Source organism: Apteryx mantelli, chromosome 4 (assembly GCF_036417845.1).
Source record: "Apteryx mantelli isolate bAptMan1 chromosome 4, bAptMan1.hap1, whole genome shotgun sequence".
Taxonomy (NCBI): Eukaryota; Metazoa; Chordata; class Aves; order Apterygiformes; family Apterygidae; genus Apteryx; species Apteryx mantelli.
Genome location: NC_089981.1, coordinates 54,873,537 through 54,989,398, shown reverse-complemented (window position 1 = coordinate 54,989,398; position 115,862 = coordinate 54,873,537). Strand labels below are relative to the sequence as shown.

Here is a 115,862-nt window from a genome sequence, read left to right as displayed (position 1 = left end):
AGCAGGGGAGGGATTGGACTAGATGATCTCCAGATTCTGTGATTTGTTGTTTAGAAAACAAAGATTTTGGAGAAGCAAGACACAGTGGTCTCAGAGTTATACTATTCTGTGCCTGGTAAATTTTCTCTTAATTGGAGGCAAATCCTACTGTTAATGTGTGAATATTTTAAGTATCACAGAATGACTCTCATTTTAATCTTCACTAGTATACCAGAATACTTTGCACTGACACAATTATTGAAATATGAATAAATTTCATGAAGAAAGGCTTCAACATAAGTAATGGGTATTAGAATCATATTGAGGTGAGGGGAAGAGCTACTTTAACTGTTAGTAAGCCTTAAAATATGCACTGGTGTTTGGATAAATTCTGAACAGCTGTTTCACATGCTCTTCCAGCACAGAAAAGGTTTTCCCAGAATTCCTAACTAACTTTAAGATAGTTTAGTAACAGAATTCTGGTCCTCCAAACCTTTTCCAGATTTTCAATCTAGCTTAAAAGCATTTTTAAAAACCAGCTGGAATCTGAGGCAAACTTCCTGAGTGTAGCCAGGCAAAAATGCCTGGGCAGAATATTCTCAGAAGGCATGCACGTGTGCTCAGGCTGAAGTGTCAGCAACAGAATGAGATGGGATGTTGGTGTCCCAACACATGCAGAGCTGGGAGCTAGTAATGGCTGTGACTCTGGGACCCTACACCTACTGCAAAATTTATATTGTGCCAGAGTCAAAGGACGAGTGCTGAGAAGATTGAGTCATTCCCCTTCTTGCCTCTCTCAAAAAATCAAAGTAATGTTACTGCAAACAAGCTTCCCTTCTGTTTTTAGGCAAACATTGGTCTCAAATTATTGCTAGAACAGACTTCAACTATCTAAAATGGCCAGTTTATATTTCTTAGTCATGTTTCTCTCTTACAAAGTTTGGAAATGTTCTAAAAACTTCAGCACTTTCTGTGATTTTAGGAAATTTTAAAGTACCTGAACTGTATTTTTTTGTCAGGTATCTGGCTGATGTGTGCTAGTTTACCTCCATCCAATTTTGAAATGTTAACTCTGGTTCATCAGCATAATATAATATAATATGCTGATCACAACTCAAGTCTTTCCTGCACTGTCCATGATTTTACACTGTGCAGCTTTTCTCTCCATTAATCTACTGGTCTTCCCAAAAGATGCTTGATTATTTGCTCAAGTCTCTCATCCCTTTGGACCTTTTGCCTCTGTTTTCCTTTCTGCCCTCTTCGTTTGTTTAGCTTGATATTTCTGTGTTATATCACACACAATTGTGTTATATCTCAAATGCAAAACTATCTGCACTTGGTAACTGATTTTTACAAGGCCCTGATATCTTGATTTGCATTTTTTCCACACTCTTTCTAAACACCTGCACTTGACAATCTACTTTTAATCATTTAAGAATCCCACAGAAGCCTCCTCCTTCATGGGACAGACAACCACTAGGTAGCACAGCTGAGTCTTTCGCAGGCCTCCTGGACAGCACACCATATGTGCTTGCTCTTGAATTCACAAGTGACATGCAGTAAATCAGTAATGGTATGTATTACCATCATTTATCCACAAATGAACCTTTAGCAAATGCAGGCTTCCTTACCAGGCTGTAGGTTAAAGAACTGCTCTGTGCAAGATATCAAAGTGAAATCAGTGTGTAAACAGTTAAACTGCAGCCTGCTATGTATATGGATCTCTTCTTGGATTATGTGCCTTTTGAAAATGGGCTTTGTGAGATTAATGATTATACTGTAGAAAAGATCTTTAAGCATGGCCAGTTCAAAATAGTGTGTATGGTAACTGAACATAAGAGCATTTAAGTGAAACTGCTCCCATGTGTTGCCAAGGTCATTTAGGAAAGGTTGACATCATGAGTGATTCATGTCTGCAAAAGCAAAGCAACTGACATGCCATCAGACAACATCACTTGAGATGAAAGTCTTGGCTGTCAGACCATTTAGTGAGCTTAGTTCCAGGATGTAGTGATGTTTTGGCATCTATTATGCAGCCTAAGGAGAATTTCAGTTTGCATATTTATGTGGATGATCAGATGGCACCTCATCATCAGCAATCCATCTTGCAATTAATTTTTTTTGTCTGTTTCCACTGCATGGTGTAGTTGGGATATAACTACTGTACCTCTGATTTGGAAGATAGCTCTTCATGCAGTGTCTTACCAGCTGCTGACATGTTTGGTTAGTCACTTACCAGACTTTAAATAAGTCCTGAAATGTGGCTGGTAACAACGTACCAGTATTACTACTCAGTGAGTTCTGGTTCCTTTTTTGGACAGTGGCATCTCAATAACCTACAATAACAGGTTAGAGAAGATCGTGAAAGATTGTCACTTCACTTGAATCTTGACTTGTTACAGAAGTGGAGAAAGCTACTCAAGAGGAGGTGGGTATCAACAGGTGCTGCTCAGTTTCAGTGAACATAGCTAGAATACAGAGGTATTTAAAGGCCCAAATGATTTCTAGAGGTCTTTCCTTCTTTTCATGCTACCTACACAATACCCGAAACAGAAAAGTCTTACATTTTTCTGGTTTTGATCCTGATTGTTAGGTGACAGTTACCAGTGACTTATTTGTGATGTCAAATGGTCAAGTCCAAACTGAAGCAAAGATTCTTTCCAAATGTTTTCTTTGGTGTCATTGTCCAAGTTTACTATACATTGGAATATAGTAATTTGTAGTGGTCATAGATATTAAACATTCAAGAAAATTTGCTTAAAAATTTAACTGTGCTCACACATGATGTGATGAATCCAAACAATTGCTGAGTGAACAGTCTTGGTTTCTTCCAAAAGCTTTAGCTTGCTGAAGACTTTTATATCTTGTAGCTGTGTCAATGAGCAAGCAGCAGTTTATCAGTCAGCTTGATAACACTGTGGACAGTCTCTTAAAATGGCTTATTGACAGTCATCTTCAGGTGAAGTAGCTCCTGGTGAGGTATTTATTGAATGGCTGAGGCTGAGCATCTCTGTTGAGGTGAGCTGCGTGAGGTTGCTTCAATTTTTCCAAGCCTTTAATGGACTAGAATGAGAAATGGGACAGAGCTTGGTGAACCAGCACATCACCCCAGGAATGGCTAAAATATCAGCTCCCATGTTGATGCTGAAGCAGAATATGGTGTTTCAAGCAAAATTTCCACAGCCAGATGATTCTTCTCCTCTCCTATCACCAAATACATCCCAGAAAGCTGTTCTTTTTCTTATTCTCCACCACTTGTTTGCTTATACAGAGTGGTTTCCTGAGCAGCAAATGTACATGCTGGGGATCTTTCTTATGCTATTTGCCACCTGTAGCATAAGAAAGATACAAACTTTGTGGGTGTTTATACAAGTGTCTCCTCCATATGCATGCTGCTTTAGACTCTTATTGACAGAGTCATGACCAGCTCTTTAGGAGGCCCGTTATAAGCTTGACTCTTTGACAACAAACATCAGACAGCAACATGATCGATATCACTTGTAGTCTTACAGGTTCCTGGAGTGTGACTTGAAGCCTCCTGATGCTTTTAGTTTGTCTAGCTGCTATAACAGCAGTGACAGTGTTACATTTCATCAGGAATCTCAACAATGAAATTGCACTCTTGTGCCAAGATGTACAGATTATGACAGAGTTTTCTACCAATCACCCCTTTAGGAACTAGGAGAAAAAACTTTCCAAAAATCTCTCCGAAACATTGTTTCAGGAAAGAGGAAAATGTTTATCAAGTTTCCAGACAATAATATCACATAATTATTTAGTTATCAGCTTAGAGGACAACGTATCTTCAGCTTGAGGTTCCAGTAGAGAAAACTGATCCCCTGGAAATGCTAAGGTCTGATCAGATGGGGCCCTGATCTCATGTACTTTCTTTACGCTAGTTTTTATTTATTTATTTATTTATTTTCTTTTTTCAGAACTTCCATTGTAATCCCACTTTGTTACCATTTAAAGTTTTCATTATTTAAGTACATTACTAAGCACTACTTGAACAGTTTTAGATGCTGCAAGACTAATCTAGCCCAAAGAGCTGAAACGTATCCTGAATGGCCAGGTGGGAACCCCTCATCTGCTGCTTTGTATGCTGCCAAAGCTCCTAAATATCTGGCTTAATCTTCATAAATTGGATTACTACATAACCACCTGGTAAGAGTCACTGTAAATACGTAAGCCTCCTGTGTGTCATGTTCCTATGGCCTTATTGTACTCTATTTTTAGCTTGTTCTCAAACTTTGGTTGTCGCAATTCCACTTTTCCTCTTTGTTTTGTCCAGTAAACCCATTCCAGCTGATATCTTATGCCTATTCCAGCTCATATCAGGCCTCAGAGTTTGTCATTGCTCAATCAATAAGCCACATGATAATATTTTTGTAATTTGCATGGAGAAGCCCTGCTGTGCTTTCCTCCCCCATTACTCCCTCTGCTGTAAGAAGCTTACATAAAATTTAGCGTCACTTAGTCACACATGAATAAGATTCTTTCAATGCAGTGAAAAAAGAATGCCATTGAAAGGCTAGTTATGAAAACAGCCTTAATTTTCCTTAAATCCAGCAGGAGCTGTATATATTCAATTTATCTCTGGATCAGGTCTCTAGCCAGCAGAGCTTATTTAGGTGCTGTTATTGTGCAACACATTTCAAGTGAATGCTTTTTTCAAGTAAAATTGTGTAATTGGATAATGTGTTGAGATGTAGAATTTGTAGGTTTCAATGAATGGATTGGAGGAATGTTAAACAGAGAAGCATACCGAAAATTTCCAAAATTATGTTTTAACCCGTAAGTGGTTATCATTAACATTTGGCTAGTGCCAATAAAGTTATTTGTGTCATGTAATTTAGGAAATTGAGTAGGCAGAGAGCTGGTGGATGCCTCCCTAGATTTAAAAAAAAAAAAAAAATCTGTTAAAAGCTCACACACATTTGTCATAGCAACCTTGAAGGTGGCCATAATGTTAAGGAAAATAAATAGTGCTTGCATGATGTTCACTGTAATAACATGTCTTATGAGCTAGTTCAGTGCTCCTTTTTATTTCCTTATTTTCATTGCTCATTCACTGTGTTGAAGTTCTGTTTTGTGGTTTAATCATTATTACATCACTTTCCTTTCTTAATTTAAAGCTGCTGCCCTTTTCCTGTCATTCCATGCCACCTCCTTACTATGTGCACGTATCTCTCCAAACTTGCTCTATTTCTTAATAGTGAGTTCTCTACTCATTAGTTCCCAATGAAGACTAATGGTTGGATAATTTTTGTATAAATCTAACTGGCAAGTTAGAAAGGTAGAGAATATTTTATCATTAGGAAAAAAAAACATGCAGGATTAATAGGAAAAAGGCAATACAGTTAAAGTATGACAACATGAAATGCATAGAAAGGTTAATCAAGGTGGAGCATAGTCACTTCTGTGTGAAACAAAACAGCAAAAATTTTGAAGTTTATAGCTAATGCTCGCTGAATTTCATAAGTCCTGATCAGACAACACAACACTTTGGCCAAATCCTGAGTTTAAAGTAGAAAAAAATGTTCTTTATTCCACTCTTACGGATGAAGAAAAAAAGGTGCTGGACAGCATGTTTACAGACTGATGCACCAGAGATTTCCAGAGCACAATAAATTGTTATTCTATGGATCTTCCCAGTCACTCTGAATGCATGAGGGGCCAAAATCCCCTGGGAGAGGCCTCCTGCCAAATCAGGACTGAAAAAGAACAAGTTACAGGACTAGCACCCTATTTTACTCCTTTTATCCTTTAATAACTGAGATGATGAGACCTGCCATGTTACTCTTAAGCAACATTTGTGGACTGTATGAACAGAAAAAACAAAGATTGTCCGTTATCCCTTTTCCCTAGGGAAAAAATGGAAGTTCAGTCTGTGGGTAGCTATTTTTATCTCGTAATGCCAGATATGTTATCTTCATCTGAGAGATGCAACTCAAATGACTCATTTAGTGAAAAAGAAAAATGTTACTATTCAAAAACCTTTCTGGGCTCCATTCACTACATTTCCATGTAGTTTGGTAAAATGGGTATTTTCAAAAAGGTTTCATATTGTCCATCCTCTGATGTTCTGTCATATGCTCTCCATTACTCTGTTTATAAGCATATGAAGAAACTATCTTTGTCGTGTCCAAAATACATCTCATAATCTCTATCCATAGTACTGTATTCACAGAAAGACTATATTCAGGTGATGTAGAGTTCTCCATATTTTAATGAATGGGATGTATCACAGCAGATAGGATAATAGGATACAAAGATAGATACAAGGTAACACATTAAGTATATTTGCTTCGTATTCTCTTAAGAAAACCCAGACCAAATGAAAAAACTTACAAAGCAAGCCGCCTTAGGCTTATTTTAGAAGCTTTTCCCAGCTACTGATACTTCACTTTCAATGAATACTGAAGAAAAGGGTGAAGTATACCTAAGGCAGCAACGCTGTTGTCATTTAGTTGTCTGCACAGAAATGTTTCATCCTTATGATTGCCATGGTTGTGTGCCCCTTCTCTCTGCTCTCCCTAAACTTCTCACAGCTGCTGTTCACACTGCCCTGGTCCTGCTCCCGCGGCACGATGTTCATCCAACAGAATAACGGGGAGGAAACCATCAGCCAGGCTCATTTCCAAAGGCCTAGCTGCGTGACTAAGGACTTGCTTGCAAGAGTACAGATTCAAAGCCTGGGCCAAATTCTGCTACAGCATGACAGTTTAATTAAAAATACTTGATTTCTTACTTCAAATGAAAAGGAAACCAAAATAAGTTACACGCTGAGTTCCAGTCCAAAAACAAACTGGAAATGGAGCAAAAAACCTTTGTTCATGCTTTTTCAACAGTACAATGTGACAATTCATTTATGCAGCTGGGTTTATTTGAGTATATTTTCTTCAGAATACCATTGTATGAGAAGGTTAGGGTAAATAATAGATTAGTCAGGAATTGGTGGGCTAATGCAGTTTTGTCTTTGTTTTATGAGGTTAATTAGGTTTACTTGATTGTCTGCCATATTTACCTCAGACCACAGGATTAACTGAATGCCCTTCAAGTTAACTCTCTCATCAAATAATTATTATTGCTTTTTCCATGCAGATTTACTACATACAACATTTACTTTAATTTCCTCTGAATATTGAATAAAAAGTGTATTCATTATAGAATGTATTTACTCTCAGAGTCATGAAGTCATGAACTCATTTTAAGGACGGAGGAAAAGAAGCAAATATAAAATGACTATGGGCAAGACATGCTGTCTGCCTCTACAGTCAGTTTAATGTCTACCACAGAGAAATGTATTTTCCAAGGCCAGTTGTGGCACAAGTATTTTTAACTTGCCACTGCTTACACTGGTTTAAATCTGGAGTAACTCACTAAAGTTAGAGAGTAGAAACCTGGAAGGATTCCACTAAGTGAGAAAAGAATTTGGCTACTAGCATATAAAGCTAATGCTGTTAATCTTCCTCTTGGTTCTAGAGCTGCTCATTGCTTTATAAACGTTTACCGCAGTTGTAGTATCTAGGAAGACATTTTAATCTTCTTAATTGAAAATACATATTTTCTCCTCCTGAAAAGTGTCTGATGGTATCAAATATATTAACCTCCCTCCCTTTCCTCAGCTGTAATATCTCTGTACTTCCTAATCTTTCCAAGTGTTTCTTTTCACAATACTTCCAGCAAGTAAGAATGTGATGGACACTGAACTGAGTCTCACAGAGATTGTGGGCTAATTTCAGAGCAAGGATTTTTTCCTAAACCAAAATCTATCTGCAGGCACTTACATGCGCGTTCAGTTCCCGTATTTACTCAACACTGAAGGCACATAAAGTCATTCAATAACAAATATTTCATTTGTGAAGTTAGATTATCATCTGTCGGACAGACATGCTGTTGCATTAAGTTGCAACCATACCAAAAAGCTAGCTGCTACGCAGTTCACAAAACACATTCCTCCTTTTTTCTTAATCCATGATTTTTGATCTACTGCATCAATTTGGAGTATAAATTCTCCAATAAGACAGACATATAAGCTGGTCCCAACAGTTCAGCATGTCTGAGTCCTCCTTTGGCTGCGGGACCCAGGCTTGGACCCTAGCAGCGATGGTGTGAACAGCTGGTGGATGGAGCAATCACCAAAATGTTAGGAGTCCGCACCCCCAATGTCTTGGTGATTGCTCCATCCACTAGCTGTCATGAGGATTTCATTTTCTATAAAATAAATATTTGATGAACCAAAAAGGAAAATTTTTGAGGCATGCACCTAGGCAGCAGAGGACAGGTTTCTAAGAACTTCTCTGTGTTAGGTATATATCAATTTATTCATAATTAACAATCTTCAAGAAGAGGGCTGCTTTGAGAAAACCTTAGCCTGTTGCCTACACAGTAGAGATTTGAATTTGGATTTCTGACAATACAAATGAATGTACAAAACATGGAATAGTGAGTTGACTCCAACTCTCTTTTCTTAGCTTTTGAAAAAGAGGACATGAAAGTCCTTTTCCTTATCCCCAAGAATAGTGAGACATAGATCCTTGCCTGCTGTTTGACATATCTCACTGTATAAATGTGGTGTCTCCCTATCAGATTACTTAGTCTTATGAATTACACACACACACACACACACACACACACACGCATTTAACTCCTTGCATGTAATATAGAGTGATGGCTGGGCACTTGCATCAGGCTTTGCATTGCGGATGGTGGCTAGAAAGATAAAACCTAGACATGCCAAACCTAGCTGAAGACTCAAGCACCACCATTAACTTGGTGCAAGAAGCCTGGCAGTGCTGGAGATTGAACTCTGCTCTGCCGTTATATCCTGTTTTTTCCCTATTGTCCCCCCTATTTTTACTCTTGAAAGACAGCAGTGTCTCATTGGAATCACCAACTAAAAAGCAGGAGATTTTTCCTTCTATAAATATTTTCTCACCATCTTTATTTTATCTTTATCTTTAGAAAGACAGCAAAGATCACCAATTTGTTAACTGTGTGTGAGAAAGGAGTGGTGAAAAGATCCAGTGATACAGAGTGCTCTGCATCACTTCCAGTAAAGTAAAGAGGAACTTTCCATTGACATCATGGGATTTGCAGTGGGACATCGTCAACTTGTATACTTTGTACATGCTGTGATTTGTAACTGTTTCCAGAGAGCCACCTCTTGCAAGATGCTGAACTCTTTGTCTTAGTAAAGCCAATAGGAAAAAGAATACTTCAAGGTTCAGGCATGTCTCAACACTATTTTTGTATTTGTATTTATGGTTGGAATTTTTCTACATGGTCTAGTGTCTGAAGGGATGTCTGTATTCTAAAAAATAAAACAAAGATGAGCAAAAACTCCTATGAGAGAACTCTTAAATATATTTCCTTTATTCCAACAAGTTTATAGGTGTCTCCTAATGATGGAGACAAATAAAGGGGAAAGATAGTGTGTGAAGATCAGCATCAAGGTCTCAAGTTCTCGTATAAAAGGAAAAAAACAAATTTATTGCTAAAATGGGGTTTTTGAAAGACTATCAGGGAACATCATTCTTAAATAAGGATGTAAATGGATCAATACATATGGCTGCAGGTATGGGGGTTTCAATGAAAACCAGTTAAGTTGTGAAGCAAGCTTGTTTACTAGTTTGTTACTGTTTACTAGTTTATATGATATGATGGTACAGAAGCCAGAAAATTTACTGAAGCAAAAACCTTCTAAGAACATACCTCAACAAAAGAAAGAGATAGAAAGAAATTAAAGGGCAAAAAAGTATCTTTTTAAGTTAATATTACTAAAACTATAAATTTCTATATTTTTTCTCCCTAAAAGTCAAAGAATTCAGTTTGATTCGAGGGAAAGATGTGTAATAATCATTTTGTATAAAACTGTGCACATATGTTGGACATGTAGATAGCATACAGAGCACCATCTACTGACATACAAGAGTATAAAACATTCTTGCTTCCTAAATCATCTTTATTGCAGCTCTTACTGTTTGTGATTTCAGCTTTGTTATGTTCCACAATCTGTCCTTCATTTAGCTGTGCTTCAACTCTAATTCACACTATAGCATATAAAAGGACTATGAGACAAATAAAATATGTTGGGAAATAATCGGGCTAAGGAGCTGCTCTTCCTATGTCTCCAACCAGCATATGCTTTATCCTGCATGTGATGATTTCTATGAGCAATCACATCACGCATATAGTATAAAAATGCCTACATCAAAGAAAAATCTTCTTGCGTTGGCAGGGAGTAAAACATTCATCTACGGAGGCCATAATATCTCATTCCTTTTCTCATTCTGCATGATTTACACCAAATCTCAGCTTGGCTGAATTGATCTCTTATGACAGTAGTCTTAACTTTGATTGCTCATGGGAAAAAAACAGTAGTAAGTAATATATTACAGGGATCACTGTATCTGCCTCTCCCGTCAAGCTCAGTTTTAAGGTTTTAGTGTACCATTTGAGAGCTGTAGATTAAGTACTGCTGTCTTTACTTCCCTCAGAAAAGAGGATGTGGTGTAGCCCCCAGTTCCTATTCCTCTGGCTTCATCCAGAAGAAGCTGAAGTTGAAATTTTGAGATTGTTCTTAGCAGTTTTGCTGCGGTCATTATCCAGACATGCGCGTGTATCCTTGAAGTGGCTCAGATAACAAGAGTTTGCTGATGCAAGATAGTGAGCGGTACGGGAGCTGCACAGAGCTCTGTGGGCTATGGGGCTAAATACTTCTAATGTAGGGTTTTTTTTTTCAGTTTTAGAGAAATTAAATGCTGCTCCACAGAAAGTAGACATGAATGATAAAAAACACTTTGGAAGTAAAAAGACAATTTGAATCTTCCTTATTTTGCTGTTCATTAGTATAGTAAATTAAAAAATCAAATAAAAAATCCAATAGAGAAAGACATCTAGATAATTTTCTTTATCTGTGTAGTTTAGCCACTAGTTACCTTTTCTATGAATTAGAAGAGGCAAATAGTAAAAGGGAGTAAGGCATTTACAGAGTAGCTGAAGGATTTGTGGGAGTAGTCACGCATGGATTATGTCAGTGTCTTAGTTTCATCTTCATAACACCCTCTTCTCAGTTACAGAGTCCCCAACTCTTTAAGGAGCAACCATACGGTTAGGCAGAGGGGAACTGATGCTGCACAGAGTATTCGGTTTTCTTCTGTGTTCTCAGACAGAGATCTCCTTGGGGACAAGCTAGGCTTAGGTTGTTGCATAACTTTGTTATATTTCCTAAGCAATTTTTGCAAGATCCTTTTCAAGGGCTTGCACAATTGTACATCTCTTAGTTTATAATCCTATCTTTTTGCTACTGTCTTAGCAGCTCCTGTGATGATACACTATTGGCAAACAACTGTCATTTAACAAAGGCAGTTCTTAACAGCCTATCTGATATTTTAAAGGGCTATATTAATATTAAGAGGACATAGGCAAATCCTGCCAGATTCTTTCTGAAAGAATTGAAAAATTTCTGAGTTTCCTGCATATTCCCAAAAGACATGTAAAAAAAATCCTTTGTGGATAGCCCTTCTGATGTCATCCCAGCAAGAGCATGTTGAGGTCATCTGAACTTTATGCCATGCAGACATTTGGGGGAAGGGAGAGGGGACTATTCTTAATGAGCTTCAAAGTTACTAACAGTTATTATTATATGTTATTATTGAGCTCTGAAATATATTAGAAGCCTTCTAAGAGCATCAGCCATGCTGTTATCATTTGGAATCAGACCTCAAAGAAAGGAAAGAGCAAGTAATAAATATTCTAGAAGGTCAGAGGAACAATTTGGCACTATCAGAATGGAATGGGTCTAAGCATTTTTCCTGATGGGGAAAAATAGCCATTAGAAAAATGATTGTTGCTATTTATGAACACCAGGTTGCTAAGTGACATCATGTGATATTCACTGCTTCATCAGCCACCCACAGTTCTCAAGGAACAGCAACAGAGGGGGTGAAAGGGGGTGAAAGAAAATCAAAAGGCTAAATTATTCTTTAAAAAAGGCCTGTAGTTTAAAACCAAACAAAATAAGCTTTCTAAAAATAGTCTATTTCTTTTTCTAGCAGACGCCGTTAGAAATAGGTTAAGAGCTTTTCACAAAAGCAATACATAGGTGAATCATCTGAAAGAGAAAGCCTAAGAACTAAAATCTACCCGCAACCCCAAATATAAAGGTTAGTCATTTGCTTTTATATGTACGTATGTATATATATGTATGTGTGTGTGTGTGTGTGTGTTTGTATTAAATTTTCGATATATAAAAGAGAGGAAGACTCTGCACTAAAGCCCATATCATACATTTTTGAGCTGCTTCTAATGTTGTCAGACTTCAATCATTTGAGCACAAATATTTCGTGCTCCTTTCATTTACTTGATTTTTTATTGCTTCAGCTAAGTCAGCTCAGCTGCTTCATGTAGCTTAAATTATTTAAGCAACCATTTCATGAACTTTTAGTACTTCCTGTGTTTTCCAGTAGTCACTTGAAATTTCTCAGGGAAACTGGGACAAGGGCAAGATTGAGGTGGAGAGGAGAAAGAATCTGGATCAAAAACCCAAGGAAAGCATGCACGAGGAAGTGATGAGCTTGGATGAAGAAACAGAGAAGCTGGAAAAGAGACAATAGAGTGAACAATTCATTTTTCTTCTTCACCAGAACACTTCTAATCACATAGGTTGGAGGCCAGAATCAAAATTGTCACCACATTTTATTTTGGATAGTCCTCTCCCTCAGGACTTGAGATTTGCTTCACTGGGGCATTTCCACCCCTTCCAGCACGTGCCCTTCTGAGGCTGCGATTAAGGTCTGGGGAATTAAGAAAGCATGCTATGTCTTTCTAGTATGGTTTTAGCAGTGGATCTTTACTAATTGTCTTAATCCATTTTTTATCAACTCTCCCATTATGATTTCTCTTTGATATCTTCTTGAATGCTTTACTCTGGACCACAAGCATTCACCTTAACTTTATGGATGCTTTGCTTTAACCTTTAACACTAAGATTTAATCTGACAAAAACAAATAAATATATCCTAAATGTCCCTTCTCCCACCCTCTCAGCATCTCCTGTTGCCTCTTTCTTCTCCAGATTCTTTTAGTCACATTATCCACAAACAGAAAAAAATCAAATTGATTTCTCTCAACGACATTACCTATGGCAGTTTTTTAAATTTTTAATAAGCATAAGCACAAAAGGTTATTAATTTGATTTCTCTTGTTCAGAAAAAAATATTTAGGATATTGAATTAATTTTCTCTGTTCTCACAGTGATTAGAAAGGAGAGGCAATTTGGCAATTGTGAATGCTGGGATAAACATGTTAGGCAGGTAGTTAGGGGGAATGCTCTTTGGGTTTTTTTGGTTTTTTTTTCTCCTAACACAATCCTCAATAAGTCACCATTATTGATACATCTTTATTAACTTTCAGAGTTAGTATGCACAGAGGTAAGTAGCCTATTTAAAGTCTCAAAATCACAAGATTGCGCTAATTTACATTCAGGTTATACTTTGATTTGGAGCGTAATTCCCTCCCCAGAAGTAAACTCTGATACAAAAGGCAAAATGTAGGGCTCTAAGCTAGCTTATTTCAGCCTTTGCATGACCAGCCTCCCTGAAAACTGCGTGTGTAGGACTATTGGGACCTTTAAATCAGAAATGTGTCTGCAGTAGACTTTAGAGGGGAAAAAGCTAGAATTTTACTTCATGCACATTTCTTTGTTTACATTTTCATTTGTGCTGTTAAAAAAACAACAACACACACACACACAACAAGAAGACAAATATACCCTCAGTTCATTTTCCCATGCTAACAGAGTAGCTTTTTTGTCCATGGCAAACACACCTCCCAGACAGGGAGTTGCTTTCGGACTTTAGTGGTTCACTCCCTTCCTGTTTGAGACCAATTACATCTCATTTGCAACACCATTAGTCAAGGAAGTGGCTATCCTGAGGTCACTTCTTAGCCCACGCTTCCTAAGTGTCACTGGGATGCCTTTCTTCCATGTCACTGGGCCATGAGGTTGGGCCCTCTTTGTGGTGTAGTCTCTTCCAAATGTACAAGCAATGCAAACCTTTCAGGATTGGCCATAACTGGTGCAAGTGAAAATCCTCCAAAATAATTTGAAGCTGTGGTTTGAAAAATGATGCTGGCTATTTATTAAAACAGCAAGCATGATCATACCAAGCCAACTTGCCGGTTTAACAGATGGAAGCTTGTTAAAAATCTTTATTCCAATATGTTAAGAACCCAGTTTTGCTACAATTTGTGAAGTATAACTTGTGAGTCAAGCCCCAGTGGAACGGATGTCTCATACTTTGCAACTCTCAGCTTTACATTCAGGACCTGACATTTGCCACTTTATAATGTTTTGATTTGAATTTTTTTTTAGAAGCAAACGATTCCTACCATTAATAGCTATCCCACGTGTTTCTTGTCTTTTATTTTAACTAGGATAGATATTTTGCTACTTAATGTTTTATCAGTTGAAGAGAGTATGATAACTATAGCTATTTCTTAAATTCATTAAGTCCTGGTCTACCATCTTAAATATCCTTTGATAGGGTTAAGACAACACTTTGCTTTTCACACCTGATGCACAGAGAGTTTTGAGTGATTTCCCAAGGCCACACCATGTATGTGAATAGCAGAGAATAGCATTTTGTCTTACTATATGCAAAAGGATCTTCCTTTCTGATTTCTGTTCTGCTCATCAGAAAGAAGCTAATAGGAAAAAAAACACAGAAAATTCACTCAAATGTGGCAAATCCACAGAATAAAGAAACAGGTAGCGAGACAAAGTGACAGTCATAAGCTAAAACAGGGAACTTTTACAAATCTATAGGCCCAGTTTCTCTGTGGAGGCAACCTAAAGACTGTGTTGCCCTAGAGCAGGTACTTTCCTGGAAAACTCCGTAACCTCCTAGTGCTACTGAGATTGGTTGTGGGGACTTGGTAGCAGGTTTCTGACCTCAGAGAATCCCTCTCAGGTGACCCACACACCCAGTCACATACCTTCTTCATTTAAATCTTCAGCATATTTTAATTAAATTTGTTCTTGCATAAGAGCTATCATAAGACTTTTCTATGCTCTGCCTTCTTCCAAAGAAAACAGGGTATCAAACAAGTACCAATGAATACATCATATATGAGTATAAAAGCTTCAAATAAAATTTTGCATGCATTCACGAAAAGATGAATTTTCAATCAGAAAACCTAAAAGCAAAAACACTTTGGGCTTGGTTTTTACTTGTTACTCTAGTTTTCTGCTAAGATGAATAGTTACTTTTCAGTGAAACCAGTGAAACAGAACGGAGAAAGACTGAAATACATGCAGCTCCTCGCAGTGAAGCCCCACCACTTAACTTCTAAGAAATAATGTCAGTGTAAATCATAATGTGATGAATGCTTCACTGAAATGATTCATGCCATATGGTCTGAAGAGCAAAATGGGCATAGTTTATTTTTAAAAGAATGAGAAATATGAACTTGGAATATTCATTGCTGTGTCCTGCCAGGCTGAGCATTTGCTATAGCAGGGGCCAAACTTACTGCAGGTCTGTCTTTTTTTTGCTCGCTTAGTAGCATATGTTGCAGTAGTTGGAGGCTTCAGTCTCATTCATAATGGAATAATGTCCACAAAACTATGACCGGTACTCAGCCTTCTCCTCTGCAAACACCTAGAGACTAAATTGTCTTCTCACTTTCTCTTACCAAAAAAAAAAAAAAAAAAAAAGCACGAGAAATTTTAGAAGTAAAAAGTAAATACTCCTCACAATGTAATGACTATCTTGGTAGTGGGGAGACAATTGCATTCAGTCGAGTGACACAGAGGGGAAGGGTGCTGTCAACTTACCGAGCCACTCAGCTTTCCCTTTTGTAAGGTTGCTTATGATCAACACCTTTCTTGCTATGTCGTAATATATAAATACATTCAGTATAAGAGTCCACTTAAAGAAAAAGAAATCTAGGAACACATGTTAGGTTCTTTCTGTAGTCCTAATTCTTCTCTTGTAATGCACCACTAGAAAAAACAGAAGCTAAGGGACAAACATGGACACCAGGACTGCAAGTAATTTTACTTTTTTAATCAGTGATACCAAAAGGTAAAAGTGCATCTTGCTGTAATATTAAGTCCCAGTTCTACTCCTTTTAAAGTAAATGACAAAAATCTCAGTAACTTCAGCTATGTGCAATGAAGTCAATAACATCACAGAGTTAGACTGTGCTTTATTGATTTTATTCTAACATGAGGATAATGAAGAACCACTGCTTCCTCAGACGAGTACTGGAGAAGAAGGAATAGTCAAGATGTTGCAATCAGTGTGCAATGTGTTTTCCAGGTTGTGCTGCTCTCACGAGAGGGGTATGTGGAGTTGATGACTGCCCACTTCTGGCCTTTCCCCCACTGTCTTTACAGAGACATGTGCCCCAAGGAAATCGTTTGAGAGCAGTCCTTTTACTCCCTCCATTTTCAAGAAACTGAAAATTTTATTCTGCATAATTTCAAGAAAGAAGTCATTCTGGCTTGAGAACTTGCGTGCCATTATTTCATGTGGCTTGGTTTGGTCTGGGTGAAGTTAGAAAGGTGATGTCTAACTCAGAGGTTTGTAACGGGAGGCCAGTTCCAAGCTAACTGGGGTAACTCTAGTTACAAAATGGGCAGAATTCTTGTAGCTAGTATAAACTCATACAGTTTCAGTGAAGTTAGTAGACTATCGTTCACATCTACTTCACTTGCAACATTGGCATAATTTATTTATAGACCGATTTTTACTAGCAGTCCAGTTCCACAATGATCTAATGAAGTCGAAACAGCCCAAGGTACATACCTTCAAATTATCCTTAGAGAGAATAAAGAGTTCATAGAAGGCTTAACATCAATTCTAAAATCAGTTTTTAAACTGACAAGTTACACTTGTTCAAATGTCAGCAAGTCTAAAGAACAGTATCTCATTTTTTTCTAACAGCCCAAAGAATGGCTAGTACTTGTTTACAGAGAGAAGTTGGAAGTTGAACAGGTTTACCCTATATCAATTTAAATGCAAAAATGCAAAAATTCTGTGTAAAGAAGTTATTTCATTTTAGCATTTAAACTTGTTATCTATTTTAAACTCAATTAATACAAGCTACTCACATTGACTTAAACATGCATAAAATGCTGTCTTCTCTCAATCATTTTTAAACTGTGCATGTACAGTACAGCATTGCATGTAGGCAAGCTTGTGTTAGAAGAAAACATTTATAAGCACTTTACATAGTCTATTCAATTTCTTCTCTGCTCCTATGGTCCCCTCTAGTGGTCAATAATTGTCTGCTAAATGTTTCTTTGTACTATGAATTATTTGTACCTGTTCTGTATTTAAATAGAGACTGCCTCTTTCTTATTTGAATTCAAGAGATCTGATTTTTATCCTGGTATGTGTATTAAAAGAACAAAACAACTGAATCTTTGGAAACGTGCAGTTATTATACCTGTAGACAGTTTTACTTTCTTTACTAGGAACAGATTGTACATCTAATGTACAACCGCAAGTGTGCTTCGTTGACAGGGCCAACCTGGAGGTGAGCTCTCTTACTGCGGTTTAAGCAGGACCCTTTCCCCCCTCCCCACGAGGCACTACGAGAACACCTGATGCCTCCTTGCAAGCCTGGAAGTGGGAGCACTTCTCCAGCAATTTCCAATCGCATAACAATGATCTGCCACATTCATACAAGTAGTTTGGTAAGTGGTTGAGATTAACCTTAGATTAACTTTAGTAGAGAATTGAGTCATGTATTTTGTTTTTTGGTAAAGATTACATGAACCTGTAATTGTAGAGATTTAATATGAACTGGCAGAAGACCTAAATCCAAAATTCCTTTCTCCTTGCTTTCAACTAATACTTTCCAATTTAAGAGAGGTGTAGATAGCTACAGCTGCATGCTCTTATAGGATGCCATTTTGTAACAGTTTAAACTGATCTATGCATCTATGTCTGTGCATTTCTATTCCTTCCTTGCGCCAGCACTGGGACTTACCTGACTCCTCAGTGAGATGGCTAACTGGCAGACTAGCAGAAAAGAAATTCTGACAAAAACCTAGAGTTGTTTTGAAGCTCAGTCACAGCGAGTGAGATGCAGATACGTGTTGGAAAGAGACTGCTGAGCTACTGGCACTGATGCACATCATATGGTTGACATAAGCCTATCAGACGTTAAGATGGTCTTCTGCCAATGGTGGCCATAAACAGTCTTTCTAACTTCTAGATATCAGCCTGTATTTGTGGGAGGGTCTCATGGCTGTCCTGATTCCCATTCTTTATAAAGTTCAGTCCTTAAACACACTCAATAAAGCCATGCCTTTTGCTGATTAGAAATAATTCAAAATAGTTGAAAAATCATGGAGATTTCATTCACTGGAAATATCTGTGCTGTAAATACTTCCATCTGATTGCAATTTCTTTGTAGATCTTCATCACAGATTCATCTGCTGGATATTCTGCAGGCCTATGTAAGACATCAGTGGTAAAATAAACACATTTTTCCTTCTGACTAATGGGAGGGATAGGAGCCTATTGCTGTAATGTTTTAGGGGAATTTGGGGGATGTTTCACCAGATGTGGCTGTGAGTGAACCTGTAGCAGGGACAGTTTGTGCGCAAAGGGAAAATATCTGGCTTTTAGTTTAAATTTAGGTCTCTCTAAACTTATGTCAGTATAACACAGGCCACCGATTCCAGCTGCCTTCCATAACTAAATAGCATAATCGTAAACAGCCTGGGTTTTAAGAATACTGAAAGTTGCTCTAGTGCAAGGCCTGTACTGTAGGCCAGCCTGCCACCAAGAGAGAATTTCAGTGGTGAAGGAAAGCACCATCCCGCTGAGTGTGTCTAGTGCATCTATAAAGAACGGCTATCAATGTGTCGTTCCTGATCCCCAGCAGACCCACGTACTCAATAGAGAAACGACGCTGCTAGTGACGGGAAGGCAGAAGTCTCTGTCAGGGTGGCGGGAGGCACGTTATCAGTTGTTTGCTGCGAGCAGCGGCCTGGCGGCATTGCTTAGCGATGCCCTAACGATCTGTAGCCTCTCAAGCAGAATTTCACAGGTCAGGAAACCCACAGACACGTCCCCGGAACGCTGCACAGGTCCAAGCCGGAAAAACACCTTTTCTGAATCCAGTTGCGGAGATGGCAGAGGTTTGGCTGGAGGGGAGGGCGGCTGCGAGCAACAGCGCTGCTCCCCCAGACACGTGTTGCCTCCAGCGGCACCAGCCCCGAGCAGAGCGTGGCAAACCCCGAGCAGGCCGCGGCTGGTCGTGCTGCAACCTTTTGCCAGACGACTTGTTATTGAAGGACAATAGGTGATGGATAAGGCAGCTTATCCCTCTCTGAAGCTGCCGCAACTGGCAATGGTTTGGGGACGCATCCAGAAAATGGCAACACAAACTGCCCTAGTGTGATAGGTGATAATTTGTTACATCAACTCGGGAAGTGATTTTACGATGAAACTAGGCGCTAAGTACGGGCCATCACCACAATGATTGTACTGAGCCAGCAGAGCGATATTGTATTGTGAAATGTATGCGCGCGACCTGAAGGGCACCACGTACAACGCAGAGGAAGACCCCAGCTTTCATCCCGACCCCCCCCCAGCAACAGCCGGCGCAACCACAGAAGTTACAGGCATATAAGGGGACTGTGAGCGGGGGATTGCGCGCGCCGTTGGTGGAGCAGGAGACTCCCCGGCCGCCCAGCGCTGTTTTGCTTACTTGTGACTTGCTCAATTATTCTATTAAATTGGAATTTATGCAACCTGGCCCGAGTGGTTGTCAATTTGTCGCGTTTACCTATAACACTAGGGTCAGGAAAAACATCTGCAGGGAGAGCGTGAAAGGATTTGGGAACCCTTTAGGGAGGGAGGGAGGGGAGTGCGGGCTGGTGTGCACAGCGGGTTACAGCTCAGCCGCGCAGGCCGCCCTGCCGCCTCTCCGGGGCGCCGTGAGGGCCGGGGCCTGCGGCGGGGCCGGGAGTGGGGCCGAGGCCGAGCGGCGCGGCCGCAGGAACGCAGCGGTGGGGAGCGGGTTGCGGGGGGCCGGTTTGAGGCGGACACAGCGTGGCGCTGCGGGCCGCACTGCGCGGCGGCGGCATGAAGGAGCTGGCGCCGGGCCCGAAGATGGAGTGCGACATCTTGGACGCGCTGGAGGCCGTGGGGTGAGCGGGACCGCCACGCCGGCGGCGGCGGCGGCGGGGCTGTGCCGCAGGGGGGGCGAGGGGAGGCCGCCGCCGGCCGCAGCGGCCCGGCCCGCCGCGCTGCGCTGCGCCGCGCCCGCGGCGGCGCTCCCGGCCCTGCGCGGCGCTGGGATAGCGGGCCGGGGGCGGCGGGGGCCGGGCCGGGCCTCTCCCCGCGGGAGGGCGGGCGCGGGTCCTGCCTCCGGCTTCTCGGCTTCGGTGCCGTTTTGTAGGCGCCAGAGCAGCCGCTTGTGCATTTCACCGTTGCAGAGGGTTCACAGGCGCTTGTGTTCAGTGATGCTGGAGCGGCCTCTGGGAGCCGCCGGGGGGCTGGGAGCGCCCGGCGGCGGCGGCGGGGGGTCGCCTGTGGCCTCTGCGGAGGTGGCGCCCAACCCGTCCCCCCCGCGGGCGAGCAGGCCCCGCGCGGCCCCGCCGTGCCCGGCCCCGGCCTCGGCGCGCGGTTGCCACCGCTGGGGCAGCGGCTGGGCTCGCTTGGGGTTTTGTACGGATGAAAGCTGTTTTCAGTGCTCAAGGTTGAGAGAGAATAAGAGAAGCAATAGAGTAGGATTAGTGTAAAGGCTAGTTTAATTTTCAGTTCTGCTTTTTAACCAAGACTGTAGGGCAGTAGTTTAAAAATGTTGTGAAGAAAATTGTTTGACTGTACACTTGAATTAATACTTGATTTCTGGTCAGTTTAGCATGTGTTGAAAACCCGAAACTGTGTATTTATTGTTTTCACATACGTGTGATCTGTGAAAATGCCTGTCTCCTGTTCTCTGACAGCCCCTTTTGTTTGTTTATAAATCACCTCTCATCTTCTGGTATGCTTAAAAATTCTGAATTACACATTCATTGACAAAAGTAATTTACAAAGGTTTTTTTTTTTTTTTTTTTGTCTTAATGTAGTTCCTAAGCAGCTTATATTAAAATGATTAGAAAATGTGCATGTTTTCTGTTAGACTCATTTCTTATTGCTAATGTTTATCTCTGCATACAGGTACACAGGTCCCTTGCTGGAGGAGGAAGCCCTGAAGAAAGCAGCAGAAAATGGATTGTCTTCACCAGAATTTTTGGAGCTTTGTGTTTGGTTAGGTTCCCAAATAAAGCCACTTTGTAATATGGAAGAGAGCATCACTTCAACAGATGGTATATGAATGTTAATGTGTTGAAACTATTTAGTGGTTGTTCAGTGGATTCAGACTCGTATTGTTCAGCTCATATTAAAAAACAGTGTTGAAGTTTAGAAGTAAAATAGCTGAAAGAAAGCCAACCTGAGACTGATGCTATCATGTACATGGTTCTTGCATTATGGTTATGTTTTGTGAAGATTCTTTCCAAAAAAACACTTGCTTTTTGTTTTTCTAGAACTACATAAATATATAGAAAGTACTTGCATACATCCTATAAGTGGTTGTAATATGTAACTGTATTTGATGGTTTACATTTCAGTAAAATATCTCTGCCTAGTATTTTGTGCTAGTTAGTCCAGTGCAATTCAGTACTGCATGTAGTGACTTGCTCATTAGTGCTCTAAGTGCTACCTGTGAAGTGCAGGAACTTGGATGAGATTTTATGATTTGAATATACCCGCTTATGTTTTCACAATGAAGTAGTAAAACAAAAAGCAACCATTGAAATTAAAAATGGACACATGCGTGGGGTTCAGTTATTCTAACCTCTGTAACTTGTTCATCTGAAAATTAATTACATCAATCCACTGTTTTGTGACATAGAACTGTTCTCTTGACAATGGTGTTTTGAAGAAGAAATAAGCACTGGTTCCCCTTCTGCTGTGTGTGAACTTCTGATTTGTTCCAAACATTTGCATTCATTTCTTCAGAGGTTGCTGTAGCATCCTCTTCTTGTTTAAAGCATGAGTACATTGTTGCCTCAGCTATTAAAAGTAATGTCTGTATGTAGAACTTGATCTTTAAGTTGAAAGAAAATGTTATTAGGGTGGTGGGTGGTAAATGTTTGCCCTGGCTATTGATGCTTGCAACTTAAATGATAAATTAAGAAAATTAGGTCACAGTTTGATCTTTGTAAAAAAGCCATTAGTTTGCATTTACTTATTTCCACAGGTGATAAAGATATAGAGAGCTTCCAGCTTGAGATTAGTGGCTTTTTGAAAGAAATGTCTTGTCCATATTCATCGCTTATATCTGGAGACATTAAAGACAGGTTAAGAGAGAAAGAAGATTGTCTTAAACTGCTCTGTAAGTTATGACCATTTTTCCTGTTTATATTATTAGAATTTACATGCATGCTCTATCCTTATTTTAGAATTTACATTAAGTAATTCTTTATGCTCGTTTAAGTAAGCACCACTAGTGTGACATCACTACAACCTAGCTGAGCATGCATCAGATCAGTTGGGGAGAAATGGAAGAGGCAAAACTAAAATTTTTTTGTGATGGATGCTTCAATCTACTGAGCCTCCTGATTTCCCTCTTGATCCAGTTCCAGTTCTGTTGAAACTGAGACCTTGCTTCCCTTGTTTTTGAGAGGTTTCCTGGCAGCTTAAAAGAAAATGCTACGTGATTTGAAGATGTTGAAAGCAGGACTGAGAGGAGTGAAGTATAGGTTTAAGCTGGACCTGAACAAAGGAGCACCAGTTGAGACTGAGTATGGAGAGAGAGTATGTTCAGAGATGGTGGTGGGAAACAATTGAGATTTGACAAGAAATGCGTGGACTAGCAGCAGGAACCTCTTATAGTGTGGAACTAGATCTGTCAAGGAACTAAGGGGCTGGGGAAGCACTAGATAAGGCAGTAGGTTAAGCAGATGGGTGCGAGGTGTAGACTAAAGATAGGAAGATAGGTGGGAGTCAGTTCAGACAAAGAATGGGGAACTGAAACTGACCTGTCTAGGAGAGGACTGAGAAAGTGTTCCCCTGTTATCATGGTCTTACTGTTTTTATTATGAGAGTATGGGCACAAAAACGTTCAAATTTCCCTAAATCTGCCATTATGGCGCTTTTGTCTCTAGTATTTCTAAGTACAGAACTTCAAGCTTTAAAGATTTTGCGCAGCAAGCAAATTAAAGGCTCTCACTTGGAAAAGCACAATGAAATGTATCAGGAAGTACAAGCTATTTGTGATGCACTGGGCCTACCAAAGTCATCGTCATCTGATATTCCTGCCTTGTTAGCCAATGTGGAACTGAAGGTACAGGCTTTTGTGTTTTCTTTCTGTACTGAAACTGATATCTCTGTAAGCATCTATCTTAGAGTTAGGGACCCAACAGACTTAGTTTCATCCCATGTTAAAGGAACTGAAGTCTAGTTCTGCTATCACAGGACAAGAAGACCAAACCTGACATCCAGAGTATGTCAAAGTTGCTTGGTTACAGACTGTGAGGGATTCGCTGTCCTTTTTATTTTTATTGTTTAATCCTTCAGGAACAAATGATGTTTAACGCTATTTAGATACAGATTTTGCAGACTGGCGTTCCTGTAACTGTTTACTGCAGGAAAAAATACAAAATAAGAGAAGTCTATTCAAAATTATCTCCCTTATAATCTTCATCCATCAGTTACTTGTTTGTTAAGGCTCATGACTGCTGACTGCATTCATTAGCTTGTTGTCATTAAGATGGGAATCTCCAATTCCTGCTGGCACATTCAGGACTAGTAACCAAAAGGTGTTGTCCATTCCTTTGTGCTGCATAGCACTCAGGAGACTGTGTTCCCAGAAGTCCATTCTAATATCTTGTTTTTTATTTTTTCTTTTTTATTTCTGTTCTATAAGGTAGCTTCCAGTGCTTTTCCTTGCAAAATGTGGGCAAAACTGTGCTTTGCTCTGGGTTGCAGCTAGTTCCTAGTTTGGAAAATTGGTTTCAGCTCTGAAAATGAAGCTGCCCTTTATGGAAGTGCTCGTCTCTCTGCATAGTCTGTATAGTATTCCTGTGTTGAATTCAGTGCATTTAAATCCCCAAATGCTGAAGTGTTCCAGCGTATTTCCCCTCTTCAAGGGTCTGATGGGCCTGTCAGATGAGTGAAGTAAGCAAATCCAAGCATGGGCAGATGCACAAAAATATTTGATAAGTGATATGACCTAAGTAATCAGGGCTAGCTAGTAATTTGGCTTATTTGTTGTTTCTTTTTTTGTTCTCTTTCTGCTTCTCAAAATGAAGACGATGCAAGGGCTCCATGGTCAACCCGCAGACCTCAGTTACTAAAAAAAAAAAAAAAGTCACTGTGAAAGTGTTCAAGCAACTAGATACTATACGCTTCTAACTTTGTCCAAATATATAGATTACACGAGTAATCTATGCTAGATGTTACAATGGAAAGTGAGAACCCAAAAAACCTGAAAAACATTAAAAGATCTCCCCTTTCCTAGGAATAGACAATTGGAGGTCACCTGGAAGTGAGAACTACGTCACAACTGTTGGTTTTACTATAGAATTGGAGTATATGTAAACTAAGGGGTAGAATTTGAAAATGCCTTTCATTAAACTAATTGTTAGTTTTGTCAGGAATGCTATGGGAAGATAAAGGTTGGATTGTCCCTGTTTTACGATTGTGTAGTTTTGTAGTGTATATGTTGACCTAGTCCTTATCGTTTCAATATATCATTTTCTTATTGATCAACATACCTCTTAGACTTATTTTTACTGCCTTTTGAATCAATGTGAAACAAACAATTTCAAAATTTAATTATCGCCAATAATAAATTTTAAGATGTAACAGTTACCAGGATACTGGAAGCAGAGTACATACGAAAAATGTGCAGTGTAATAATGGAAAAAAAAATCAGAACAGAGGACATGCCTCTAACTCTAACTTTACTAAAAACTGTGACACTTGGTATTTCATAATGCAAGAAGCTATTTTCAGGGTAGGTTTGGGTTGGTTGTTTGATTGGTTTTTGACTGAAACAGTGCCTATAGCTTCCTGATGACAGCTTAAAACTTGGTATTGGTTTGAGTCTGAGTTATGTCATAAAAGGGATATCATTTAAAATAGTTATTTGAGAGATGGTAGATAAGCAAGGTTCATTTTGTGGTTCAGCTTACTATTGCGGTTGGGTCTGCGAATAGCATCTGAAAAAAAAGAAATGTACAAAATGGGCTCTCATCATTGCAGTTTTATGCAGAAGGCAATTAAGAGCTCTAAGGGATTGCTTTGCTGGAGTGAAAAGGGCTCTGCTTTTTTTTTCTTTTTAATTGACTGGTGTGACACCTCCACATACACACTGAATCTAAGTTTTCTGTGAATTACTAGATTCCTTATTTCTGCTGCCTTTTGTAAAGTTCAAGATTTTCTTTCAAACAAGATCGCATGCCAGCATTGGTATGTAGGATATTACTGTTATGGTTTACCCACTTTCATAAAGTACTGAAGTGAGCAGACCCAGAATCTCTAAAGCATGTTCTCTTTTGTGAGTGTGTCTGAGCTGTTTTGCAACGTTTTCCAGGTCTGTCAGTTCCACAGTGATTATACCACTTGTACTCACTTCAGGTTGTGGAAAAGTGGCAAAACTAGTTCATTCATCTCTGTGCCACTGAGAGTTAAAAGTGCAGTTTGTTCTCTGCCCGTTCATTCCTTACAAACTGAGGATTTTTTTTCCTGCCTCTCAAGAGATTTTGTAGAATTTCTGCTGTATGTTCCATTGTCCTTTATCCATTACTTTCATATGGAACAGGTTCAAAGTTTATTTTGACATATTACAGAGTTATTCATGTACATTTGTAGATGTAGCTGTGTTAGAGCAGTGATGCCACCAATTGAAAAAAATGTTCAAGAAACCAATAAAATAGAGTGCCGTAAGAATTCACTTAAAATGATTTTCATTTTCCAAATATCTTGTTCTTCTGATTGAATTAGGTTCTGTGTAAGATTGTGCTGTTGACTTTTAGTATTATACTATATCATTTGTAATAAAAATGTACATACTAATCTATCATTTTTATTGAGTTTGCAGAAGTATCTGTGTTTCAACATGTCTACTCTTTGTCTCTGTCTAGCATCTTCAGCATTGTCAGTAGCTGTGGGAATAGTTCTGAGAATAGTTTGGCTATGCAGCAGCAGTCTACCAAAGGGACAGATCACACATTGTTTCTTGGTATGGCACATTAGAATGTTGATTGTGTTTTTAATAATTTGTCAGATTATTTTAAAGACTAGTATAAAATCAAGATCGCTTTTTTAATTCAACTAAAACTTTGAGTTTTATAGTAGGTCAAACTTTGAATATGCATCATTGTAACTACCTTTTAAATTTTTATCTCCTGTGATAAACTGGGGTAGTGGTTATCAATGATATAAGAAAATGTGAGGGATGAACTGATAGAGTCACAGCCTCCTACCACTAAATATAATTAATTTTATGTTGTAGCACTGAAAAAGTAATAGTCATTTTTGAGTTGTTTTTAAGATACTGTTCTCCCGTAAAGTGTATTTATGAAGCTTACCTTTGGGAAGAAAACAGAAATTTAGTTCCAAAAAACCCTGTAACTTCTAAATGAACACTGATCAAAGATTCAGAAAAATCTATACCAGTGTTGTGCTTTGTAGCTCTTACTCACATCTAGCTTTTTTTCAGTTAAGATAGTGTGAATTTCACACTTAGTTACAGAGAAAGTGATTTTCTAATACTATTTAATATTATTTGAAACACTTGGAAAGAGTTTTTGCCCAAGTCTTGCTTTGCATTCTGTTTTCTACAATGCAAACAGTAGTCCCATAGTAGTAGACAATGAAAGGAAACTGTAAACCTAAAAAATTAAATCAAAATTAATAGAGTTGAACTGAATTATGAGAAGACAATCGTTAAAAAAACATTTGGGGATATTTTCTAGGATTTGTTCAAATTTAAATTGGCATGTTGTCTTTAACCGTTACAGTGTTTGATAGTTTTATAGCCTTAATGGTGCTTGTACATCAGGTAATTAAGAATGTAGCTGTGGGGATCAAGACAGAAGAGCTGTCCTGTTCAGTCTGTGTGCCTAAGCATCTAGGCACATAACACAAATAAAGGGCAAGCAAAAATGTCTTTAAAGTTGGATAAATATTGAAATTAAAATCTGCTTCAGGTAAATGGAAGAGAGTCAGAGGATGGATTAAGATATTTTGTCTTCAAGGTTTCAGGTGATCTTTCTGCGAATGTGGGTCACACCTTATGGCTAAGGACAATGTTCCTTCCTTAAAGTGTTGACAGTTTAATTAATATAATGACTCCTCTTGCAGGGTCAGTTTTTTTCAAAATCTGAGGAGTCCTGAAGATGCATGCATGTATGATATTTCTCCGAGCAAGTGGCAAAACATAAAAATTACTATTCTATTTTGAAAGAGGGTAAAGATATATAATATATGGAATGTGGAACTGAATCACAAGATAAAGATTAAAAGAATTTTTTAAGGGGCATGGACTTAAAAAAACAGATGAGAAATGACATGTTCAATAAGTAAAGATATGATTTAGTTGATAAAAATAGATTAACTGTATATTTTCATACCGCTTGTTTTGGAGCCAAATCCAAATATTTTTGTCTAAAACAAATCCAATAACTAATTTGTTTTCTGAACTATTTTTAGAAAGGGTATGAACTTCCAAAGCAGTCATGTAAATATTTAATGTTATCAGTGTAATTGATAACACAAATATATGCTTTTCCACCTAGCTTTTAATTAGTTGGCTTGTCTTTTACAACTGGCTGTACAAGAACTTTAGAGTGACTTTGCTGTTATAATTTTTTTTAATTTGCATATGTTTTCACTGATCATTTACCTGGGCATTACTTCTAATGTTTTTCCCACCTACACATACAACTTCTTCCTGTTTTTTTTTTTTTGTTTTGTTGTTGTTGTTGTTTTTGGAAAACCTCCATTTTACCTCCTTAATCTAGCACAGCTGTCATGGCTAGAAATATGGGTTATAGCGTGGATTCTTGTATCAGTGGTATTCTTGTTTTCTGGCAGACGGGATGTATACCAAAGCTCTTCACTCGTAGCCCTGTCAGTCAAGAAGGCTGGACAATGTATTCTGCAGTTGTATTCTGCTGTAAATTCTCAGCTTATTGCACCATTATACTTGCAGGATATGCCCCGAGAGTCCAACTGTTGCAGATGAGGGAGTAAAGCATTAATGGAGATGCAATAATCTGGATATGACTTTGCAGTCATATCCAGACTTCACAAGCATGAACCTGGGCCAGTTCATCAGTGAAAAGATTCTTCCTTAAGTGTTCCTTGATTAATAAACTTATTTCTGGGATAAAATCTTTAATGTAGGAAAAAAAGGTTGCAGAAATTTGGGGCAGTTGGCCAGTCAGTAGAGGATTCTTTCATTTAGTTCTTCCTGTTTCCTGTGGTTGTGGGCCGATGTTTTTTTTTGTTTGTTTTGTCAAGTGTCGTATAAAGCATGGTGTTTTCTAGGCATCAAAGTTACCATCCCATTATCTAGCTTCCTCTAAATATAACAGTTACATATGCTATCTTTGCCTTTTCATTGGAGAAATTTCATTTCTTTCTCTGATGATGTTAGATTTATTTTTTTCCAATTGAGTAAGTCTCTACTTTTCTTCCTTTATCATTCTCTCTAAAATTCTTTTCATTTTTCATCTTACAGTAGTCAGGAGTACACAGTGCTGACCTTGGTGTTTTAATTGTGATCAGACTGTGCCTGCAAAATGTATTGCTTTTATATGTGGAGCCCACTGTTGTATTTATCTCTTAGCTGCTCTTGCCCCAGCAAACCTCCATTAATTCTGATCTCTAGATCATATTCAGCACCACGGGTTTCCAGATTTCCTCTTTCACTAAATAGCTATAAAGCATATTGCGAGGTGTGGTTGTTTTGGTTTTTTTTTTCAGAAGCCAGGTTCATTTTGTTGATTTTCTTCCTTCCAACTCATTAGATCCTTTGAGGTTGTATTTCTAATCTTAGTTTGGTATGCAAGTGGACGCTTTCTGCCCAATATAATTTTTAATTCATCTGCTGTTTATTCCTTCTTCTGTACTAATTACTTACTGAATTCCTCATCTCTAGTGCCGATCTTCTTACATTGTTGATGAACTTCAGTTTATGACTCTTCAGGAATTTTTTTTTTTTTTAATTCAAACATAGTGTGTGCTTAAGTACATTCGAATTCTGAAGTAGACTATGAGAAGCATCATGAACATGCTTTAATAAAATCAAAGGAATTTCGCTAGATTTAGAAGTTGCACAAATCAAATTGTGTTATGCTCTCTACTAATCTGAGTATATAAGGATTATATGTGGGCAACTTCCATTCTAGAGAACTGTGAAAGGCTTATTGTAAACAAAACAAAGGTTGCAAAGAAGTAAGAATAATCAGAGAAAGGGGAGTGTAGAGGTCAGTAGGGTACATGGAAGGGTCTGAACTTCTACTCTTATTGTAGCCCCCTTTTTCATGTGGATGAAGTGGAATAGCACAGGGAATATTACAGTATGGGATGGTCACTTTTGACAAGTTACTAGGCTGTCTTTCAGCTGGAGTCAAACCCACAGTATTTTGACATAATTTGCTCACTGCATGATATGGTTGGCTTCAAATGGTTTTGCTGGGGTAATTGTATTTTTAACTTGCTGCGTGCCTCCCAGAGGAGATGTAAAGAAAAAATATACACCTTGTTTTTCACACAAAATTAGAGATCAGGTTCTCTTCTTGGCACATGCAAAAAAGGAAAAAGAAATAATTAACAACATGAAATATGAGAGTCAATTTATAAAATATTCCTGTTCAAGTACCTTTTTTAATTGACTAACTAGATGCTGTAGAATTTGATTTCTGTGTCCAGAGTTTTCACAGAGATCACTGCAGACAATATTTATAAAATATGTAGTGCTGTGACAACTCTGATAGGTTGAGCTGAAGGAGTGAGCTTTGGACCATATCTTTATGATAAATCGTAATGTAAATGCCTGTATACTTACATGAAGTCTTACCCCTTGTGAATGTAACTAATGGCTCTCTAGCTACAGGTTTTACTGTAGCTCATGCATCGCCTTAATCCTTCCTTGTGACATGTAAATGAAAATTAACTGTAGTTTTAGTCTTGTTCGACTTGATTCCCTTTGATTCTTCATAAAAGCAAATGAAGATATAGTTCTTCTCCCAATCAGACTGTGTTCAAAACTTGCAGGAACAATAATACACATGCAGCACCTAAAAAATCAATTTGCCCAAAAGTCACGTAGGAATGCTGTGGACATTCATGGTAATGTTTGTAAAAGAGCTGAACTGAAGGAGAGTGATGAAGGAAGTTCCTTCAAGCATAGGAGGTAGAAGCTTGTTGTAATGAAAGAGAAGGATGCAATGGAGTTTGGAAGGCAGAAAGAGCAAGCCTACTTCATCACCAGACAGTGAGGGGGAGAAACTAATGGAAGAAGTATAAGCAAGGCTGGTTTGGAGTGAGTAGAAAAGTCTTGAACATGATGTTAAATGAAACCTATCTGTCATTTGGCAATGAAACTCCTAGCTTTCAGTCCAGTTATGATTGCAGCAAATTGTGCTAAAATAAGTGTAAATATCATTTGTTTTCTGAGAAGTAGTATGTGTTTTGTTTCAGATAAAGGACATTCTCTCAAAAGTTCAAAATAACCATGTGGGGAAGTCACTGCTAACAAAACCTCTGAATTCTGATCAAGTGGTAAGAAAATGTCTCTCTATTTTTATTGATTTGTATTTGCCCCTAATTTTATGTAGTTTTAATAGTCACCTGGGGACAGCCATCTTAGTTGCTGAACAGGATTAATTTTCACTTGACTTGTATGTCTTTATAGAATTGAATATTTGTGCTTTTTATTGTAACGCTGCAGGAAAGATTGGAAAAAATCAATGATGCTCTTCGAAGTGAGTATGAATGTCGCCGTCGTATGTTAATGAAGAGGCTAGATGTGACAGTACAGTCTTTTGGCTGGTCTGATAGAGCAAAGGTAAGCTTGCTGTATTTTTTGTTTCCAGTAGGTGGGAGTCTGCCACAATTCTCTTGGTCTTCTTACTGAGTATACATAGCATGTAGAAACATTTCCATTACAGCTATCTTCTTTCCAGTCAGTTTCTTATGCTCAGTTGTAACATCCAAATCCTAGGTATTGAGGAAAAGGAAGGATTTGACTAGATGGCACAGTCATTAAATCTTTTGTGAACATGTAAACAAACCTATAAACAAGTATAAATTTTAGCCTTCTCTGTTTGGGTTTTTCATTTGATAATTTAAGTTTATCCCTCTCCCCTTTTTTGCTTACCTACCTACCTCCAATCAAGTAAAGTAGAAAGAAGCTTGAGCATTTTTCTTGCAGATGAAAGAGGAAGACAAACACTAGACCATAACATAGAGAGAGTGGATGCAAAGAATGACTGCCCACAAAGTCAGTGAGATTGTTACAGTGACTACCACTTACCTTAGGTTCAAAGCTACTGAGTAAACAAATGGTCAGTTGAACAGGCCACTTGAATAGCAGCTTTTATGAGAAAAACACACAATTATTTGTAATGCTTCAGGTGGCTAAAACTTCTAAATCGCTGTTGTGGATTTTGTTTGCTGGTGTCATTTTAAATGTAATAATTTATTTTGTATTGTTTTGTGGCTCTCTGTATTTAAAAAAAGTAATGAGTTAACTAGTCTGATATATCTGAGCTAGAAATGTATATTGTTTCTATCTTACAAAGTGGTGAAATACGGTACTAAAAGTTTATAATTTGATGAATATATATGTGGGAAGCTGAAGGCAGATGTTTTTGCTCCATGAACTGCAAGATCAACTTTCCTTCCAACAGAAGGCTTGCGAAGAAAGCTTAAGATGGACAAGTCTTAAAGCTTTGAAAGCTTACTGAAAGTATGGGTTGTTGAAAGTCTTTCTGGTGTCACAAGTGGTGTTGACAAGTGCAGACAATCTGTTTCATGTGGCTCACTAAATGTCACTGGAAGACGTGAGTCTAGATTCTGCTATGCTGCTTTTAAAGTATATTTGGATAGAAACACAAAAAACGGTTGAATATTTAATTTCTACTGCCACTGTGAAAGCTTTTATATTGTAAGAGAGGAAAAGACAGGGAATTTAACTTGCAGATGCCAGGAGATTTCCCTGCATGTATTATTTTCTTACAGCTGTATCAATACAAATATGAATTTTCAAATTTAAAGTGTACTTCTAAGATGTATTTGATGTTAATTGATTATTCTAGCTTAAATAAACTAAAATCTTGAGTCACTTGATATTATTCCATTCAAAAGACATTAAAAATCATGTATACACTTGCACAATAAAACAATAGTTTAAAGAGGTTTTTATGATGCTAAAGATAGTAAGTAAAGATGGTAAGATGATTCATTTTTCTGTCTTAAAAAGATCACTGCAAAACAGTATGCAGTTACTAAAATATTCTTTATGTATGAATTCAAAATTACATAATTTTTACTCTTTTTTCCTATTTTTAATGTAAAAATATTTGTTTGCAAATTCTCCAAGAAGGGTTTGGGGATTGAAATCATTTTGCAATAGAAATAATTTTACTTTTATAAGCCAAGAGGCATATTGTCCTTTTATAAATTTATTTACTTGCTTTCCCTTTTTATTTGTTTTTCATTAAATAGGTATTGGTATCTGACTCTGGTTTGGATAGTGTTTTTTTTTAACTGGTTCAGCCCCGCAAAGGGGTAGGTTTTGCAGGTTTAAATGGATATGCAAATGGTGTAGTAATTGCCTAGCAAAACAGTGATGGCAAGAAACAGCACCTCCTCTCTGATCCGTCCAAGATCAAGTGCTTATTTACGCTGAAGATCATTCTGCATGTTCCCAGAAAGTGGAGTTTTTTTCTTCTTTTGTTAAACAAACAATGCATCAAAGTGAGTTCAGAAAAATGTTCAGAAAAATATTATATTCTCCCCTTCTCAGTCTCAGTTTTTCATAGCTTGCGTAAGTATTTTGCTTTGTTGATATATTTTTTTCCCCCCTCCCACCAATTGACCTTTCTTTGAAGCTGTTCTATTTTCTTCATACTTTGCAGTGATTTATTAACTATCGCTATTTAAAGCTCTTGAGAGAGCAGCTCGGACTCGGATTGTTAGTCCTTAGACATGTTGGAAAACATCAAAGGATATGTTTGATTCCAGTGAATACGTGAGTTTCTGTTGTAATAGTGTTAGGCTGCAGCATCAATTAAACATCATCAGCAGCATTTTTTGTGCAGTAGCTCAGTTGGTATGAAAAGAATTGGTAACAACTTCCACCATATTTTATAAGATAACTTGGATTTTCAAACTTTACACGCTGTGTTCAAATTGCAACTTAACGAGACCAATTCATGACTTAGAGTAAGTGTGTTTGTAGGTTGTATGCCTAGCAAGTAAGTTATGTTTGATTTTATCATTTAGGTAAAAACAGATGACATAGCACGAATCTATCAGCCCAAGCGCTATGCGTTATCTCCAAAGTCAACTATTACATTAGCTCACCTTCTTGCTGCTCGAGAAGATTTATCAAAGATCATAAGAACAAGCAGTGGATCAACACGGGAAAATACAGTCTGTGCTATCAACAAGGTATGTTTTTTCTTTCTGTAATGTGATTAAAGGAATGTGGAAGTTTGCAGACCTGTCAATATTAAGCAAAGACAGAAATGTAATTCCAGAATTACTTTTTTCGTTCCTTTTTGCAAGTTGGTTATGCCCGATGTTTTAAGAAAGGTAAGTTTGCAGCATTCTGGTAAATATTGCAACAACTTCTTTTTTTATCTTGTTAAGCAGTCAGCCATGCAACAGGATAAAACAGTAGTTTTAGATGAGAAAGAAGAGTGGAGGAAGAAGGCAGAGTTCAGAGGGTTTTTTTTGTTTGTTTTTTTCCCCTCTTTCTGCAGAGCTGTTCTGTTCAAACAACAGTTTCAGAAAGCAGGGCTAAGCTAGCCAGTCCCCAGGATTAATAAATGTTTAATCTCTGGGCAGCTTGGTGTGTCCCTCTGCTTTTTCATAGCAGAATCTGATGAGCTCTAATCCTTTCTCCAGATGGGTCAAATATACCATTCACGGATAAGATGAAGAATGACACTTTTGCTTTGTGATCTTGATTATCATAGCAAAGGGATTCCATTCAGCATAAAATTAAGTAGAAATAGTTCTTTCTTTTGCTTAATCAACACAAAAACAGAAGGACCTAAGAACTCTTCTCTTTCCTTAGAGCTACTAGATATCAGTGAGAGTATACCCTGTAAAAATAGAGGAAATGAGAAAGAAGTTGTGCTTCAGGGTCACCTCACAAGTTGGTTTATACTCCATGGTAGGATTAATGGATAAATGCAATACTTAACACATTTAGAATCCCTGTTAATTTTTGGTATTTATGTTACAAATTTAGACCCCAAATTGACAGAAACCTTCATGACTATTTTTGTGTGTGTGTGACCTCTTGAGTTCAGTGGAACTGCACACACCTGAAGTTGAAGGGTATGTGTAGGTCTTGCTGGTATCAGTGCCTCAACTACCAGTTGCCAGGATTATGTTGTTCATAATCAACATTGTAGCTGTTATGCTGAGCATACTAATGATTAAGTAAAGCATAAATATTTTTGTTGTAAACCAGCATCTCTGGTTTATCAGTATGTTATAAATCACAAAAGTTTCTGCGGAAGTGACATTCTTGCTGCAAAATAAAATTATTTGGATTGGCCACAGTAATAAATCGATGTTGTACTCCTTTCTTATGCATGATAAAAGCTGAAGTTTGTGAGTAATGATGAGTTTCATCATTCAGATAGTGACTAAGTCTGCTTTTATTAATACTTTATTTACAGACTTTCTAAGTTTTTGTGCCTCTATTTAGATGTCCTTTTAATACATTTTGTTCTCAAAGTTACTGAAATTCCTTAATTACTATAGGATCTCAGAGAATGTTTTTTCTTGAGAGGACTTTAATTGGAGTGCCTGGGAATGAGCTAACACTTGTCACACAGAAAATTTAAGAAACCTGAAAACAACCACAGAAACCCTACTTTGATACCTCTTTGTTCTTCAGTTTGATGTTTTGTTTAACTTTGTCCAGTACAGTCTCCCATTTTGTACAATGAGTAATATCTACCGAACTCAAAGATACTTCTTTACTTGAACGTATTACTGCAGTGTATTATGTATTTTCTCTGTTCCAACTCAGTATCCAGCTCTGCTCAGTATCAATAATTTCTACTCTAAGGCAAACTGGCATTCATTCTAGATTGCACATCAGTTTGCTGGTTTATATTTTCTGCCACCTGATTAGGTTTGAACTTGTTTCTGAAATTTAAGTAGAATCATGAGTGGTTATATATTACAATACTAGTTATTACAATACTAATTATACTTTGTATGCATGTATTTCTTCAAAAAGATTTCAGGAAGGTGTTATGAGGTAGCTAGCTGTAGTTATTTCAATTTTACAGATAAAAAATGAGATCACTTTTAGAGTTCTTTTGTCATGTGGCAAGTTACTAGGAATCCTACTGTCAAAGCCCAAACTGATAGGACTACATTTCCTGTAAAGAGTAGGTAGTGTGTCTTTGTCCATAAGAGAAGAACCCCGTGTCCCTTCAAGTTATGCGGTTTTTTGGTTGGTTGTTTTTTTGGGGTTTTTTTGGTTGGTTGTTTTTTTAACTAAACACTACATATTTTTCTGTGTAGGTTCTGATGGGGAGAGTACCTGACCGTGGAGGCAGACCTACAGAGATTGAACCACCTCCTCCTGAAATGCCTCCTTGGCAAAAAAGACAAGAAGGTGGTGGAAGAGGTGGCTGGGGAGGTGGGGGTGGTGGCGGAAGGGGTGGCTGGGGGAGTGGAGGCAGTAGGGGAGGAAGAGGTGGTGGTGGCAGTGGTGGTGGTTTCAGAGATGGTGGAAGAGGTGGAGGTGGCTTCCAAGGTGGTGGTGGGGGTTATGGCGGCAGGGGGGGTTATGGCGGCAGGGGGGGTTATGGCGATCCTTATGGTGGAAGAGGAGGGGGAGGATACCGAAGATACTAAAAATACTGTAAATACTGACACAGTAACTGGCAAAACATAGTGGTGGTGTTTACTGGTATCAAGAATTTAGATATGTTAATTTTGGTTTAGGTTAGAATTAAGTATGACCATATAAATCATTGCATTAGACCAACTGGTGGTGTCATTGAATTCTTCTAGTTAACTGAACAAAACTTTTATACTAAAATGTGATGACTGAAGTCCTTGTTTTTCACACTGCTCATGTGGAGTTTTTTTACATGTCATTTTATTTAAAATAAGCATCAGAAAACTGAATAAAACCCTTTTTTAAAAAAAAATACTGTTTAATGTTCAGATCACTCTAATTATTGCATGTTGCACCACTCTGCCCCAGTTTCCCCCAAAAACTGTTTTGGGGGGGAGGGGGTCTAAGAACCTGATAGAAACATTTTTAAAGGACTCTAGAATGCTGCTTTTGGGCTTTTCTCTTCATTTAATTTTCCATGTGGGACATGTAAAAGAATTATGATATTGAATGTTAAAATACTTAAAGCTTTGATCAGAGTAATTCAATTAGATTTCATATTCTTCCAGAACTTCACATACAAGTAACATACTGAATTCATACTCTGCAGAATCTAACAAAACCAGTTTGTTTTGTGCGTTCATAAATCTACCAGGGACTATTTGAAGGTCAGAGTGTGTACCATAAAATCAAATTCGTGGTGAGTTTTGATAGTGTTTATTTTCATTTTACCTATTTTCCATTTTATTGGTGTTTCAAAAGCATTATTTTAAGATCATTGTGGGCAGAAAACTTATGCAACTATTCATGTAGTAGATCACTTACCTATTCGTTTCTGTGTCAAGGCTGATGCAGAAGTTAAATAATAAGATGCCTGTACTGAGCTTCTTTAGGATCTTTTTTTGCTGCTCTGTATTTGGGAATTGCCAGCTGATAAAGCAGTTTATACAACAGTTGCCTTTGCTCCTTGATTTCTCTGGAAAAAGTGCAAATGCAACTTTGAGAGTCTTCCCTTTTATTTTGCCAGCCAGTTTGATAACCTAAAACTCTCCTGATTCGGTATGGTTGCCTCCACCTTCATAGACAACATTACTCTAGAAGAAGAGGATCTACGTGAGGACTTAGATTTCATTTACTTACTGCTGTGAATACTCATAGGCAAGATTTAGATTCAGAGCTGCCAGCTATAAAAGACCCTTTCTCTTGTCCAGCCTCTTCAGAGCTGCTCCCAGGTGTCAGGCTGCTGCTGAGTGCAGAGGCGGCTGTGAGCAGGGAGATGATGACCATGTATGTACTCCTGATGGCGTTGCTCAGGGTCAGGCTACTGCAAAGGGATTCAGGAAGGCATCTGATATACTTAGCGGTGTCTGTTGATTACAGTGCACAGCAGCCTGGAAGCACTTCCACTCAGTATTTAGCTGAAGGCTTAATTGTAGGTTGAACTTCAGGATTTGTTTGGGGGTTTTTTTTGTTTCACAGTTATAAATTCTTTCTTCACTAATTTTCAGTTAGGGTCTGTATTTGGTATGCTTTAATGATCTTATTTCACCTTTAGCGACATGTGAATCATCATGTGAATTTATGCATAAATTTGAAGCTCTGTTCAAAATCAAATGGTGATTATCTCCTTAAAAAGCCTATGACAGGTTTTATTAATTAATTGTAATAATCTTTTGGTTTGAACTTTCAATCTAGGTAAAATTCAAAGGTTTCTCTCCTGTTCTTATTTCCTTTCTGATCATAGTGTGCTTGAGAATGCTGCTTAGGATACGGCCTTAACCATACTTTAGGATCACAGCAGGTACCTAACAGAAAAGGGCAGGAGAGTTTTCCTTGCTTGAAGGTGTTGGCTTGGATGCGAACTCCTAAAATAATGAAGCCCTCCACTGATTTCATTTCACTCAGCTGCTAGCAATACAGTTTCTTTATTAATTTTCTTCTACACATGTTTCAGGCCTAAGTTGTTGTCAGCCTCTGCTGTCGTTCTGGAGAGGCACTCGTGTCACGTAGAGCATAGTACTTGGGTTTTTTGCTTTTGAGCTTGATTTTGCCTAATGCTGTAGAACAGCTCACAAAGTCATGACCAACTCAGCGAGACCACTGGCCCTGGAGCGGAAACAAGTTGGTGGGCAAGGGAATGGCAAGAATAGTTTTCAGTCAAAGCTGTAACATTAAATTAGTTATTAATTTAAAATAATCCAGTTAGTTATTAATTTAAAATACTCCAGTATTTCAATAATACTTCTGTAGCTCATGTAAAAGATGGAAATTTAAATAGGTATTTAAATAGGAGTTTTGTGGAAGATTTTTTGCTTTTTTTAATTTTTAGGGTTTTTTTAGTTTTAATTTTTCAGATTTTCTTAAATAATTCCAAAATGTGACACCAGTAGCAGAAAAGCAAAGTAAGCACCACCACATTTCAGAGAGGTATCCTCTTCTTAGTCTTCTGTTGTCACAATGTATGTTATTAATTTATCAAAAGATGCAATAATACCATGAAAATAATTGCTTTAAACCTGTTCTCAAATTTTGTATTTTTCAGTCTTGAAGAAAGTATTTAAAAAAATTCTGTTGTAAGTAAAAATTTTTCATATATATGTTTGTGAGCATTTTTGTGTTTATTCACATTTAGTGAGCATCTAGCTGAATATTGTGTTGTTTGATCAAGATTTGAAAAAAAGATTTTTCAGGATTTAAGAGAGAGACTTTTGTTAATAGATGTAAACACTTGAGGAATAAAGTACTGTATTTGAAGTTATTTTCATCAAGTGTGTAGTGTGATTCAGATCCCCTATCTCATATTGCTTCTGTGTTTTCAAGGAAGAATTTCTGCTGGTGACTTGAGACAGTGATAAAACTTACTTTCATGATAATGAAAATAGTGACAGATATATTTTGACTAAAACAGAGAAGGCAAAGACACTAGATAACAATATAGGAAAATGTCACCAGAGAGGACTTGTCACAAACGTACCCTGACTTCACTGTCTGGGATTACAAAGGAATCGGTCTCATTTGAAGAACATTCAATTAAATTTTATCTTAGTAGAAAAACTTAGATGTCTATATGATGATTACTTTTTTCTTTATGTAAACTAAGGAAATATCCTCCAATTACTTCTGAAGTTTTCCTTTTTTAATTTCTATAATTCTGAAGCAAAACACAACTTACATGTTCTGTATGTGCAAGATTGCAGGGCAGATCTGCCCATAAACATCGGATCTGTGTTTTCAGTAGGTATTCTACAGTCCTTTTTTTCTTCCCTTCCCCTCCCTCCCCCTAATACTGTAGAATAATTGAATGCTCATTTTCTCCATATGAAAACATTTGAGTTTTTGAGTATTTTGAGTAAGAAAACTCAAATTTTAGGGTGATAAGAGTACAGACTGTGCATAGCCAGCAGGTAGTAGATATTACAGATGCCCTGTCTATGCTTAGCTATCCTGCTGATATCCTTTCAGAGTTAGTGTTCTTAACAAAAAGGAGAAATTGTGCTAAGGAAGAACTGTGCTTTGTAATACCTGGAACAGTGAGTGGTAAAAACATGTCTAAATGGTCTCAACCCACTACAGTATTGAAAGAATAATCTGCCAACAGCTAGCTTTCTAAGTTTTCTCAGACAATGTCCTAAGGCTCATAGGAGGTAAAGGTAGACTAGAGATTCTGATGTTAGATTAGCCCTGCAGAAATATCTCAGATGACAGAATCAAGGAAAATGAATGTAGGTTGGTTTAGATTTTTTTTCTGAGATACAAACTCAGAGGTGTGAAGTGCAATTTTAATATTTTTTCTAATATAAATATTAAACCAAAAACACTATATATAAAATCTTTACAATCTGTACACTTTTTCAGCCTTAACAGCCTTAAAACAAAAATTCTGCAAGTTGCCATTAATACAGATCAATTACAACAAAATAACAGATTGCTACTAGAACAAAGACCATTCGAAAGTTAACTTTTTTGATAGTTCCAAAAACATATGTAACCTACTTTAAAGGTAGCTGCTTTTTAATCTATTAACAGTACTCCTGTCTTGTAATTCTGATATTACTCAGTCAACTTATATCTTTAAAGGATCAGAATTCAAATTTAAAAAAAAATAGTAATTTGGTGTGGGGGAAAGGGGACACTGGGTTTTTCTTCCTGTATGTACAGCTGAGTCTGGAGAAGGGAAGAAAGTGGATGTTTTTCTTTATACTAGCTATGACAAGATAAATTTTAAAGGGTGCTATATATCAAGAATGTATGCTAAGGTGACTTTAAAATAGCACTCGGTACTCTACCTTTTTTCTGAACGTAAACTGTAAGATTATTACAGAAGTGGGTGACTTCTTCAGTAACTGTGTCGGTTCCAGTGCCACCCCTGTGCAGTCAGTTTCTACTATTAACTTGAGTCTTTCATGCAGCAAAAAGGGAAGTCCCAAAAGTAGTAAGAAGGGACTCTCACCACAAAATTGGCAGGGCTTTGGGCAAATGAAGAACCTGAAGAGAGCTCTGACATTATCCATTTTCAACTTTACAGACTACTTTTGAAGTAGGAAGTTTTCAGCATACATGAGGCACTCACAGGCTTGTTCTGTGAGAGGCCCCTGCAAACAGATCCATTTCAAATCATTCAGATTGTAGAAACAGCATGAGGACACAGGGAAATACTAGGTTACCATTTAAGACTGTACAAATCTGTAGTCATAACTTAATTTTGAGTATTAAGTTAAAATGGCCAGTCTTATTTCTGCTTCTTGTCAATTCTGTCAGTATTTTAGGGTTTCTGACACTAACACAGTAGCCTGTATGCCAGCTGCAGACATTAGGGAATTTTCTTTTTAAGTAAGAGTTTGTTCATGATTGATTGATTTTCATAATAGCAGTTCTGCATGTATAGTTTGTCTATTAGAGTCCAGACTTTACACCAAAAGCTAGCAGAGTTAACTGGACAATAGGATTTATTGATCTCAAGTGCTGTTTGGGGGTATTTTCCAAATACATGAAAATATATTCAGCATCTGTCTTGTTCATTTTAATTCTTGTAAAAATAGACTTTTATTTGCTAAATACCTAATAGAAATACTCCTTGATGTAGTTCCCTTCAGAGAGGACAAAAATAAATGCTTACCAAGTATGGGCAAAGCAAGTTTGCAAACATGACCCAAGAGCCATTTTGATTACTTCACTGATCACAAAGTGCAATTTCATGTTAACTGTTAAAAATTCAGGTTTAGTGTATGAGGAACAAAAGCTGCTGTTCTGTCACATGCATCTCAATTCTTTACATATCATACATATTTACAGTAAGATAACAGAAAAGCTACTACTACTATCTCTCCATTTTGTTTTACTTAATCATGGAGATGCAAGCATGATCCAAGTTCAGATCAAGAATTTGAAATTACTAAATTTGGTAAGTAGTTTCAAATGGACATTCTTTTTTTTATAAATGAAGCATTCATAAATTTTGTAATTAATCACTGTAAATTGGGGATGGAATATACATTTATACCGTTTTAAACCCAAGTACATATAGTATTGTAATAGATCAACTAAAAATTCACTTTATAGTAGACTTTGTTCTTGTAAAAAGTTTTAAAGAACATTAAATATACTTTATGAATAAATTTCTCAAAGTCATAAGTTTCTGATGTTTAAATATTTGTGATGACAAATTCCTATTTGATAAATGCAAGCAAATTTTATACAGCCCTAAGTTAAGGATCTTCTTGGAATACAAATGGAATTTTAAAGTTGGCTGTCTCTCTTAACAGCATGTACATTTTGTAGCTTTAAGAAACCTAAGTTACCTCACTAGCACCATTTACTGTACAAAATTTACACATGTAAGAGGACACTTATCTTGACTCTTTACCTAAAGTGCATGCAAGATCTGAGAGAGAGAGAGAGAGAGAGAGAGAGAGAGAGAGAGGAAACAGAGAAAACCTGGTCAGAATTTGAAGATGTTAGAAGTTCTGGTAACTGTTGCACTAGGATTAATGTACACTTTCCATCATAATATGGCCTTTAAGGTTCTAATCAGAAGATGTTGTAACACTGATGTCACTTTTACATGAGACAAAATAAGTGGCCTTGTCCTACATCTAAAGTACATGGTCAACAAGCTATCCCTTAAGTCCAGTGAGTAGAGGTAAAAGTGTGCCAAGCTACAGCAAGGAACACAAAAATGGAAGCAGTATTCAGTGTAAACTCTCTATAGTCTTATATATTTTACTTTCACAAAGGTAAACATTTGAGCAGCAGCACTTCTAAGCTCTGAAAGAGTTTTAAAAAATTGTCAGTTTATCCTAAAAAAAAAAAGCCTAAGAATCAAATAATCAAATATTAGCTTAACTGCTTATTTTAGTATTCCTCTTAAACTGTGGCAGTAGAGCACTTCATGATTTTAATAGGTTTCAGCTAAAAGAAGGAATTGTGTTTCTCTTAATGGAATATTTCTACAGTTTTATTTAAATGCTTAGCTTTATCAAACATTTGTTTGTACAAACCTGGAATTGGGCCAAATTTGAGTTGACAAGGCCCTTATGAGTAGCTGCTTTGTCAGAATACTTGCAGAGTAAGATGTGCTGCTTGCAGTCAAGTCACTGGGGAATCCATGTCATCTTCATAATGAACTTAAGGAACAGTGTCACTCCTTTTTTAAAAGCAATTCCAGAAGATACTACTTTCATTGCTCAGAAGACACTTAATTACCTTAAAAAGTCAAAGGAGTGTATTTATACATTTGGGAGCATATTTTTAATAGTGAAATGTGCTGATTAATTTCTGTTTAAAATCCTTCAGACTATTTCCTGTTCACTTGATAAAGCAGCTTTATCCCAACCCCTCCTTCAGTTTTACATTCTTCCACAGGAAACTTCCTGTCTTGTCTGCTAGGAGCAGTCTCGGTGTTGTATGTTGTCCACTACATGATTTCTTCTCTGGATTGTGAGAGATTCAATTGTTTTATGTGCCTGTTCGAGCTGGATCTTTAAAGCTTCATTGTCTGCCTTTAGAATACTTATTTCCTAAGGGAAAAAAAATAGAGAATGGTATTGGATTTTTAAATTAGTTTCAAGACTTCTGTGTTTCGTTTTTTTTGTGAGACAATATGTAACTAACTTCACTAAGTAGTTACTGAGCACAGAAACAATGAAAAGGCATGCTAAACACAACTGTATATATGTATACCAGTTAGTTTTTTGTTTTCATCTATCAATCAATCAGGAATGTATTTGACTATTTAATATATTAACCATTTTCTCTCTACAGAAGTATTTTTTTTTTCCAGTGTGATGTGCAGATAATGCAAATATACAGGTAGCTAGAAATGGACAATTTTTTTTTTTTCCCCCACAAATGACGGCCTCTCAAGGCAGACAGATTTCTTCTTGGTCCCAATAGTCAGTATAGTAGCTGAGCTCTCTTCTCTGTTTTCACTGCAGGCATTGCCATTAACCAAAATTTGCTTTATTTTAACTTTTCTGATGTCTGTAGCACTGAGCTGCTCATTATGTCTAGGGTTTTAACCATTCCTTTGAACACACCCCTCATACCTGGGACAGGAGGCATGTGAAGTACTGAAGCACTAGATAGTGACTTGAATCTGGTTTTAATTCCCAGGATTATCACAGGCCTGTAGTATCATTTTGTTTATTTTTTTGTGTGTATGTGTGTGCTCAATACTCTGTTAAATGCAGACATTTGCATTTGTTTTCCTATACCTTTAATCTATATTTAGCACTTGAGTTATCTCAGAGAGGTGGATTTTTTTTTTTTAATTACATTGTAATGTAAGTTGGTGTAGCTCTTAACAGTGGAAAAGAACCAGTTACTTAGCTTAGTGTCTTCATTGTGACTGACCTGTAGCCTTTGTGTATACCCTTAAAATTTTCTAGCAGCTGGTATCTGACTGTCATGTCCACAACCTGCATGCGTCCACCCTCTACTACTCCTCCCACAACAGCCAATAATATAGGGCAACAAGACTTTACTGCCCTATTAATGCAGAAATTATTGTATAGTAACCGGGAACATGAATTTATAACATCATCTGCTGCGCAGAAATTGAGGACAGAATCTGATGAGGGAGAAAGGCCAAGGCAAATCGCGGGACTTGCGTAGAGGACATTTTGGAGAACCAGTTCTTACAGGTACCTCCTCACTTCAAGTCCTTGTTTATATGGATTGTACTATTGACTGAAAGAGGAGTGATCTGTACTGGAGGATTCTTGCTAATTGTGTTAATTAACCTCTGTCTAACTTAAACCATCTTCCATATATGTCACTACTACTGCCAAGTCAGAAGTTTTATGTGTGTGTTGCTGTTTTGCACTGTCTTGACACTGGGGCGTTGATGGAGAAGTTGGCCTTTGTAATGGGATAGGATCACAATCATGGTTTTATTCAGGGACCTCCTCTGGTCTATTAGGTGATGCTGCCTGAGTTGATTTGCTGAAAAAGCTGTTCATATATGGCAGGTTACTACTAGTAGATTGAACAAACGGATGTTGTAGTTGACAATTAAGTTTCTTCCTTTCATGGCACCTTTTTCTGCTAGCACACTGCATTGAAGATACAGCATCTGGTAGAATTAAAGAGCTCACTTCATTAACAGCAAGGGAACTTTGAAAGTTATACTGATCATTCAAAGATCAGGATGCTTATACAAGAACAGGTCCTGGTTTTAGACTGTTCTCATGCTAGGGACATCTCAGACTGAATAAAGTTTTGAAAATAAATCCACGTTTGTTTATCTGATAATCATATCTGGATTTATCCAACAGTTGCAGGAATTACGCTCTTGATAATGTGATACTAGCCTCTTTGCCTGGAAAGGTGCTTTCAGCCACAGCTGGACTGATGCAGGTGAGATCCAGCAGAAAGCATCATGTCTGTGCACAAAGCAAAACTGCTTTGTGATTTAGTTTTCAAAAAAAAAAGGGGGGGGGGATTCATTATCAGTTGACTAATGAGAGCAGTGCCCCCACTCACCCAACCCAGTATGTTCTGTCATATAGGGGAGCAAAGGACAACAAAAACATCAATTCCCAAAAGTTGAAAGAAATTCAGGACTATGACAATGACAGCAAGAAATTGTTCTTCTATGTTGATCTACATGTTTTCAAGGCCAAGACCCTGGAGGATAATGACAAAAATGTGGAGACTGTATGCTGAAAACAATCTGATTTTAGTGTAGCATCATTTTTACTCGTCTTCCTCCTGTCTGTCCCTATCCAATGCTGTCATATATGTCCAATAAGCTCATTGGGAATGTGACCATCATTTTGTCTGCTTACAGAACAGCACAGTCAAGTGCTTTGGTACTGTGAGATGCGGTCTACTAAGTGCTATGGCAGTAAATATATATACATAAATTCCTCTGTGCTCTGTTGATGGAGATTTGAAAGCTGCAGACTGTGAGTTTCAAGTGCAAATACAATAAAGAGACTGTTCTGAACATAAGCCACTGAAGTATTTACTGAGATATTTAAAATCAAAGATGGGATGAAGCCTAGCTCTTGTTCTTAGTATAAAGGAATAGCAGTGTGGCTCCTAGGAAGAAAATGATGTCATCTTCATTGTTTCTTCTAAGATAGGTCCTGGCAAAATCATATGGAAGATGCTAGTGAGAAGTATTCACTCCAATTATGTAGGATAAACTTCTTTTCACAGCAAATCTATTCAAAGTGATGCCAGCCCATAAGAAATTAAATAAACAGGAATTCAAATATAAGGTGGATGTCAAGGAGCTGTGGAAGACAGCTTTGTGGCTTTCCATATTCAGTGACAGTTACTGCTTATTGGGCTTACTGGACTGGAATTGGGACATGACTTTGAAAATCTAGATTTCAAGTGGATGAAAAAACAGTGAGATGTTGTTAGAGGGATGATTAATTCTCACCATGTTCTGTTCTGGTTTCCTTTAAAATATATAAATCCTTAAAAATTTGTATGTATCTTGAATCTTAGGTTATGTAAAGTCTTCTGTCTTGGGAGAAATAAAGGAAGTATGGCACCCTAATATCCTTTCAAAGCTCTTCCTTTTAATGGCTTTGTTAGATTCAAGCAGTTTGTCTGGCTTGAAATTAAGCTGCCTGAGACTGGTTCAGTACTTGTGAATTGCTAAAGATGATGTCTTGGCCACTGCTTTTGACCTTAATGTTAATTTCATTTCATTTGCATTCTTTTCTCTCTCAGTATGATGATGATAACTTATTCCGGAATAGAATATTATATTTGAGAATCAATGGCTGAAAACTTGTCTGCCTGCAAGAATTCTAAGGAATAAGATTTTTACCAGTGTTTCAGGTCTTTTTCATTACAGTAGATGTAGGCCACTTCGACTGTCTGGAATACAAGTGAGATTGCAGACTGCCTGTAATGGAGTGAGCCCAGAAAAATTCTTACCTATCTGTAGATACTGAGTATCATCTCTTCTCAGCTACAGTATAACGAACGTGTTCCAAGGTCTGTCCTAAAACTTCTGTATTGACTAGTATGTCCAGCAGGGAAGTGTTAAAGAACTTCAGTACCTGATCTTGGACTATTAAAGTTTCACTCTCCAGAGTCTTGTTCTGTCAAACTTGTCTCAGAATACCATAGAATAATCTTTAGGCAGTAATGGCAGTGGGGAGAGTATCTCCTCAAGAGAACAATCAGGCTGCATTTTCTTCTATTAATGCATTTCCTAGAATTCTAGGGAGTTACTTCACTCATACTGGAAGTGATTTCTAGACATCATCTCTGAGACATTGATTGCTGCCCTGAGAGTAACCAGAGTATTTTAAAGTTGAAGATTTAGGCAAGCTGGACCCCTGCACACTAAGAAATGCCAGAAAAGGATTAAATGTGATAATCTGCTTCCCTAAGGGAAACTAAGATGACAGTCATACCTAAGAATAGGGAGAAGTATTAGTGGTGGGATAGCTGCCAGAAGGTTCAGGATGGATGCCAACTGAGTAGCTGCGCCAGTACCAAAAAAGACTAAGTGTCCACAGTGAATGCTGTTGACACTAAGATGACTGTTGTTGGTTTCTGTGCCAGAGATACACCAAGAGGAGGTAATCAGGTTTACTTGTGAATTAAATCTGATTTAGCTTTGGATTTGCTATTGATAGGACTCCAGCTTTACCTCAGCCTGATTAATGCCGCGAAGAGCACAGGAAGAATTGTTCACCAGGACATTATAGAGGGGGAGCCATTGGCTTGGGAACCTTGTTTTGCATGATGGCAATCTTGTTATGTGTAATTTTTAAAATGAGAATCCTCCTGTTTTCTGAGTAAAAAAAAAAAAGATTACTGGATTATTTGATGAGATTTCTTCCCACCAGAGAACATAAGCAGATAAAGGAATGAACTGCCTGTAAAAAGGGAAAGTTAGAACCCCAGGCCTTTGATACCACTGTACTGGCAGTAAACTGCAAGGAGGCAGGAGCTATCTTTTAGCCAATAGGCAGGTAATGTACTAAGAATACTAATCATTTCTATATAATTGCATATATAGTTAACTATAAAACTTGTCTAATCAGTCATTAAGAAGAAGAAACATATCAGTTCCCTCTTATAATCCAAAGCAGAGTCCAAACCAAGACTTTTCATAGAAATATGTCCCTTTATGTTGTTTGATTACATGGGGAACATGAAGACATGCAAGGCATAAAGGAGGACACTATATTCTAGAAAGTTTCAGACTTGTGCACAGAGCTGGTTCACCAGCATTGGAACCCACAAAGAAAAGGACATGGAGAACTCTATTATATGCAGTGTCTAGAACAGTCAGTCTTCAATCTAGGTTGGGATATTTAGGTAAATATTGTTTATTTTTAACTTCAAAAATTATTAATCCTGAGAACAGATTTCTAATTCCTTGTTTAGTAATGGCTGATGTGCATTTTATTTTATGCTTTTTGTTTCTACAAGGTTCTATTCTTTATTTTAGTGTTCTGTCTCAAGGTCTTCTTATCATCTCCCTTATCATGACATTCAGGGATAAAGAAGTGTTCTCATATATTTGTTTCTTTGCGGTGTTATTTTCTTATTTATCCTAGCATCTTCTCATCTCTTGCCAGCTTCATTTTTTATTAGTCTATGGATATACCATTTTCTTTATGACTGATTGAATATGAGTCAACATTTGTGGGGGGCATATTTTCATTGGTTTCAGTTTCTTAAACTGATAACATTTCTCTCTCTTTCCATGACCAAAAACTGTTAATATATTCAAGCACAGAAAAAATAAATTAGTCAAGTAAGTTAAAATTTCATTAGCAAGGTCAGTATATCTGGATTTGAGATCTCTGTTATGGTGTATATCTAATAACAATTTGTAATGCACCTGGCTGTCCTAAGCAGTAAAACGAGACTAGATTTCCAAATTCAAACACCCTTTGTTCTCTTCACTGTTGGGAACTTTATTTTTTGCCTAACATTGTCTTAAATTTGTATTAGAAGTTTGGGGAACCTCTGTCAGATTCCCTCAACAAAAGTACTTATGCCTAAATAAAAACGTGAACCTGGTTTCAACATGCTGCCTTATTGTAATAACATCCTGTCAAAAGTTATGTCAAAACGGAAATTGCATTATACATATGGAAAAGTATTTCTTAAAATAACTGGTTTTATGGAGTAACACTCTGTCCTAGGTGATTAGATTATGGTTATAATCTTGCCTGTCACTTTTAAGACTGATCAGTGTAACCATAAAAAGGCTACAAAATTTATTCCCTAAGCCCTATACCAGTCCTAAAATTTATGCTTGAAGCAAGCCATCTCAGGACTTAAACTTTAAGCAGCAAAGAATATGATACCCCCTCATGCATTCTTCGAGCAATCAGTTACCCTGGAATACAGTGATAGTGTAAGGTGACACCTTCCACCCCCCCAACCAGTTTACAATACGTTGGTAAAGCAAAATTTATTTCATCATGTATGTACCTGCTCAAGTTCTTGGTATGAGGGTTTACAGCTGTGATGCTCCTTCATTTTCCGGCTAGAGTCTTTGTTTTCCCATTTAACATACGCCCTTCTGCGACTTAGAACTGGGCTTGGACAAGGAGATTGTGGAGCAGGCTGGAGGTAAATATTTTCTGGCATTCTATGCTCTTTCTTCTCTGCTTGCCTATGAGATACATCACTAGCCAGCAGTATGGGATCAGTCTGAGTACCCTTATGAACCACAGCTGGTTTCAGTCTCACTGAGATTTTCTGAGCTGAGGAACCCATGAGCATAATGGTTCGGTCCTTGCTGTCTTCACTGTGTTCCACTACTTCTCCGTTAGGAAATGTGAAGGGTCCTTCTTCTTGTCCTAGAGAATATACATGGTAAATTGGGTCAAAATCTTATGCCAGGAAGGGAGAAAGAAATAGGAGGTACAGTAATTAAACATGATTTTAAAAAATAAATAGAACAACATTTAACCTTAATCGATTTTACATTCATTGCTCTCCAAAATTGGTATCACAAGAGGTTATTCTAGTGGTGTCTCCTGCAACACCTCTTTGTCTCTTCACAATAACATAAATATGGATTAATAAGAGGAAAACAGGAGTTAATCACCACTATCATTATGTGCCGTCAAGGCCAGCCAGAGAAAGGCCTCTAGATAGCTAAGAAGTTTTCTACAGACCAGTGCTCTAGTGATTTGGATGGAAGATTAAATGTGTGTGTTATTTCAGCCTTATCACAACTTGCAGCCCTAAGATACAACTTCTCTCATATGTTTTATAAAGGTGAAATAATGATATTCTTAATTTTCCACGCTTTTGTAGAGGTTATCTTAAAACACTTATTTTGGCAGTTAGAAACAAAGGAAGTGTGTGGGGGGAAATGCGATGTTAAGAAGTAGCAGGCAAAAGATGTGTTTAGAGGATTCTGAAAAGAGGTGTTTTAGAAAAGCTAATATCTATTGGTGGGAAGAAAGAATAAATGAAACTCTGTTCAAAACATGAGGGAAAAGAACAAGTCAGCGTGGTAGCTGCTGCAGGCTATGCAAAATTAAGTGAGATGAGATGGATGAACAGGTGAGGCTTGTATCTTCAACGCAGACCTGAATTCTTATTTTTTGCCATGGAACAGTGTTGATGGCTGTAACATTCCAGTTCACTGGGTGATGATGGGGCAGCACACTACAATTCAAGCTCTCTATAAACATGCCATCCCACTAAGTGATTATTACACAGTGCTGCAGCCCTTGCAGGTACAATTGTAGAGATGCACATGCTCAGCTATCAAGAGAAACTGGCTGCATTGTCCTCCATGTAAGTGCTAATGAGAAGCATGAGGTAGAACCCAGCAGCATGAATCCTGCACTAAACACAAAACACTGATATCAGATTGGCAAGTAGAACTGCAAACATTAGATATAGGTAAAGAGAAGGAGAGAAATGTAAAGAAAACAAGTATGGATGCTTACATGATAATACCCAATATAAAAAGTTTATATAGCTTGTTGAAAATAAGTAGAAAAGAAGAGAGGGTGCATATTTTTCATTTCTGATTAAACAAAAGGTACAGGGACCAAGAGGAGTTGTAGATTCAGCTAAAAAAAGTGGAAAAAATAAATACAATTAGCTCTTCATTTTCGTAGTGCACAGGTATGTACGTTGACCTTATAAACTCCACAATGAAATCTGAGTCAGAGTTGTAACAGTACAGCACTTGCTTAATGTGACAATGGCCTCCTCCAAGAGGTTAAAAAAAAACCCCCAACAACAACAAAAAAACAACAGAATATACTGAGACCTGCTTGTCACAAGGCGGGAGAATAAGGGAGCCTGTCTGCTGTTCAGTTCATGGCATATAGTTCTCATGAGAATCTGTCAGAAGCTTTACTGAGCCCTTGTGGAATTTGTGCACCTCACATCATGTAGTGTGAGAGAAATCCCCCAGATAGAAAGTCTTATTTACTTCTATTCAAACTAGAACTGGGATGGGGGTACTCAGTACTGACTCATTTATGCTTGGTTCTGGTTAGTCTGTTGATAAAACAATGTAGTTTAACAAAACCCAAAACAATGTTGTACAATTCAGTCATCTTTAAAACAAAATGGAGCAAAGGCAAGACTATCATTATTAGAACTCTTGCTTTGGTCTTTTTAATGTGATCTTTCCTCACCATGGAACTGCTCTTTGACCCCTACTGGGCAGAGGCTTGAAGCAAGAGCTGATGTGGGGCTGCTATCTGCAATTGAAGTTTTGGATCTTCTCTTGCACTCTATCACAACCAGGTCTTTGCATTGCTTGTGACAATTCATTCCACAGTCTGTAAACAAAACAAAATTTACATGATTTAGTGGCTTTGTTGTAACATCTAAGATCAGCTCTCACATTGTGTTGCCTCCTCAGGAAGCAGTAAGCTGCTTCTGTGTCCTCTACATGCATTACCTGAAACAACCTGCAGTTGGTAAACAGACCAACTACCAACTACCCTTTGTTATATGCTCTTCAAACCACTTTTCATTATGAAAATACCAAATTGCAACATTCAATCAGAACAGAGTTCTGACTAGGAGTTGAAGAGAAAGCAGATACCTGCACAAGGAAGAAAACCCTGCAAAATGCCTGTTATGAAACTGTTGCACAGTTTTCACAGAGAATTAGAGTTTGCCTCCCATCAGGATACAAGGGTGTGTTCCCAAACCCTCTGGATTTGATGAAGATTTGCAAAGGGTTGCAGCTATCAGTTCTGAGTTCCTTTGTTTTTGCATTAGTTCTGGAACCCGTCTGTCACCTTATTCTTCCATCACAGCTTTCTCCTCCCTGAGAGGTCTGATTAAATAGGTACATAGACAAAGCAATGCATCTCAGAGACTGATCTTTTTTTTTTCTTTTGCCATTCACCATCAATTATAGATTAAAATTAATAAAGGATAAAGTATCTTACCTTTACATCTATATCCTTGTTTAATGACTCCCCACAGCTGAAATTCAAACAAACAGAAAGAGTATGTATTAAGATATTTCCATGTACCTCCAAATACAAAAATGTGGTAAAAGCTCCATCCGCTTCTGTGATCTGAGCACCTGCAGAGAACTTTGGTTTTCTCTAATGGAAAGGCAGAAATATGAAATATTTACCGCTTTAGCATGAGGTAAATAGAATATTTGTATGTGCACTTCTTATGACAAATAAAATAGCTTGACCAAGTCTCTAACAGATGACAGCCTCCAAAGAAGTTGTAGAGTTGGAGTGTATGGGAAATTGCAAGTCACAGATCAGCACTTGTGTTTGATTCCAGTTCAACTGGGGATTGGTAGGGCAGTAAGTTTTACTAAATCTTTCTGTGCTAGGAAGGAGGCACATCACACCTGTACCAAGGCAAGCATTCTGACAGCCTCAGGGAAGCCTCTGAACTGGGAAGTCTTGCCAAAGAATCACACTGCCAAAAAGCAGATGGGAGTAGGAGCCATGTTAAAACAGAGGAAAGTACTGTCAAGAGTGTAAAGGGTGCATCAAGTAGCTACACAGGCAACAGTCTGACATTCCATACAGTGTCATTGGTGCTCTATGTAAGTTCATTTCTGTATGATAAAGGGTGATTATTTAGGCAAGAGAAAGAGGCATTATGCTAAAAGATGTTGACATAATTTACTAAAAAGTGAGCTTACAAATCCAGCACAGTTGTCGCAGAAAGTAGGCCTTAGGTAAGTGGTCTCTTGGAAGTTGTGAGCAAAGCCAAGTCCTAATTTGGAGTAGATTGAGCTAGCCCTCATAAAGTATGCTGTTATTTCATCCCTGCTAATCAGACCTTCCCTGCAAATAAACAAGAAAAGTTGTTTATGAGGTATCCATTCTTTAAAGTATAAGGAGAATTAAACATACTTTTCTTTCACAATTTATAATGGCCATACTTTCACTGGCCAAAAACTACAGTGATGGCAGTAATCTTGTCAACTGCTCCCACAGTCTACAGAAGTTTATCTACAAATTAAAATCCATCTCAGAAGGATAAATGAAGTATCTGCATATGAGATGCAACCTCAAAACTACTTCGTAGTGCTGAATCAAATTGTAGTTTTGCCTGAACTTGGATACTAACCCTCTGAGGGCAAGGAAACCTCTAATAATCACTGTTATATTTTTCCATAATTTAATGTGTTAATAAGAGCATTCTTAATCTGGCCAAAATATATATTTGACAATTCTCTGTATATATTTTGGACAAATAGGTTCATCTTAGGAAAGTTTTTCAGTAGCATATACTGAATATTGTTCAAAAAAATATTTCTTTTCCTATTAACTCTGTTTTTCCTCATATGTCTACCTGGTAAACAGTGCTGTAAGCACATGAAGATGTCATTCACAGCATGCTTGGAAGTGGAAATATAACTGACAAAGGCATCTTCTATTTCTGAGAGGACAAAGGATGATTTTATCACCCTGATGATAGAAATAATAATAAATCTTAATAATAAAAAGCCCACACCACTATACACAGATGCTACAAAGTTCATATGCAGAATTGAGTTAAAAAGGTTTGTAGGCACTCACCAGTCCTTAGCCATTACACAAAATGAGAATGGAAAGCTGGCTGCAATCTTTTCAAATTCTTCCTGAGAAATGTATCCATCCTGATCATGGTCATAATTTTTGAAGACAGACTGCATAAGATACAATAGAATAGTTTAGAATGAGGGTGGAAACTACTGAGTAACTGTAGAAGTTCTCAACAATATTTAGAGGTTCCCTCTCCCACTTTCCCTCAGTATTTATCTAACAGTGCAGCAATCTTTCTAATTGCTTTCTTTGCTTGAGTCTAAAGAAGCATTATGATTTCTTGATTTGTAGCAAAATGCAGGTAAGTCAACATAGACCAGTCTAAATGCTTCACTGCACAATGTCAGCTCTTATTTAGCTTCTCTCCAAGATCATCATGGCCAGCCTTTCATATACAATTACACTAATGTTCTCAATTAATGTTCTCAGTGATGATCTCTATAGCCAAACCAGTGTAGCTTCCTGGCTTATTTCATCAGGTCAATGTTACATCAAAAGTAGTTAAATGAGAAAGTGGTTGTGTTGACACTTACTTCTACCTGTGGAGTGACATTACTGGTTGTCGTAGGCTCTAAGGCAAGAAGCATATATAGGCCTAATTTAGAAATACACTCCAAAACACTATCAGAGGATAACAAGCAATATTAGAAGTTCTTAGAAGGAAAACAGATGAAGCAGGGATGTAAAGACAAAGTCTCTACCTCCCCCTTCCTCCTTCTGTTTTAAAATCAAATCACCTGAACTTACCTAACAGTTCCCAGTAAAGCCAACGACCCAAAAGAGATAGAAAAAGCAATGGCTGCTAGTAATAAAACCACTGAGATGCCTACTTTCAGGTTTCACCAGTAACACAATGCTGGACTCCCAGGTAGAGAGGGGTCCCTGGCTCCTTGGAAGAATGACTCTGGAAGTATACAAATCAGTATTCACACTGGCTGCTATTGTCATTTGAAGCTAGGCAGAAATACGTGTCAAGACACAAGCACACAACTCAGCACAACTCTGAACAGGTCCAATACTCTTTCCCTGCTCCCTATGCTTCATACCTAGAGATCAAGGCTACAGCTGACATGTGAGGTAACTAGGCCAACCATACTTACATCCACCATTCTCTGAACATGCTTGCTGATGGTTTTTGGATCAGGTTTTGGGGATACCCCTGAGGCCCAGTCTGCAACTACTGGTGGTTTGGAAGGTGTCAAAGGCTAAAATAAATAATATGGAACTTTATTAGTACCACATGCAAATATTTTCAGTTTTATGTTTCTTTCGTTTGTGACAATAGACACTGTGACACAGGATTGCAGAAATTGCCTGTCTCATCCAGCAGCATACCTTTAGTAATTACCATACTTGGTACTTCAGAGGAAGCTCTTCCTTGAAGTGTCCAAAACAGTGATCTTTTCTTAAATCATTACAGTTCACTGACAGCCCTGTAAAATCCTTTTGTTGTTGTTGTTTCCCCTGCTTTTTTTTAAAAAAACTAGATCTCCTCCACCATCATGCATTCATCCACTTTTTTTCCTGGATTGCCTCTGGCACCATGTCATATTATTTTTAACATGGACTAACTGGATAATTTCCACCCCTTTTCTATCCAATTTTATTTTCAATGCCAGTATATTTCAGATATATCTCAGATTGTAGCTATTCAATCTACTTAGCCTCTCACTAGACTTTTTGAATTGTCATTGATTAGTGAGGTACATATTTCACTCCAAAAGATAACTGACCATAAATCATGATCATTTCGCTGGTTTATAATTTCATTCTGAACCATTTCAGTCACTTTACCAAGAACAGCATAATTACTTTTCCACTGTTACTGTGCTTCATTCCATATTTTTGATTATCAATAAGTTCTCTGCAAAGCAAGCCACTGTCGTTTCCATATTTATTAAAAGGGGGGGGGGCAATATAACACTCATGGGTTTGAGCATTTGAATCACATAAGAATTCTTAATTTAAAAGAATCAATATTGATTATGAAGAATGAGCTTGATGTCTGGCTTCTGTAACTACAAATGGATTTATGTTTGTATTATAAAAGCTGACGTGATGTCAAACCTCACATATACTCTAGTTTGGGCTTCATCATCAACCAAACAATTTATGCTTTAATAGACTTTGCTCAGTCTGTAAAGCTTAAATGTTTTCAGTTTAGTATAGATCAAATAAAACGAACGCAAGGGATACAAGTTACGTTACTCATTAAAAATCTTTCTGGCAAGAATCTGGAAAAGCCCTTACTGCAGCTCGGTGACTTCTTGGCTCTCGCGCATATGAAAGCTCATAGATTTCATCTTCCGTATAATAAAGATCAAGTGACAGCTGAAAACAAACACAACATTAACTTAATCCCAAAACATTCACTGCTACTTGACTTATTTGTTCCTGGCACACTAATATTTTTTGGTGGATTAATTATTAATTTAGCCTACAACACAGAAAAAAAGCACTTGAGCTGCACAGGTATTGATAGTGTCTTGAAATGGGTGTACTTCTAAATTCTAGTCTCTGCAGCAAGTAAGTGTAGGCATTTAACTAGCAGCCTGTTAATAAGTAACCTGAGACAAACATTGCTCCCATGATATTAAAGAGTTCCATTGTGTATCTAAGCACAGAAGCACAATTCCAATGAAACCATCCATCAACTTTAATTCTCAGAAAACTTCTGTTTCACCATCTCATATTTATCCAATCCAGCTGTGGCTATATTGAACCAAGAAGCATATGATAAGGATAGAAGATGGTCTTATATTTAGTGAGAACCTTAAGCTGCCAACAGCAGTTATATTAAGACAGAATCATTACACCTGGATAAATAAAGGAATTTGAGAAAATTAGCAAATTTGCCCATTACATCTTTGCTTATGTATATGTCTTGGCAAATAGTATAACAAATAATTTATTGATGGGAAACAAATTTCAAGTGAAGATTGAAGAATGGTAACATGACACTCGTTGAATATTTATATGAAAATATTCACACTAGAAACTTGATTGAATAAAGTTTAGAAATGCCACAAGTAAATGTGTTACAAGTCTCATTCTATGGCAAATCTGAAGAAGATATAAACTTGTTACAGAGAGAATATTTTAGAATTATTTCTGAGATATCCCAGTGTATCACTCAAGATGGTGACATTCATATATGTAAAAAGAGAAATGAAAATATGTTATTTGATCCAAATGACACAACCAAATAACATGACTCTAATTTCAGATATGCAAACTTGTGAATAACTGAAAGAATTATTGTTGTAGTCATAATAACGAACTATCTTAGATTCTTGGGGAAATCTTAAAAGCAGTTTCTGATACTCAAAAACCCAAAGAGCTCAAGTGTTAAATAAGGCATTTCTATGAATTATTCAGTTACGTATGTAATTACTAATATCTCTTCAAACTGATTTGCCTGCTGTTATGAAAGCATGTAACTAAAAGAAACAGAAGAAGGAGAAAGGCTGTTGGAAAATCAGAGAAGGGAACAGGGAAATTCAGTGCCCTGGAATGTTAGCAAAGGAAAAGCTCCTATTTTGAAATTATTATTTTAATCTATATCCTGTCATATACACCTACATGAAATTGTGGCCAAAGTTCTACATATTCATAAATAGGCACTTTTATAAGACATTATCAAAAAAAATTTAAGGAATTATAATAATTTGGGACAAAGCATTTAAAACATTTTGCAGGAAGAAATTCATCACTTTACATAGCTCTACTGGAAGTTCCAAATAGCCCATTTCAGACCTTGGGCTTGTGTGCTTAAATTCATACATGAGTGCTCTCAGAAAGAACAAATAAAAATACTCATGTGCTTCAAGTTATTTATTAGTTCTTTGCTGAAACAGAGCCTGTAATCAGAAAGTGAAACTGGCCTATCTAGCTTTTCCTGTCTGAGGTACCCATTAAGGCCAAACAAAACAGTGAGAAACAAGATAGGTACATTTACTGTTTTAATAAAAAGTAGTATTTTAACTTACTAGGAGTAGCTAACACTACTGTTGTGACTTACATGCTGGGTAGTATTAATTTTACTTTAATAATAGAGCACTAGGTAGATATTACTGGAAACATAAAAATTAGTTAACTATAGTGTATTTGTTGTATTACGTCAGATAGCTAGAAATGGAGTACATTGACCCCAACATATCCTGAGAGACTGAAGTCTTCTGTGAAGCTTTTTCACATTCAGCATGAGGTAGCTTTGTGTGCAGTCTTCTGTCTTCAAAGTGTACTTCATCTAAGTAAGCATTCCACCTTTCTCCCTATTTAGGCTTAAATAGCAGATAATTCTGCCTTAGGGAAAATACAGAAAGAATGTTTACTACTGTAGTGAAGCAGGAATAAATGTTCCTTCACTTTTTATAGAAATAATTGGAAGCATACTGCTGAACAGACACCTCTACCCTTGCTGCCAAGTAAATCAGTATCACTAACTTTCTCCTACTGTTGACCATTTCCCTAAAAAAAAAAAAAAAAAAAAAAAAAAAAAAAAAAAAAACCCACACACCTTAAGACATTACGCATTTAGAATTAATGGCGTTGTCTACTTGAGAGGTACACGAAAAACGTTTAAAGAATTGGGGTATTTCTCTTGTCTAACAGACTTACTGTAAGCAAATGAACAAGGTCCATATTAGCCTCCAAAGGAAGAGGCATTTCCTGGAGTTGTATCAGCTCATTTATGTGGTTATATAGAGAGTAAAGTTTGTATATGTTAACTTTTTGGTCCTCTAAGTAGTCTGGCATGGCCTCATAAAGTGATATCAGGTCTTTCAGGTGGACACCAAGGATTGGAATCTTAAAGCTAGTACACTCATTGTAGGCACGTCGATAACTGTCATAGTTTTTGTAAGATGAAAGCAGTTCTGTCATTTCATTGAACACCTAAAAATAAAACAAAGCAGCAAAATTAGTTACACTTTCTTTCTGGTTTTATGATATAAGAATTTCTCATTTTATTGTTAAGAGGTTTACTCCCAGTGATTCTCAAAATAGATTAAAAAAATTTTTAATTTAAATCTTTAGGCTTCAGATGAAATCTTGGTACTCATATCACTTAATTTAACTATCTAGCTTAGGTGCCTAATCTGAAATGCCTGTTTTCCTAGATTCCCTGTTTAGTCAATGAAAAAAAATACTACCCTCTCAAATAAGGGGGATGTGTTTGCTGATGTGTTTGAGAGAGAATTCACAAGTTATCAGTCATGTCCTGACCTTCATAAAAGTAATCATCAACTTAAAACGTGAATTGTGCTTCTCTGGCTTCTTGGTCATCAGCTGGAATTGCCACCTAAAAGTCCTCCTGACAGAAAAACCTTATGCTGTGCCATGGGCCCATGACAGCACGACCAGAACTAGTGGCACATCTTTGCTTTTAAGGTAACTTTTTTTTTTTCCTTGCAAAAGAAGGAAGAAACAGTATAGTGGACTGGTTATAAAGGCCAAATGAATCTTCAGTCTAGCAATATAGATATTTCTCTTTTTTTTTTTTTTTAAGACTATACAGCCACAAAGCTGACTTTTAATATTGAAGTCGGTCCACCAATGTTTTCAAGTGGAAGTACCTGTCTAATCCCTTCCTTTTCTAAGCTTCACAAACCAGTATTTTTAGTTAAACTTTAAAGTATGTTCTCAAGTAAGTAATTCCCAACATTCTACCTGCTTTCTATTAACACTTGTTTACAATTTCTTGATGCAAAAAGTTATTCAAATGATGGACATATATGTAGTCCACTCCTTGCAAGGATAAATTTTGAAAGTTAAGCTGCTTTTAAAATAAGCTTGCTAAACTGGTTTTATAGATCTGGAGAGCTGCAACTGTAGCAGTGGTAAGTCAGGGAATTAGAATATGATTTTGAGGAGAACACTTTATGCAAGAAAAATGTGTATTTCTAATCACTGTTAGGAGCAAGTTAAATGATATGAAAGAAATGAGTAATAAAGGGAGATTATAATTCTGGTTACTCCAAGTCTGCACTGTCCATTAAAGCTGTTTAAATATACTATGATCCAAACAAGTTCCTCAGACACCTATATGAAATAGGCCCCCAATAGGATTAACTAATTCCTGGCCCCAAATATGAGTCACCAATGAAGTACATTAGTTTCTTAGGAATGAGTGATAAAAGCCATTTCATTGCCAAAAATGCGCTTTTCTTCACTGTTTTAATAGCTGGAATCTCAGCAAAAAAAATATATGCAGATGTCTGCGCTAGTATTTTATAGACTCAAGGTGGTCAGTGTTGTTATAGATCACATGAGTTGTGTTCTAAAATTCTCTAGGATCCAATTATCTGCTTTAGTGTTTGAATACTATCATGTACTATTTTGTGTAAATGAAAATGTAGCTTGTCATATCTGAGTATTAAAAAGGTAACTTTAGGGAAGCTATACAAATCTTGAAGAAAGGAGGGGGTGTATGTGTAAGTCTGGGGTTGCAGAGATGAAATAAGAGTCCAAAAACAACAAATGAGGAAGGCTCCCTTTCTCTCTGTCTTACCTAATGAAATAAACTTGTATTTTACATGCAACTGAAAAAAGGAAAAGAAATTAAATGTTATCTTATTTGTAAAACTCTGAAAAGCAATACCAACCTTAATTACATCATGAGGAACGTAAGAGCTCGTTTCCTTGAGTCTGGAAATGGAACTGTGACAGAGACCTCCTATCACTGCCATTAATGTATTGAAATTCTGCAACTGGTGAAGTTTCTGTGTTGACATACAACCAGTATTTATTATTTAAAAGTTCAAGCTGTTCAATAGGTACATCCAAATTCTACATTTTCTTTATTAATCAGGATCAAAAGTCTTACAAGTTTTATTCCACAATCCATTTGACTTCACTAATTTTGATAATGAAATTATCAAGTCTTCAGAGGACTCCTCAGTACTTCCTCTTCTTCCCACTGTCTACTACAACATGCAAATATTGCCTATTATCTTGGTTATTACTGCAGTTGAATTAGCATGCGAACACAGAATAGTGCTAGGAACACAGTTTGGCTTCTGTCCAGTAAACGATATCTGATGGAAATGCTTCCACTTATGGCCAAATGCATGTTAGTGGTTCATGCTTTAGAAAAGAGGTAGGCAATTACGGCTGTGGAAATCTCACTAGTTGATTCAAAAGCAAGTCTAGTTTTTTTGGTGAAGATGGGTCTTTAGAATGGATATCATGAGAAAGTCATGGCGCCATTGAAGATATTGTAATATGTGAATACTTGGTACGAAACCACAGCATACATAAATACATGTGCTATATGTATGAAACCAGGAGACCACTGCCAACTCCCCTCTCATAGCTGGCACAACAGTAATTGTGAGGGAAGGGCAACAGAAACAGCTGTTTCAGAGAAAGAAAAAATAAACACCAAGCATGTCAAAATTAAACTTACCTGTGCAACATGAATGAATTTGATGAACACTTCAGCCCGGAGCTGTGGTGTTGGTCTGCTGAGAACCATTAGCTGTACCCACTGTGAGATACCATTGCAAAGAGCAATTGACCTTTCCATTGTTGGATTCTCCTTCACACAGCTATTCACAATGTAGTTCTGATAATCTGAGAACTTAAAAAAAAGTATAAATGAAAATTCATCTTCAGTTTCATATACCTCATGATATGCATGCAGATACAGGTCTGCTTTTCAAATGAAATACTGTGGCATAAGATATATTTTGTACCTTAAATATCCATCAGACTGAAATCTCTCCTTTGTCAAAGCTTTGCTCAGCTCAGAGCAGCACTAATGGAATTAGCCTAAAGCATCTTTTCTCCATAATTTATATCACATCATTTGCATCAAGGACATTACATATATGAACAAATATTTGGCATTTCTCTTCTTACAGTGTCTCCAATTTCTTTGAAGACAGAAAAAAACCTTACAGGTATACTATGTTTGTTTTGCTTTATTAAGAGAGTTCTAAATTTAGAAAGGGTAAATGTCTTTTAAAGAGAGTACCTCCCATAGCCAAAGGCTTTCAGAAGTGGCTTAAATAGTTTCTTTAGAACTGTGAGCATGCCCTATGTATTCATACGGTGAAGTTCTAGACAGAAATCTGTCCATAAAAAAACCCAGCTTGCTTAGGAAGGCCATGCTCCAGCTTCGCTGACTGTAGTCATGAAACTGTCCAGGTCACCTTGACTCTGTCTATAGTCCTTGGATAGCAAGCACCTCTAGAGGATGAATTAATGCAGGCTAACATTAACAGCAGCAATTGCATTCTGGAGATGCTCATCCCCTTCATCAAATATAAAAGCAGACTAGACATCTAATCACTAGATAGATTGGGGTGCATTCTATCCCAAGCAAAGAAATATGCAGTGATAATACCCCGCAACTATCACAGTAGTTAAAGGTAAGCTCCTATGCCCTTTAATTCAAAGGGGCAAAAAGAACAGCCAACTTTATTCGTGTTACAGAAGAGAGAGCAAAACAATGACTTGGAGGAAGGGTATTTTGCAGATGCTTTTCATGCTAACCCTTCCAAGAAAAGGGGTTCATGCCAACCCTTTACAAGAAATTCTGGCTTCAGAAGCTTAATTTATGTTATCTTAGAGAAGACGACATATATTGCATCTACTCTATATAGAATAACTAGCAGACTGAAGGAAAGAGCGAGTGTGAAGGTTACAGGAGTCAGCCTAGGCCTTTGTGGCACACGGTAAGGAAACAAGGATAGGAACACAAATACGAGTAATTCGGAAGAGTCAATGAAACTTTGGGTCTTATATCCCAGGAACCTCGGCTCTTATAAACCATAGGACGAGCAGATTTGGGTCTCTCCTCCCAGCCTCAGTGGCTCCACAGATTCATTAAATCTAGGCTTCTACGGGGAAGGTTAAAACTGAATTTACAGTGTAATCTAATAACTAGTGATAATTTAAGAAAGTTAAATCTTCAATTATGTATCTAGGCCACACTGATTTAACTTACATGAACACCAAAAAAGAAAAAGCAGCAAGTCCAATTAGATGAATATAAAACTGATATAAGCCCATTAAGAATGAGGTTTACAGATGCTTTAATACTTTTAGTACAGTTTGTGAGATTCTCTTATTTAACCAGTGATCTAAAATTGTTCAGTGGACACCTGTATTTACAACCAACAATGAAGAATAGTTATCTATTTTTTTTGAAGCTATTTTTTCCATTAAGATCAAGAAAAGCATTCATTTCTGTTGATAAAATGTTTACCCATTCTCTTATCTGTTAACAAGAATACACAAGAATTTGAATCATCCTTGAAGTATGACATGAGATGTACGCATCCATTCTTTATTATGACCACCAATAACATAATACCAAAAATATTCATAGCCACAGCAGATAGATATTCCTTTCTTAAGGCCACAAGAATATGCTGGATTGCATGGATCCTTAAGGAAAGGTTGGAAATTGTAAAGCTGCTGTTTGTTTCTTGCTCGCTCACTCTATATCTGTTTTTAACTTTTTTCCCCACCCATTTAATAAGAATTATTAACACTTTAAAAAACAAAGATGACAGCAGACATCTCTGCATTCAGCCTCTTACTAAATTAAAATAGAAGAAATATTAACAGTAATAAGTAGTGCTGTCTCTCAGATTACAGAGTACTTATAGCTATTGTTTGAATTTTGAACCAAAGCCAGATTTGGCTACATCTTGAAATTGAAGCACCTACTCTATACAGATAGATGATTTTTCAGTATCTAACTATATAATTATTGTCTTTATAGCAGCTTCAGTATAATTATGAATCAGTTTGATTAGTCTGTATTTTGTTCCCAGCAGCTCTCTCCTTGAGAAAGGATATTCCTTTTTTTAAATGCTGAACAAAATTATTTCTAACATACTACTCAAAGTTTCAAAATAATTTTGGTATAAGAATTTATTAACAAGGTTAGCTGTAACACAATTGTTAGCAGCAGACACAGTAAAGTAGTCCAGGTATTTGAAGGAAGCTAGAGTGGTGTTGCAGTGACAAACTCAAGAGCCTCAACAGGAAAGCAGAATCCAGATTCTTATGAGAGATGTCTAGGCTCCCAATATTTTGCAGTTATATATTAAAATGGTTTCCAAATACTAGCATACCTACAGTTATTACTCTGTGAACCACTCCCCAAATTTCTTTGCTCCAAGATACATGGTGTCTTGTGGAAGATTTTGCTATGTGCTGTATATGGTTAGAGAATTAAATATTCCTTTCTGACTTTATAATGACTGACCTTATGAATAGGTATCCCAATGACTGATAACAGTCTCTCATTTGCATCCCCTCTCCTAGTATATGCTGCCAAATAATAATAATAATATTATTAATAATAATAGGATTCTGTGGCTTAGCATATCATAAACACATTCTGCAAAGAGTTAATGAATAGAGCTATTTAGTAATAAAAACATTTTCTGATCCAAGCCTTCAGTAAACTAATGTTTTAATTTAAATTTATAAACAAAATGTACACAGGGACCCATGTTCCACAGATATGTAACTGGTGCAACTCTGTGATAAAACAGACTGTGACTGTGCCTCATACTTGTTATGCTCGTTAATCATTAATGACTTCATGCCTGCAGAGAGCTTTGAAAATGTTCAGAGTTATATAAGCTTTAAGTATTATTACTGCCTACAGGTAGCAGTCTACGCTTGACTTTGGTTCTACAGCTCTTTGAATTTAACACAATACATGAAAAGTCATATACCTTCAGCTCAAAATAAAGTACAACTGTACAACTAAATGCACAACTCTGAAATCTTTTGCAATCTGAGAGTCCCCTTCCTGCAAGACTTCATCTTCAGATTCTAGACTGTTATCTTTTACTTGCTCTCACTGTTATCATCACACTGACTTTGCCACTGTCTTAGATTTTGGTCTCTAGAGTTCACTCTTGTTTCACATGCGAACTGTACCAAGCTTGAATAGTAGTAATGTTGTAGCATATACAGATGTAAATGAGGCCAAAGTACGTAGGGAAGCTTTTGTTTTCTCAGCTTCATTGATTATCTGATAAAACACTTCAAATGAAACAAAACAAAAATGAGACAACCCCAGGAAAACAGTTTGTGTGCTTGAAAGCTTGTCTAACCAAATATTTCACTTTCCATTACAAGTAAAATAGAAAATGCCATTTGAAAATATGCCATTTGAAAATGGCATTTTCAAGTGCTTTTCTATCCCAAATCTTTACTTTGTTACACACAACAAAAAATGGCAAGCAGAGTCCAGTGGATCTCTTACATATATAACATCCCTTAGACACTGCAAAGGAATGCAGTATTGTTTTCTACTGCCACAGGAAGTCAGTATTATGGGCGATATCCCAAGTTTCCTTCATCCCATTTTACCCCGATTACCGATTTGAGTCAAAGGAGGCTGCTTATTCCCCTGCACAATTATACCACTTGTTAAAATAAAAACAGATTACTTGGAAGAGGATCAAATTGTTTGTTCCTCTTCTTTCCAACAGACTCTGCTCTAACTCTGTTCCATAATTGCTTAAAAGGTTCACTGCCTGTGTATCTCCCTCTCAGAAATGACTGCAGCAAAGAGGTATGTACCAAGAATAAGTATCATTGGCTATTTCAACACTAGTAAAACAAAAAGAGCCTGGAAGAGCCTACAGAATCGTGTAGCAGTATGTATCTGTCCATACATTTAGTGGTTAGCATACTCCCTGGTAAAATTTTAGCTCATGCCAGGTAACACTTTCAACAGCAGCTGGTTATGGTGTGGGGGACTGCACAGACCATGGAGTGTTCTCAATATGCAGAATAGCTCAGCCCACTCTGGTCTGGGAGACATGATAGTTTAGTCATTCAGACACGAGTCGAGCAGATATTGTTCTGCTCAACCCCAGGGCCAGGTGACAGGCCTTCAGGCACTTCATTTACCCACACCAGTCGATATATAGCTAACGGTTTTTCCAGTTGATTTTGTAACTGGCCTTAATCTTTCCAAGTTTCCTCCACCACAATCACTTTGACAGTGTCCAATCACTTGCACTGCAGGGTTAATATGGTAATACCAGTCCTTTTCCATCTTTTCTACCAGCTTCCCACCTTTGTTTAAAAAAAAAATAATAATAATTCACTTACCGATATTCTTCTGAAAGACTTGAATTCAAGATAGGTAAGGTGGTCCGAGAGCTCCTCTGGCTCAAGGTGATCAAAAAGAAGGGAGACTTTCCGTTTCTTACTGGTGTTGGCCTTCACACGCTGTGTTAGCTTTCTGGACCAATCCCTGGAATTTCTTTCAGACAAATTTTAAAACAACCCTGAGTTATCTTCTGAATAGCAAACTTTTTTTCTCCCCGTAACAGAAAACACAGTTACACTGTTTTCACACTTCACAGTGATAAAAAGTGAATTACTTGAATTTCTAAAGAGCAAGCTCTTTTCACTCATTAAGGATTATATGACAAAAATGATATTGTTGGTCTTTAAGTATTATTTTAATGTAGCATGAAAATACAGTACAACTATATTGCTAAATAACATGAGATCATATACTGCACTTTCTCAGAATTGCTGTCCCTAATTTTCTGTCTCCATTGAATATATCCCAGTACTCTTTCATTTAATAGTTCTCAATAGATTTCATTGACCAGATTCTCGATACAAGATGTTCCCCTATGCTATTTGTCTATGGAGTAACAAGATTGAATTGGTTTTGAAAATCTAAATATCCTCTTTCATAGCCAGATATGGAATATATGTCAAATTCTGCTCTGCTTTGCCTGTGCATTTCCAATCAAAGTGCAAATTTACACTGTTAGACAGTTCCACAGAGCTATCTTACTCTTATTAAAAAGGATGGCTCACTTCCCAAGGGAGAACTATGTGAAGTATAGCTGTGGGATTTATTCATGCAGGATATGTCATTTCATAACTAAAATGAAAGAAAATAAACATCAGGAGTTTGACAATGAAATAAACTCTACCCTCTCACTGACCTGTGGCTTTAAAAATGCAAAAATATTTTTTTACCTCATGTATTACCTGATTAAAACATATTCTCCTTTCTCATTGACTTCAAGTAATCTTTCAAAATCTTTCATTCTCTACAAGTTTTCTGAATTCCCTGCATAAAGTAAAATTTATCTAGCATAGAGAATCAGCACAAGGTCTACATGACAGTTAAATTCAACCTAAGCCATTCTTAAAAGCCATTCTATTTCTTTACATAATATATATTTCATCTGTACGGATGTATAAACTCTTGGAAGGATAGACAACACAGGACTGTTCTCCTGCAATAGAGTAAAACTATCCTGCTATAGGACCATTATCCTGCCATGCTAGAGACACATTATATTTGAATAAAGGAAATTTGATAGCAAAAGTTTGTTTTCCAAGCATATTGAAACTTTGACACTCACATTTGAGTTGTGTCAATTAGATGACAATGTAACTCCACACCATTAGCTTTTACCAGTTCTTGAAATTCCTCCATGGTTTTGCTTAGTTTGGAATCCATTTTGAACATAACCCAGAACTCTGTAATCCAATACCTATTGCAAATTGAAAATGCAGGTGGGGGGAAAAAAAAAAAAAAAAAAGATTGTGCTGTAACATCAGTAAGACTGAGATGTAGATAGTTTTTTCTGTTTATGGTTTCTTTTTCTTCTTGATGAACTTCAGGGAATAAATCTTGCTTTTAAATGCTTTCACTACTTTATCAGAAATTTAAAATTCAAGATTAAAAACAGAAAAACTAATGAGAAACAATCTGGTTTAATGCTGTGTAAAACTATTGACCATGTATGTTTGCAACAAATTCAATGTTAGTATATCCAGTTTTACATCATACCTAGATAACATACATATTTCTTTCTTCTTCATGAACTTGTAGAATTTGGCCAAATTCTACAAGCTTTACATATTCATGTAAAACTTGAAATTATTTGGTCTGAAAATTAAGAAAGTGCACTATGATAATAAGAATTTAATCTATTAACTGGAGAAAAATGTTACAAATTAAATTTTTAAATATATTTAAAAATTTATAGATGATTGTTTCACCTACACATATAAAATATTTTTTGAGACTACACTTTTGTATTCTAGGCATTCAAATTGTTTCAATCATATAAATTTCAGTTCCCCAGTGTGACTTGTGACCCATGCATGTGAAAATCTGTGCTTGTTCCAAAAATGGAAATGCACATTCTTAAGGACACATGCTTGTATGAATTCTGCCTGCAAGAAAGTGTTCTCAGATCACACACAACACCAAAACATTCTGACCTAGCCAATAACCTTGAGAAAACAGAATCATCATCATTTAAGAGGAAAAAACAAACAAAACCCCTTATTTTTGCTAACTGCTACTACTTATACCCCATTTTATATAAAGGAGATATATTATATGCTAATCTGTTAGCATAGTCAAATCTATTTTTTCCTCTCTCTTATTTTCTCTAAACTAAGATACTGAACTTTGCAATACACTTAATTCAAAAGAAAAAGTATGATCCACAATCACTGCAAGTGACTAAGGAGAATCATCTATTGAATACAATAGTTTTGCCTAACATAAAAATAGCTGCAATATCCCACCTCTACTTTTTTTTAAAAAAATAGAGCTACAACATAACACTAGACACAATGCTACCTATTCCTGAGCACTGTCAGTTTTCACTGATATGTAGAGCACAGATTCACAGAGAATCAGTTCAAAATTATGATCCAATTAATTCTCGCACTCACCTTCATGGATCTGCACAAGGCCATTCGAGCATTTTTGTGTCAAGCTGCTTAAGCAAGTCTTGAAAAGCTGTAGGAGTACAACTGCTTCTCTTTTTAATGTCAGCTTAAGATACGCAAAAGCATTCTTATGTAGCTGTCCATGTGCCATACAATCTAATAACTACCAAACAAAAAAATATTCTTACCTCACAAAATAGCATATCTTTACACATAGCATGGAAGATTTCTTTTCTAAAGCATTAAGATAGGTAGAAAACTGTTAAGGAAAAACATAGCCATTCGTATATGATACAAAACATAACACGCTTGGTATGTCCCTACCCATAATCAATAGGAATCATTCCACTGATGTCATTTAACATCAGATTAAGATTTTATACAAAACATATACAATGTGCACACCAAGACTATTAGCAGAAGTGTGCTGTAGACAGGACAGCTGCAAGTAATACTGACATAGCCGCTCAAGCACTGAGTAGCATTTAGTGAAATGAGCCTGCTTTCTACATGTGCTCCTTTGAAACCTGCTTCACAACTTATTATAAAACTCCTGCACTCACACATCTCACTAAAATATGAAATAATGCCAAGTTCATCAAGAATTATTTTTATGAAAAAATACTCTTTAGTTAATTATGATTCACTGAAGCTTTTTCTAAAATGGATGCCATTTTCATTTAAATATAACCAGTTATATACAACACTGGAGAAAAATCTAAAATACCTCTTCTCACTAACCTCATGTCTCTAACTGTTCAATAGTTTTCATTTCACATACTAAGATAGCTGGAAAAAAAAAAAAAAAAACACACCCCACGTTTTTAGTCTATTAGGTCTTTGGTGCAAAATAACACATTTTTGTACAGTAACTAATTTCTATTGAAGACATGGAAAATCCACTTGGAAAAATGTTATGCATATCTTAATTCTTCTGCTGTAGATTATGCACACTTTTGCAGTATTGCACAAAATAATTTCATGAAAATATCTTGCAGACCCTCTCACAATCTGATAGAATTTGACTGCAGCCTGAATCTACTGCAACTTATGGGCTATACCATCCATCCAAGATTTAAGTGCCAAGATTAGGTGCTTAAATTACACTGACTGTAGAGCTAAGGAGGTTTGAATAGGAGCCCAAGTATTTTGAATGGCTCTGAAATGAACGTCTGAAGTTAGATGGTGTTCAAATCATCAAAAACTATCTAAATACACTGAAGTAATTTCAGGATGGAAAATGGTGAAACTGGGATATTTCCAAGTTTTTTTAAAGTACAAAAGTCCAGATTATTTAATCCATTCAAATCTGTCTTTATTTTTCACTGATTTTGCAGGGAGCTATATGCAGAGTCAAAATCCAAGCATGCAAAATATGCAAGTCTGGTAAAAGTTTGAATCACTCTCTGATTGTAGAAAGTGTTAGTTTCCAGAAACAGGCAAGCAAATAGCAATTACTTTCTTCCATTTTCAGAATAATGCATGAGCCTAAATTTAACATGACATTATACCACACTGGTAGTGTGGTACATTTGATGTAACATTTACTCCATATTGTGGTTAGAGAAGCATCAGGATGGTCAGAATCTAATGTTATAGCAAATCTCTGTTGTAAAAGATGCTGCCTTTAACCCAATGAGATACGGAGCTTGGGGGAAGAAAGGATCATCTAATATAATTCATACCAAGATTGACTAGAGATTCTTAGCATGTCAGGCCTGCTTCCTAATTGCATTGTGCTCAACTATTTAGGAGTAAACATTCTGTAAAGCTAGTAAGTCAGGTAATATATTCCACAATTAAAAATTGCTAAATAAGACAGACTGATACCACCAATATGATCTTAATAGCTTTATTGTGAAAAGCAGTGACTTCAAAACAGCAACAAATCAAGAAGATATATTTTATAATTAAAAAAAATTATAATTTTCTTCAGTGCACACTGTAATTTTGAGTTGTGTGAGAAACAGTATTTGTGAAAATGTTTCATCTCCAAGTGATGCAATCATACTTGGGATATTTTTAAAAATTATGACTTTTGTTCCTTGCCCTTCTACTTGTATGGAGAGAGAGATCTGAAATTTAGGCCCAGGTTCACAGTAATTAATTGAGGTGCCTAAATTAACAGCTGTTAGATGTTTCCTTTATAGCTAATGGAGGGTGAATTATCCTACTTCAGATTTGGTGTTTCACCTTGTCTCTGTGGATCGTAAGCAAAGAAGTTAAAGATCGGTATATTGCTTTATTAATGGAATAGTGATACACCCATGGATTAACTATTCTCTGTTTATGCACTTCAACACTGTCAAGTATATCTAATTTTACCTTAACAGCAGGTGAATATTACAAAGGATATAGATCGATGAGTTTCTGGAGCATGTCTGCAGAGGAGATGATAAATTGATGCATGGTCAGAATTATCTTCAGCAGCTGGTTGTTCTGACATGCATTTCCTTCTGAATCTGAAAAAAAGAAGGCAGAATATTCTTATTGGAATCTTACCAAAACTTGGTAAACAGCATGCAAGAGGCTTTTTCAGCATCCTAATTTTTAAATCAGGCCTGTTCATCTACGTTATCTTAAAGATAGCGGTTACTTACTACATTAGGAAACTCATTATTTTTCTGAAGAGAGCTATACAATACCACTTTATTTTTTACATTGCATTCCATTACAAGAATCTAGAAGACCCTTACAGAAAAAAAGCTGCATCTCAAAAGCACTGAAAATATTCAGAGATAAATATGCATACTGATTTCAGCCTAGCAAAGCACTTAAACAAATGCCTAACTTTAGGAAGATCAATATATCCTTTGAAACAAAGTAATAAATTGCAGCACAAAAGAATTATTGACTGATCTGCATCAGTAATCTCAGTGGTATGACTGAACTTAACGAACAGAGTGGAGATATTTTTAAGTGCATGTGAAGCTTTTTGCTCAGCTGATATACATGTTGCCAAAAAATACACATAGAGTAGGTTCTACACACAGGTATGAATGCAACAAGATATCACCTAGGCAGAAGTCCTGAGATGCTAACTTGTGCATACTCTCAAGGAGGACCCAAATGTCCTAACACACATTTTCTTAAACTGTTCATTACATGGATATCACTTGAACCAGGTTTTTAAAACTACCCATCCTTCTGTTTTATTTCCCCACCATCTGGAGAAGACCAAGGACACCAAACATGCCGGAATTTTTAAAAGTTTGCATTTCTGTAACAAACACCGTTGTGTGTTTTGTAAATATTCAGAAATGATATTTTTGCATAGACTGATGAGAGAACCTAGCTGGTTTGAACCAGAATTGGACACCCATTCAAGCATGAAAGAAAATTTATTTTTTGAGTGATTGTAAACATATTGTCCTGTATGAGGATGCATGTAGTTATTACTCAAAACAGCAACAGCAATAGCTACATATGTAGTAACAATGCACAATAAGGCAAAATGGAAGCAGCAGGTAAAACATCAGATTTGCAGCATATGAAGCAGCATCTATTACTATAGGGGAAAAAAAAACATTTTTAAATTGTACAGCATTGAAAAAGAGCATTAAATTTAGCCCACTAACAGAATATAATCCAAGTTAGTAACTGAGCAACAATTTCCATGCCTTTATACAGCAAAGTACCAAATGTGAAGTGCAGACTCCAGAGCCAAGGCCTTTCCTTTTGCACAATAAATTGCATCTTTAGTAGAACTAATAAAGCCTGATTTCCTCTAGATCTGTCCCCTTCTATTCTTCACTCCACAATAGTCCTATTCACGCCTTTTATCACCATACTCTCCCCTGAAAGTCGTCTCCTCCCCTTCATCCACATCAATGCTATACTACTCACCCATACTACTCAAAGCTATCAGCTACTCAAAAGGCAACACATGCTGTGATTGACTTGAAGGTGACTGGCCAGACAGCAAACCAAACTGGACAAATTCTGGGCTCATTCAGCAGCCCTTCCACAAATGTGGGCACCAGTCTAGGTGTCTCTCTTCTACACATTCAATTTACACAACATTTGTAGGGAACTAATCTTTGAAACTCCTCCCTTTCCATTAAATTTAGTTTAATCTGGCAAAGAGATTGACCCTTTAACTATTTTATGAAGAGCAGAACTAGTTCAGTGGGAGGGTGACTGAGGATGGCCTAAGCCTGAAGTTTACAAATGAAGGTACTGTTTTAGCCGTCTTTTTGAACCCCTGAAAACAGAAGATATGCTGGGTATCACATCTGGTGTGAGTAACTTCATTTTCCTACTAAAAGAGTATTCAGTTTGCCAGAAACTCAATACAATGAGGAGTCTTGAAACCTCTTACTACCGCAAGCCTGTCAGGCAAGATGGGCAGAAGAACGCTGATGGGTGAACTCTGCAGAGCCTCTGTGAACATGCATCAGGCCACTCAGCATTATCAAGCTCAGAACAGGAACATTAGCATCAAGTAATCTTCAAAATGGAACATGAGGGGCCACTTTATGTATCTTTTACAGTTGCACCTAAATTGTTTTGTGGATCAGGCTCCTAAGGAGCAATTCTATCTTTAGTTATACATAAGGTGAAAGTCTGTGTGTCCCATAGCCACATAAACGAGGTACAGTATACAGTATAGGCACCAATAGTATAGGCTAAAAGAAGGAGAGGAGATTTAAAGCAACCGGTGCTTAGAAAACCATTAACAGCATTATAAATCACAAATTTATAAAAAGTAACAAACCCAAAACATACACTTCCTTCTTACTGTCTGTAGGAAATGAAATTTGTGTGTGTGTGTGTATATATATATATATATATACACACACCCCCCACACACACATACATATATTTGTATAATCATTTTAAGCTTCCTTCATCAATCACAAAGTCAGCAATTCTGTCTTTATTTTTGCTTCATTTCAATCAGAAGTAGCTTATGAAAAATGGATCTTTTTAAGGTAAGGGGGATTTCAGGTTTGTTTTTTGTTGTTGTTGTGTTTTCTTTTTTAAACAGCTGATGCAGTATATATTAGCCCAACATTTTAAGGCAAACTGAAACGTCTGTGCTAATATCACCTATTTTGACAGAAGGAAGTCATTGAGAGTTCACATGATCAGCTTGTCCAACAGACCCAGGGGATAACAGTCTCTCCGCAATGGAGTGCGGCAACAGCTGAGCCAGCAGGCACTAGCATCTCTTACTGGCTCCATTAGAAACTTAGAAAAAGCTCTAACTAACTTAGAAAACTAGGCTCTTAGAAAACAGGTCTGTTTATAGTCTCACACTGATAAAAACTGATGTAGAGAGAGCAGTGGAGAGTTAGGAGAATAAGGTGTACTGTTTGCCTCCAATTTGGGGCCAGCAGAAAATTTCCTATGGGCTGCTATTGCCAACGTAAAATTTAAAGCTAAACTTTCAAAAGATAATAAACAAACCCCAATACATCTACACTAAAAAAAAAAAGAAAAAAATATCCTGGAGATAAATCTCTATAGGGTTATTCTCAGCCTCTTCTTTTAATACAACAACAGGTTTAAATTAACAGAAGCAGCTGCAGACAGATTTACAGATTTGCACACTTTTTAACAGTCCTTCCAACCTCCTTTTTTCCATGTATTAACGGAGCTCCAAGAACATGATAGGGCATTCACTAACCTTGAGAAATACTGAGTGTTCTGCTCAGCAAATGATTAAACTAAGACAAAATGAAGAGCTTATAAATATTCTATTACTAACCGTGGGCACATCTTTGAAAGTCAAAGGCTTTTTGGCAGTCATGTACAAGAATGATAGAGCATATTTTATCGCCTGCTTTAAAACATCAGTATATAGGTTTAGAATCTGTTCAGGAAATCAGTAGAGTTAAATGTCCACCGTCAGGAAGCAGTATTTTGGACTGAATCAGTGCATGTTCCCACAAGACAGCAGTCAGAAACCATTTTTTTGCTATAATATTCAATATATTAATTGTATTTAACCATCCACCGTTGTCTGTACAGATGAGAGAAACGTACTGGCAGTTGAACTGCAAACCAGAGGAGTCAGGGTTCTTAAGAAATGACATACAAAATTGCAGTTAGACAGAGAGTTGAATGACTGAAAGAGAATACTGACCAGCTGTCTCCAAAAGAGGATAGAAGAAAAGTATTGACTGTTTTGATACAGAAGTTATTCTAACAGACTAATGGAAAATAAAAATTAGGATTGGTGAATAGGCAACTACATCACACTTGAAAAAGATCCTAAGCTGTCTCTTGACTTAGAGTATGAGCTTTTAGTTTTACAGCATGAACCAAAGCTTGCGTGTTCCTTGCTTGTGTTCTCACATAATTTCATTCATTACTTAAGAATCTGATTGGGATATAAACTGTCTGGGGATTAGAACAGGTGCTCTGCACCAGGGCACTCTGAGCAAAACACCCACTATTCACCCATGGAAGTGGGGAAATTGCAGAGGAAGGTTGGGACAGCAGAGATCATGATACTTAGCCATTTTGGATCTGTCTTTTTTTACTCTTTCAGGATCTCCAGGAACAGTAGAATTATTCTAGACTTGCACACAGAGCCTGTATCAATTAACACCCATTTTACAAAACTGGTTGATCTGCTAGAGCCTCCATCTAAGAGTTCTTACTTAACCAGAAAAGCAGTTCAATACATGCTTAACTTGGAAGTCAATATGGCTATGTGCACACGTATTAAGTAACAACAGCTGCAACTGTATCACCAGCTTTTCAAAAGCGTGCAGAATCAACAAAATCCACAGAGTTAAACTGGTAAAAACGGGCCCGAGGTGAGAAGAGACTCCAGCTCATAGTTTCAGATTAAGAACTGTCATTGGGTACTTTGCATCTCTGACCACTAGGTCACTTATTTGGAAAGCTCACCTCCTAAAAGTAGCTGTGTGTAAGGAAGCACCAAAAGTTATGGTAAACTATATTTGTGCAAATGATGCAGCCAATAAGACGACTTCCCTTACTTTTTTGCAAGAGTGCCTCTGTATGCTACACCATTCACTCGAACCTCCAGCAGTTTCTGTTAAAAGTTTCTTGAGACTCATTTTCATTTCCGTTTGTATACCTGTTTCTAACCACACACCATGCTGAGCAGAAACCACTGAGTGAATACTAAATAAAGTGGAATGGGTGTGTTTCAGCAAGCCAATTTTACCTTAAGAGAATGCTGCAAATATACTGCATAAGTGTTAGCTTTGTTTTATTGCAGCAAAACAACCCACCAACTGCATTCTTTTTTCCTGTAATTGCCCTTATCATATTAAGATATTTTAATAAATACTCTCTGAAACAAAGAAGAATACACCAGTTGAATATACTTTTCCAGCATTTAACTACATGTGAGAGCACAAAGACATTTAGGGCTAAGTATTTTACTACCTATATAGTAGCCAGATGCCACTAAAAATAACAATTACAAAAGTTCCATTGCATATGTGAGACTCAGAACACACAGGAATAAGAACATCCTAATTAGGCCTATCAGCTACTCTATTGCATTATCCAACTTGTGATGCCCTGTGACCCATGATTTAGAAATAACTGAAGAATCACTTGCTCCTAGAGCAGTTGGGGAAATCAAAGCACTCAAAAGCAAGGCTAAAGAACAAACTGCCTGCTTTTCACCATGTCCTGATGGCCACCAAACCTGTGCTAAAAGTACTTAGAGAGTATATTCTATAGTCAGCATCATTCTACTGAGACCTTTCCACTCATATGAGTGCAAGCAAAAGGTGACAGGAAGAATGCCAAGAATGTCTTAACTGAACTGAATTTTGCAAGAAGTTATTTTCCTAAGAGCCTTTTATTTCATAAGCATTGTCTTTGCAGTAGGCTTCAACTGTATCACCTAGTGTACAATTTGAAATACATCAGAAGTGAACCACAGAACACCGGCATCATATGATCAGTGACTAAATTGCTATCAACATGAGTAACTAATATAAACCACCTGAAGTCTTCTATCAGCCATCAGAAACTAGCACCAGAAGTAATACAATGCAAGAAAGCATCAAGCAATTGCCAGGTAGTCTTAAGCTAAAAGTAACAGGTTACTCTACTGAGGTGCTGTGTAGATTTCCTTAAGATTTTTGCCAAATGTTTTGTCTGATGGTTTAAAGAAGTTGGTGGGAGGATGGTGTTATAAATGTCCATCTGTAAAGATAATTAAAGGATCATGTGATATGAAAACTGGGTGGACTGAAGCTGTCAAGGTCTAGCATCAGGGAGCTTGATGAAACATACAGACACATGAAATATGGAGGTACAAGCAGAGGTATGTGCTGGGGTTTAGTGACTGAGCTGAAACAGTACAATTGCCATGAGTCGGCATCTCTGCCCCACATGAGAGGTGCAAGTACTATGAGATAACCTTAGAAATGCTACAAGGAACCAAAGTTGAATGAAATATTTCATGGATACTTCATGAAGGTTTCCCCAAAGGCAGGTAACACGCACTCTGTTCCCCTTCAGTTTAAAACATATGTAGCACATATAATAGTTTTCTTACTACAGGTTTATTGTTGCAGCATGGGAATTTGGTACCCCATAAAAGAAGTCTTTTAACTGTCCCATTTCTAAATTGATCAAATTTGGTCAGTATCAGATTCATAAGAAGCCACTGTCTTTTGTTCATCAATTATGACATATTATCACCGAGATAGAGCAGAGATTCAATTTAAACTAGGGCATTTACTTTTTGAGTTGGAAATAGCCTTTTATTTTTTTAATGACAGACGAAACCTCAGTTAATGGAGAAACTAGGGCTAAGACCTAATGTACTCTATTCCTCCGCTCCAATGTAGAATCAGTTTTCTCTAAAAAAGAATGTTTCAGAAACAGTTTAATTCACTGTTAAAATTTTACAATGATAGATTTCTCAGCCTCTGTAGGTGACTTATTCCAGCATTTGAACACCTGCCATTAGAGACTTCTCCCTACTGTTTAGTCAAGGTCTTATGGCAACTTTGGTAGCTTAAGCCCATTATGTCCTGACCTGACCTCCAGCAGACAGAAAACAAACAAACAAAACAAACCACACACATGCACGTTCTCTTCCCCTTGCTAATATATTTTCCTGATTTAAAGCTCTCTTCCCTCTTCTCTTATCAGAGCTAAGAAACATCAACTTTCTTAATTTTTTTCTCAGAAGCCAGGTTTTCTAGGTCTCTCGTCATCTTTGATGTCCTTCTCCGAATCCTTTGTACTTTGCACCTTTATGAAGCAAATGTATAAAGTACTCCAGAGAAGGTCTTAGCAACAGAGTTAGAAGATTACTTTGAATGTCTTGTACATCACACTTTTTTAAAAAAAATAAATATACATATATATACTTATATACATCTCCCCTTAGAGCATCTGTCTTTTCTGCAGTGGTACAATATCATTAAATCACTTTCATTTTTACAGTCCATCTTCACCTTGAGATCCTTTTCTGTAGAAATGCTGCATATTGAGGAGTTCACCATATTTTGTTTTTATAACTGGTTACCCTAGGTGTAGAACTTAGCACTTGCCCTTAGTGAATTCTCTTTTATTTCATACCTATTCCAAATGGTTAATAACTTTCAGAAATAACATAACTTAATTATAATGTTCTTACAAAGATGATACACTAATTAGGTAAAAGAATGACTGTTTTATTTTTTAGTTGCAGCAGAAAGAAGGTGGAATCTTTTAGCTCTCCTGCTTACATTTAATTCCAAAAGAGATGGTGGTGAGCCCTTCATGTGACAATCATGCTACAAAGTTTCGTAGACAGAACAAAAACATTCAGGGAATCACTTTAAAGCATTTTTTAAGAATTGGCTTGCAACATTAATGTTAAACTGTTCTGTTTGATCCAAGGAGCAGTTCACTTCTGTTAGACCAAAGTCTATACATACTTAAAACATTAATTGAGGGCCATACATAAACTTATTTACAGAAGAAATTGCTCTTATAAGAAAGACTCCAAAATTAAAATAAGAATAATTCAGTAACTTTCAGAGCGGAAAGAATTGTACTACTTTGTGAGCAATCCTGCACTAACAGAATCCTCAGAAATAAGCCAAGTAAACAGAGATGCTGGAAGAAACCCTATCAACTTGGCAGCTCTCCAAGTCTACTTTTCACTTCAAACTCCTTACAGCATGGAAAAGAAAAAAGCCAGCACACCACACAGCTCTCTTGGTGAGACAACCTGTCAAAACCAAATGCTGAATCATGACTACACCGGCTCCCCATGCCCTATATCAGTTCCAGGTGAAATGTCAGCTCTTCCTCCAAGTGCTCATTAACAATGCAAATACAGCCCAGATACAACTGAGTCTAATATGCAATCCAGAAGGATAAGATGACTATTCTGTGTAACAGTAGAGAACATTAGGAGAGAAAAACCTCAAGGGAAAGCCATTACCCTCTCTCAGAAACAATTTTTGGAAAGCTACATCTTGGAGAAAGAGCTCTGGGTGGGTAATTCTTTGAAATGAAAACAAAAAGATAAAAGCTTTTGTCGAGGGGAAATGGAATGATTTTGAGAAATTAAAATGTACTTCAAAAGAAACCAAATGAAATGTGGGTGGAAAGCATCCCATTAGCCTTGGAAATTCAGATTAAGTACGGAGAATAAAGACAAAAAGTTAAAAAACACAAAACTGATATTCATTGTTCTACAGTATGTTTAAAGTATTGAGTTTAGCGAATTTAGATGAGATAGGCTTTCTAGAAAAGGACTATTTGGTAAAAAGCTACAAAACATAATTTGAGTGTTCAATAACTTTTTAGAGCTATAAATCATGATGCTTGAGCACCAACTTGTAGTTTTGAGCTACAGGTAGCTCCTGAATAGTTCAAATGTAATGCTGGTATAAGCACTGATGTATAAAACAAATGAGAAACTTCTGAGGCCTGTATCACTAGATCACCACTGAACCCAGCTGTACGCTTAGCATTAACTCATCCCGCAACAGCAGTGTTTTATAATGAGCTTCTACCTGAATGTGTGATTGATCCAGGGGCAGCCAGTCATCAGATCTAGGCAAACATGAAGTCAACCCCATTTTAAGGTTCAAACTGTAACTGACTAGCAGATACCAACCAGGTGTCCTCTCAGAGATTTGAAGATGTTGCGAATCGCATAGATCCCAGTTCCTGGCCTTGATTTTCAATGCTGACTCTCATGCTCCTACTTCTACTCCTGCTCTAGTGTTTCTGCCATGCTGTTTCAGGTGTCCCTTCTTCACAAACTTCAGCTTCCCAACCTTCGTTCTGAATTCTGGATGAACTTCTGGAATTAGTGCTCACAGACTCTGTGGAAAACTGGTTTCTAGCTCAGCTTCTGATCATACCTTTGACCCATTGTTAGACGGGGGCATCTCTTGTTCACCATGGACCTTCACTTTCCCCTACCCCTTACCCCTCCAAAAAGTCTACAGGCTCACTACAAACCCAAATCATACCTGATCACTGTGTATCACTATCAAACATCCACAAACAAAAGCTTCCCAATTGCTGGTTCAAGACAGCTGCAGTATGCTTAATTTTGATCAGTAAAACTTTCACATATGTATTCAAGTGTAAGGTTTATTGGGCCCATTGTATCAGTTGCTTTAGTACAGAACAAGTGAATCCTGTGGCTCCTAGGTACTGTTGCAGTACATTTCTTACTAATAAAGGTATCTGATCATTTTGTATGTTATTAAACCTAAATAAGTACTTTCTTTTATGCATAATTTAAGAGTAACACTATGCAATAATTAACTTTAAATGCAGCCAATTCCCCTGGAGAAAGGGAGAAGAGAATTTCATCCATATACAAAATGAGGATTTTGAAGATGAATCATTTTGTGAGGTTGAAAACAATTGAAAATTAAGAAACAAAAGAAGCTCTTGAAGCTCAGACACTACTGCTCTCTGCCAAAGGAGTTCCATATTTCAGAAGAACGATTTATAATAGTGTCATATCTCTAAGTGATCTTTCATCATGATATAGACGGCACCAGGCTCTGAATTCTCCTTAGTATAAGCTCTTTATACATTTGAGTCTTAAAGCTGCAGTGTTTGGGGATTCCTGAAGTCACCTCCAATGCAAGTGTAACCTTAGCAGCTCTTCATAGGTGCTCGCATATCTTTGCCTTTTCCTAGCAGCTTCATTTTCAAGTTCCGACCTCAGTAATCAGGGGGGAGTAGTATCATGTTTAGAAAATTATCTTAGCTTTTTTTCCTCCAGCCTAACCTCCCTAACAGAAAGATCTATTAAACTATGTAGTAGTTTAAGAGAAGCCCCTTCATTTTCAGACTTTTTAAAAAACCCTGGAAGAATGTCTTAAATATTAGCACATGCTTGGCAATAAATAGCAAAATACTGAAATACTTCACAATAAAGTATACACAAACTAAACCATATCAATATCTAAGCTTTCATGTACTGAAGAATAAAAGTTATATTGTTTTTCTGAAGTTATATTTAGAGGTATGATGATACAATTTTCTCTCATATTCCTGTGTTGAAGATAGGCAAACGAGAGACTGCCTTATTTAGTAAGAAGTGTAAGTTTTCTTCATTTTCTTTTATTAACAATGCACCTTGACTTTGGACAACTACATTGGAAAGACTGGAGTCCAATTAGCTTATTAGAACTTTAAAATATATAAATCTAAAGTTTCATTTCCTTGGGAAAATTTCTTCTACGGATATTAGGTTACAAAACACCTATTTGCCTTTTTGCTATAACCACAATCAACTTTCATAGTTAGCTAAATAGCATTTAGTGTTCTACAGAGCAGTAACTACTCTTCTGTTCCCACAACAGCATTACTTGATCATTAACATAATTTCTGTTGCCAAGCAATACTAAAGCTTCTGCACTGTATTTCACAGAATCATGCCCAGATTACTTAAAACATAAAAGATCAACACCACTGCAATACAGAATAATACTGTGAACAAACTTTAATTACTTTTTTTGGGGGGGAGGGGGAGGGGGGGAACAAACATCTCAACATTCAGATTAGGTTCTTAGGCAGGAGGGAAACCTCTGCAAACTTGTGAAGAAAGAAAACAAGTGACCATCCAGGCAAACTCAACACAGAAAAGTAAATGACAAAAGTTGTGTTGTGTGGGTGTGCATATACTTTAAAAGACATAACTGCTTTCAAGTCAGAATTCTGTGCTATAAATTATATGAATTAAGCTTTCCTAAACTTTCCTTTGAACAGCAGCATCAACGACCATAGCAGGCTATGAGAATGTTTTGATTTTTAGTATCAACGTGCAACTTCTTTACAAAGAATTCATCAGATTGAGGGGGGTACATTTCAGAACGATTAATGATGAATCAAGGAATCTTTGGGGGAGAGGAGGTAGAGGGACATGGGAAGGAACCTAAAAACATTTAAGCCTATCCAGATCTCAGGTTATTTCGATACTAATATCAAAATCGAATTCCCCTGCTCTGTAGGGAAAAGAGAAACTGATCACCGTTTCCTCATGAAGAGACATGGGCATGAGGGTTCCACAGAGGTCCATGTTAGGAATCCGCATGTTTCTTGCAAAACTGAAACCTGTAGCAACTCCTAAACTTTTCAGGCTTAATGTAAATTTTATCCAAATGAAGTATTTGCACTGGAGACTGATGTTCTTCTTCATGGACAAACGACTGGTCAGCAGAGACTCTTCAATGGTATGAAACGAAAATCCCTCAGTTCCTCTATCTTAGCATTATTAGATATAAATCTATGTCAAGATCTGGTTTTCATGCCTCTGATACATAAAGAAAGCCTAATGAGCCTGTTTTTGACTCTACATTAAAAACATCAGAAGTATCAACTCTGCTCTCTGCTACTATGCAAAATGTGGTATTCCAGAGGATATTGAATGACCCAAGCAGACCAAATTAACCAGAGATCGTCTCTTCCCAGTGTCATTGGACGTTAAAAAAAGTTTATCACTGTTTTTAACAATGGATAAAAATCCTTCATTTTTTGAACTGTGATTATTTTACTGGTTATTGTATGTTTCAACTAGACTTATATCAGAAAAAAGGGTGGATTTTTCTGGGTAAGTTGAAGGGGAGAAACTGGATAAAACTTCCAAGTTTTCTGTATTTTACAGGAGAAGATGGTTAAAGTGCTCCTGATGAGAGAACTCTAACTTGTTTCATTTTTAGTAAAACAGATGCAATTCTTACCTGTCTCTCCAGTCCTAAGACTCAAAATAATTTTGCATGGTATTAATGCAAAAACAAACTATAGAAATATTGTCTAGTTCTGTGAACTAGACAGCTTTGCTGTTTTTTTTGCTCTGGAAAATGTTAACTACAATTAACTGGCACAAGTTTAGGCAGCAAGCGCCTACAAAGGCAACTTCACCTTTGCCAGGTTTCTCATCTCTATCACAACAATTACGTGGAATCTTTCATCCCGATCAATCCTAAAGCTGTTTCCAGAATTTCTAAGACTTGTTTGCAAACATCTCACTTCGTCTGACACTGAGGCAACAAGCTGATTTCGCACTGACCAGACACTGCAGAACAGTTTACATCATAAGCTAAGGCTATTATGACCATTAGAAACTGCAAATTGCATTACATTCACATGAACTCTGTTAAGAGTATTGCTAATCCATGAGGTTATCGTTCTTAAATTCTTTGAAAAATAGTAGCCATAGGTTTAAATCTTGTTTTAAAGATGCGTTGTTTTCTATTGAAGAGTGACACAGCAGTATGAACAATTGACTCCACTGCAGTTCATTGCAGTTGGTCTTTCACATAGAATTGTACTGCATATAACACGTATTAACATGCATGTACACTGGAAAATAGTTCAGCTGTTTTTCTAAAGCCTTTTGCTTAAAAAGTGTTTTAAGAAACCAGACACGGGCATGGCACAGTGACTCTGCATTTCAAGATGTTTCATGAATTCCATTTTCATTTGAGCATACTTCAGCCGTTAACCATCTGCCTCACCATGTTATTTGTCTGGTCTAGTAGTAACTGAAGTGCCTGAATTGTAGGATAAGCACGGTTCTTCTGTGTGCTACAGTAAACATGCTTGCACTATTCAGATGCACGAGGCACTAGTTTAATGCATATTAAACTAGTAGATTAGAAGTTTTGAAGTGTATTTATTACAGTTCTTTAAACAAACAGACATTTAAATCTTAATCAAGATAAACCTACAGGTACTCTTATGTGGCAAGATAGAAGCTTACAGTCAAAGGAAAGAAACAGGGACTTCTTACCATCTAATGTCCTTATGCACGTACACCTGCACAAACACACAGTGAATACACAAATAGAAAAAACACCTGCTAGAATAGAAACTGACCATCTAATGAAGAGTGAAAACACGAAGCTCATAGTATCTTGAGAATAGCCTTGAGTAAAGTGCTATGAACTATTCTTATTTCATTTCCATATTTAGCACATATACAGTAAACAAGTTAAGATATAATTATACAGTGAAGTGAACATTGATGAAATATTTCTCTCATCTGATCTATAACACTCTGGACTAAATGTATGTTAACATGCATTTATCCAGTCTCAAAGAGATTATTTTAAAAAGAACTAGCAAAAAGCAGAGCTGTCCTACTGAGCATATGCTTCCTGTGTTTTGTTGAACTGTCAGCATTAAATAGTCAATATGGCTGTGGAACAGCAAGCTAGACCTTATTCTGCCTTTGGTTTCAACAACAAAGCTGATGGAGCAGGTATCTTTACAACTAGCAATAATGAGGAGACCAGGCCGTATCAGCTTTTCCAGAACAGTATAAAAATATATTCTTTTGCACTAATTTTATGTTCTGCATGGATGCAGGCAGTTTATCCTAAAGTCACTGTTCTACTTAAAACTCCACTCTAGAAGCACAGTCACTAATGAAGATTTCCCCTGGAATACATTCTCTCCCTCCTGAAGATGTCGTATTCTAAGCCAAGTTCTATTAATTACTTCTTTGCTTCCTTGAACTCACAGCTTTGGCCATGTTGTTGGTGACTGAACATCTACCTTTAATTCTTTATGACCTTTCTGTTCAGAATTTAATCTCTCTGGTGGAGAGATTCCACTGAATCTAATCCTTCTACACTCTTTGCACTCTCTAGGTTTTCTAATCATCTCAGGACCCTACTCCATGCTCTTCCTCCCCGTGCACTCTCCTCCCCTCTTTGATTTCTCTTTTTCTCCACTGCCCTATTATGACTCCTCCTTCTTTCCATACAATCACTTTTTCATCTTTAAAAGGTCATTGTCAGCTCCACTTATATGTCATACTTCTCTTTCTTTTCTAAGGCAATCAAATGTGATGTCTATATTTGCTCTCTACAGCTCTCCTTGTCAATCCAGACCACAGCACTAGCAGCATCCTGTAGCTACTTGTAATGCTAAAATGTCTTACAAGCCACGTAGAATGTGTTGTGAATCACTGTCCTATATTATCATATCTCTTCTCTTTACACTGGTGAAAACTGTTTCAAGTCTCTACAAATCTTTTCCTGGACTAATCTCAAGAGCAATATTCCTTTCTAAGACACTTTCTAAGACACTCCCTGTCTTCAAGCACTGGTCATACTCCTTTTCCTGAAAACTTGTCCTAGCTCATATCTTGATTTTTCTATTACCTTTGCTTTTAGCATTTCATTTGCAGGATGATTCATCTTACTCATCTCGACTCAACCCTTCATGGGACTTCAAGAAACCTCTACTTTTGGCATCTCCTATCTTTGGTAATAAACTATACTATTGAATAAGCATTGGTGTAACACTCATCTCTCAGGTATGCCTCACATGACCTTACGCTATCTCACATCACGCTGTTTTTATTCTGGCTTTCTAATGCAGATGCCTATCATTCATCAGTTCAAGCTCAAGATGGCCAAGAGGTGAAAGAACACACACCAATCATCCTAAAGTAGGTGTCTAAATTAACTACATTGTATGAGCTTTTGGTCTTCCCTGAAGAAAACCACCCCCCCAAAAAAAGGCCTCATATCTCTCTACTTTTAGAATCAGCAGGTACAACAACAGCACCACTGTAATTCAAGTTATTCTGTCCACATTCTAGTGTCATCTTCTACCCAACACTGTTGCAGACCCACAAACATTCACACTAGCACTAAAATCGAGTCCTTCCTCCCCACCTTCTTATCCCAGGTTTTGGATTACCTCAGCAACCTTAACAGAAGTTGTCTTTCCACACATCCTGGAATCCACTCACAACATTGTGGTAAAGCTTAGCCTTCTCACTCATTACTTCAGCTTAACACGACCCCCTTTCTCCTTTTTTTCCTCCCCTTATCTGTACCGTAAGATAAATAACTTGCACTTATTTGTGTTCTTCACATTTTTAAGTTTGTGTTGATTCTAAAGCCTTCCTCGTTAGGCCCTCTTGTGATAATCTCTTCATATATGGCAGAAAGCTGCCAACTCGCCCTTCCACACCGTTGTTAACGGCAGCCTTTCTTACACATTATTTGTTTCTTCCAAACTTGTATAATCAAGTTCTAAAAAATAAATTCAACTGTATTCTTTATATACCAATAAATATATGTATTCATAACTGTACAAATAATATTAGCAAGTGCAATATAGCATTAACATGATGCAGTATAAAGTATACATTCTGAAATGTGATGCATCATCAATCTGTATCTACCGCATATTGTTTTACTTAATCCTAGACAGCAAATAAGTCAAGGGCTTTTTTCAGTAAGTAAAATAAAAATATAACAGGCAGCACTTCACTTTGGGGGGAGATGGGTTTTCTGCATTTTTAATATTGAAGTAAAACTTGCTCAGACCACTGAATGGATTTCTAGAATAATATAAAAAAGAATATAAGTCAACATGTTTGACACTGAAGAGACACAAGCTCAATCTGAACAGAACTATTAGAGTACAGGGTAACAGCTCCACTTCAGTGCTATGCAAAGAAAAAAAAAAACTTGCTTAATCATTCAGTAACTTTGGATTCCCCCCTCATCTTCCTCTGCCCCTCATCCCAAGAACTCCCAGATTAAAGTTCTTCCACCTCTCCCTTTATTTACACAATAAAATGAATGTGTTTTGCAGAATGCTTTTGCTGGTAGCTACAAGAACCTTCTTTAAGCAACTTTAAGTACGTTATCTGGTTTTACCAGCTGTAAATTACAATTCATTTAAATACTCTACCGGGAAATTCCAGCATATTTTAAGAACGTGCATAATGTCATAGAAGATGTACACATACAGACAATACTATGAATTGCCTGGTGAAAGAATCAAAGTTTCTACAGTATAAATCATAACTCTAGCAAATGTTAATAGTCTTAAGACCATGGTTGCAGATGCATTACAACTCACTTTGCCAGACCTAGTACCACTTAACGCATTGGATTATGGTAAATTTTCTAATTTGAGTATGAATCCTATTAGAAAGATTCATGTGCATAAATAGCTGAACTGGACATGTGCATTGCTTTTCTTTGTCACCTTAGTCCTTATAACCCATGAATTCCCAGGAATCTGAGAACACAGCCAGATGCATGCAGTTTAAGTTTTTAAAAAATTTTTAGAATAAAATTAAGCCAATAAAACTCCCATTCAGGAAGTATTTGAAGACAATCACCACAATCATCTACTAGGTTTTCATAATGTTACATTTATAACCCTTTCTTTATGTAAAAATATGGACGCAAATTAATATTGGTCAGCTAGTCACAATACTGAAGCTGTATATAAAGGTCTTACATGTACTTTAGATCTCATCTTATATGCAGTGAGCCAAAACTTATAAGAATATTAAGCAAATTTTGCTAAGAACCAGAGTTTTATAATAATTCAGTGGAAATTTTCTTTGCAATAATTAAACGGAGGAGAAAAGAAGCTGAAAAGAATTAAAGTATTACTGACAATTGCATGTTATATCATCTCTTCTCAGACATGCATTTCTCTGTACATTCTATGAGGTTTAAAAGTAAAAAACAAAAATGCTTTCAATGGGTATCAAAGATTAGTCATTGTTTAAACAGCATTTAAGTGCTACTAGCACTAGATCAGCATTATGCATTACTAGTTAACTCAACAGATAATTATTTCAAGGGCGAGCTGGAGTTCAGGTACAATTATTGTCTAAGGGCAACTCTGCAAGTAAGACATTACAAGCTATGCCCTGGGGATTAACCAGCTCATAGCATTGAAGCATACTGCCACAACAGATGCATTACTGACAAGCAAAAAGTTCAAAACCCTTTTTCAATACTCTAGGCTTTATTCCTACCTTGAAGCCCTTCAGTACTATCATATTTTAACATTAAAAAAACAAAACAAAAAACCCCAAGCTTACTAATGAAAACCTCATTGAAAAAAAGAGACCACAGATATAGGGTTCAGGCAACAATGACACTTGTCAACATATTACAATTCCGGTAGAAGATGAATAACTGGTAAGCTCAAAAAAGTATACAGCTGTGAATTTTATTTGGATTCTCTCTTTAGCAGCAAGGCAATTTTAAATCTGCACTGATAAAGCAGGAAGCAAACCAATGTTATTTCACCTAGCTTGAAAATAGCTCTTCTCATTTCAAAATGTATAACAAATGTTGTTAACACACATGATCTGAGAATATTACTACAAAATGGAAAATATAATGACTACTTGTTAAAGTTTGCCAATTTGGTGCTTAAGGTAACAACAAATCCCCAGCTGAAACAGAGATGATTGTGTTATGTCTTACTCTCTCAAAAAAAGAGAGTAATCGCTCTAAACTCTTAGCATATATTACACACACAAACAGATCCACATCCCCATAAAATATGCACTGTCACCTACAGTATGCATAATCCTCAGTTAAGCCTTTCTGTTTCACTAGTAAGTAACATAAATGTAGCCAGGACAGAATCATACTCATACAGTATCATTCTAAAAACTTCCATACACTCACCAAAAGACTGAATGCAGGTTTCAAGAAGATCTTCCAAAGTGGCCCCTTTGGCTAAGTGCCCTAATGGTACCATTGTGACCTGGGCAAGATTTGAAAGGCTGGGACAGTGACTGATTTGCTTCAGCTCAAGCGCTGCTTCAGGGGCAGTGCTGCATCCTTGGGCAGGTTGCCTAAAAACAAAGCACAGTAGTGAAGCAAGTACAAGAAAACCGAGTGGCAAAATTTCATTGCATGGGAAAGGAGAAGAAATTTAAAAGGCAATTAGCTCCCTGTAGCTAGGTTGGTGAAAGATGTAACCCTCCCACTTAATAAGTGCACCAAAGAGACTGCTCAGTAAATGACATTTTTTCCTGCTAAACGTGGATTGTAAAGTACACAGTTAGTTACAGAACTCTTTGAATGACCTGTCATATCACCAGAAGTCTTGTTTCTTTGCTTGGGAGTTATGTTTACATTAAGATTTCAGCACAAGTATAAAACCCCCTCAAACTGTGTATGTAGGACATGTAACACTGGAATATTGTCATGAAATAATCTACCACCACACATTTTTGTGCCCACACCAAAGTAAAGAAGAAAAAAAAAAGTATAACTATAATCAAGTGTTACACAATTGGGAAAAGGCAGACTAGCTTTATTAATAGTAATTTCCCAAATGAAAGTAAACACTGAAAATATCAGTGCAACTTTACAGTGGAGTATTTCACAGTAAAAACAAAAACCAAAAATAAGATGAATTTGTATCCATTCTATATTGTATGCTATTATTTCCTACTAAGTTACTTTAAAAGTGCATACATGACTGAATTAATGCCTTTAACAACAAAGCTTTACACTTTTAAGAGACCAAAATAAAGCAAGTATCTAGTTTTAGGCTTGTATTTTGCTTGTATTATAAAAATCTTGCCAAGAGTGTTTATGTTTACAGATAATATTAAAGCCTGCTCACTGCATATATAATCACCATACTATATAAAATTATAAGTACATACAGTGTCATAAGTACGAAGAGTGCTGAAGCATTTTCACCTGCACATAACAAGAACCACTTCAAAATCTTACTTGAGAGTATAATCACATAGTTCACACAAGACAACAACCTTTCAGTAAAACTGGGGCCTATTTCAGAGACAATTTACACTCCATGATCTTCCTAAACAAGTTACTCCAGCATCTTTAAAAGGAAATTTTGGGGGGGGGGGGGGGAGATTATGGGATAAGCTGAAACCAGAAGTAGCTGAAGTTGTTGGGAATGGAAATTTGCATGAAGGTGAAGTATAAAGCTTCTTTAAAAGTAACTCCATTTCTTATAAATTCCTAAGGGAACTACTTTTGTTTAGACATTTCAGGTGCAGATATACAAACCTTCATACAGCTTTTCTTTGACAGAGCACTACGCAAGACTTCATTAATAACTAACAGCCCTGGGAAGAAAGTGCTTAGAAATTCATCTAGTGTGTAACTGCGTATTACAGACGGAGAAGGTAAAGACACAAATGTCCCAGCATAAGCATTTCAGAAGGAAGTTGGAAATATGCATGCCTAATGAAGACAGACTGGACCCTACCTCATCCCAGTGAATTTCAAGCCTTGTCTTAAATTTCTATTTCATTTCAGTGCTGTGCAATCCATAATGTCACTTACAACCCACACTGTCCCCAGATATCTAGAATTTCAAAGCTAGGAAAATGCAGGCCTGATCCTGCAGAGGCACTGGCCATCCCTCATCTCCTCCGCAGTAATTTGACAACAGCTATCGAAAGAATTCTCTCTTCCCTTTCTCTACATTTCCCTCTTAGCTTTGTGAACTGACTTCCTGTTCTCAGATAAAAAAGGGCCTAATGAGCTTTCAGAGTTCTCATTTTATAAGCTTAAACGCCTCTCTCAGCTTTACTCCCAAGCCTCTTCAGTGCAGGGTGCTGGATCCTAGCAATGCAACAGGAGTAAAGCAAGAGTTACAGAAGCTATTTTAGGTCTTGGCAACAACAGAGTCAGCACTGAACAGTGTACAAAAGTAAAACTGTCCACACCCCCCAAAAGAAGTTTACAGTATCACTGTGGCCGACTTTGCAACACTGGACAGGGAAAACTCAACCAGTGACACCTTAGAAACTAATCATTCATTAGAGCAGAACCATTTGCAGCAGTTATTCGACACGAAAGAGGAAAAAAAATGTGAGAATGTGTGTGTATGTGTATATATATATATATATATATATAAATATATATAAATTTATATATATATATATAAAAGAAAAAGTGCGGTGGCGGGGGGGACGGGACAAGGGGGGCGCCCTGGACCTCCACGGCCCGGTACCGGGGAGGGGAGGAAAGCACAGAGAAGCGCCCGCCTGCTCGGGAGCTGCCCCGGGGCAACCCGGCCGCAGCGCCGCCGCAGCGCCTCGCCCGCCCGCCGCAGGTGACCGGGGCGCCGGCGGCCGCCCGGCAGGGCCCGAGCCGCCTCTCTCACCTGCCCCTCACGCCCTGACCGTAACCTGAGGCTCTTCCCGGCGCGGACGGACTAACCCCCAGGCCTGTTCGGCACAAACTCGCGCTGAAAGGAGCGAAACAAAACCCTCCTCCTCCTCCACCGCCGCTTTCTCGCTCTTTCCCACCTGAGAGGAAACTGGCCAGCTCCGGCGGAGTCCCGGCCGCCGCGGCCTCCCGCACGCCAGCCCCGCTGCGGGGCAGCGCACCGCGCCGGGCCCCACCGCCCAGGCGCCCCGCGCTCCCGCAGCGGCGGCGCCCAGACTCCGCCGGGCACCGCGGGGCCGCCCGGGCGCCCCGCCGCGCTCCTGCGAGGGGCGCGGGACGGGCAGAGTAAAACGGCGGCAGCGGACTCACTGGTTTTCCTTCCTTTTCCCTAAGGTTCCCATGTCGGTGCCAGCCTCAGCTCCGCCGCCTGGCTGGCTCTGCCAGGATCGCAAGGAGCGGGGCTACATGGGGCGGGGGAGGCCGGGGGGGCACGGCGGCGCCGGGCATCGCCTCCCGCCGCCTCGCCGCTCTCCTCAGCAGGAGCCTGAAACCAAGTGAAGCGGGGCGGCAGCAGCGGCGGAGGCAGCAGCCGCCCGTGACGAGCGAAGGCGAAGATCTTATCAGCAGAAGGAAGTACTGAGCTACTGGGCTGCTCTTCTCTGAAGCCACCGGATTTACCAGGTACTGAACCACGGTCTCTTGCTCGCAGTGCCTGGGTCTAAAGCAGCCGCAGCATTTTCCACGGCACAACTTCGGCCCTGCAGCACAGGGCCCCCCCACGGGCCTTGGAGGCCTCCAAGGCTCACGCGTGTCTCACAACAACCCGCCACAGCAGGGCCGGCGGCGGGCCTGCCCCCGGCCCGCGCTGAGTTGGCCAAAGAGAGCCGTTTCCGCGGCACCTGGGAAAGCTGTAGCAGAGAGGCAAGCGAAGCGTTGCGTTTCGGCAAAACTCAAGAGACTTCAGAAAAAAAAGAGCCGCTCCCTCGCACATAACAACACCCTGCCGGTGCGCGCCCTCAGCGCACCCCCCCCCTCCCCCCCCCCGCCATAACAGCACGTGCGGCGGGCGGGCGGAGTGGGGTGGGTGGGGCCGCGCGCGTGCTGATTGGCTGGCTCGCCAACGGCCGGCGGAGCGGAGCGGTGTCGCCCGGCCGTCGCGTCCCCTTCCTGCCCCGCCACCTGCCGCGGACCGCGGTGAGACGCGGCGGCGCGCAGCCGGGCGCGCTGTCTCCGCCTTGTTCACCCTGGCGAAGAGGTGAAGGACGGCAACGGGCACGCAGAGGGATGAGGCAAGCTCCTTTCTGTCTCAGCTTAGGCTAATATGCATCAAAAGTATGAAAGGGATCTTAATTTTGTGGAAGGTGCCCTGGTTGTTTAACTCCACCGCTACTTCATCAGGAACATACTGTCCTCCCTGCATCTCAGTTCTCTCAGTAACATAAGTACTTAGAAATAAACATATGAATGCTATCAACATGCCTACATGGAATATTATTATTTTAAAAACTTCGTGCTTAGCTGCTGCCTTACACTGTGTCCAGTTTAATCTTCCTATTCCCTAAGCACTTGCATTTCTGCTTATTAACTGCCCCATTCTGAGCAATGTAGTGTCAAGCTCCAGGCCACCCTGGGCTGGAATTCAGGAAGTTGGCAAGAGACCTGCATCTCTCTTGCAGGGCCCACCAAGTAGGGAATTTCAGATTGTGAGGGACTGATGGCTCAGTCCCTTACAAAACACAGTTGTGGGCACTTTCCTGTAAAAAGAAGGGATGGTAATAATGCTGTTCACCTAAAACACGTGTATGGGGTTATGTGTAAGGTTAGAATACTTACTCAGGAAGCTGGGAACATGGGTTTAATACCTTCCCCATCACCCAACTCCCAAGTTGCCAAGATGAAGGAGAAGCTTGGTTGAGGAGGGTGAGCTATGCAAACCTGACTTTTGCTTTGCAGAAGACTTCCAGGTAAAAGAAAACCCTACGTGTATCTGGAAATCACATTAGTGATTCATTAGTGACATTCTTCTGAGTCAGTATTGAACTCATTCAAGTATAGAGCTTGAAGGTCACTGTGATTTATGAAACACAAACGCATTGATACAAATCCAAGGCCATGGCTCATGTGATCTGTGATATCTTCTGTAGAAATTATGTTGTTAAGCCAGTATGGTTGTCTAATTCTAATTCAGATAAGTACATTCCATCTATGTTTGCTTTTTCTTTAACCACATTTTCCTTGAGAAGTTCATAAGCATGCACACACACACATACACACAGAAATGAGTTTGACAGAAAGAATGCTCTCTAGCTTTGTGGTCTAAAGTTAGTCTATATGCAAATCTTACAATACATAATCTCTCTTACAAAAATACAATTGTAATTTGTATGTCCAGACAGCACTCTGACATACTGATCTCTGAATGTAACGTTCTTCAGATGAAATGGTCCCTGCTGTAAAGTAGATTCACACATGTTTTCTGTCCTCAGATGATGGGAGCTTACATGCCCTACATCTCATTGCATCAGAGATTTGCTCTGTGGAAGAGCAAGATACTGCTTCTATCAGTAGATGACTACTTCAAAATATAACTTAACAATCCAAAGTAGCCATGCTAACAGAGTGATCAGGAAGGTGATGCCTGGGATGGGCCATGTTGACCCTGAGAGACATGACAGACTAGACATTTTTATACTGTTGTGCTAAGACCCCTGGAAATTCTTGCAGTGATAGAAAGTCACGAATTGGATTTACTGTCAGAACTGACTGAATGGACCTAGCTTGCTGCCTCAGAGCAACCCGGATCTTTGCAGTTCTATTATAATCCAAGATGTGCCTTTCTCCCTCCATGGTAGTGGAAGTCCACAAAGCCTAGCTTGGCCTTGAAGTGGAATGAAAATAATTTTCTTAAGCTGCTGTTTCATTTCTACATTAAGCTGATTTAAAATGCCCTCCTCTCTTTCCTGGCTCCACATTCCTGCTCTTTGCAATGGGCCGACTAGTAGAGTTTATACAGCCATGCAGTCAGTTGCATACGAGAATTAATCCAGGTTAAAAAAACAAACCAACTGAAGGTGTTACGTTTTCAGCCACACCATATCAAATCTTTCATTCATTTCACCACCCACTCATATTAGCTCAAGTGCTGCCTCAACCAAACAAAAGAGCATGACCACACATTTTGCCAATAGTTTTCACTTTGATCTATTTAAAGCCATTGTGAAATGACAGCCTGACTATGAAAGCTCTTAGATGTCCTTGTGTGATCATGAATGAGAAGGTTCTTTGGCATTGACAGAGTATACACTGGGTGGCAGGGTCAGTAAAGAACATTTGAAAGACAAGCCAGACAATCTACTGTAGGAAGCAATTCCAGGAAAGGAGAAAACAAGATAGCTAGCATATTAGGAAAAAAGAAGACCACGCATGGAAGCTATGAAGAATCACTATTGGATCAACATATGTTAGGCAAACTAGGTTGTACTCAAAATAACTGGGTTTAACAAGTTCTCTTCAGTTAAGGTCTTTTGGCAATTGCACATGAAAAAAATTCTTTCATCTGAGTTGTGATAAACCAAAAGTGTGGCTATCCTGTATGAGTGGCTGCTAGGAATAGCAGCTCTATTTAAGGTATCCTTTGAATGTACTTCCTTGTTGTTATGAAAGTTTGTAGCTGTTAGAAGAGCTTTTCCTGGCTTGAGTGTTGATTTCTGTTATGGCTAGTAGAGTATTTCTAGTGTGTTGTTCCAAGCCTGGGTCATAACTTTTGATCAAGATGATCTAGGCTTTGGTTGCTTTCACTAATTCATCAGAAATTTCTATTTTTAGAAAATGCGTGTAGTGTTAGTGAAGGTTTTGGACTGATAAGCTTGGTGCGGTTATTAGACCAGGGTAATTCTCCTGGTATACAGCAAAGTGCCCAGGAATGGAATATTCCCTTTTCTAAAGCAATGTGCCGTACAGCAGTGTTAGTTTTTGTGACTTTATCAGTATCAGGATAGTAGTGGCTTCTTTTGATGATGCATGTTCTAGAGTGACTTTTGGACAACTACAACTTTCATTTATAAGGGGAAGGCAGTAAAACTCTTCCTCATGATTGCAGAACGGGATCTGAAAGTGTGAAACCATAGGATTGAGGGAGTAGATAGCAAATTAAGAGGAATGAGATTCCTTTTTTGAACTTCCTTGGCCTTTAGGTCAGATTGAAGATAACTGAACTCCTCTTGTTTGAGTGCTTTGGGATGTCAATAGGGTACCTGTGAGGTAGCAGCTTCTGCAAAAAAAAGGAGGAATTGAGAGCACTTGGATAAAATAATTAAGGCTGGAATAATTACTTGTATCTCTGCTGAGAACCTAATATGAAAGAATTGCCATGCTTTGCTTATAACTTCGAAAGAACACAGCTAAAACATCTGCAGCCAAAGGACAGATAGATAGATGCAATGCTTCCAGGTGAAAGGTGCCAGGAGTTTCTGCTTTGCTTAGATTCTATTTTTAGCCTTGGATGGAGCAGTTTAGTTGGAGCATTTTAAGCCTCTCACCAGCAGAGAGAAAGTGATACATGACTGATAGTAGAGAGAAAAGCTGTACTCTCAACATTTGCTAACTTCAGTGCCTTCAGTGTGTTGAGGACTTTACTCATACAAAGTCAATACAAATGAATTGACTGTCCAGGTGTCTTGGGAGATCTTGAAAATACATGGATAATCATTGCTTTTAGAACTGAAACTAGAAGACAAATCAAATACATCTGATTTTCCTTTATCTGTATACCTTTAAGCACAAGGGAGGACAGGGGCTGTTCGTGAAAAATGTGGAGAACCTGTTCCAATGCTTGACTGCTTTCATGGTAAAAAAAACTTTTTCTTTATATCCAGTCACATCTTTTCTTGTGTCAGTTTATGTCTGTTGTTTCTTATATTCCTGTCGTGCACTGCGGGCTCCTTCTTCTCATTAATCTTCACAGAAGTATTGGCAGTCGGCTGTCACATCCCCCTGAAGCTGTCTCTTCTCCAAGAAGAACAAGCCCGTTCCCTGAGCCTCTCCTCACAAGTGCTTCAGCTTCCAACAATCTTAGTGGCCCTATACTGAGCTTGCTGCAGTTTGTCAGTCTTTCTTGTGCTGAGGAGCCCAGAGCTGGATGCAGTATCTAGAGTGCTAAGTACAAGGGGATAATCACTTTGCTCAATGTATTACTGGCTGTGCTCCTCTGAGTATGGCCCTGGATGCTGCTGGTCTTCTCTGCTGCCAGGCACACTGCTGGGTTTTGTGCAGCTTGCTGCTTGCCAGGACCCCCAGGTCCTTTTCAGCAGAGCTGCTACCCAGCCAGTCATTGCAAGGGATTCTTCCTTCCCCAGTGCAGGACTCTGTCCTTGTTGAATTCCATACATTTCCTTTCAGCCCATTCCTCCAGCCTGCTGAGGTCTCTTTGGATGGCAGCCCTGCCCTCAAGTGTATTGACTTGTCGTCCTAATTTGATACCACCTGCACACTTGACAAGAGTGCTCTCTGTCACCGCCTCCAGATTGTTGATAAAGATGTTAAACAGGAGGGATCCCAGGATAGACCCCTGTGATACTCATTACCAGCATCCATGTAGAGTACAACCACTACCTTCTGAGTCCAACCACTCAAACAGCTTTTTACCCATCTAGTTGTCCATTCATCCAGACCCTAATATCCAAAACTGAAGACAAGAATATTGTGGGAAACAGTGTTGAAAGTTGAGAAATATCAGCGTCTGGAAATCTGTCTATCTTTTCCTATTGTACTGGCTGGTCTAATAAAAGACATTGCCCCTACCTACAGCTCTTGTCTTGCCTATGTCATTAAACCATGGCGGTTATGACAGTGTTACCGATAAGATATGTTATATGTATAGATACCACTGGAAGAATATTAAGATTGCTAAATTGTGTGATTGAAAATGAGGAGATTCATTTGTCTCATTGTATGGATGGCAACACTGCCTTTAACAAGATTTTTTTATAGTACCTCTGCTTCATTTAGATTATAGTGTGGATGTATAGTAGGGGCAAATAAGGAGGCATACTGATGGAAATTTTTATTTTGGACTGCTTTGATTACAGAAGTCAGATGGCACATAATGACTAAGGAAAGGGGATTGTAGAAGTGTGGTCTGATGGCTCGGACAATTGAAAACTGCTTGTGAAACTTAGAGGGACTGCCCCTTGACCTAATGATGCTGATAAGAGCTTTCTACATATCTGTTCATTGATTGTATTCCTCAGATTTTGGATGCTGACTGTGCATATTTTTATCTGAATTGCAGAAATCTGAGTATTCACCAGTGCAAATTAAAGGCATATATTTTGACTATGTAAAGCACTGGATAACGCTAATTAGTTTTTTGGAGAAGGGTCCCAAGTTGTCTCATTTTGAACAGCATAACTTCTATGACATTTCCTTTGTACTTCTGTTCCCCATTTGAAATGGGAAGAACAATCTCATTGTACTTCACAAAGGTCGTGACAGTCTTTTATTGACTCATAGCTGTGTTGGTGAGAATTTATTCCAATTGCTTAGGAATACTCTAAAAATAAATGTATTTGTGCTGTGGAAATACTCTTATAGTCCAGTGATGCACACTATACATTTTGAGTGCATGACTTTGCAACCCAGCTTAGAGATTCCACATTTAGTCCAGGAGATTTGACAAAGATATGTGGACATATGCATCAGTGCATCATGATATGTATCAGTGTATATTGTGCACCAGTGACTACTGTACACTCAGGATGTGCTGGAACACCAGTATCTGAGTGCATAGGAAGTCATGTGCATCCCACTGTATTTTTCAAAACTCCTGAGTCTGCAGTGCCTTGACTGGGATTCTGAGCAGAGGCAAATCCCCCCAAAATGACCAAATTCCCCTCCCTTTTTTTTCCTGTCCAGACAAACCTTACATGAAGAAAATGTGGATATGTCCAGGAAAATCTAGATAGTTCATAATTCATAATTTCTCACTCTTCTATTTTCACCCTGAACTCTCAAAAGGAGTTAAAAGTCATCAAGGGGTCTAAAATTTATTTTGAAGAATTATTATTTTTTTGTGCAGATAACTTTCATGCAAACTTCTGATGGACAATAGCCTTGCACTCTTGGCTATTCAATCCTTAGCTAAAAGATTGAAGTTGCTAGATTTTGTTTTTTAATCTGGAAGAATTTAAATAACAATGGTCTAAAGCTAATTGTTCCAGTAAGAAGAGCAATAAACATATATTTTGAGAAATATATAAAAATAATATACAAAAAGAGTGAGTCTGATATGTTAGAAAATGCCACTAGCTGGTACTCATTCTTCTGAGTAGAAGCACACTTTGAGTTGTATGGCTTTGAGGCACAGTCCTACAAGTAACAACTCAGCCTGTCTATTGATTAAAGATTTTGATGTTTTCCTATTTAGGAGAATGACAAAATACACTAAGCGTTGATCATCTGCCTAGAAAGAAGACTTGCCTACCACGCTTTAAGGTCCAACTGTTTCAGAAGTAGCACACAGTGGGGCTGTCTTTGAGATGTTTTATTGTGACATTGCAATATGCAATGAAAGGTAATGATATTGCTAATTGAAGTCTGAACTGAAGTGAAACCAAAAGTACGTTTCATTCTAGCATCAGGGAAAGATAAAAAGTATTTATTGTAAAGGAGGCAAGAGCAGCAGCATCATAACTCCTAGTCCCCTACAGTAGCCCATAGCAAAATATTTTTCCTTCCTTTATGGTATTTCAGAATTGACAACATATCTACTCAGTTTTGATTCAGGTCATCAGGATTCTTATATGTAGACACAATTTACCAAGTGATTTTGATGAGAAGTGCACAAAAAATGAATCTCCTTCCCTTCCACTTCCCCCCTCCAAAACCCAACCCTGCTGCAATACCTTCTTTCTTAAAATGCGTGTGTATAAAGATAGAAAGATAAGGTGAAAAAGATCTGGTGCCATTGAAAGAACTACTGTCCAGAGATGGTGAGACTCAAGATACAGAAAGGAAAAGCATAACTGCTACTAGGAATGCTTCTTTTTGGTTCACCATCTGCTTTAAAGGAACAAAACAGCTACTTAAAGAGGATGTAGATAACATAATCCCAAATGTCCCTTTGTAAACATTTTCCAAGGAGACAGTAATTAGCTACTTCCCTTACAGGATATCTCTTGGTCAGCAGCAAAAGGCAAGACAGCACTCACTAGAAATATAAAAAGTGTATTGTTTAACCTTTTTAAAGTGGTTTCATAGATAAATTGTTGTGGATGTGGCAGTACATTTGAAAGAATGACAGAATGAAAGACAGGCTCACAGAAGGGTTTTTTTCCCTGTTTAATATAATAGTTACTCAAAAAATTTAGCAAATAGCAGCTAAAATTACAGTCTATGATCCTTCAAGTTGGAAAGAAATATAGATATGTGATTTCCATGTGGTTTGTTTCAGACAGAGATGTTTCAAAATTTCCCACAAGTGGGCAAATTTTAATTTTGCTGTTGCAGGGTTGAAGGCCAGAATTAATGACTTTGCCTTGTTTGCAGTGACAAAAGTCACTGGCAGGGGGATTCTGTGAAGAAGTAAGAGTGACAGCTGAGAGATGAAGACATGAGGAGTTATAGGGGTTTTGCTGGATGTGGCTGTGCCAGGATCGCTGTTTCTCTGCCCTTTGCTGCTTTTCTGATCTCATTTACAGGGCAGGAACCTTTTCCAAGGTGATTTCACTCAGAAGTTCAAGGCAGGGCTGACTTGAACAGAGCTCCGGATTGGGTGCTTAAGATGCAGGTGGACTTGATATGCCATAGAGGTAAGGCATATCAAGTCCATATCACTCCTCTCCCAAGGGTCTCTCTTTCCTTTTACATCATTTTACTTGTAATAATGGAAATGCTCTTTTCTCATCTAACCTGGGTGTGCTTGCCCCTTTCTCTTCTCCAGTGCATATACTCAGTACGTGAGTCAGTTGGAGAAGAGAGGAAGTGAGAGGAGAGGGGAGGAAGATCATCTTCCCCTATACCTATTCCAGCAGCCCACCACATTGTCAGTGCTGGGGGATCAGCAGGAAGCAGAACAAGGCTAAGACCAAAGGCAGGGTGGCTGCAGTTAGCAGCAGTGGCTGCCAGGGCGGTTCTCTTATGTTGCTGTTCTTATGACAATTAACAGTAAGTTGACCATCATTTAAAATAAGAAGACTAGTTTGGGGCTGAAAATGGTAAGTTTACCAGCTGTATGTAAACATGGAGGGAAAGATAGATCTTTCTGGGACTCCATTTGTCTGTCATGTTCTCTCCTGTCTTCAGTTAGTCTGTATACTTGACCTGGAGGCTATTGATACCACACATACTGGATGAGGAAGAATGATTGACTGAAGAATTTATCTGATGTGATTTCAGTTGAACAAAACTGATTTTTCATGATGTATTTGGAGCTAGTTAGAAAAAATACTGTTTTTTTTTTACAAAGCTGCTTACAAAATTCTAACATTTTCCACTTTTTTCCTTCCTTCTAAATCAAAGTTTAATTTGAACAGACATCCATTCAATCTGTTCAATCCATTCTCCTAATTCATAGCAACTCCACTTGTCAAACTTATGCACAACAATTCTTTGCTAAATTTTTACTTTGTCCCTAAAGAATATCATCAGGATAGACCAATGCACTGTTCAGCCTGCATCATTCAGGGAGACATTAAGAACGAATGGCAAAAAATCCTTGGAGAGATGGGTGATCAAAATACCAGGAAAACTGTGCTCAGGCTCCTCACAGAATACTTAACATGCCTATGTTGATAATATCACACTTCTACTTACATGACGGAATGTAAGACATGACCCTTAGTTTACTGGATTTAATGGTGACTTTGGAATAAATTATGTTGGGAACAGTATCAGGCAGATGAATGCAATTAAAAAAATCCTGAGTGAACAGAGAATTGATAATAAACCACCTTCATTTGTAAATGGAAGATGTCAATGTTAAATGTAAATTTTGTAGACATTTTGCTAGATGTAAAATGAATACTGGGAAAATGTCAATTACTTAGACTTAAAATCATGCAAGTTTTCTTGAACTCCTGAGATCTTTTCCTTCTCCTCCAAGTTTTATATTGCCTTATCTTCCCAGCTGAGTGTTGGCTGCTCTTTTAAAGAATGGCTCAGGGCAGAAATTTTGTCAAGTGCTACTGTCACTTTTCTGGATTAGAAACATTATCCATTGCTGGCTTCAGCTTTAATCAAGAAGAGTGACTGTAGCAGTGCTGAACACAATGTAGTTGAAAATATAGGCCGAAAATGATATTCAGTATACACACACACACACACACACACACACACATATATATACTGATAGTTATATAGTTATATAGTCTATAGTCTATAGTTATATATATCCATATATATATATCGATAGATAGATATATATTGAAATAATGTATCAATAGTCACATGATTTGGAGGTAAATAAATGTGGTGCCTAAATAGGCACCAGTTCAGCAATCACAGTTAAACCCACTCTTATTTTAAACTAACATGGACAGGCTTAATCATATGCTGAAAATTAATCTGGTTGAAAAGAAATCCTCATTTGCTAGGAGCTCCTGAAGGGGTAACGTTAAGAGGTTCTTGTAAAGTCCTTGCCAAAGTACGCTGTTAGCTTCAGGAACTTAGACTCTAATTATGGGGTTTTCTGGTTGTGAATATCCATCTTAGGAAACAATGCAAAATTGTCAAGATATGCTGAGCACCTTTAGTGCCAAGATTTCTGGCAGTCAGTCTACAAGAGGGTTAGGTTAAGCACCCAAAACATTTTGTAGCCTCAACCACAAGGTATTTTTGAAATTGTTAGTTTGCAGCTTTTTTTGTTATCTTTCAATCATCTGTAAAAAAGAGTTAATAGTACCTTGCTTTAACACTTGTGAAAGCCTCCAAAATCCTGTGGTAAAAACATGAACAGGAAAGTCCTATGACAACTTGAAAATAATCTAGTAGTGAAAATTACAAATTCTGTCTGTAAAAGTGATTGTTGGGGTGTGTTTTCTCCCTTACCATCTACCTGTCCTACTTTATCAGTTCCTTGGAATTTTGAGGGAAAGGGTTCAAGAGAACTCAGAGGTAAAAAAAAAAAAACCATTGTATGCCTTTTTCTTTGTCAAATACAAGCACATTTTAAAGTTTAAGTTTAAACTTAGTGCTACCTATCCTTAAGAAGTCAAATAACAAAGAGGAGGAGAGAAAAACATTGTCAGTAAATTGTGTGACTAATGAGTCATATTAACTGAACTAATATTTTTAAAGCAGACTGCTTAAATTGCTTTTAAGAACATGCCAAACATTATTATTCTGCGGACTAACTGCATTACTTACAGAGTATTTTCTAAGGATATGAACAAAAAAGTTTAATTCCACAGCAGAGGGAAATGACAATAAAGAAGGAAAGTTGTTGTGCTTAACTGGGCATGTAAGATTCTACCAATATTCACATTGCTATTTTAAAAAGTGCAACCTCTTTGTATTCAGACAGGAAGGTTATTTAAGTGCTTTTTCTCTCACTCTGTGATTATGGCAATGAAAAAACAGTTCAAACTCTAAAACAAAATAGGTTTTCTAGTCTGTGGATCTCTCAGTTTTTTTTCAGGATAAACGGCAGAAAACAGATGGTAACCCCCTGTAAAAATATATTGCTGTTTAAGTTTCAGAACCTTATATCTCCATTACCTCAATCAGAATAGTTTCTCTGATTTGTCTGAGGCACTCTGTGTGCCTAGTATGTGTCTACTGTGCAGTAGTTTCTGAGGACTCAGTTTGACCCACCAGTGGGAAGCATTCAGGTGCTGTGGCAACTCTACAACATTGTCAGCACCATTAGAAGTCAGGCAAGTATGTAGAAGTGCTAGACTTCTAGTTTCATTTTCATACAAATTTTCAAGATTGTGCTGTGCTGACAATTGTGGTGATGATGCTCAGATAAAGAGATACAATTTCAGTATGTTTGACATGCTTCAATAGGAAGGTGTTTCCTTGTAGCTGTGTACATATTGCAGAATGTATTTAGCTATACCATACTGTAGAATATTTTTAGCTATGCCAGAAGGGACTGAAAGAGAGGTTTCATTGATTTTTTTTCTTTTGTTTTCATGCTTTATTTTAACTGCCTGTGTTTACTCTTACACCTTTCAAGTTAATATGCAGGCACCTTTTTGAACATCACATGTGTCCCTCAACACTGCTTTTACCATTTGTCTCATTCCTATTCCCTGCACTTTAGCTTGAGTGTGTTTGGAAACAGTAGGGATAAGAGGAAATTCAAGAGGTCACCGCAGCTCTTTGACAAGCATTTAACAATCATTTGCCTTTTCTCTTTCATTTTTCTGTCATTTATGTACGGACCAGAACATATTTTTTCTTAATTTCATCTTATCTGCCCTGAAGTGCAAATATTGCCTTTTCCTTTTTTTTATTTTTTTCAATCTCATCTCTGTTTGGCTCTCACAAGCCAATTTGTTTCACAAGAAAGTTATTCCAAAGTGCTCTCTGATTAGTTTATGGGATATGCTTTGAAAAACAAGAAAAACTTCCCCCTATGCAAAGTCCTTATGCTATTTTTGACTGATTAAGTACTATGCTTTTTGCAAAGCTTTTTATCTTTTTGATACTTCAAAAATTGCATAAAGGAATCTTATAGTTCAAAGCTGTTTAACTTCATTAAGTTACTGTCAGTTGTGTTTCTATCTTATATAGCCCTATGGTGGTAATTTCTGATTTTCTCATGGCTTTAATGTACTTAATCCCACAGCCTGGGGCAAGTAGGAAACTACCAGCATCTTCATTTTACTAGTGGACAACTGTTCAGCAAGATTGACATCTCTGTACACAGAGTATTTTGTATTTCAAATTCTTTAGATCCAAGTTACAATTCTTAAACCCTTGAGATAGCTGCCTCCTCACCCTGGTGGAATCTAAAGCTCTGCTCCTGAGCAGGCTTGTACGAACCCAGCAATGCTGTTCCATGTAAGCCTCATCAAAATCCATAGGCTGTTTGCTTCTCTGGTTATGTTGCCTAAAACTCTTGATCCAAGGACTACTTAATTTTAAATATTATAGAAATGGAATCTGTTCGTGTTTGTTAGGTGCATTCGCTCTGCTTTAGTGATTCTTTAATTATTGAATAGGACAGAGTGAGAGCACTGATCCCTTTTAAATACCCTATAGCCTGGCATTTAAGACATTTTTCCACTGAGACAAGGGGAGTAAGATTTGAATTTCCACAGACAGAGGAAAGAATTGAACCTAGGTGTCTCATATCCTAGGAGAGTGCCCTAACATCTGAGCTACTGAATTTAAATACATTAAAAAAACAAAGTGTTGCCTTCTCTGGCCTTTGAAAGGAAAGTTTTAAGAACTTATCCTGAGGAAAGATTCCAGAACCTCAAGTGGGAGCAAGCGCCTCCTTTCAGCAAAGGCTACTTATGCGCCTCATGTGGTGTAATTTAAGATACTATCTCTCAATAGGAATTACTATTGACTAGATTAAGCTGTTTCCAGCTCAGAATGCAGCCTGTTATAAATCTGACTAACTTAAGGTTCGGGATTCTGCTCCCATGGCCAGGTGCCTAAGACTGGTTGATATATCTTATAAATTTTAGTCAACACTGTGCTCCATTGGATTTAAACTGGATTTAAACATGCTAACATCACAAAAGCAGGCTGTGGAAGAGCAAGGCACTGTACTTAGATGTCAAAAGTCTGATGCTAACATCCTAACCAAGAGCTAGCCTTCCTCTCTCCAGTGCTTCCTCCTAATGCAGTAAGCACATGTCACAAGCATGCTATGACTTATGCCTCAACCTTTCTTTGGTAACAACATCACTTTTTTGCATTACAGTTATGATGTTACTATTGTCTGAAAGTACCACTCTTTACATTTAATTGCAGTGGTTATGCAATTAACTTTATCTGTATTCATTACTATAGCAACCAGAATGATAGCATTCTCTAGCCCGTCCCATGTAAAAGGGTCTTAGAGTTTCAGCTTCTCTCTTTCAATTTTATATATAAGCTGAGTGAATGTATGTGACCCAATGGAAGTTGGGTACTTTGAGTTGACTGAAGGCAGCTCACATTAGTGAGGGTGGAAAGCTCAAGTCTACTGAAACCCTTATTTTAAAAAAATGGAATGAAAATGTCTGAAGTGTTCAGCGGGACTCAAATGAAATGTGTACCCTCTCTCCAGCTTCATTCAGCTACTCTTGGTAGGGTTATCTTGCAAGCTAGGCAGAGGAGCAATGTTTGTAAAGCAACAGCAGAACGAGTTCCAGCATGAGACATATGCCCAAATTGCCTGTTTTGATGTTAGAAGTTAAATCATTGCCTTCCTTGAGCCTTAATGAGGCCTTGTCTACACTGATATTTGCGATGACAACCCCAAAACCTTGCCTAAGTGTAACATCTGAGATGGTTAACATAAATATTCCCACTAATGAACATAGCTTCACTCAGATTTCATCTCTCTGTTTCCTCCTCCTTCCTTTAAATACAGCAACTGGAGCTGACAGGTAGTCCAGCCCTCCACTATGTGTGCCTTCTGCTACCACAATTTTCACTCTCTGAAGTATAGAGGGAATTTGAATTGTCTTTGGGCTGTTGATACGGAAGTTAGGCCCATAGGCTGAAAGGAGAAACTCATATGCAATGCATATGTGTGCAGTTATTCTAGTTTATGATTTTATTATGAGTAATATAGTATTTGACTTTTCTTCTTTAATCCTCAGCTCCTAAGCTTGCATTGTTTCGTGAGATTCTTTTTTGTTCTTGGATTTTTATTAATAAATTCCTTAATATGGAGGAAAACTTGAAAACCTGACTGAATGGGTCAGTGAGTTGTTCTGTTAGCATCAAAACAAAAGAAATATGATTTGTACCACGTGAATTTTGAGGAATCTGATGATACTCGCCTTCAGGCTACAATCTGGCATCTATAGCTGTCCCCCTATTTTCACAACGTCTGTAAGAATTACATTATCTTTGAGACCACAACCTTGTGTCATATTTTGCTAAAGTTTGCCAGCAGGTTCAAAAGTTATTACTTGAACACATGTACATGCACCCATACACACCCAACATGATGGCACAAGTTTCATTTCCTTAGGAAACCAGATTGAAAACAACAGGCAAGAACAAAGAACTCAAAATTGTATCAATATTACAATATGCTATACATATTCTAGTAAGTGAACAAATTGAATATTTAGTTTCCCAGTGAGTTCTACAAGTGAAAAGCTGCATGATCTTAAGCAGCCCTGCTTACTGGGCTTAAATGCAGGAAATCTTGGCTTCATTGTTTGCTATTAGTTTATTGTGTAATTTTGGTCAAATTCTTCTATCCCATTTCCCCTTTTGCCTGTTTAGAAAAAATTCTGTCAGGCAGGAGCAAGCACCTTCTGCATGTCTTTATAGTTCTTAGCACACTGATCCTCATGAAAGACTCTGAAAGTCAATTCAAATACACTGTAGAGCATTTCACCTGGTACTTTTATAATACATTGGGTACTTCAAGCAAAATATATATTAAAAAAAAAACTTAAAACAACTTTAGTTTTTACTTTTTGCTCAAGCAAACATTTCCATAATTTGTTACTGTAGACTTTACAATAGAATATTTTATACTTAGGAGGGAAAAAATCTTCTCTGGAGGAAAAAAGTCCCAATTAGTTCATTCAGCCTTGTAATGAATGCAACTGTCATGAAACAGGATCTTTTCAGATTCTCTAAGTGGAAGGGAATTTTAATTTGGCACTTACTTCTGCTCCCAATTTTTTTTTTTCAAATGTATTGTGATGAACTGTGAAGGAGCACACTGTGCAAACTGCATACACTAACTATAGAAGACTGTTTTACAAGATGTGGGTAATGCCCCTGTATATCCAAGACCAGAGCTGAAATGTCAGGAACTTGGTGTCAGGGGATGCATATAAAATATACTGCATAGATAGTTTCTGTAGCTTAGATATATGACATTTGTAGCCATGCAATTGTACATGGTATAAAGAAGACTCTTTTCCAGATTGTGTGCAGAATAAGATAGATTTAACGTATGTTTTTGGAATAAATCCTGACAATTGAGCTAAATGAAGTTGCTGTGTAAAAACCTTCAGACAATAAATAAGGGAAATAACTTGACAAAATAGAAAATGTCACTGACTTGAAAAAACTAGCACAAAGATTTATCCTTTCTTCTCAGCATTTATGAGCAAAACTTTACCAAACTTTGCACATTTATAAAATCTAGTTTGTAGCTTAGTGATTCTGTGATTCTGCTATACATTAAACATTCATTATTAGACTTACTGTATCTCTTAAAATGACTCATGCACTTATATGTAGAATTACAGAATCACAGAATCACAGAATCGCTGAGGTTGGAAGGGACCTCTGGAGATCATCTAGTCCAACCCCCCTGCTCAAGCAGGGTCACCTAGAGCACATTGCACAGGATCGCATCCAGGTGCGTTTTGAATATCTCCAGAGAAGGAGACTCCACAACCTCTCTGGGCAACCTGTTCCAGTGCTCTGTCACCCTCACAGTGAAGTTTTTCCTCCTGTTCAGATGGAACTGTCTGTGTTTCAGTTTGTGCCCGTTGCCTCGTGTCCTGTCGCTGGGCACCACTGAAAAGAGTCTGGCTCCATCCTCTCGACACCCTCCCTTCAGATACTTGTACACATTGATAAGATCTCCTCTCAGCCTTCTCTTCTCCAGGCTAAACAGGCCCAGCTCTCTCAGCCTTTCCTCATAAGAGAGATGCTCCAGTCCCCTAATCATCTTTGTAGCCCTTCGCTGGACTTGCTCCAGTAGTGCCACATCCCTCTTGTACTGGGGAGCCCAGAACTGGACGCAGTACTCCAGATGTGGCCTCAGCAGGGCTGAGTAGAGGGGGAGAATCACCTCCCTCGACCTGCTGGCAACACTCTTCCCAATGCACCCCAGGATACCATTGGCCTTCTTGGCCACAAGGGCACATTGCTGCCTCATGCTTAACTTGGTGTCCACCAGCACTCCCAGGTCCTTCTCGGCAGAGCTGCTTTCCAGCAGGTCAACCGCCAACCTGTACTGGTGCAGGGGGTTATTCCTCCCCAGGTGCATGTTGAACTTCATGAGGTTCTTCTCTGCCCACCTCTCCAGCCTGTCCAAGTCTCTTTGAATGGCAGCACAGCCCTCTGGTGTATCAGCCACTCCTCCCAGTTTTGTATCATCAGCAAACTTGGAGGCTGAGGGTGCACCCTGTCCCTTCATCCAGGTCATTGATGAAGAAGTTGAACAAGACTGGACCCAGGACTGACCCCTGGGGGACACCGCTAGCTACAGGCCTCCAACTAGACTCTGTGCCACTGATCACAACTCTCTGAGCTCTGCCATTCAGCCAGTTCTCAATCCACCTCACTGTCCACTCATCTAACCCACACTTCCTGAGCTTGTCTATGAGGATGTTATGGGAGACAGTGTGAAAAGCCTTGCTGAAGTCTAGGTAGACAACATCCACTGCTCTCCCCTCATCTACCCAGCCAGACATTCCATCATAGAAGGCTATCAGATTGGTTAGGCATGATTTCCCCTTGGTGAAGCCATGCTGACTACTCCTGATCACCTTCTTTTCCTCCACATGCTTGGAGATGGCTTCCAGGATGAGCTGCTCCATCACCTTTCCAGGGATGGAGGTGAGGCTGACTGGCCTGTAGTTCCCTGGGTCCTCCTTCTTGCCCTTTTTGAAGACTGGGGTGACATTGGCTTTCTTCCAGTCCTCAGGCACCTCTCCTGTCCTCCATGACCTTTCAAAGATGATGGAGAGTGGCTTAGCAATAATGTCCGCCAGCTCCCTCAGCACTCATGGGTGCATCCCATCAGGGCCCATAGATTTGTGGATTACAATAACATCCTGGTTGCTAGGGTACATCCTAGTTGCTAGGTCACTCTGACATATGAAGTATATGTTAGAAATAGATTTTATTTTCAAGTATTTAAGGAACAGATCTGCATGTTTTTTTCATTGAATAAATGCTTCTGCCAGTAGTTAATTATGCAGAGCAGCATGGCATTTTAAGTCTTCAACTAAATATCAGGTTGTATTATGCACAATCCCCAACTGCTAAGTATGACAAAATTTTTTCCATTTTAGTAAATAACTTTTTATTTCTGCTAGATGTATGTGATATAATAGTTTCCTGGCTGATTTTCCTTGACTTATTTTTTTCCTCACTGGCCCACTCTAAGGACCAGTACAAAAGAATTAGCTCAAATGTGCATATGGCTTTTAATATATGCTCCCCTTTCTTCATCTTAGAATTGCAGCCTTGTTTATACATATAGCACTGTGTTTGTCTCTGCCTGAAATACTTTCTTCCACAGACTTGGGAGATGTGCAGAAGCTATAAATCCTCTAGTAGTCCAGTCTTCTCCAAAATTTATGCACCTGGATCATATGGTACAATCTACACTTTAAGGCCAGAGCTGCGTCTGCCACACTGTTACTTAATTTTTATTTGTGTCCCCCAAAAAATGTATTAAAAGAACACTAAACCTGCAAAGTGATGGGGCCAGCATTTGAGGAGACCAGAATTCATGCTGCCTATATAACTAGAGGTGACTTAAACAATTTGTTTTGGTTCTGTTGCAGAATCAAGACAATTAGAAAATATATTTATTTCATGTCAATCCAAAATACTGTTTTTTTTTTCCTCCAAATATGTTTTTCTTAGTTTGGATTCACTAAAATATTTCTTTTGATTATGAGTCATTAACAATTTTAGTCATTTATTTCATTTAACATTGGTTATTTAAATCTTTTTAATTAAACTCAGTAATGAAACAAAGCATGATATTTCAAAATGAAATGTCAAAAATATTTCATTATTTATGAAATGAAATCTTTTGCTTTAAAGATGTCAAAAGGGTAATGTTTAATACCCCAGGCCTCTTAGCCAGAATTACATACCGGATTCAACTGGTGTTTGCAAACAGTTTTATTATAATAGAATAAGATATTTTTGATTATTAAAAAATAAAATCTGTAGATCTATATAAATCCTTACTTTATCCTCCAGGTACATATGCAGCATTAGACAGTCTTTACCTACATTAGAACATACTCTTTCTGGAGGACTTCTGCCTGATCACTGTGCATTCAGCGCACATGATAGTTAATGCTCACTAGTTAGTGAAAGCACGATAATGTGAGGGAGGAGGCTAGCTAAAAGGAAGATAGCACGTGACATTGAAAGGGAAAGTGCTGCATTACGAGAGTATTAGTGGAGCTCTTCCAAGATTAGTCTTTAAACAATTTTTACTTAGTAATTTCATTAATAAGCTTAGTATGAGGATACGAGAGTGTGATAATTGAATTTGTCAATAGCAAAAAATAGGTTTGTCATCAACACAGAAGAAGACTGCAATATCCAGGAAGAGCTAGATAACTGTGAGGACCAGAATAATATATAAGGGATGAAATTTAATTGTATGAAGTGCAATTACCCTTCAGGACTAATAGTGAGAATTTCTGTTAAGCTGTGAGCTCACTGGTTGGAAACAGCTGTGGTGGAGGCAACTGTAGTGAGTTGGTTGATCACAGAATGGTTATGAATCACCAGTGTGATATGGGCATGGAAAAGACAAATGTACTAGATGACATTGGTTACAGTAGTGTTGAAAAGCATTTGTGTCATTATGTGTGATGGAGATATCTCATCTACAATGACGAATGATGAATTCAGAGTTAAACAACTAAGAAATACTATGGTATGTGGTGCTCCGTTCCCCTGCTATATTCCAATCTATCATAAAATATTTGTTCATTTAGCAGAATATATGAATTTTCTTCTAAAGGAAGATGTTAGCACAAGAACAGAAATAAACTGGCCATGAATAAATTCAGACTGAGCATTAGGAGTTTCTGGTAAATTGTCAGTGAAATCCAAAAATGGCCTTCTCATACTATGGGCAAGCAACCTAATAAGCTTTAAGACAAACGTTGAGCATTTAGGAAAAGGATTAAATTATGTGGTTGGCTGCAATTACAGGAGATTAAATTTAGTGATACATAGTGTAATTTAGGTCTCATAGTTCTTTGTTGCTATGAACAGTTCGTTATTTTCTGCAGCATGTTGCACCATGTGTTATCTACAGCTTACTGCAGTTTGCAGCGAATACAGAATTACAATTTCTATTGTTACTACTTAATTCATTTTAGTAAAGATTGATCAAGAAATAAATGTTGTATACATGGAATACCAAAGTACTGAGAGTAAAGCTCAGAGAGTTAGATCAAGTAATGTTGGGTGTCCAATTTAAGATATCTATAATCTGTTCCCGGCTATTTAGCAATTTATATTCAGATCAAAATTGTCACTAAACTCAGTCTCAGGTGAGGAAGCCCAGTGCTGCTGCAAGTCAGACCACAGGTGTCTTGTTTGGTATGTCCAGAGTGATACTTAGATTGAGGAACTGTATGGGAGAGGCATTTTAATATAAAAGTCTCCATTATGTATACAGGAATAACTACCTTAAGCTGCAGCAAAAAGACCCTACTTATCTCAAGTTTCACCTGAGCTGTTGTCCCTAACAAGTAGAAATGTACATCCAAGCGGTGTTTTAACTCAAGGTGATTGTTAGTGGTTGGAACTGAAATGGAGCTGATGTGCAACTTATGCAAAGGACTTAACTGGTCAACATGGCTGAACTTATTTAATTCATTAGCTGCTCGACCAGTCCCTGTTGTCCCACTCAGTTTTGTTTTAGAGGATAGCCTCCAAAGGCTGTAATTCCACTATACAGAGCTTAGGTAGTAATGCCAATTTAAGACATTTTTGTCTTGCCCACACCTGGACGTTCATTCTTTACTCCAGTGCCGAAGATCACATCCCATCCTTTGTACCCATACAAGTGATTGTGGGGCCGTGCTGTGAACTGGGGCTCTCAATTCATCTGACTTATTTGTGCATGTTTTGTTTCTTTCTAACTTTAATCAGTTAAGTCATCTAGTTCACAGAATGACTCACAAACTGTTATACTACTTAACCTAGGGGGACATGCACTGACACACAAGTCCAGGAATAGGCAGCCTGCATAGCTCCTTCAGCTGCTGTTATCATAGAACAATGACTTCTGCGTATGTCTGTCCGATACTAAGGGTGTGACCATTGCTTGTGTAGACAAAACAGCTCGACCGTGAACTGATGTTTGGTGAAAGTGGCTGTAGTCGTTACCAAATTACCAGGTGAATCAAGTTTTAATCAGTGCAGGCAAATCCACACCATCATCCATGAATTTAATAAGGCATAAAAAGTTTCCACTGGTACTGTGGGTTGATTGATCCTATTGTTTAATCTTCTCAGTCTACAGAAGTCTAGAAAGTCATTTAACACAGACAACACAGTATATTTTCTTTTAATTTTATTCTCAAAAACGGTTCCATTACAGTAGCTGAAATTTACAGAAACATCCAGCCAGTGGCAAATAGTGTCACTGCAAAGAAGTTGAAGTTTGTAGTTATAAACAAGAAAAAATAAGATCGTATTATGGAAAATTATATGCGCTACTTAAAAAAAATCTGAATATTGTTTTTAAGCTGTATTGTTACTCTATCATTAAATGCTCTGCTTTGATTTTGACATAGCCTGTATAAGCCCATTTAAAAACTATGATATGATATGTACTTTTAAAGTGTGCTTCTGGGAAATCTTAGTGTCTGTCAGGTAGTGATTTTGTAAAACCTGACAACAAAGAGAGCATTAATCTTACTACCAGATAGCAGTTTCTTCTTTAACTTTCTTTCTTAGTCATGTGCAAGCAGTTTCTATTTAGTCAGAATTCCTAAATAGTCAAACCTGAATTTTTCTCACACTATAAGGTACTACAAGTTGCACAGGTGCATTTGAGAAGTATTTTCTCCTAGATTTTTAATGAAGTCTTGGGTTTAAGCCACAATTTGTATGTTGATGACTTTTATGTTGTAGTATTCTGTCAAGCTCACCTGCCATTTGTTTTAAGCAAGGAGGCCATTCTGCTTTTTCTACCATTCCTTTCAAAGAGAAGTTTAAAACATATATTTAAGCTTGAAATATTAGCAGATGGGTTAATTACAGCAGTAGATAAAGCTGACACAACAGTTATCTTCCTTTTTTCATGTGCTTCTTGTAGGTATCATTTAACACTTATGTGTCCATGTTTGGCTCTACCTAGTGTTAAGCAGTGAGCAAGAAGTTGAAGAATAACCCTTCAAGATTTTTTAATTATGAAAACTGGGAATGACACCTTAAAGATCAAGCAGTGTTGGCAATCTTTATTATTATTATTATTATTATTATTATTATTATTATTGTCTATTTAAATTTTGCTCACCAGCTTACTTGCTAACTCTATTATGGTCTTATATTGATTCTGAAAAAGGCACATGTGACAAAGCAATTTCAATTGAGTTAGTTAATCTAAATGAAGCTAACTTGATTGTAAATGCTATTTACTATCAACATTGCCACAGCTAAACATCTTTAGCTCAGTTATAGCCTAGGTTTCTACTTTAAGAAGCACTTATTTCTGTTTTGAAGATGGGGAAAATTTATAAATAAATAAAATAAAAGCATGTAAATATTGAGACATGAATTCTAAATGTGCTTTTAAAATCCTGAGTGATAGCTGAAGTCCCATTCTCAATCCAGAATAACACGACCTACTTTTGTGTTTAGGAATACCATCAACTTACTTCAAATAGCAAATTCATGAGATGAAAACTTCTTTTCCTCTCACTCTAGCTAAAACAGCAGACCTTCCTCCTGTGAAGTAAACACTTATTCAATAAGAAAAGTTGTCTGAAAAAATTATATATCTTTAGCGCAGAAACACTACCTTTCCGTTTGTGTGACATCTAACATCTGATAAATAAGACTGGACTTTTTTAAAGGAATTCTGCAATTTAAAATGATGTTTAACCTCTTGAAAAAAACAGTGGAGGGAGATAAGGGAGTAAAGTTCAGTGCTGCATACATCACTAAGTAGAGAAGGCAAAAAAACATTTGTGTTGAAGCAGTCGCCAGGCATTGATTCACCTAATGGAAAATGGCCCTAAGATGCAAAGTATGATTTTGAATCTAGATCCAGACTCTCTCAAAGAGTAATGTTGCTTGAAATCTGGACTCATTTTATGATGTGCCTCCTTGATTTTAGAAATTCTTTCTCTAGGAAAGAGGCAAGAAAAAATTTTATACGTGCTTTTAAAAATGAAAGCAGTGTTATTTAAAGCTTTCTCTCTTGCTTTGTGTAATTCATATGTTACAGAGCCTGGTGTCATATTTTTAGGTCTTGACATATTGAAAACCACACCAGTTTACGTCAGTTAGAGAGCCACTGTTAAGATACTCATCCAGTATTTCAGTATAGCAAGACAGAATTTGGCATGCCAGATCCTCTTAACTGAAATAATTTTAGCATAACGCAAAGGGGTAAGTGTAAGTTTCAACAGAGGGGCAACAGGGTAAGTTTCAACAGAGTGTAAAGGTCCATTAAGCACATAATTTCTGTAGGCTCTTTTGAAACTCCAGTTAAAAAGAATGTCTAATCATGCATATGATGGGTTATATGTAGCATAACATCATCTGTTGGTGTTCAATTTGGTTCTTAATCTTCCTTACTATGAGTTTGCTGTGTTAAAAATAGGCTAATGTGTAGCTACAATTAATTGCATTAACTGAAAATGGGTTTTTAATTGAGGTTGTTTTTTTGAAAATGTTCCTATGTAGTGCTACATATTTAATTTTGTATCTTAGTTTTTCATGATCGATGTTTCAGAGTGATTGATTCTGTAGGTAAAAATCAATACACAATGTTAAAGGGTGTAAAAATACAAATGTTCCTAATAAACTTCTCTAACTTCTTATGTCTGTTCTGAATTACTGTTTCCAAGGCTGCTCAGTACATTTGCCAGGGAACCAACAACTCGTAATTTACTGGAAGAAAAAAGTTATTTACACTACAGTAACTTGAATGCTTTAAGGTGCATGTTGTACTGGACAGCATATGCACCTTGCTGGATGGATGAGCACTGGTATTTTACACAGTACCCAGGTTGCACAAATAAAAGAATTTCATTTTGTCAAAATTTTCATGTTGTTAGTCCAGGTGACATGTGACTGGTGAGGTGCAAGACTGCTTTGTTCTTCCTGAGACTCATCCGAGCCATTAGATAGAGTATCAGCTCCTGCTGGAAGATCTCGTCTTCATCTTGGAGAAAAAGGTAAAGAACAAGGTTCAACAAGCAATATAGGAACCAGAAACCAGAACTGCGTTGGTTATGCCACATTGAGCAAAACTGACAAAATCCTGTTTGACTTGGAAAAAAAGGCTAGGAGTCAGAGAGACAGGCCTACCAATACCACTGTCCATAAGGTCAAGAGCTTAGCAGTCAGGGATGAGTTCAACAAAACCAAGGAGCCAGAGAGATTTGGTGCTTTTTGTTTATTTGCTCTGAAAGTATGTTTTCCTGGGAAATCACCTGTCTGAACCATTATATTTTCACTCATATTTCAAGAGAAATTTCTGTTTATATTGCCTTGTCCTAAGTCTATGATGCATCTGCCTGGCACAATATATCTTCTGTCAATATTTGTTTTCAAAACTTGACTGATTCATGACATATGAGATAATTTTGTTTTCCCCTTTTTGTTTAAAACAAAAATAGCAACAGTGTTTTCTGTCACCGCCTATACTAACTGTGTCAACGTGTGCTACAAAAAGAGTATGAAGATCTTGCTAGTCACCCTAGGATTTAAAATAAGCATATGCTTCCTTACTGAGAGCTCAGCCTGCAAGATATCCATGCGCACTCTGTCACCCAATAATGTGGCATCCTCAGGGTGATTCTGTTATCCCCTTTTTGAACCATCACTGAAGAGAGATGAGGAAAGGAAGTAGGTATTAAGGAAAGGCAGTAGGTGCTGAGGTGATCTTGCCATTTTAACTCCGATTTTGAAAGTGAACATTTGTGCAGGGAACCTGCACTGACATTCTTAAGTTCTGTGCTGACATACGCAGAGAGATGATGTGCTGTTACATCCAAAACCCACAGATTTATCCAGGAAGTATGTGTGCAGCTTTGCACCCCTTGAGAACATGCAAAGTGAAAGATTTGCAGAGAATATTTCCAGTGATGTAGAAG

General features: G+C 37.8%; 2 protein-coding genes across 3 annotated transcripts; one reads left to right on the top strand and one right to left on the bottom strand.

The window, feature by feature from the left end:
- The first annotated feature begins 20,003 nt into the window (after window positions 1-20,003).
- Window positions 20,004-39,001, top strand: FAM98B (family with sequence similarity 98 member B). 2 transcript variants are annotated; one of them, XM_067296645.1, is made up of 9 exons: window positions 20,005-20,160; window positions 21,176-21,324; window positions 22,260-22,394; window positions 23,167-23,345; window positions 30,716-30,796; window positions 30,966-31,082; window positions 33,524-33,691; window positions 35,795-35,888; window positions 36,686-39,001. In XM_067296645.1, exons 1-9 carry the CDS (start codon window positions 20,096-20,098, stop codon window positions 36,709-36,711), a joined length of 1,014 nt encoding a protein of 337 aa, XP_067152746.1. In that variant the 5' UTR covers window positions 20,005-20,095; the 3' UTR covers window positions 36,712-39,001. The 2 variants fall into 2 exon arrangements, with proteins under 2 accessions (XP_067152745.1, XP_067152746.1); XM_067296644.1 differs by lacking the exon at window positions 36,686-39,001 and having other exon boundaries at window positions 20,004-20,160; window positions 35,795-36,660.
- A 3,310-nt stretch (window positions 39,002-42,311) lies between these two features.
- RASGRP1 (RAS guanyl releasing protein 1) lies at window positions 42,312-91,648 on the bottom strand. The gene is made up of 17 exons (XM_067296643.1): window positions 91,042-91,648; window positions 88,198-88,367; window positions 70,665-70,770; window positions 68,497-68,559; window positions 66,982-67,113; window positions 65,699-65,852; window positions 61,011-61,184; window positions 60,208-60,324; window positions 58,223-58,498; window positions 55,853-55,933; window positions 54,703-54,807; window positions 53,597-53,706; window positions 52,714-52,858; window positions 51,989-52,025; window positions 51,221-51,367; window positions 49,041-49,411; window positions 42,312-43,132 (listed from the first exon to the last, which is right to left on the bottom strand). The coding sequence occupies exons 1-17, from the start codon at window positions 91,071-91,073 to the stop codon at window positions 42,998-43,000; spliced, it is 2,355 nt and encodes a 784-aa protein (XP_067152744.1). The 5' UTR covers window positions 91,074-91,648; the 3' UTR covers window positions 42,312-42,997.
- Window positions 91,649-115,862: the final 24,214 nt, after the last annotated feature.

Excerpts from the sequence above, each read along its gene's own strand:
- FAM98B (XM_067296644.1), top strand. The coding sequence starts at position 20,096 with ATGAAGGAGCTGGCGCCGGGCCCGAAGATGGAGTGCGACATCTTGGAC. Across the intron at positions 20,161-21,175 it reads GACGCGCTGGAGGCCGTGGG|GTACACAGGTCCCTTGCTGG; the intron begins GTGAGCGGGACC and ends CTCTGCATACAG. Across the intron at positions 33,692-35,794 it reads CAGTCTGTGCTATCAACAAG|GTTCTGATGGGGAGAGTACC; the intron begins GTATGTTTTTTC and ends TTTTCTGTGTAG.
- RASGRP1 (XM_067296643.1), bottom strand. The coding sequence starts at position 91,073 with ATGGGAACCTTAGGGAAAAGGAAGGAAAACCA. Across the intron at positions 67,114-68,496 it reads AAGATATGCTATTTTGTGAG|GTATTGGATTACAGAGTTCT; the intron begins GTAAGAATATTT and ends AATTTGCAATAG. Across the intron at positions 58,499-60,207 it reads TTCCTCATGATGTAATTAAG|GTGTTCAATGAAATGACAGA; the intron begins GTTGGTATTGCT and ends TTTTATTTTTAG.